The sequence below is a fragment of the Musca domestica genome, unplaced genomic scaffold (assembly GCF_030504385.1).
Source record: "Musca domestica strain aabys unplaced genomic scaffold, Musca_domestica.polishedcontigs.V.1.1 5, whole genome shotgun sequence".
NCBI lineage: Eukaryota > Metazoa > Arthropoda > Insecta > Diptera > Muscidae > Musca > Musca domestica.
Window position 1 is genome coordinate 20,633,704 of NW_026712346.1, and position 144,179 is coordinate 20,777,882.

Consider the following 144,179-nt stretch of genomic DNA (forward strand, 5'->3'; position numbering starts at 1 on the left):
CTGTTTTTTTTTGTATTATATAGCTATTAATTTTTTATATCTGCTGGTTTTTTATATCTGCTGCCTCATAAATGACGTGGGCTTCAGCGGACAATACAGAATACAAATTATCAAGTGAAAAGGATTATTCAATGTCTACTGACGGCATCTATAGGGTGCAGCTGGTTTTGGCTACAGTTTTATATAAGTGAAGACTTTGATGCAATCTCCAAATTCTGTAATGTTGTACTTGTTTAACACGACTGCTGGTGATGACTGGTAACATCCAAAAACTGAATGTCAGGAACTAACAGGGTAATGGTATTTTTTTTTGAACTTTCATAAGGTTTGTGGTTGCTCTTTTCTCCTCATATATTTGGAAAAATGCCGGTGTGGTATGAATCATATCATTGTACTGAGATATATATTTCTTAGTGGGGTTTCTTCGATCTGCCAGCATATTGTTAATAATAATTATATGTCAAAAATTAAATCTTGCTGATAATAGCATGATATTTGCATCAACTTCTAGAGATTGGGTATGGGTAGAAATCATGGCTCCAAGAGTGGTTCTCAGAGCCCGGAATTGAATCCTTTGTATTTTCAAAATTTTACTCAGTGGACAGTCAAGCATGAGATGTCGCATGTATTCCATTTTAGACTTTATTACGCCTATGTATAGCCGAAAAAGTTGTTGTGGTTTGCCTCCTCATGATACTCCACATAATGCTCGAATAATGAATATGTTCAAGATGTGGTATTAAATTGAGGGTCCAGTATAGCTCTGAGAAAGTTAAATTAGTTTACAAATTCTACACATTCGCTTTTTATGTACAGGCCCATTTGAATTTACATGGAACGATGGTCATGTGGATTGAAAATCATACTTTTTGACTTTTGAGGAAAAGTTTACGTTGTATTCTTCCAATCGGTTGACTACACAGTTCAGAGCAGTTTGAATTTTATATTTTGCACAAAGTATGACTAGGTCATCTGCATACCCTAGTATTTCCACATTCAAATTATTGAATGTGTCATAAATATAAACGTTGAAGCTCAGGGCGCTCAAATATTGAGCTTTAAGGTGTTCCCGTGAATGACCTTGAAGTTATTGAGTTTTTGGAATCAACAATAAGCTCATGCATGTATGATCATATACACAAACATTTTTATACTTTTGAATTAGAATGTTGATATTTACGTTATCAAAAGCGCTTTTAATATAAAGGAAAGTTGCAACTAGGTGTTTTCATTCTTTTTGTCAGATGCGGATCATAATAGGTTAGATTGTCTCGAGTTGATATATTTTTAAGAAAGCCAGATAATTTGTACCTCACTCAAGAATTCGGTATATTTTCAGACCGCCATATGTAATTGGGAAAATAAATAGTTTCATGTGACCACGGCGGACCCCATTGAGACCTGCACTCGTATCTTTAGAAGAGTCGATTGCTGCATTTAACTCACCAATTCTCCTTCTTCTTTTTCCATGCTGTCCACAAGAAGGGGTGTATTAATAGGCCCAATTGGTCCACATAATGTGTCATAAAATTTATCCACATACGTATCTGGTATATTTTTGTGTTGATTTGTGTGTCTATCTCTAAACTTTTAGCCCGTGTTCCAAAGTTCTGTAGGTGTGATGTCCGCATTAATGTTTTCGCACATATCTTGCCAGCTTTTCCGCTTCTCTTTGAGTTTGTAAAAATAATTCTTTTGTCATGTTTTTTGCTTTATATTATTTCCTTGGTTGGGAGGTTTCTTGAACCGGACAAGAGCTCTAATTAAGGCAGCCTTAACTTTTTTACATCTTAAACTCCGCCAGTTGCTGTCTGCATAAATTTTCTTGCCAATTGGGATCTTGGATTTATTGTAGATTTTTTGAGAGAGATGATCAAATTTCATATTATCAGGTCATTCTAGAGATTGTTCCTCATGTAGTGTTTTCTAATATTTCTGAACTTGTATAATATTATTGGCAAACCGTAGGTGTTTTTACAATATCTTACATGCAGTATTCAATTATTATGGCACAGTGATTTTATCCAAAACCTCGTTTAAAGTGACCAGGATGAAATCAATGCAATTGCTGGTCTGCATATAGATAAATTTACTGTTGTTGGGTTGTTGCTCCCAAAGTAGATATGAGAACCGCCATTCAGAAGTACGAGGTCTCTATTCTCAATTAACTGAAGTGTATTTTCACCACGTATATCCGTGGTTGCATCCCCATTGAAGTCTCCGCATAGAATAGATGTGATGTACATTAAATGTTGGATCAGTGTCACTGTGTGGATCAGTGTCACTGTGTGTATGGCAAGCGACTATTTCTATATTGCGGTTAGAAAGAATGACATTAAAACTGTTCAAGTTGATTGAATTTTTAATTAATATAGCAACTCTGTCCCCTTGGTAATCCGGGTAATCCCTAGCCAGGTATATAGAAGTTAGCCAATTCATCCAAGAATGTTTCCGATATGCATGCAATGTCTATTCTTGATTCTATCAGGAAAGAAAACAGCTGAGGTTTTGTATTGTGTATACTTCTTAACTTAAGTTGCAGTATCTTCATTCTGTAGACACTTCATATTTTCTTTTTGAATTCTTTCAACTTGCAAGTGGAGTGTTTATGCCGCTTTCGGTGGATGTGGATGATCTATTTATGTTATAGTTGAACATTTTTGTTTATGTAATTTTAGTAGTAATAACATTGTTGTTAAGGTTTGGTTTATTGCATTCATTGCTGTTTGGATTGGGTTTGGTTTCTGTGGACCCAACGTGTGACGCATTATTCTCTACAGTGTCAGTCGAAGGAGTATAAGAGTTTGTTGTCGCTGGGACAATGTCGGAATCTGAAGACATTTCCTCAGCATTTAACGTTGAAGATTGAATGTTGTATTGACTAGATTCTTTACATGGATCATCAGTAAAATATTTTGATAGTCATTAGTTTTTCTTTTAGAGCCAAATTGAGGCATTGGTTTCAGTTTTCGAATTTTAGAGCCAAGTTCAGGAAAATCTTCCTGAGGCATGTCAAAAATATTTTGGGGATAGTTGGAATGGTGATTTCAATCCTTATAATCTTAGGTGTTTTATCATCAGTTTCGTGTTCGTAAACATTAAACCTTGGGGATCAATGAACAGATGCCGAAATGTGCAGCTCCGCAACGAAGACTTAATTAGCTGATTCGACTACATACCTTAGTAGGGTGTCCGTATCTCCAGCATTTTTTGCATTGAAGGATTCTTGCAACATATGGTTTTACTTGAAATATACAAAGCATGAGACTATTTCCAAGATCATCATAATATCATATTTCAACATCGTCATATATCGGTCCATGTTCAGGTTTGTGTTTTATGATCAAATTTTCAAACAAGAATTGTTCTGAAAAGTCTGGATCTGACAGAATTTGCACTACTGCTTTGGCTTCACATCATTCGGCTGATATGAAAATGCTGTATTTTTTACGGTATTCATTATCAGCAACAATCTGATTTATAGTGATATCCTCGCAAATTATTTTCATTTTGCGCTTGGTTACAAAGTGAGTTTCTAGATTGTTAAACATTTCATGTAACTTGTCGATCTTAAAAGTAGGGATGCTTTTATTTTTTGAGAAACCCGGGAAAATCGCAACATATTCCTTTCTGTAGTTGATGTATTATTTGATAATTGGTAATGGGCATTTGAACCCATCTTCCAAACCATGTTTAATTGCAGCTTCCACTGAAAATTCTACGAATATCAATTTATTTGTCGCTTTTTAATTTTGTTGAAAGTTTTTTCGTAAGAAATCTCTACAAAACACACTGCACCAGTATTTGTTAATTGTACCACAACCATTTGGAAGCAAGTTGAAAATTTTCAAAAAATTCCCCATTATATAGGGGCAATACGAAGACGTGGACCTATATGAGTAATTTTTTGTTAATTTTGTTTTAAGAACCGCTGGTCTGGTTGTAAAGATTCATACAAATTCGGAATAGTCTTTTGGCCGAAAAGCATCAAATTAAAAAAAAGCGTAAAAAAGTGATATACATGGTACAATGAAATAAAGGTAACCTCATTGCAAATTAACATTCCCAGCTTTGCAGTTTTTGTAATTTACCTTGTCAAATGCATAAAAAACAGTTCCCTTCTCAGATTTTGTGTGTATATAATGGATTTATGAATATATATTTTGACAATGAGATGTTGTCAAATGTATTAATTTGAAAAAAAAAAATGTAAACATATGATTACATGACTTTACCTTCTTAGTTCTACCATGGTGATATATTAACATTGTCATTTTGATTTCTGAAATGAAAATGTTTTATTTTGCATGGTTTTTATATTTTATTATTCATTAACATTTGAAACTGCATTATATTCGCGACAGACTCCTCCAAAGCCAGTCTACCATGGTGATATATTAACATTGTCATTTTGATTTCTGAAATGAAAATGTTTTATTTTGCATGGTTTTTATATTTTATTATTGAATTCGAATATCAATATCAAAATATTTAAATGACTAGATTTCTTGAGAACTGATATTGAAGGCGGGTTACATTGAAGAGTAGTACCATGGCAGAAGAATACAGGTAGATGCATGGTACAATGAATTCAAGATAGGGCAGAACAACCATATGATTTTAATTTTTTTATTTTTCTGGCTTAATATGTCAATTTCATTTGTTTATGTGTGTGTATTTTTTCAACAATAAAAAATTGTTCAGAAAATATTAAAATTTGGGTGTTTTCAAAATGCTTATTGCAACGTATGCATCGACAAAATCTACAGTTTTTGTCGCGAAATAAACCATAAGAGATATATAGGTCATGATTTTGAAAATAAATTTTGACCTTTCATTCATTTTTCGCGGTTTGAAGTTATTTATTCAAAATCAATGCAACAAGTTGTTTGCTTTTTTATTGTTTTGATAGTAATTCTGACATTACAAGCCACTCTATACTTGCAATTTTTTCAAAGTTAGCCTACCTTATCTTCATTGTACCATGGGTAGATGTATCAAAACTTGGGAACATTGATATGTCAAACATTTTAAAATGTTTTTTTTTTCAAATATAAGTAGATTTTTATAGGTTTTCTTATACGGCGTCAATCGGGGGTTATTATAATAAGCGTTTTTCAACCATTTTCACAAATTTTAATAATTTTTCATTCAAAATGTTTAATTCCAATATTGGTTTGACAGTTTATTGTCCCGTCACCTGTGCCGATGTGTCTACCTATATTCTTCTACCATGAGATGATATCGAAATAATTTAACACGGTCACACCAAATTTAAAATATAATTACTTTTTCAAAATCGCTAAAAAGAGATCTCATTAAAAAAAATTCTCAATTCGGAAAAAATCGAAAAAAAAATTTCAATGGAATCAAATTTTAAAATAATAGTGCATTCTATTGACAAACTTCGTAAGGACCTTTATGGGGCGTTTCCACTGCACTTGATTCGCTCTCTATTCGTTGTTTGACCCTTAACTATGAAAAAACTATCTAATTTTTCACACATTGTTCAAATCAAATCACTCTCAGAACAACGAAAAAATATATCCCATCCCTAAAAAATGAGAGCATTTATCGAAAAAATAAATTATGACATTTAAAAATAGAAAAATTTAACGAAGTTTTAAAAATTTTTGGCAAGACTGAAATTTTTGAATGAAAACTACATTCAAACGAAAGTACACTTTGTTTTCTCTCCTATTCGAGGTACGAGTTGAAATTTTCACAGAAAACTGCAAACCAAAGAGGCAATATTAATATAATTTAAAAATAGAAAAATACAAAAGTATGTTCAGAATGTCAACATTTACACAAAAAGTTGAAAACGTGAATGAAAATTGTAAAATAATTGGTCTGTTCCAGAAACTGTAAGAATCTACCAGTTTTGCAATTTTCTCCGATATCATAAAGGGAAAATCGACTATCGAAGTAAAAATTTTTACATTCTTACAATTTTGAAACATACGAAAAGATGTAATAAATCTTTGGGAGAAAAAAAAAATAAAACAAATTTTTTGAAAAAAAAGGAATTATTTTACTATGAATTACGAAGTGTGCCGTATTAACGGGTTAATTTGTGTAACTATTTCTGAAATCGAACAACGTGATTGAAATTGTAATGAGAACATAGCATTAAACTCTTGCTGCAAAAATAAAATCGAACAAGTTTAAGATTTTTTTCTTTTTTCAATTTGGCTCATCATATTGAATTCAATCGATTTTTTATAAACGAAATCAAGAATTATTTTCACAATATAAAAGAAAGTTATGTTAGATACTACGCTTATAACTAAAACACGGCTTGACGGTGATAATCCATACAATTTTGGAATGGTATCTTGTCAAAAAATCGCGGTAAAATATACCAAAAAAATGTGAATGAAAAGAATCTTTTTGGTTTGATTTTTTTTTCAATTTGACATACTTATATTGAAGTATAATATAAAAATGGAATGATTATATAAGAATGGAATGATATAATATAAAAATGGAATCATATGACAATAATCCGTCCAATGAGAACTCGAAATGCAATTCATTGGGACTGCAATTAGTGAAATACCGAATATAAAGGGTGCAAAATGGAAGAGCGAATTAGACATTTAGTAGAAAAGGATTTATATCCTTCTAGAAGCTTTTCCTCAGTTTTCAAGATACCTTAAATAGCTTTTGCAGGCCATGCTATGGGTCATAACCCCGGATAAGGGTACAAACCGATTTCAAGTAATTTCGGCAATTATTGGTAATTTGAAAAGAAACCATCCTTGCAAAATGATCTCGTTTTGGTATGACCACCATATGATTGAAGCTACTTTCGATGTCTTGCACATTTTTTTTTTCATTTTCAGGCCTTTATTTGGCATCTTTGCTTCTAAGGGAGTAGAAAATCTCTTCTCCTAAAATTTTCAATTTTCGAAGTAGGGTCTTGGTCTTGACCACATTCGTTAATTGATTTGGCTACAAAATTGTATTTAGGCTATTCGGGGGTAGATAATCATCTTACAGATAATTGTCCACTTAGGCATTTATTTCAGTATTGTATCCACTATCCCAACCAATGTCTGGTCAGAAAAGAAAATTCGGTATTCTATTGAATTTGAATCTCCCAAGAGAGTATTGGATGGAAACGTAGATGTGGCATGTAAGTCTATATGACATAAATTCCGAAATGTCATAAATTGTGGCAGAAACATGAAAAAATAACGAATATTCAGCCCAATTACGGTTGTCGTTACTATGGTCGTCATCGACTTTATGTGAGAGTCGCCCTCGCCGTCGCTCCGATTCAAAAATGGTATTATGGTAAGGCATAGAAGCGACATCGACAGTTTAAAATAAAAGTTGGCAACAATTAAAAAACGTTGGCAACACTCCCTTGTTATTGACAAAAAAAGATATTTTTCTGGTATTTTGAATTCTAATTTCGACTCTTTCGGAAAAATAAAAAATATAGTGAAAAAATGAAGATTATAAATGCGTTACATATCTTAAGTTCAAGTGAGGATGAAGAGAAGAATGTATTAGTAGTGCAGCGGCGAGTGTTAAGGCAGCCAACAAACATATTTGCATTGCCTGACTCTTGGTTGTGTTGTTACAAAAGTGTTTAATAGTTTCTACTTTCCTTGTAGACTTTTTACCATTGTTTTTTGATCGAGAAGCTTCAATAGTAGGTTACATCAGTCTCGTCATCAGCATTGTCCACTTGCTCATTTTCATGAACTATAACGTCTATTACACTTATGTTCTCCTTATTTTCTATTCCAAGTGCACGACCTGGTGGATTCAATAACTTTTGAAACTGCATTATATTCGCGACAGACTCCTCCAAAGTCATTTGCTTAAAAATGCCACATCCATTGCTGCTGGTTTCACCCTTGTTGTGCACAAGTTTTTTTTTTTTTTAATCTTTCCAAACGTAGAAGAATTTTAGAAAACTAACTAATAAAAACGTACAAAAATAATTTTCATTTTTACATACTTTTTGCCAGCCATCGGGGTCTCTAATCGGAGGCCCGTTTACATTTAATTTTGTAGCAATGAATTCCCAATCTGAATTAAAATTTGCTGGAACATGACCTTTGGTAAATCCTTTTGCCAAACATGGATTTTTTCAATTCGGAAACCAAAATTTCAAATTGTTTTGCTGTTGTTATTTTCGTGGTCAAATATAAAATACAAAATGCTTACAATATCAACGTCGACTAAAAAGTACTATGTCGTCACAATTTTTTACGGCGACAGATATTCTAAAAAATCGACTTCACGTCGACTGTTGTATCGACAATGATAATGGTAACCATTTGTCGCTATCGACAAAAAACGACAACCCTAATATCACTATTGTCGCCTCGACTTCATTTTGCGACGCCGACGATAACCGTAATAGGGCCGATTAATTTCTTTGATCCCCATTGAAAAATAAACATAGGAATTAAATATGTAAGAGTAATGGTTGTAAAAGAGTAATTATCTTTAACTATTTTGAAATCATTCTGCTCTCAATTTTGAGGTGAACAAAACTAAATACCCCGCAGCACAGTATTCCAAACATTAGAAATGCAATTTCCAAATTACACTTAATTTGAATGAAAAATGTTGCTAAGCTCTTAACAATACCAAACATTGAGCTGAATTGTCACATGGAGCTATTATAGAAGTTCTATATCATATATGGCTGAAAAATAAGATCAGGCTATTCATAATATCTAAAACCAATCACGTAAGTGATATTTATTATTAAGTATTATTTCTATAAACATTCATAGCAAAATTATAATAGATAATTACCTATAATCTTTGTGTACCACATGAACGTATGGTGACTACTCACATGTAATCACAGGAAATTATATATTAGTGAATTATTTTCGATATTTAACGAACTTTCAATACCCTCCACCAATACCTTTCCCAAGCAAAGTAGTAATTAATAAAAGCATGTGGCTAAAATGATCATAATACCGAACATCGGGAGGTACTGTCATATGGGACCTATAGGAAAACATGAACCTTGACAGCGTTACCTAAATTTAAAAGTTGAACAATTTCAACATTGACAATTAATCAATTTCGTTTTCTTTTTGTATGTTGGAAATAGAAACGAATCATGGCCTAAATAAGGTTGGTCAGTAGCCCATCTGACAACCAAATTTGTGTCAAAAGACATATTGTGCTTTGAAATTTATGGAGAGTCGAATCACAATAGTTCAAACACTAAGTTTACTGTCAAAAGTAGTCTTTTTGACCGACCTTATGTAAGCCATAAAACGAATGATACAAAAATGTAAATGATTGCAAATGGAAAATATTACAATTGGGCAAATTTAAAAACTAATTGATTTTAACAACGTATTACTTGGTAGATGTTAAGATATGGACCTGGCATATTTGGGTAATACGAACGTACAAAACATTTTACCTTAGTGGGGTACTGGTAGGAGTTATTAAAAATAGTATCCTATATGCAGCACCTGTATGGACACAATCAATGAAACATTTTTATTCTGTGCATACAGAACAGTATCATGTGTTATTGCAGCTATGATACCTATCTATATCTTAGCAAAAGAGTGTGAATTTATATTCATGTCATAAGATTTGCATGAAAATGAAAACTTGTTTGATATTGGCAGAAACCAGAGAATTAATGAGTGGCAAAGTAGGTGGGCATCATACGCAAAAGGTAGATGGACGTATTCTCTGATATCAAATTTAGGCACGTGGTTCAATAGGAGATACGGTTATTTAAACTTTTATCTCACCCAGTTTCTATCAGGACATGAATGCTTCAGGTCCTACCTATACCGATTTGGTCTGGACAATTCTCCGAATTGTCTATGCAGTGTACTACAATTGGAAGACCCGTACCATTCCAGTTAGCATTTGGAAGATTGTTTTTGAAAAAATTACTTTGGTTTGTTTCTTCGAGTCATTTTGGTGATCAAAAAATGATTAATTCACTTGTATGATCGAAAGGGAGTCGAAAATGACTCTCCCATATGAGTGAAAAGATATCAATTTAATATACAACAACAAAATGTAGGGGAATCGCAAATCAATTATTAAGATCTGCAAAATGTGACTATTTTTCCGCTATTAATTATCGTATTGTGATCCTCTAAAAATTGAAAAATGATTGGTCTTAAAAAGATCATGCAGCTGCTTGAAAAGTGATCATAATTATGTATTTTTTGATTATATTTTGCACAGATAAGTGCTTAAATGTGACTTGTTTTGCTATGCATTTTGTTGCGTTTCTGGATTGGCTTTCAAAAAGTTAACTTATTGTTCAGTTATAAAAAGTGCGTGGAAGCGTCAACAGCAAAAGTGTATAATATTGAATAGTGAAATAAATATTAAAAAGTGTACGTTAATCTGTTTTATTGTTTATTTATTAATTTTTATAAAGAAAAAAATGACAGCAAGTCAAATTAAAAAACAAGTCAAATGAAAAAAATAGAAAAGTCTGCAAAAGAAAGAATGACAAAAAAAAAAGATTTACAAGCCTTCGATGAATTATTGCAATAAAATCAGACGGTTACCGTCGGCGTCGCAAAATGAAGTCGAGGCGACAATAGTGATATTAGGGTTGTCGTTTTTTGTCGATAGCGACAAATGATTGCCATTATCATTGTCGATACAACAGTCGACGTGAAGTCGATTTTTTAGAATATCTGTCGCCGTAAAACTTTGTGACGACATAGTACTTTTATTCGACATTGATATTGTAAGCATTTTGTATTTTATATTTGACCACGAAAATAACAACAGCAAAACAATTTGAAATTTTGATTTCCGAATTGAAAAAAATCCATGTTTGGCAAAAGGATTTACCAAAGGTCATGTTCCAGCAAATTTTAGTTATTGAATCCACCAGGTCGTGCACTTGGAATAGAAAATAAGGAAAACATAAGTGTAATAGACGTTATAGTTCATGAAAATGAGCAAGTGGACAATGCTGATGACGAGACTGATGTAACCTACTATTGAAGCTTCTCGATCAAAAAACAATGGTAAAAAGTCTACAAGGAAAGTAGAAACTATTGAACACTTTTGTAACAACACAATCAAGAGCCAGGCAATGCAAATATGTTTGTTGCTGCCTTAACACTCGCCGCTGCACTACTAATACATTCTTCTCTTCATCCTCACTTGAAATTAACAGCCTGTTCCACGATCTCGAAAGAAAATTTGTGCGAACGAAGGCTACTCACTCACTTTCGTATAAGAATGCGTTCCACTAACTTTCGTTCTTTCTTTCGCATAGCCTTACGTGATTCAGTGTTGCTAAATATTATTTGGAAAAATTAATCGCGAAATAAGGCAAAAATAGCGCCAAATGTCTAATTTAAACGCGAAAAAGCAGCAGTGGCTCTGTCTCAACTGACAGTTCAGTTGTAAACAAACAAATTGTAAATAAACAAACAAAATAAAATTTCTATACCCCCTACCTCTCCAAAAGAGAGTTCGCCAATTATCCCCTCCCCCTTTCCACCCCCCCTTTTAGTTCCCAACGCGCTTAGGGATTTTAAAATAAAAAAAAATAAAATTTCTAGTGATTGTTATGGATGATGAGGAGGAGGTTCAAAATGTGCCACGGAGGCATTTAAGAGATGCTTCGAATTTATTTGAAGTACCTAACAACCAGTAAGTATGATTGTATTTTTACATTTTTGAAATAATAAAAAATGAATTTTTCTAGGTTTGTGTCTTCCAGTGGTCTTCAAGGGATTGCCTGCTGCTTCCAAAAATTGGCACTCCTCTGGCGAACTTAGGATTCTCCTCCATATACTCAACTAGTGCCCGCAGCTGTGTAGTTTTTTCGTGCTGGAATTGAGAAAATAAAAAAATATATATTTGTTGTTCACAGATTAAATTGCATTTATTATTTTTACTTACATTTTTCTTTCCATTTTCAATTAAGGAATGTTTATGTTAAAACAATTTTCCTTAATTTTTATCATTCGACAGCAAACACACAAGTGACTGATTTTGACATTTGTGTTCGCATGCGTACGAAAGAAAAAAGATAGTAAGTAGTAAGTAGGTAATTCTTTATTTGAGTCTTCTTCTTTCTTTGATAGGTTTACATTACGAATGGTTAACAGTATACCCTTAGAACTACTGTTGTCTTGTTCTAACTTAATCGTGACATATATGATTATGCTACATTGCTTGAATGAAAAGGCAGAATGTTTAAAGTAAAAACAGATTGAAATTATGAGAGAGGCTTGTTCACGGCCTCAAATGTTACGAACAGAGCGAGAATGTCTGTAAATAAATAAATAAAGGTATAAAAACAAACATAAAAACTAAATAACAAACAAAGTTCTGTTAAGTAATTGACTAACAGGGATCATAGTAGTCTATGGAGATTATTTAAATGACTATTACTAAAATGTAATTTGTATAAATTTTATCACAGGTTTGAAATGCGATTCTAAGTAAATCGAACGCTCAGGTACAGTTTAGAGCTTAATAATCTAATTATTGGTGAGTGTAATTTGTAAAAGAATTATACCAATATATATATAAATATTAATTTTATATTTTGTAGCTTAACCTCTATGGTTGCCAGGTGCTGATTTGCTGTAAAAAGGAGGTAGCGTGTATTCGTTGTTGACATCTGTGGCTGGTTCGTTTAATATACCAATTGGAGAGAGGTAATACGATTCTGGCCACGATATGTGCTTTTCCATTTGGTAGATTTCATTCATTAGTAAGTTTTCATGGGTTTCGAGTTTTTCCACGAATTTCTTCTGGTGGCTTTGGATATACTTACAAAAAGGCACAACCCTGGACGTGTTGTATATGTAAGTATTGCTGTATCTCTTTTCCTGTGAAATGTAGCTTTTGTTGACACATTTTCTTAAAATCTTGCGTTCTAGAATTTCTAACTCCTTGGCCACTATTGGGGAAATAGAGAACCAGATCGGAAACCCGTACGCTAAGATAGATCTAATTGCAACTTTGTAGAGAAGTAACTTCGTGTTTTGTGGTAGGTATTTGCTATTTAATAGATATGAAAACTTTACTAATATACCTTTTGTCTTCTGCATGACGGACCGTGCGTGTATATTGAACTTCATCAGATTGGTGAGAGTAATACCCAAGTATTTGAGAGATGTTTTAAAGGGAATCTCAACTCCTTCAAGAGACAGCTGAAGTTCTTTACTCTCTGGAACAACGTTTCTAGGGCATTTTCCCGAAGCGTTCCGGAAACATATTGCTACGGATTTATCGGCATTGATTTTGATTCCCCATTTTTGATAGAATTCATGGATGCTCTGGAGATGAGTTCTGGCGTTTTGTAAATTAAGCAGTCGTCAGCATATAAAATCGCTTGAGAGCCTTGGCCGATATGGGGGAAGTCATACAGAAAATTATTGAAAAGGTAAGGGGCTAAAATACTTCCTTGCGGCACCCCACTGTTTACTAAACCCGTGGCTGACGACGTGTTTTTGATATTAATTAAAAACTTTCGTGCAGTGAAAAAACTTGCCATCAACTTGACCAGGTATGGGTCTATACCAATTTCGATTAACTTGTAAAGTACTCCTGTGTGACATACCGAGTCAAATGCTTTTTGTATGTCTAAGGAAATCGCTACAGTAGACACTTGGTTCCTTAGGTTTGATGTTATATCACTGTGGAGCTTCAGAAGCGCGTGTTGTGTGGAATGGCCAGACTTGAACCCAAATTGGTATGCTGAGATTGGACTAACTGGTAATTCGTTTTCCATTTTTTCTTTTAGGACCGACTCAAATAACTTCCCGATGTTGGACAATAGTGATATTGGACGAAAATTGCTCAAAGTGTTGTCATTAATTATTTTCTTCTTTATGGGAATAATTTTCGCCAATTTCCAGAGTGATGGGAAATATCCATTGTTAATGCAGTTGTTGAAGAGACATGTAAGCAGATTTATAACATTATCTGGGAACTTTTTAATGAGAAAATTGGAAATCTCATCAGCTCCGCTTGATTTTTTACAATTGATATTAGTAATTGCGATTTTTATCTTTTCAGGATTGGTAAAGTGAAAAGAGTCTGGATTGTTTAATGAATTGAAGTTATCATCAAATGAGTAAATGTGCGGTGGAACGGCGTTGATGCATGTTGTGACTCTAGAGCTAAGATCGTCTACAGGGTTTGTGGGTACATTTTCTTGAAAAATTTCAGAATAAAATTGTTTAAAATTATTAGCAATTTCGGAACTTTCTTCAAGTTCTTCTTCAAGGGATTGCCTGCTGCTTCCAAAAATTGGCACTCCTCTGGCGAACTTAGGATTATCCTCCATATACTCAACTAGTGCCAGCAGCTGTGAAGTTTTTTCGTGCTGGAATTGAGAAAATAAAAAATATATATTTGTTGTTCACAGATTAAATTGCATTTATTATTTTTACTTACATTTTTCTTTCCATTTTCAATTAAGGAATGTTTATGTTAAAACAATTTTCCTTAATTTTTATCATTCGACAGCAAACACACAAGTGACTGATTTTGACATTTGTGTTCGCATGCGTACGAAAGAAAAAAGATAGTAAGTAGTAAGTAGGTAATTCTTTATTTGAGTCTTCTTCTTTCTTTGATAGGTTTACATTACGAATGGTTAACAGTATACCCTTAGAACTATTGTTGTCTTGTTCTAACTTAATCGTGACATATATGATTATGCTACATTGCTTGAATGAAAAGGCAGAATGTTTAAAGTAAAAACAGATTGAAATTATGAGGCTTGCTCACGGCCTCAAATGTTACGAACAGAGCGAGAATGTCTGTAAATAAATAAATAAAGGTATAAAAACAAACATAAAAACTAAATAACAAACAAAGTTCTGTTAAGTAATTGACTAACAGGGATCATAGTAGTCTATGGAGATTATTTAAATGACTATTACTAAAATGTAATTTGTATAAATTTTATCACAGGTTTGAAATGCGATTCTAAGTAAATCGAATGCTCAGGTACAGTTTAGAGCTTAATAATCTAATTATTGGTGAGTGTAATTTGTAAAAGAATTATACCAATATATATATAAATATAAATTTTATATTTTGTAGCTTAACCTCTATGGTTGCCAGGTGCTGATTTGCTGTAAAAAGGAGGTAGCGTGTATTCGTTGTTGACATCTGTGGCTGGTTCGTTTAATCTACCAATTGGAGAGAGGTAATACGATTCTGGCCACGATATGTGCTTTTCCATTTGGTAGATTTCATTCATTAGTAAGTTTTCATGGGTTTCGAGTTTTTCCAAGAATTTCTTCTGGTGGCTTTGGATATACTTACAAAAAGGCACAACCCTGGACGTGTTGTATATGTAAGTATTGCTGTATCTCTTTTCCTGTGAAATGTAGCTTTTGTTGACACATTTTCTTAAAATCTTGCGTTCTAGAATTTCTAACTCCTTGGCCACTATTGGGGAAATAGAGAACCAGATCGGAAACCCGTACGCTAAGATAGATCTAATTGCAACTTTGTAGAGAAGTAACTTCGTGTTTTGTGATAGGTATTTGCTATTTAATAGATATGAAAACTTTACTAATATACCTTTTGTCTTCTGCATGACGGACCGTGCGTGTATATTGAACTTCATCAGATTGGTGAGAGTAATACCCAAGTATTTGAGAGATGTTTTAAAGGGAATCTCAACTCCTTCAAGAGACAGCTGAAGTTCTTTACTCTCTGGAACAACGTTTCTAGGGCATTTTCCCGAAGCGTTCCGGAAACATATTGCTACGGATTTATCGGCATTGATTTTGATTCCCCATTTTTGATAGAATTCATGGATGCTCTGGAGATGAGTTCTGGCGTTTTGTAAATTAAGCAGTCGTCAGCATATAAAATCGCTTGAGAGCCTTGGCCGATATGGGGGAAGTCATACAGAAAATTATTGAAAAGGTAAGGGGCTAAAATACTTCCTTGCGGCACCCCACTGTTTACTAAACCCGTGGCTGACGACGTGTTTTTGATATTAATTAAAAACTTTCGTGCAGTGAAAAAACTTGCCATCAACTTGACCAGGTATGGGTCTATACCAATTTCGATTAACTTGTAAAGTACTCCTGTGTGACATACCGAGTCAAATGCTTTTTGTATGTCTAAGGAAATCGCTACAGTAGACACTTGGTTCCTTAGGTTTGATGTTATATCACTGTGGAGCTTCAGAAGCGCGTGTTGTGTGGAATGGCCAGACTTGAACCCAAATTGGTATGCTGAGATTGGACTAACTGGTAATTCGTTTTCCATTTTTTCTTTTAGGACCGACTCAAATAACTTCCCGATGTTGGACAATAGTGATATTGGACGAAAATTGCTCAAAGTGTTGTCATTAATTATTTTCTTCTTTATGGGAATAATTTTCGCCAATTTCCAGAGTGATGGGAAATATCCATTGTTAATGCAGTTGTTGAAGAGACATGTAAGCAGATTTATAACATTATCTGGGAACTTTTTAATGAGAAAATTGGAAATCTCATCAGCTCCGCTTGATTTTTTACAATTGATATTAGTAATTGCGATTTTTATCTTTTCAGGATTGGTAAAGTGAAAAGAGTCTGGATTGTTTAATGAATTGAAGTTATCATCAAATGAGTAAATGTGCGGTGGAACGGCGTTGATGCATGTTGTGACTCTAGAGCTAAGATCGTCTACAGGGTTTGGGTACATTTTCTTGAAAAATTTCAGAATAAAATTGTTTAAAATTATTAGCAATTTCGGAACTTTCTTCAAGTTCTTCTTCAAGGGATTGCCTGCTGCTTCCAAAAATTGGCACTCCTCTGGCGAACTTAGGATTATCCTCCATATACTCAACTAGTGCCAGCAGCTGTGAAGTTTTTTCGTGCTGGAATTGAGAAAATAAAAAAATATATATTTGTTGTTCACAGATTAAATTGCATTTATTATTTTTACTTACATTTTTCTTTCCATTTTCAATTAAGGAATGTTTATGTTAAAACAATTTTCCTTAATTTTTATCATTCGACAGCAAACACACAAGTGACTGATTTTGACATTTGTGTTCGCATGCGTACGAAAGAAAAAAGATAGTAAGTAGTAAGTAGGTAATTCTTTATTTGAGTCTTCTTCTTTCTTTGATAGGTTTACATTACGAATGGTTAACAGTATACCCTTAGAACTATTGTTGTCTTGTTCTAACTTAATCGTGACATATATGATTATGCTACATTGCTTGAATGAAAAGGCAGAATGTTTAAAGTAAAAACAGATTGAAATTATGAGAGAGGCTTGCTCACGGCCTCAAATGTTATGAACAGAGCGAGAATGTCTGTAAATAAATAAATAAAGGTATAAAAACAAACATAAAAACTAAATAACAAACAAAGTTCTTTTAAGTAATTGACTAACAGGGATCATAGTAGTCTATGGAGATTATTTAAATGACTATTACTAAAATGTAATTTGTATAAATTTTATCACAGGTTTGAAATGCGATTCTAAGTAAATCGAACGCTCAGGTACAGTTTAGAGCTTAATAATCTAATTATTGGTGAGTGTAATTTGTAAAAGAATTATACCAATATATACATATAAATATTAATTTTATATTTTGTAGCTTAACCTCTATGGTTGCCAGGTGCTGATTTGCTGTAAAAAGGAGGTAGCGTGTATTCGTTGTTGACATCTGTGGCTGGTTCGTTTAATATACCAATTGGAGAGAGGTAATACGATTCTGGCCACGATATGTGCTTTTCCATTTGGTAGATTTCATTCATTAGTAAGTTTTCATGGGTTTCGAGTTTTTCCACGAATTTCTTCTGGTGGCTTTGGATATACTTACAAAAAGGCACAACCCTGGACGTGTTGTATATGTAAGTATTGCTGTATCTCTTTTCCTGTGAAATGTAGCTTTTGTTGACACATTTTCTTAAAATCTTGCGTTCTAGAATTTCTAACTCCTTGGCCACTATTGGGGAAATAGAGAACCAGATCGGAAACCCGTACGCTAAGAAAGATCTAATTGCAACTTTGTAGAGAAGTAACTTCGTGTTTTGTGGTAGGTAGTTGCTATTTAATAGATATGAAAACTTTACTAATATACCTTTTGTCTTCTGCATGACGGACCGTGCGTGTATATTGAACTTCATCAGATTGGTGAGAGTAATACCCAAGTATTTGAGAGATGTTTTAAAGGGAATCTCAACTCCTTCAAGAGACAGCTGAAGTTCTTTAATCTCTGGAACAACGTTTCTAGGGCATTTTCCCGAAGCGTTCCGGAAACATATTGCTACGGATTTATCGGCATTGATTTTGATTCCCCATTTTTGATAGAATTCATGGATGCTCTGGAGATGAGTTCTGGCGTTTTGTAAATTAAGCAGTCGTCAGCATACAAAATCGCTTGAGAGCCTTGGCCGATATGGGGGAAGTCATACAGGAAAATATTGAAAAGGTAAGGGGCTAAAATACTTCCTTGCGGCACCCCACTGTTTACTAAACCCGTGGCTGACGACGTGTTTTTGATATTAATTAAAAACTTTCGTGCAGTGAAAAAACTTGCCATCAACTTGACCAGGTATGGGTCTATACCAATTTCGATTAACTTGTAAAGTACTCCTGTGTGACATACCGAGTCAAATGCTTTTTGTATGTCTAAGGAAATCGCTACAGTAGACACTTGGTTCCTTAGGTTTGATGTTATATCACTGTGGAGCTTCAGAAGCGCGTGTTGTGTGGAATGGCCAGACTTGAACCCAAATTGGTATGCTGAGATTGGACTAACTGGTAATTCGTTTTCCATTTTTTCTTTTAGGACCGACTCAAATAACTTCCCGATGTTGGACAATAGTGATATTGGACGAAAATTGCTCAAAGTGTTGTCATTAATTATTTTCTTCTTTATGGGAATAATTTTCGCCAATTTCCAGAGTGATGGGAAATATCCATTGTTAATGCAGTTGTTGAAGAGACATGTAAGCAAATTTATAACATTATCTGGGAACTTTTTAATGAGAAAATTGGAAATCTCATCAGGGCCGCTTGATTTTTTACAATTGATATTAGTAATTGCGATTTTTATCTTTTCAGGATTGGTAAAGTGAAAAGAGTCTGGATTGTTTAATGAATTGAAGTTATCATCAAATGAGTAGATGTGCGGTGGAACGGCGTTGATGCATGTTGTGACTCTAGAGCTAAGATCGTCTACAGGGTTTGTGGGTACATTTTCTTGAAAAATTTCAGAATAAAATTGTTTAAAATTATTAGCAATTTCGGAACTTTCTTCAAGTTCTTCTTCAAGGGATTGCCTGCTGCTTCCAAAAATTGGCACTCCTCTGGCGAACTTAGGATTCTCCTCCATATACTCAACTAGTGCCCGCAGCTGTGTAGTTTTTTCGTGCTGGAATTGAGAAAATAAAAAATATATATTTGTTGTTCACAGATTAAATTGCATTTATTATTTTTACTTACATTTTTCTTTCCATTTTCAATTAAGGAATGTTTATGTTAAAACAATTTTCCTTAATTTTTATCATTCGACAGCAAACACACAAGTGACTGATTTTGACATTTGTGTTCGCATGCGTACGAAAGAAAAAAGATAGTAAGTAGTAAGTAGGTAATTCTTTATTTGAGTCTTCTTCTTTCTTTGATAGGTTTACATTACGAATGGTTAACAGTATACCCTTAGAACTATTGTTGTCTTGTTCTAACTTAATCGTGACATATATGATTATGCTACATTGCTTGAATGAAAAGGCAGAATGTTTAAAGTAAAAACAGATTGAAATTATGAGAGAGGCTTGCTCACGGCCTCAAATGTTATGAACAGAGCGAGAATGTCTGTAAATAAATAAATAAAGGTATAAAAACAAACATAAAAACTAAATAACAAACAAAGTTCTGTTAAGTAATTGACTAACAGGGATCATAGTAGTCTATGGAGATTATTTAAATGACTATTACTAAAATGTAATTTGTATAAATTTTATCACAGGTTTGAAATGCGATTCTAAGTAAATCGAACGCTTAGGTACAGTTTAGAGCTTAATAATCTAATTATTGGTGAGTGTAATTTGTAAAAGAATTATACCAATATATATATAAATATTAATTTTATATTTTGTAGCTTAACCTCTATGGTTGCCAGGTGCTGATTTGCTGTAAAAAGGAGGTAGCGTGTATTCGTTGTTGACATCTGTGGCTGGTTCGTTTAATATACCAATTGGAGAGAGGTAATACGATTCTGGCCACGATATGTGCTTTTCCATTTGGTAGATTTCATTCATTAGTAAGTTTTCATGGGTTTCGAGTTTTTCCACGAATTTCTTCTGGTGGCTTTGGATATACTTACAAAAAGGCACAACCCTGGACGTGTTGTATATGTAAGTATTGCTGTATCTCTTTTCCTGTGAAATGTAGCTTTTGTTGACACATTTTCTTAAAATCTTGCGTTCTAGAATTTCTAACTCCTTGGCCACTATTGGGGAAATAGAGAACCAGATCGGAAACCCGTACGCTAAGATAGATCTAATTGCAACTTTGTAGAGAAGTAACTTCGTGTTTTGTGGTAGGTATTTGCTATTTAATAGATATGAAAACTTTACTAATATACCTTTTGTCTTCTGCATGACGGACCGTGCGTGTATATTGAACTTCATCAGATTGGTGAGAGTAATACCCAAGTATTTGAGAGATGTTTTAAAGGGAATCTCAACTCCTTCAAGAGACAGCTGAAGTTCTTTACTCTCTGGAACAACGTTTCTAGGGCATTTTCCCGAAGCGTTCCGGAAACATATTGCTACGGATTTATCGGCATTGATTTTGATTCCCCATTTTTGATAGAATTCATGGATGCTCTGGAGATGAGTTCTGGCGTTTTGTAAATTAAGCAGTCGTCAGCATATAAAATCGCTTGAGAGCCTTGGCCGATATGGGGGAAGTCATACAGGAAAATATTGAAAAGGTAAGGGGCTAAAATACTTCCTTGTGGCACCCCACTGTTTACTAAACCCGTGGCTGACGACGTGTTTTTGATATTAATTAAAAACTTTCGTGCAGTGAAAAAACTTGCCATCAACTTGACCAGGTATGGGTCTATACCAATTTCGATTAACTTGTAAAGTACTCCTGTGTGACATACCGAGTCAAATGCTTTTTGTATGTCTAAGGAAATCGCTACAGTAGACACTTGGTTCCTTAGGTTTGATGTTATATCACTGTGGAGCTTCAGAAGCGCGTGTTGTGTGGAATGGCCAGACTTGAACCCAAATTGGTATGCTGAGATTGGACTAACTGGTAATTCGTTTTCCATTTTTTCTTTTAGGACCGACTCAAATAACTTCCCGATGTTGGACAATAGTGATATTGGACGAAAATTGCTCAAAGTGTTGTCATTAATTATTTTCTTCTTTATGGGAATAATTTTCGCCAATTTCCAGAGTGATGGGAAATATCCATTGTTAATGCAGTTGTTGAAGAGACATGTAAGCAGATTTATAACATTATCTGGGAACTTTTTAATGAGAAAATTGGAAATCTCATCAGGGCCGCTTGATTTTTTACAATTGATATTAGTAATTGCGATTTTTATCTTTTCAGGATTGGTAAAGTGAAGAGTCTGGATTGTTTAATGAATTGAAGTTATCATCAAATGAGTAGATGTGCGGTGGAACGGCGTTGATGCATGTTGTGACTCTAGAGCTAAGATCGTCTACAGGGTTTGTGGGTACATTTTCTTGAAAATTTTCAGAATAAAATTGTTTAAAATTATTAGCAATTTCGGAACTTTCCGTAATGGTTTCATTTCCTATTTGAAGTTTTTCGCAAAATGATGAATTATTTTTGCCGGTAAGTTGAGCTACTTTTTTAAATGCTGATGGCCCGGGTTTGATAGTTTTCAATTTATTACTGAACGCCTGCGCAGATTCAGAATTGATCAGATTTTGAATGATAATTTTAAGAAGTTGGATTTGCTTAGAAAGTATAGTGTATTCAGGGCTTATCCTATTTCCAGTACGGTGGTAAATCTTCTTTAGTTCCTTCTGTCATCTATGTTTAACTTTGAGAAAATTCTGAACCTTATCAGATAAAGGCGGTTTATGGATATTTAGGGCAATTTTTGTGAGTGATTGTTGTGAATTCGAAGAAGTTCGCAGTTAAAGTCTTCGATAACATCATCGATTTGTCCATTTGATAGGTTCCTATTAATTGGCGGCATAATTTGCGTTGACATTAAATTTAGCTCTTGTCGAAAATTGTTCCAATTCGTGTTTTTATATGAGGTGAAGAACTTTGGCTGTCTCAAAATTAGATTTGTGCAATAAAATGATAATGCCAGTTTAATGGGAAAGTGATCGGAGAAAGTTGGCAGCGTTTGTATATTGCAGTTTTGAATCCCGGGTTCGACCAAATGAGAGGAAATTAGAAAGTGATCCAAGAATGAGGAACCATTTGGGAACGATGGAGTGGAACCACAAAGACATGTAACCTCTAGTGAGTTATCAGCCAACCATGCGCGCAGCGTTTTGCCATTAGAATTTTCATGTAGATCACCCCATGAGGTACTTTTTGAGTTGAGGTCACCTCCAAGAATAAATCCATCAAAGTTTTTGCAAAGTTGTAGCAATTTGTTTAAATCTGATTTAAGAGAGTTTACTGGCATACTGCAAGGAATGTAGACAGAGCCAATGAGGTATTTAAAGGTGTTGTTATTTCTCAATATTTCTATTTGAATGAACGACGTAACAATACCGACGTCGTTAAAAGGGACTCTGGAAAATTTTATGTTTTTTTTTCGCAATTACTGCAATTCCAACAGAAGAGTTGTCATATATAAAGTTATAGCCATTAATCCATATTTTCTTGTTGTTCCGCAGATGGCATTCTTGAATAAAAGCAAAATCTATGTTCTCACGATGGAGCATATTTTCTAATTCAAGTTGTCTACTAGAATCAACTAGTGAGCGTACATTGAGTGTGAGACATAAAAAGGATCTATGGTCCATAGATAGATTTTACTTTTGTGAGAAGCCTTAGGAATTCTTGCTTTGCTTCTGCCTTTGACTTTTTTTTTGGAAGGTGTTTAGAAATATTTCAATTTCTTGTTCTAGAGAAAGCACTTCGGGCTCTAGAAATAAATTGGCAAGTTCAAGGAATTGTTGTATTAGAGGTGGCTTTTGAGAAGTTTCTGATCCCTTTACAGGTGTTTTAAAATGACTGGCAAACGTCTTACCCGGAGATAATATAGACATGTTCAATGCTCTACTTACGTTATTTTGGGCGATCGATTTAATTTCCATTGCGTTGGCGACTTTTTTCCGTCTGGCTGCGACATAGGCTTTATAAGACGGACAACCTCTCCAATTAGCCGGGTGGCCTAATTTACCGCAATTGACGCAGTAAGGTTCTGATGAGTCTGTAGCAGTTCGCTGGCACTCACCGTGAAGATGTTTTTGGTCACATTTAACACATCTATATGGACAATTGCAGTTGCGGGAGATGTGGCCGTGGCCTTGACATCTGCGGCACTGAGGATCGCGATCTCTTTTCTTCGGTTTTTCCTATTTGATAATTTGTCTATTTAGTTCTTTTATGTGTGTAATCTCACTAGCTTTTTTTCCTGGCAGTAAGGATACCAAAAATAAGCCAGTGTCAATGTTTTTCTTTATAGACATTAGGGTTTTGAATTTTGAAACATTTGCCACTGGTCAGGAACTAGACTGTCCAACTCTTCTTTGATTTCCTGTATGTCTGAAAATGCGTGGAGATCCCGGATCAGAATTGAATCTTGTTTCAGCTCTTCTGGCGTGAATGTATAGGAGTCTATGTTTTTTGCCCTCAGTATAGCCATCATAGAAGCATGAACTTTTGGATCCGATAGAAATATTTTGCTCTTTGTCTTGTTTATGTTTTTAATTTTAAAAGAGGATTGAGGAATTGATGCTTTAAGCGACTCAATCAACGTCATCATATTTACATTGAAGACAAAAATTGGCGGGCACCAAGACATTTTTGATTTGTGTCTCCCATCTCTGGTTATGCGGGGTTTTGCGTTGTCATTGTTTTCGGCAGGAGCTGCAATACCTATGTCAACGTCCGCAAGAGCACCTAGGATTCCAAATTTATTAGGATCATCAGGATTATGACTCAATAATCGTTCTCTTAGGTCGGCAATATTTATGTTCACTGGTGACTGCACATTTTCAAGACGTTGTCTTTTTCTTTCATTTTGATCGCAGTCTTTAAGTTGTTTGTTTGTTGTTGGTAATGGCGGGAATGAATTTGAAGTTAATGCAATAACTTCGGGTACGTCGTATTCCATATCAGGAAGAGTGTCAGGCATCTCCATTGCAAATTAATGCAAATCTGATGCCTGCAGACGGTTAAAAAATACTTTGAATTCGCAAAAATAATTTTTTTTTAATTGCAGCTTTAATCAGCACGTCTGGTATGTTGTAGGGTTCACTAGGTTTTTTTTCAAGAAAAAAGATAGTGGAACGCAAAATTACACTGAAACGCTTACGTTTTCGTTCGCTTTGATTTTCGTGCAAATTTTCGTTCTGATGGATTTTAGTGGAACGGAAATCAACTGTTTGTCGTGTAAAAGTTGTGCGAACGTGTTCTTTCGATATCGTGGAACAGGCTGTAAGATATGTAACGCATTTATAATCTTCATTTTTTCATTATATTTTTTATTTTTCCGAAGAGTCGAAATTAGAATTCAAAATACCAGAAAAATATCTTTTTTTGTCAATAACAAGGGAGTGTTGCCAACGTTTTTTAATTGTTGTCAATTTTATTTTAAACTGTCGATGTCGCTTCTATGCCTTACCATAATCGGCTCAATTATGGTTGTCGCTTCTATAGTCGAAGGCGACGTTATGTTCAAGTCGCCATCGCCGTCGCTTCGATTCAAAAATGGTATTACGGCAAGGCATAGAAACGACATCGACAGTTTAAAATAAAAGTTGGCAACAACTTTAAAAAACGTTGGCAACACTCCTTTGTTATTGACAAAAAAATATTTTTTTTTTTTGTATTTTGAATTCTAATTTTGTCTCTTTCGGAAAAAAAAAAATATAGTGAAAAAATGAATATTATAAATGCGTTACATATCTTAAGTTCAAGTGTTTATCCTCACTCACGAGAATGTATTAGTAGTGCAGCGGCGAGTGCTAAGGCAGCAAACAGACATATTTGCATTGCCTGACTCCAAGTAAGTATTTCAATTAATTTAATTAAAATAAGTACTTTATGTGTTCTTTTAGATTTGAAAATTACTTCAGGATTAACAAGGACTGTTTTCAGGATGTGCTAAAAGAAATTTCGCCAAAGTTGAAAAGTGGACGCCGGTCATTGGCTCTTAGGCCTGAAATAAAATTAGCCACAGCATTAATATTTTTAGCGCAAGGATCTTATCAGACCAGTGTCGGAAATGACTTCAATATTTCCATTGCACAACTCACTGTGAGTGTTGTATTGAAGGAAATTTTGGAAGCTTGTGAAGCAACAATCTGTTGTAAGTGGATTAAAGCTTCTATGACGGAGGAAGAGAAGAATTCCGCGAAAGAATACTTTTTTACAAATTCCGGAATTCCTGGTGTGATAGGTTGTGTGGATGGAACCCACATCAAAATTATTTCGCCAGGAAGAAACGATGCAAATATGTATTTCAACCGTAAAGGATTTTATAGTTTAAACACCATGGTTGTGAGTTGTCAGTTCATTTTAATTGTTAAATATGTGTATTTATTTCTTTTACTTTGTTTAGGTATGTGACCACAAAATGAAAATAAGGTATTTTGATGCAAGATATGGCGGATCGGCACATGACTCCTTAGTATGGAATGTAAGCGGGATGAAACGTTTACTCCAGGAACGGTATGATGCAGGAGAACGAAATTCATGGCTACTTGGTAATTATGTTCGTAAAGTAATTGATCATAAGCTAACAAGAATTTTCTGTTATAGGCGATGCCGGGTATCCTTTGGAACCATTTCTAATGACACCGTACCGATCTACTACAGAAGGAAGTCGTGAAAGCAATTTCAACAGCAAACATGCAAAGGCAAGAAACATTGTTGAAAGAACAATTGGACTTCTTAAATCACGCTTTCGGTGCCTATTAGGAGCCCGTGAGCTGCACTATAGCCCAATCAAAGCTGCAGTAATTGCAAATGTGTGTGTTGCACTACACAACATGTGCATGGATTTTGAAGAGGAACACTTGGATGACATCGAAAACATAATCATGCAAGAACGAAATTATCAAGAAGATGTTGAAGGCGCGTACTCCACCGAAGCTAGTCAAATAAGGAACAATATAAGGGACAATTTATTTTAGCAATAGCTAAAGAAATCTATTCAATAAAAAAAAAAAAAAAACAAAATACTACGCATAAACATTAAAAATATCTTAAACTATAAATTCATTTCATGATTTTAAATTTGAATAATAACTATAAATGAGATCTCTTAATTCCACGAGCTTCTTAACCTATTAATTTTTTAATTCCGCCAGCTGCAGTTCAATAACTTCAAGTTTCCTTTTTTTAATTTTATGTTTTAGATCCCTGATCTCTTCATCCCGCTTAAATTGTTCTTTTAACATTTTATGGCGTTCTTCTTCAATCTGGAAGCGCTTGCGTTGGTATCTCACATTTTCTTTTTAATTATTATTAATGTCGTTCCAGATTTTACGGCTCTCTTGATTGTGTTGTACCAAAAGTTAATACTGCTCTTTCAAGAGTTCAATAGTTTCTTCTTTTCTTGTTGACTTTCTACTATTGTTTTTTCTGGACGATCGAGAAGCTTCAAAAGTTGTTACATCAGCTTCGTCATCAACATTGTCCACTTGCTCATTTTCATTAACTATAACGTCTATTACACTTATGTTTTCGTTATTTTCTATTCCAAGTGCACGACCTGGTGGATTCAGTAACTTTAGAAACTGCATTATATTCGCTACAGACTCCTCCAAAGGCGACAAAATCATTTGCTTAAAAATGCCACCTCCAGTGCTGCTGGTTTCACCCTTGTTGTGCACAAGTTTCTTTTTAGTTTTAAATTTTAAATCTTTCCAAACCTAGAAGAATTTTAGAAAACTAACTAATAAAAACATACAAAAATAATTTTAATTTTTACATACTTTTTGCCAGCCATCGGGGTCTCTAATCGGAGGCCCGTTTACATTTAATTTTGTAGCAATGGATTCCCAATCTGATTTAAAATTAGCTGGAACATGACCTTTGGTAAACCCTTTTGCCAAACATGGATTTTTTTCCATTTCGGAAACCAAAATTTCAAATTGTTTTGCTGTTGTTATTTTCATGGTCAAATATCAAATACAAAATGCTTACAATATCAACGTCGACTAAAAAATACAATGTCGTCACAATTTTTTACGGCGACAGATATTCTCAAAGATCGACTTCACGTCGACTGTTGCATCGACAATGATAATGGCAACCATTTGTCGCTATCGACAAAAAACGACAACCCTAATATCATTATTGTCGCCTCGACTTCATTTTGCAACGCCGACGACAACCATAATAGGGCCGAATACCATTTTTGAATCGAAGCGACGGCGAGGGCGACTCTCACATAAAGTCGACGACGACCATAGTAACGACAACCGTAATTGGGCCGAGTGCTTAAACATTTTGTAAGTATAAAAAATTGGACCCCCCACATTTTTTTCAGATAATTTAGCCTGCCAATACCGCTGGAAGGGGACCAGTGTAAAGCCGAGTTCAGAGAAGTGCTATTTAGTGACGGTAAAAAAAAAGTTATTTATATATTCTATTCTGCTTTTCAAATTTAATCATTCTGCCCTACCTTGTTATTATTGTGCTATTCAAATACACTCGTAGAATCGTAAACACTCATATAAGACTCATAAATGACTCAAATTTAAGACAAAGGTGACTTAAAAAAGCCTCCTAAATGAAAATACATATGAGTGATATATGACACTTTAAAGACTAATAAATTACTCACTACCCAGCAAGTAAAAACTATCCCCAAATCACTTAGAAGTCACGCCTAAGCGATATAAATCATCGCGTTTGATATAGCTTTCTCACCCCGGAAGGAGCATCCTTCGGGAAGAGATGAAACACGCCCGCGATAGTTTTCTAATAATCGTGGAAGTCACTTCCTCGATAGTTGTTAGAAGTGAAAAAAAAAAAACAAAAAAAAATTTTTTTTTACTCCAGACTTAAGCATTTATTTTTTTATTGTTATTGTTACTTTTTCCAATATTCATTTGCATAGAACTCTTACTTATTAGATGAAATACTCAAACATTTTTTTTCGTTTTAAAAACCGGATGTCTGGATTGGGAATCGAACCGAGGTGTTCAGAAAGCAAAGCTTGCATGCTTACCACTGCGCCACAGTATCTTATATTCCTCAGATAGAATAAAGTCTTATTTTTGTTCAATTCGTAAACGATTGCAAACTATCACTGTTTTATCCGATGGCAGTCGCTACGATAGAAAGTAGACAACAGTAGTTTTGTTATTGTAAATGTAAATACTATCGCATTTATTAGGATTAGAAGCGTCGCAGAAGTGGCATCTTAAAATGGAAGTGAGTAACTCACTTCCAAATGCCTGCGGGGTAAAGACTCATAAATGATCAAAAAATGACTTAAAAAGATTTACAAATTCAGAGTATTAGCGCAATAAATAGAAAATGGTCGAAAAACTCTTAGCTAATCTAGAGGAATACACATATGTGATTTATTTAGAAGTGCGGGAGGTCACGTTTTTCTCCCGACAAGTGTCTTTTATGATCAGAAAATGATTTCATATTCCTGCGTTTTAATCGCGCTACAGGATCAAAAAAGACTCGAATGTGATTAACATTTTCAAAAAATGCTGACTGGGATGTTTTCTTTATATGTCCGAGGTTTAGCGTAGAGAGAGTGAACGTAGAACGGCAAGACCTAGAATTTTATATTGATCATGGTGTCTCCGACTTATTATTAGAAGAGACTAGAAAGTTAACGATAAATTTAAAATATTCTTCTTTCTATACAAAATGTTATCTTGAACGGACAACAATTACGACTTGTACTTACAAGAATACGGTACACAGAATACAAGCTGTGCATACATTTCGAAGAAAAAAATCATTTTGTATATCAATCAAATTGTATATCACATGTTGGCATGAGAATTTTGCCATGGTTGTACCATGAAGGAATCCATTAATAGAAGAAAAAAATATATTAAAACAACAGCACGAGAATTCCGCAGCTAGCCCTAAAATTACTTTGTAAAAACACATCAGGATATATTTGATAAGATATAACAAGTTATAAAAACAAAAGTTGATGATAAAGTGCTGAATCTAAAACTCACATAAAATCTAAAATTTTAGTTGATATTGTAATAAATATACATGAACTTTATAAGAAATACACCTTGATACACATTGAGCTTGAATTTTTTGTCGAACAACTTTCGGGATTGGCACATATGTATATGAAATTAATTCACACGGCAACACATTATGCCGTTTCACCGACAACTTATGTATAATTCAATTACACATCTTTCATTCGCTATTCTATTTATTTTCAAATCGTATCAGCACAGCATTTACATAATAAATGAAATGAAAATATCTAAAAAAAACTAAACATAAACGAAAAGAGATATTGGGCAAATGTGTTCCTTTTTTCTTTATTAATGGTTATAATAATATTAGGCGCAACGACGTTTACATGGATTATTTAAATAAAAGGATATAAAACATACCCTAAAGTAATAACATCTTGACGTTAAGTACATATCGAAAATGTTTAAAAGTTATTTCTACAAGGCAAACAAAGTGCATTATATTTTTACTGTTGTGACTATTGTCCTTGTCCAGGTGATTGTTGAGCTTGACTTAAGACATCTGCGAATGCCGGCAAGGGTTTAAAATTCAAAACTTCATTAAACACTAGCTCCTTCCACCTCTCGACTGGCAAATCCATATCTTCAAAACTTTGATCATATAATGGTGAAGTTTGTTCATCTGTAGGATCGTGATATTTCTCCATATATGGATGGGCCAAAGCTTGTTCTGCTGTAATTCGCTTCTCGGAGTCTAATTCCAACATTTTCTCCAAAAGATCTATTGCCAAAGGATTGGCCCCACGGAACACGTCACGGAAATTGCGACGCTGCATAATTGGTAGTGAGCGAATGTAATTGCGAGCACTATCTGAAGAGATTTTCTGCATGAAATCTTCCGGCGGCGTCCCTAAAATTTCCATAATTAAATTTAACTGATGTATATGATCTGTACCCGGAAAAAGTGTGCGTCCGGTAAGCAGTTCGGCCATAATGCAACCCACAGACCAAATATCAACAGTTTGATTATAATGCATCCAGTTGAGCATAATTTCGGGAGCTCTGTACCAACGTGTAGCCACGTAGCCTGTCATTTCACTTTCGGCTGGGCGTGCCAACCCAAAATCTAAAATTCTCAACTCGCAGTCCTCATTAACAGCAATATTTGACGGTTTTAAATCCCGATGTATAATTCCAGCGCTATGAATGTACTTTAGTCCTCTTAATATTTGGTAGACTAAGAACTGAACATGGTCGTCCGATAATTTCTGGGTTCTAATTATGTTATTCAGATCAGCGTCCATAAGATGTGTGACTAAATACACCTGCTGAAAATGTTCCAAAGAATTCGATGGTTGACCAGGATGAAAAACATCCAACAAACCAATGACATTTTCATGATCCATGTGCTTCAATAGTCTCAATTCACGGTATGTCCTTTTTGCATGTACAGCAGATTGAAATGGACGAGCCAATTTCTTAATTGCCACTTTCATATTGGACCCACGAACAATGGCTGGTGAGCGAATATAAGAAATAGAAAATACTATCTTATCAAAACTTATATACTATTTATCGGGATGTTTTCTATTATACCTTTGCATACTTGCCCATACGCCCCACTTCCAACAGACTGCAATTGTTGATAGGTATCAGGAATTTCCCATTCCGTGCGATTTATATCCAGTTTATAAAACTTGGCCATCGTATGACGACTTATACTATCCAAAATAGCACTTTTCTCGTCGAACAAATACACAAATAGAAAGAAATTTATAAATTCACGCAATCAAAAGAAAAATAAAAGAAAAATAAACGTCAGAAGAGAAAAAGAAGTGTTGCCGAAAGCTCGTATGGGCGTAAAAATAAGCCTGCGTTGCCAATTTCATTCCAGGAATTTGAATACTGAAGTGTGGTACATACTCTCGTTCATTTTTGAAAGTCGTGTTTTCAATGTAATGTAAACCAATGGTACGATAAGAAGGTGAAACCATGGTACAATGAATTTAAGGTAGGTCAGAACTACCATATGATTTTAATTTTTTTATTTTTCTGGCTTAATATGTCAACTTCATTTGTTTATGTGTGTGTATTCTTTTCAATAATAAAAAAATTGTTCAGAAAATATTCAAATTCGGGTGTTTTCAAAATGCTTATTTCGACGTATACATCGACAAAGTCTACAGTTTTTGTCGCGAAATAAACCATAAGACATATATAGAACGTGTTTTTGAAAAGAAATTTTGACCTTTCATTCAGTTTTCGCTGTTTTAAATTATTTATTCGAAATCAATGCAACAAGTTGTTTGCTTTTTTATTGTTTTGATAGTAATTCAGACATTACAAGCCAAACAGGTAGACCTCTTTACTTGCAATTTTTTCAAAGTTAGCCTACATTGTATTCATTGTACCATGGGTGGAACCATGGTACAATGAATTCAAGGTAGGACAGAACTACCATATGATTTAAATTTTTTTATTTTTCTGGCTTAATATGTCAACTTCATTTGCTTATGTGTGTGTCTTCTTTTTAATAATAAAAAAAATTGTTTTAATTTTTTTATTTTTCTGGCTTAATATGTCAACTTCATTTGTTTATGTGTGTGTATTCTTTTCAATAATAAAAAAATTGTTCAGAAAATATTCAAATTCGGGTGTTTTCAAAATGCTTATTTCGACGTATACATCGACAAAGTCTACAGTTTTTGTCGCGAAATAAACCATAAGACATATATAGAACGTGTTTTTGAAAAGAAATTTTGACCTTTCATTCAGTTTTCGCTGTTTTAAATTATTTATTCGAAATCAATGCAACAAGTTGTTTGCTTTTTTATTGTTTTGATAGTAATTCAGACATTACAAGCCAAACAGGTAGACCTCTTTACTTGCAATTTTTTCAAAGTTAGCCTACATTGTATTCATTGTACCATGGGTGGAACCATGGTACAATGAATTCAAGGTAGGACAGAACTACCATATGATTTAAATTTTTTTATTTTTCTGGCTTAATATGTCAACTTCATTTGCTTATGTGTGTGTCTTCTTTTTAATAATAAAAAAAATTGTTCAGAAAATATTCAAATTCGGGTGTTTTCAGAATGTTTATTGCAACGTATGCATCGACAAAGTCTACAGTTTTTGTCGCGAAATAAACCATAAGAGATATATAGAACATGATTTTGAAAAGAAATGTTGACCTTTTATTCGATTTTCGCGGTTTTAAATTATTTATTCAAAATCAATGTAACAAGTTGTTTGCTTTTTTATTGTTTGATAGCAATTCTGACATTACAAGCCAAACAGGTAGACCTCTATACTTGCAATTTTTTCAAAGTTAGCCTACCTTGTATTCATTGTACCATGGGTGGAACAGTTTTGTAAAACTACTGATAGCAGCCATGATGCAATGCCCGGTTCCTGTCAGAATTATTCAAAATTAAACATGACAATTTGTCGTTGTAAGCGCGAGACATGAATGAAATGTCTGAATTTTCTTTAAAAATACGATCCAACCCCTTTAATGACTTCATTAATAACTGGCTAATGTCCAAAACTGGTTAATGTCCTTAATGCGAACCCCGCAATGTACGTCCTAGACATTCATTTTCCAAAAAAATTGTTTTTATTTTTTAAAACGATAAATACAAATTCAAAACTGGCAAACTCGTAATTGTAACTTAAAGCTGATAGTTTTAGCTTACCATTTTATACTACCATGTGTAAAGGAAAGAGTAGATAAAAGGCTTTTTTGACTGGCTTAAGTCTGCTGGCTTCTTTATAGAGGAACAAAGGAGTTTTAGGTTGACTTAGTTCGATTTTGTCCTACGCGCCTTTTCATATGAAGCCAGCTGATGACTTAAGCCGATCAAAAAAGCAACTTATGTATTCTCACCTTAAATCTAAGGGTGTGGGTAAATAAGCAGCTTGGTATCATGGCTAGACATATTTTTGTCAAATTATAAGGGAAACGAATATTGAATATTATTCAAAACAATACATACACATACAAAACCTATATACATGTTATCATGACACAATAACAAAAGGTAAAACGAAGCTACTTCCTAAATACCTTTTTTTCTTTGTTGGCCCTCATGGTATAATTATTACAGTTAACAGCAAGTCCCAGCTGATTTGACTCTATAGTACAGTAGAATTGAAAATCTTGAATGAAAAATTATTTAAATTTGTAAAAATTGTTTAAATACGCGAATTGTAATAACCTCCGAATGACATCGTATAAGAAAATATTTTAAAATCTACTTATATTTGAAAAAAAAAACATTTAAATTTTTTTGACATATCAATGCTCATAAGCGTTGATGCATCTACCTGTATTCTTCTGCCATGCTATAGTAATACTAGTGTCAAACTTTATGTGACGTTTTGTGATTTAATTGCATTTCTTAATATACAATAGGTAAACCTTTTTTTGATATAAAATTTCACTGCAGGGCAATGTGAACATATTTTTTGCCCAATAATAGAAAAAATCGCCGTTGTACTTAACAAAACGCCAAAGGCGATGGTTCGAAAACGTTTTTGGCGGTTAAGGATCAGCGACACCACGTTAAATAATATATTCGTATATTTAATGTTTCATAAAAATGCAAAATGTAGAATACTTTATGTATGTATGCTGTTTGTTTCCAACTTGAAAGGGATGTTGCCTTTTTCACGTTTTTCTAGCGATTGCTTGAGGTGTTGGGAGATTAGGACCAACAGCTAACAACTATACATTCAGGGGAATGATATGAGAGCATTAAAGTTAAATATTTTAAGAACTATATTTCTGCATTTTCAATTTAATAATCCAAATTCCAAAAATGTATACTTTTGAAATTAAAATAGTTTATTGAAAATTAATTATTTTGTTAACATTTTTGGACACATAACTCTGATACTTGTATTACGTACGAAATCAATATTATTTGTGGTTGTTGTTACGATTGTTGTACAACAACAGTTGCTATTGCCTGCATTATTCTACCATGGATGGGCCTATTTGATACTATTTCAAATTCAGTTGCATCAAAATTTCATATTTTCGATATTAATGGACAACAAACTGTACAATTTTTGATAAAAAATATTATCCTTCTATTTTTGGCTTAATTTTGTGGAATAACCCCGGCATTACATTCATGTCTTATGTGTTTTCCTTAAATATAAGAATTTTATGAAAAAATATAAATGGTTATTTGACACAATGTACTGGAGTTTTGCATTTTCCTAATTGCTTCTCTCAGTGAGTCATGTATGTTTAAACATTACAAGACTATCAAAAGAAAAAATTGTATTCAGGTGATTGCATGGTAGAGGAATTCAGGTAGATGCATCAACGCTTGGGAAAATTTAAATGTCAAAAAATTTTAAATGTTTTTTCAAAAATAAGTAGATTTTTATACTTTTTCTTATACGATGCCAATCGGAGGTTGTTATGATATACATTGACGACTATTTTAACGATAATGAATAATTTTAAATTTAAAGTTTTCAATTTCAAAATTGTTTTGACAGATCATCGTCCCAGCAGCTGTGTCGATGGGACTACCTATATTCTTCTACTATGGGTGATTGATATGCCCTACCTTGTCTGCATTGTACAATGGGTAAATATGAACTTAAAACTGTTTAAATAAATCAGAATTAATGCCATGTTTACGTTAGAACTTTTTGTAGGGTTAACCTACTTTGAGAGGATTTATTTGAAGTAAAAGTAATGGATATGACAATTTAAATCCAAATCTAGTGGGTTAACCCTCATATATATAAACGTACTTTAAGCAAAAAATCCTGATGATGTCTGTTAATCCGGGTAATTTTTTTATCTAGAAGTACCTTTACATACAATATATCTACCCGGGGTAAACCTAACAATTGACCAATCATAATAAACATGACCGTACAAAACTTACATTAAATTTATTGTGATTGGTCGGTTATAAGGGTTATTCCGGGTAGATAATTTGTATATAACACTGCCTTTACACGGTGACATTTTTTAACCATGCCATTTTTTTGTTGGTAAAAGGTGTAGAGAGACAAAGATAGAAGAAAAAATGGCACGATAAGCCACCTTTTTGCTTCTTCCGAATTTTTTATGATTTTGACATTTCATATCGTTTCTTTATTGTAATTTTTGATGCGTTTCTTTTATTGTGATGTTATGTTTTTAGTGATTGAATTGTATAATGAATTATATGAAAATTAATTGGAAGTATTAAAAAGCAAAAGAAGAAAGTTAAAATAATAGTTAATAATGCAATATTTAACACCTCAATAACTTTTTCCATCATTTCTTCTTTAGATTCACACATTTAATTTCAAATCACTTCTTTATAAATATCGGTTACAAACAATTAGCTCTATGCGAAATACTGAATAAAACAAAATGTCAGATAAAATGCCAAGTACTATTATCGTAAAATGCCACCGTGTAAAGGCGCGAAGATTAACGCAGAAATTTTAAAAGAGAATTGATAAAAATGCCAGCTAAAAATTGCACCGTGTAAAGGCAGTGTAAGCGTATTTTTAAAGCGTCATTATCCTCGATAATTGACCAATCACAATAATTTTATCGTATACTTTGCAATTCACATTCATTGCGATTATTCAGTAGTCAGTGTTAACTGAGATAGGCCCGTTCTTATGTCTTTCCCATGGTAGAAAAATACAGGTAGATGCATCAACGCTTGGGAACATTGATATGTCAAAAAATTTTAAATATTTTTTCAAATATAAGTGGATTTTTATATGTTTTATAATTCGCGTCTTTCAACAATTTTTACAAATTTTAATAATTTTTCATTCAACATTTTCCATTCCAATATTGGTTTGACAGTTCATTGTCCCAGCAGCTGTGTCGATGCGTCTACCTATATTCTTCTACCATGGTCTTTCCTTTATAGTCCACTTTTGTTATCCCTTACTTTAGGAAAAGTGAAGTATAAAGTTCACATTATCGGATTCCCATTATTACATCTTTCCTTTAAAATATATGCATTTTTTACAGAGATACGGCAATTTTTTTAAAAGTAACTGGTATTCACAGCATTTTTCACAATGACATCTTCATTTTAGTTTAAAAATAATACACAAAATGCGAATTTGTAATTAATTTCGTGAAATAAATTTATATTTCAATTTTTCAATATAAAATAAACGATTTGCGTTATCCATTTTTTATGTAAATAAATTTTGCTGTTATTGCCATATTATCAATGAAAAATATGGCAACATGAATTCAGTAAACTTTATTTTAAAAGATAAAGGGAAGATGTTCTGACATTTTGTCTTATGTGTTTTCCTTAAATATAAGAATTTTATGAAAAAATATAAATGGTTATTTGACACAATGTACTGGAGTTTTGCATTTTCCTAATTGCTTCTCTCAGTGAGTCATGTATGTTTAAACATTACAAGACTATCAAAAGAAAAAATTGTATTCAGGTGATTGCATGGTAGAGGAATTCAGGTAGATGCATCAACGCTTGGGAAAATTTAAATGTCGAAAAATTTTAAATGTTTTTTCAAAAATAAGTAGATTTTTATAATTTTTCTTATACGATGCCAATCGGAGGTTGTTATGATATACATTGACGACAATTTTAACGATAATGAATAATTTTAAATTTAAAGTTTTCAATTTCAAAATTGTTTTGACAGATCATCGTCCCAGCAGCTGTGTCGATGGGACTACCTATATTCTTCTACTATGGGTGATTGATATGCCCTACCTTGTCTGCATTGTACAATGGGTAAATATGAACTTAAAACTGTTTAAATAAATCAGAATTAATGCCATGTTTACGTTAGAACTTTTTGTAGGGTTAACCTACTTTGAGAGGATTTATTTGAAGTAAAAGTAATGGATATGACAATTTAAATCCAAATCTAGTGGGTTAACCCTCATATATATATACGTACTTTAAGCAACAAATCCTGATGATGTCTGTTAATCCGGGTAATTTTTTTATCTAGAAGTACCTTTACATACAATATATCTACCCGGGGTAAACCTAACAATTGACCAATCATAATAAACATGACCGTACAAAACTTACATTAAATTTATTGTGATTGGTCGGTTATAAGGGTTATTCCGGGTAGATAATTTGTATATAACACTGCCTTTACACGGTGACATTTTTTAACCATGCCATTTTTTTGTTGGTAAAAGGTGTAGAGAGACAAAGATAGAAGAAAAAATGGCACGATAAGCCACCTTTTTGCTTCTTCCGAATTTTTTATGATTTTGACATTTCATATCGTTTCTTTATTGTAATTTTTGATGCGTTTCTTTTATTGTGATGTTATGTTTTTAGTGATTGAATTGTATAATGAATTATATGAAAATTAATTGGAAGTATTAAAAAGCAAAAGAAGAAAGTTAAAATAATAGTTAATAATGCAATATTTAACACCTCAATAACTTTTTCCATCATTTCTTCTTTAGATTCACACATTTAATTTCAAATCACTTCTTTATAAATATCGGTTACAAACAATTAGCTCTATGCGAAATACTGAATAAAACAAAATGTCAGATAAAATGCCAAGTACTATTATCGTAAAATGCCACCGTGTAAAGGCGCGAAGATTAACGCAGAAATTTTAAAAGAGAATTGATAAAAATGCCAGCTAAAAATTGCACCGTGTAAAGGCAGTGTAAGCGTATTTTTAAAGCGTCATTATCCTCGATAATTGACCAATCACAATAATTTTATCGTATACTTTGCAATTCACATTCATTGCGATTATTCAGAAGTCAGTGTTAACTGAGATAGGCCCGTTCTTATGTCTTTCCCATGGTAGAAAAATACAGGTAGATGCATCAACGCTTGGGAACATTGATATGTCAAAAAATTTTAAATATTTTTTCAAATATAAGTGGATTTTTATATGTTTTATAATTCGCGTCTTTCAACAATTTTTACAAATTTTAATAATTTTTCATTCAACATTTTCCATTCCAATATTGGTTTGACAGTTCATTGTCCCAGCAGCTGTGTCGATGCGTCTACCTATATTATTCTACCATGGTCTTTCCTTTATAGTCCACTTTTGTTATCCCTTACTTTAGGAAAAGTGAAGTATAAAGTTCACATTATCGGATTCCCATTATTACATCTTTCCTTTAAAATATATGCATTTTTTACAGAGATACGGCAATTTTTTTAAAAGTAACTGGTATTCACAGCATTTTTCACAATGACATCTTCATTTTAGTTTAAAAATAATACACAAAATGCGAATTTGTAATTAATTTCGTGAAATAAATTTATATTTCAATTTTTCAATATAAAATAAACGATTTGCGTTATCCATTTTTTATGTAAATAAATTTTGCTGTTATTGCCATATTATCAATGAAAAATATGGCAACATGAATTCAGTAAACTTTATTTTAAAAGATAAAGGGAAGATGTTCTGACATTTTGCTTATCGGACAGTTCATACTTAAATGAAACTTGTAATAACGAAAAACGATTTATGTGTCCCACAACATCACTTTTTTATCTATCGGCAAGATGTAAAAACCAGCCATAAAGTTTTGTGTGCCAACGTATTTTTAGAAGGAAACATGGTGGGAGAGTTGGAAAATATTTAAAAAATATCTGTAAAAAAGGATTTTCTTTGTATGATATTTGATTTTTAGCAAATTTCACTAGCTGTCAAACTAATTTGAAATTAACATTTCTGAATGAAAAACTATTCAATTACGTTAAAATTGTTGAGATATAAATACCATAGCATCCGAATGGCTCCGTGAAATAAAACGTTAAAAATTCAACTTATTTTTAATCAAAACTTATAATATATAAATGTTCCCGAGGGTTAATGCATCTACTAGAATTCTTCTACCATGATACATGCACAACTTAAAAAGTTGCCAGCTCATAACAATTATATGACAAAAATTGGACTTAAGCTTGATAGTTCGCTACTTTTCCCTCTCTTTTTCACTTAGTTCCCCACAAAAACATTTCCGAACAAACAGCGATTTTTGTTCCTTATTTCATTTAAATCATTTTTCAGAACTACGATGAAAGAAGAAGCGGGCATATCCTCAGGGCTGTATATAACATAGTACAAAAATAATGTATCAAAAATTATAAAATGTTTTGTCAAAATGTGTAGATCTTTATATGTTTTCTTATACGACGCAAATCGGAGGTTGTAATGATATGTATTATTCAACAATTTTTACAAATTTCAATAATTTTTCATTCAAGATTATCAATTCCTAAATCGGTTTGACAGATCATTGTCCCAGCAGCTGTGTCGTTGCGACTACCTGTATTCTTCTACCATGGTATATAATCATGGTACAATGAAAAGGTAAGGTAGAGCTACCAGCTGCCAATTTTGTGTATGTATTTATTGTTTTGAAAACTAAAAACAAAATATTTTCAAAATCAATGAAGAAACGTGGATTGTAGGGCGCGCTTTGAAGATATTAACTAGTTTAGCCATGGAATTGAAAGATTGGACACTCTGGATCATATTTTTGAAATAAAATGCAGGCACTTCATTCAACTTTCCCTTTATTTGAGCCATTTTAAAAATGAGAAAAAAAATGTGAAATATTCGCAAACAACTTGTTGCGTATAATTTTGAATATTTCTGACAGGAAGCGGGCATAGCTTCAGAGATGTATTTCTATAGTTTTACGAAGCTGTTTTACCTCCTTTTTATATTAGCTGTTTTTACCTCCTTATATAAAAATTATAGGCAACAAGTTCTTATCAATAATTTGATATTTTTTGTTAATTTTTAAAATGAGTCAAAAAGCGCGAAAGATGAATGACATGCCTGAATGTTCTCTCAAAAATATGATCCTAAGTGTTCAATTTTTCAATTCCATGGCAAATCTGGTTAATATTATTAATGCGTGCCCCGCAATTAAAGTTTCTTCTAATCATTGATTTTGAAAATATTTTGTTTTTTATTTTTCAAAACAACAAATACATACACATAATTGGCAGAAGCCGGGCACACTTAAAAAAATTGTAATCAGCTGGTAGCTCTACCTTGTACCATGGATGCAAGTACATAAAGAGCTTGAAGTCATGGCTAGGCATATTTTGTGACATTTCATAAAGGAATTAAACCCTGTCGTCGTTTTCCATTATAATTTGACATTAATATGCCTAGCCATGTACTTGCACCTTAAGGCCGAATGTCGCAAGGCATTCAAACGAATTCTCTCTCATCGAAGTACACTTCTTGTCCATGAGTTGGAAACCAAAAAGCCATTAATTTGTGAATTTTTGTATCGACAATATATGGTCTGCTCCAGAGTTGCAAGAATATAAAAGTTTTTACTATAATAACCGATTTTGATTTGATGATATCGAAGAAAATTGCGAAACTAGTATATTATTGCAAGTTCTGGAACAGACCAATAATAATTTTAACATTGATCCCACCAATTGAATTTAAGAATAGAAAAATACCAAAATAGATTTAAAATGTCATCATTAAAAGATAGATAACTAAATGCATGAGAATAGGAATAATGTTATTATCATGGTAGAAGAATATAGGTAGACGCGTCGACACAGCTGCTGGGACAATGAACTGTCAAACCAATTTTGGAATTGAAAATGTTGAATGAAAAATTATTTGAATTTGTAAAAATTTTTGAAAAACGCGAGTTATAATAACCTCCGAATGACGTAGTATAAGAAAATATATAAAAATCTACTTATATTTAAAAAAACATTTAAATTTTTTTGACATATCAATGCTCCCAAGCGTTAATGCATCTACCTGTATTCTTCTGCCATGGTTATTATGAATTACGAATCGTAACGTTTGAACGAGGTAATCCGTGTTCGTGATTAATTTGCAATGAGAACATGGTATAAGAGGAAGGTCAGTGAATTGAAATAGATGAACTAAAGATATTATATGAACTAAAAGAACTATCTGAACGAAAGATTTGGATAGAGTTCCGATTGTTCATTTGGGTGTAGTTCTTTTGTATGATTGTTTTTTACTGCTTTAAATATTCTTTTTATTTGGGATGTAAAGAATAAAGCTGTATAGTTTTTACAACATGGATAGAGCAAATGCCTTTTGGCTGTTCTTCTACAAACAGCTCATGGTATTGCGATTCCGTTACAAAAGTATTGGATTCATTTTGGTCGTCTGTTTTGGATTGCAATACTTACTTCTTCGTTTCATGTACCAGCCTATACAGCCCTTAATGGAGTTTTACAGTCCTTCTAGCCCGGAAACATTGGTAATCGATATACACTAAATACGCAGAGATTGATTTGTTATATTGCTATTTTTCGTTCAGCTAAATGGTTGCTTCTTCGATGTTGATCAAACTTTCTTTGCTCCCGATACAGCGGAAGTCATTTCGTTCATGGAAGAGAAGTGCGGTTCTCCCTTGGAGATGAAAGGATTCTCCCATACCGAAGCAATGGTGAAAACTATTGAGGAATGTAAAGACAGTTGTGTTGGTGTACAATTTAAATTTCCCATTGAAGGAAATAAAACAACACCTTCATTAGAATATATCATCTATACGAATCGCATGAAACTCCATCCCGAACATCGCTATGTAACAGACAGCTTGGACAGTTCATTCAGTCGTAAGTACCTCATGGTATGCCTTGTATACAGATCATTTTCAGAGTTTTCACCAAATCAAAAAAAAAAAAAAAAAAAATGAGATTTAATACATACTTCGACAATTTTTTAAATCCAAAAGCTTGGATACAATCATCTGGATACATCTCCTTCTATTAGACCTATAATTATGATATGAGCACTGTTTTTAAGCTTGTGCAACAATTTAACTTAGTACTCCAGTTCTTAAAAAAAGCAGGATTGTGGGACTAAAAATCTTTTTACTTGGTCTTTTTTCAACTAAAAAAAATATGAAGTTGAGAAAAACTATGAAACGAGTTCCTGGCGTTGGATATACACAGCGAACGAAAATAAACTATTGGAAACGTTTGCAAACGTTTCGTTCTGTGGATATAGAAAAAATATACAGGAGGTAATACCCTGTACAGAAGAGGTGATACCCATTTCGAACTCCAATTAAAAACCAGTAAAGTAAGTCTTAAAGTACGGGCGGGCCGACTTTATGATACCCTACACAACTTTGCTAATTTACTAGAGCTCCGCATAACAATTAAAAGTTTTTATGGGAGAATTCAATAATACACGCTATGATTATAATTATAATTTAAAGTTCAAAGGACTAAATATGCCGAAACGTTTGCATCTTTTAAATTCGGACTTGTATTGCCCATTTGGTGCACAATTAATTAGAAATCGGATAAAAATATATATGGGAGCTATATGCAAATCTGAACCGATCTCGATAAAATTTAGCAATATATATATATATTTCCCCAAATATTGTTGTTGTTGTTGTTGTAGCAGTAGTACATGTGTGTGTTTGTGTTCTGCTAATTTGGTTCCAGCTCCAGGTTTAGAAATTCGGCTACTTTAACGGGCTGTAGCCAGAGATCCTCTGGAGTGAGTTGGGTAGGTTTGGCTGAGCAATTAAAAAGGTGTAGCGTATTGTGCGGGCCTGTATCACACGCCGGGCAGGCGTTACGCACATCTTCATCAATTCGTGCCCAATACGAATTGAGGCGACTACACCATCCTGAACGTAATTGCGCCAAAACTACCCTGGTTTGTCTAGGCAGCTGACGTTCTTCGGCTGCAATGGATGGGGGGTGGACTCCGAGGACGGCATTCACTTTATAACTGCTAATAGCATCCGCGACTGCATCGGTGTGAATGCCACTCAGACCTGCCTGATAGGCTTCTTGATCTAGAGGCTCTCTCTTGTAGCGCTGGACCTCCCTCTCTAGATCATGTATGTCCTTCCTGACACGCCTGGGTGGGGGAGAGTTATCCACCATATGATGGTTGGGATGGCTCTCACGGTAACACCCAAGCAGGTACTGCAACGAAAGCATATGATTATGCTGACGTAAGGGAAGGACTTTCGCCTCCTCATGTAGATGGTCCACTGGTGTCATGAGGAGGCACCCTGTCGCAGTTCTCAGGGCAGCGTTCTGGCAGGTCTGGATATTCTTCCACTGCGTAGCACTAGTATTCGCAGACCACACTGGAGCCGCATAGTTGACCACAGACCGACCTATCGCGTTATAAGAGGTCAACAAGGTTTCTTTGTCCGCACCCCAAGAGCTGCCGGCTAGCGCCTTGAGGACCTTGTTCCTACTTTTCATCTTGTCGCAGATAGCTGTGGCTTGCGCGGACGACTTGAACATGCTGTCGAACGTTACCCCAAGAATCTTGGGGTAGTTCGTGGTCGGTATTAAATTCCCCACGACCTGAACATTCAGCTGTGTTCTCATCTCCGCAGACCATGTGGTAAAGAGTGTGGCCGTTGATTTCGTGGCGGATATTTTCATATTCCTCGCGTGGAAGTATGCGGCAAGCTCCGCGAGATAGGGGTTCAACCTTTCGCATATGTCATCGACCACTGGACCCGACGCCATGATCGTACAATCATCCGCATACGTTACGATCTCAATGCCGTCTGGAGGGCGAGGAATTCCGGAAAGGTAGAGGTTAAACAGTTCCGGAGATATCACCCCACCTTGGGGAACTCCCTGTTTCACTCTACGGGCTTTGGACTTCTTGTTCCGGAATTCCACGTACGACTGGCGTCCACACATATAGTTGATTATCCAACGTTTCAAACTTGGCCGGAGGGTAGTTCTCTGTACGTCCTCAAACAGTGTGGCATGATTGACCGTATCAAATGCCTTTGATAGGTCAAGGGCTACCAACACTGTTCTGTCACACGGCCTGTTCTGGTTTAGTCCTCTACTAATATGTGTGGAAATGGCGTGTAATGCTGTTGTGGTACTATGTTGTGGACGGAATCCATGCTGGTGGTTGGCAACTGCATAGCTTCCTCTAATGCTGGGGAGGAGTAAAGCCTCAAGAGTCTTTGCTACTGGTGACAAAAGCGAAATCGGCCTGTACGATTCGCCTTTACTGGCATCCTTGCCTGGCTTCAGTAGCGGGACCACCCGGCCCATTTTCCAGGTTTCGGGCACTATGTGGGTGGCTAGCGACAAATTGAGAACTTTCGTTAAGTACTCGACTCCCGGCGTATCCAGCTGCTTCAACATTACCATTGAGATTCCGTCCGGGCCCAACGCTTTGGATGACTTAGCGTTACGGATGACATTTGCAACATCACCCATCGTAAACTGTGGTGGTTCCTCCTCGGCGGGAAGAGATCTGATACGACGTAGTACTCTTCGCTTCGCCCTATCACTCTCGGGGTGCTCGACAAATTGTCGGTTAAAATATTCCGCGCACCTCTTCGGATCGGTCACCGTTACGTCGTTAAAAGTGACTGAGGTCCTATCATCCTTTTTTCCAGGGTTCGAGAGCGACTTAACCGTTACCCACAGCTTACTCATATCGGTTCCAATGTTGCAGCACTTCAGATGGTCTAGCCACTTTTTCCTCTTATGCTCCTGTACCAACCGGTTGACTTCCACTGTCAAATCACTGATTCTAGGATCAGTAGGGTTGGTACGACGGAGATCATCACGCTCGTTTGCTAATCCCGCTGCCTCTGCTGGGAAGTTTGGTCTTATCTCGGGTATTCGACCACCAGGTATATAGCGAGCGGCTGCAGCTCTGATGATGTTTCGGAAAATCCTTTCTGCTACCCGAACATCAGAAGGGTTGGGCAGTTCTCTGAAGTGGCGGTTGGTGAATTCTCTGAACTCTGGCCAGTGAGCTTTCCCATGGTTAAGGAAAGTGCGGCGTTCAGAGGTTATGAAATCGGGCGACCTGCTTATGGAGACGATTATCGGGAGATGGTCTGAGCCAAGAGAAATGACGGGTTGCCAAGTCACGTCATTTATCAGACCGGGTGACACTATGGTTAAGTCTGGCGAACTGTGACACTCTCCTCTTATTCGGGTGGGGGCATCCTCGTTAACCGTGCAGAATGTGGAGCAGTCAATCTGCTCTGCCAGCGCTGATCCCCTCTGGTCATTACCTAGGACGGAATGCCACAACTCATGGTGGGCATTAAAATCCCCTAGTACCAGGCGGTTATTGCCTACCAATAATGGGCTAATATCAGGCAAATAACGTGGTTCACAGCTATTAATCGGCGGGATATACACATTAAGCACCTCTACCTCGGCAGTTCCACACTTGACTGCTACCCCCATACATTCCATGTATGGGTCACTAGAGACTAGCTCAAGCATCCATTACATCGCACCGAGACAGATCTGTGGTGGATGACGTTCTGACAAACCGAGCAGAACCAAGGTCCGGGGTTTTCCTCAATCCCGGCACGGACCAATAAAATCCGGAGCAAGCATTCCGGGATATGCTGCTCCCAATGCAGAAAAATAAACAAACACAAACATGTACATACTGGGTTGGCAGCCGCTGGCCGAAACTGGAATCTTGTTGTTTCGGGTCAATCCGGTATCGTAGAACCCGCTGCCGTGGGATTGTCCCCAAATATTGTTGTTACAGAATGCATATTACGGCTGCGGATGACAAAAATAACAAATCGGATGAACAATATATATGGGAGCTATAGCTATATCTGAACCGATTTCGATCCTTTTGCACGTTACAAACAAATGCACAAAGACATAATACCTTGAACACCTTGTGGTGTAGGGTATAAAAATCAAAGTGATAAATCTCCCGATCAGTCAATTGCTTTTGTCGGCACCTTAGTTGTTAGTTTGTCCAGAATTTGACTTTTCGAGCTTTTTCATCTCTTCTCCGAAATGGGTGTCAAAGTTGTTTCTTAACAATGATAAACCCACGGCAATTGCAGAAAGTACGTACATCTTTGGTTGCCGTTCTTAACACAACTCTCCAACAAAAGTAGCTTTTACGAGCGCTCATGAAGCTCGTAAACTGCAAAAATGTTCAAACCTTGCAGACACAAGTTAAGCATGTTCAACTAAGAAACCATCTAAACATATTCATTCTTCATGCTGTAGTTCCACTAATCGTGTCTGTACCTGTCCCTGGTGAAGGGGAAAATTCACACCATTTGGGCTGATATTAGCCATTTGGTGCACAAGAAACCTAAAATCGGATGAAGATATAAATGTTACAAACAAATGAACAAAGACATAATACCCTACCACTATGTGGTGTAGGGCATTAATAGAGTATACTCGATTTTTTCTACTCTCGGGAGCATTCCTTGGAGAGCGAAAGATGCAGGGTAAAAATATGATGTTTTTTTTTATCAATTATTACTAAATATACCATAAAAGGCAAGGCACAGGTCCATTTCCATTAACAATAACTGAACAAGTTAAAAATTTTCTTCACTTTCAGTAAAGACTCATTGAAAATTTATTTTTTACTGCCGAAAACTTGTTGGTATGCATTATATGTATAGAAATTCCATTTCTGCATTGACTTACATCGAAATTCGTTCCAGAACTCTGTTCATTTAAATATGGCTTTGATTCTATCTCCAAAGTCAAAAAGAAGACGGTCCACGTCACATCGGTTAGTTTACTAGGTTTGGCTAGTTAATGGCTGGTCCATTCGAATAAGGACAGCTTCACCATTCTGATATCAGTTGTCGTGCAGCTTTTGCGGATGATGGGTTTGATGGGTGGCGGTTGATCTTTGATGTCGGCATTGAGGCTTCGCGAATACCCTTCCATCGAAAGCATTGACATTGGCAGACAACGTCAGAACGGCCCATTGGCAGCTCACCACATGTTTCCTGTAAGAGACTTGGCTACCTGTTTCTATTCTAATTTTACCACAGATAACTATAGCATGCGCGGATGACTTAAACAGGTTATCGAATATAACCCAAAGACCTTGGTGGTCGGAAATTAGGAACCATTCAGTGATAGCTATATCTCCTCTGTATGTGTTGAATTGTATGCTCCTCGATTCAGTGGAGGTTATTTTTTCTATAAACAAAACCGATATAAGGAGAACGGGACTTGTTTCTTATTTTGTATTGATTGTGTAGATGAGTGGAAACAAAAACAAAACTGAAATGTACTCTGCTGGATGACGCAACATTGGAAACGAAACAGTACAATACTCAATGCAAACGTTTCCCTGTATATTAACTCAATGCAAATAATGTACAAACTAATTAAAAGTTAAAATTATTCCTTTTTATTAATTCATTTGACCATCATTCAATGTAAAAAAGTGCCAAAAAAATATTAAGATTAAGAAATCTTAATGTACCAGTCATCATTTCGCACAGCAAAGGTTTGCAAACGTTTCCGGGCGACTTGTTCGCAAACGATACAACTCGGCAACTCACATCCGAAGTACATTGAGGCAATCGTAAAAAAATGTGTCTTCCTGTGAGTAGTACGTTAATCATTTCGTTTGTTTTCCTTCGCTGGATATACATCAGAATAGAACATATTAAGCCGCTGATAAAGGCCGAATTATTAGAACGGACACTAAGAGCCTGTTCACAGAACTTTTGTTTAAGGTAGACAAGCAATTGCTACCCATTTTTATGTTTTTATTTCAGTTCACTATCAAAACAATCCAAAAACCAAACAACTTGTTGCATTGATTTTGAATAAATAATTGAAAACAGCGAAAACTGAATGAAAGGTCAACATTTATTTTCAAAATCATGTTCTATATATCTCTATCATACGTTGTAATACCATTTTAAAATCATCCGAATTTGAATTTTTTCTGAAAAATTGTTCATTATTGAAAATAATACGCACACAAAAGTTGACATATTAAGCCAAGAAAATAAAAAAATAATATCATTTGGTATCATAGCCCTACCTTGATTTTATTGTACCATGATTTCACCCAAGGTGTATTTAATAAGGTGTAATTGACAATCATATGGTTTTAAACTTTTTTTATTTTTGTTTGTAAACTAAATTGTCAATTTTATAAGAAATTTCATTTTGGATTCCTTTTCTATTGACTCGTGTACCTAATTCAGGATAAGCTTCTAAGTGGTGGACACATAAATAGGGCTGTTACGATTGCTATGGCCTTGGTTGATCACATAATTTTAATATATGTATATTGTGGCTCAATGTAGGCAGCTGGTGCGTTTGTGCTTAAACTGCTGCTAGACTAGGCATATCACAATGGTTGGGTAACTGTGTAGTTGAAAACATCTCAGAGCTTCAAACCATGGGTATATAGTTTATACTTTGATTAATGTTGTCTCTGCTTTCGGAGCCTTTGACGCTAGCCGACTGAACAATATTTTTAATGTACCTTTAATGAGAGTATGACAGTAAACCTGAGACGTGTTTTGCAGGAAGTGGTGAGAATCCAGCCCGACCATTGCAACAAATCGTTGGGAATCGCAATGGGTCTATTGGTGTTGTTGCATGTATGATTTGTTCATATGTTTCAGCGAATGCACAACCAAAGGCCATCGAGGGATATGACAAGTAACGCATATGCGTTCATGAAGCCGCTGCGGACATAGCTTTTAATACGTTTGTGTTTAAACCGCAAGAAAACTTCGTCAATTTAAAGACCCTCGTCACGGCCCAGAATGTTCTTTTTGGGATATTATAGGGATTATGTCCGCAACTTTCTGGGGATTATGACCGAACCCCCATAATGGAATGGGGATTATTTCCAATGAAAAAACGGTCATAACCCGTAGAACGTAGGGGACATAATCCTCACAATAATGGGTAAATCCAAAGACTTTCTCCTCTGAGTATGTCCGGCACCGTCTAACGCGAACCCAAGTTTACTACATTTAATAATATTTGTAAGTAGTCCCCATAGCAAACGGCCATACTCCCCACTTTATTATGTGGATTATGACCGAAAAAAAATCATAATCTCCATAATTGCAATGGGGATTATGTCCAGGTGCCGGTTTAGGATTTTCCATTTGAAATAATACGTTTGTGTTTAAACCGCAAGAAAACTTCGTCAATTTAAAGACCCTCGTCACGGCCCCAGAATGTTCTTTTTGGGATATTATAGGGATTATGTCCGCAACTTTCTGGGGATTATGACCGAACCCCCATAATGGAATGGGGATTATTTCCAATGAAAAAACGGTCATAACCCGTAGAACGTAGGGGACATAATCCTCACAATAATGGGTAAATCCAAAGACTTTCTCCTCTGAGTATGTCCGGCAACGTCTAACGCGAACCCAAGTTTACTACATTTAATAATATTTGTAAGTAGTCCCCATAGCAAACGGCCATACTTCCCACTTTATTATGTGGATTATGACCGAAAAAATCATAATCTCCATAATTGCAATGGGGAATATGTCCAGGCGCCGGTTTAGGATTTTCCATTTGAAATAAAAGTGTAAGTGGGGGTGGCGGAAATATCAACCTAATCCGCTAAAGGTTAGGTGCTGCCACAAACCTCGAAATATTGGTTCTAGACCCACGATTTTACATATGTAATCACTCTACATGTCGCAGTTATGACGCAAACCTCACCAAATTTTGCGTTTATCCAGGAGAGAGATTTTTCTGATTTTTGTAGTCTCTCATGTCATAATTATATCAATTGGCGTCTAATTTTGCGTGAGGTTAGAGTTTAGAGCAGCGAAGTAGCGCACCTGCTGGGATCAATACAGCACAGCGTAAGAAATTGACCATACCTTTTGTGTGAAATATCCATTTTTAAACAAAATATTTCCTTTGTTTAAATTTTGTGAATGAACGATTGATAGTTTTTGATTGTCTACTTTGGCATTTTGTTTGTTTGTGTTGGAGTTGGTTGAACCAAAACTTGCCTAAGCTATTTTTTGATTTCTTACGTACGGAAACCAAAAATTCTATTTTTCTGCCTTTGTCTTGTAATTGGAAGAAAAATAAGTTTGCTGAACAGGCTATAACAGTAGAAAACTATGGTTTGATAGCTCATGTTGGGCATACATCAAAGATCTATATCAATACATTAGTCTTTGTATTTCAGAATTTAAAAAAATTTTCTGTTAATACCATTTTGGCAGCATAATGAAAGGCTAGAGTGAATACATTAAATTGACACGTTTCCAATCTTATTTGCAATATATATAATTAACTAGCCCATAGGTTCATGGACGGTTCAAAAAACTTCTATACATGACTACTCTAAAATTATACAAAATATTTCTAATTTTAAACATTTTTATTAATATTAAACCTTAAAACTAATTAATAAAACAAGGTTAGTACAAAAACAAATTACCACAAGAAAACAATGAAAATTTTTAAACAATGTTTATATTATTATTATTGTTAAGTCCGCACTATAGAGACTCGGGGAACAAGTGCCGGCGAAGCTCTCCCAATAGAGCCAGTACGTCCAATACGTACGTGTGACCGTCCAAAGTTATAGGGGGTTAAATAAAAAGAAAATAAAACACAATAATTTTAATATAAAAGGTTCAGCCAATTGCCGTGTATTTATTGTGTGGTAAACGATATTACCTTTTTATACCCTACACCACATAGTGGTAAGGGTATTATGTCTTTGTGCATTTGTTTGTAACATGGAGAAGGAAACGAGATAGACCCATAGTTACTTTTGAGAACCTTCATAGAATCACTTTCTGAGTCGATTTATGCATGTCAGTCCGTCTGTCCGTCCGTCCGTCTGTCCATGTATTCTTGTGAACAAAATGCAGGTCGCATTTATTATCCGATTGAGATGAAATTTTCCAAACAATATTTTTTTGGCCCAAGGACGAACCCTATTGAAATTGGTGAGAATCGGATCAAATTTAGATATAGCTCCCATATATATCTTCATCCGATTTCGGGTTAAATGTGCACCAAATATCCACTATCAGTCCAAATTACCTGAATTTTGGCACATCCAACCGAGTTCGGCCTAGAAGCAAGTATATAAAATTTGGAGAAAATCGGTTCAGATATAGCTATAGCTCCCATATATATCTTCATCCGATTTCGGGTTAATTGACCACCAATTGGCCAATATCAGCCCAAATGGCCCGAATTTTGGCACATGTGACCGAGATTAGCCTTAAAGCAAATACAAAAAATTTGGAGAAAATCGGTTCAGAAACAGCTATAGCTCCCATATATATCTTCATCCGATTTCGGGTTAAATGTACACCAAATGTCCACTATCAGTCCAAATTACCTGAATTTTGGCACACCCAACCGAGTTCGGCCTAGAAGCAAGTATATCAAATTTGAAGAAAATCGGTTCAGATATAGCTATAGCTCCCATATATATCTTTCATCCGATTTGGTGTTTAAGCCTCTCACATTCGCAATATGCACTCCACAAGAATGATATTTGGTACCAGATATAAGATACAGCCCAGAAATAGCTGTTTGTAATTTTATCGAAATCGGTACATATAATGTACAAACTAATTAAAAGTTAAAATTATTCCTTTTTATTAATTCATTTGACCATCATTCAATGTAAAAAAGTGCCAAAAAAATATTAAGATTAAGAAATCTTAATGTACCAGTCATCATTTCGCACAGCAAAGGTTTGCAAACGTTTCCGGGCGACTTGTTCGCAAACGATACAACTCGGCAACTCACATCCGAAGTACATTGAGGCAATCGTAAAAAAATGTGTCTTCCTGTGAGTAGTACGTTAATCATTTCGTTTGTTTTCCTTCGCTGGATATACATCAGAATAGAACATATTAAGCCGCTGATAAAGGCCGAATTATTAGAACGGACACTAAGAGCCTGTTCACAGAACTTTTGTTTAAGGTAGACAAGCAATTGCTACCCATTTTTATGTTTTTATTTCAGTTCACTATCAAAACAATCCAAAAACCAAACAACTTGTTGCATTGATTTTGAATAAATAATTGAAAACAGCGAAAACTGAATGAAAGGTCAACATTTATTTTCAAAATCATGTTCTATATATCTCTATCATACGTTGTAATACCATTTTAAAATCATCCGAATTTGAATTTTTTCTGAAAAATTGTTCATTATTGAAAATAATACGCACACAAAAGTTGACATATTAAGCCAAGAAAATAAAAAAAATAATATCATTTGGTATCATAGCCCTACCTTGATTTTATTGTACCATGATTTCACCCAAGGTGTATTTAATAAGGTGTAATTGACAATCATATGGTTTTAAACTTTTTTTATTTTTGTTTGTAAACTAAATTGTCAATTTTATAAGAAATTTCATTTTGGATTCCTTTTCTATTGACTCGTGTACCTAATTCAGGATAAGCTTCTAAGTGGTGGACACATAAATAGGGCTGTTACGATTGCTATGGCCTTGGTTGATCACATAATTTTAATATATGTATATTGTGGCTCAATGTAGGCAGCTGGTGCGTTTGTGCTTAAACTGCTGCTAGACTAGGCATATCACAATGGTTGGGTAACTGTGTAGTTGAAAACATCTCAGAGCTTCAAACCATGGTTATATAGTTTATACTTTGATTAATGTTGTCTCTGCTTTCGGAGCCTTTGACGCTAGCCGACTGAACAATATTTTTAATGTACCTTTAATGAGAGTATGACAGTAAACCTGAGACGTGTTTTGCAGGAAGTGGTGAGAATCCAGCCCGACCATTGCAACAAATCGTTGGGAATCGCAATGGGTCTATTGGTGTTGTTGCATGTATGATTTGTTCATATGTTTCAGCGAATGCACAACCAAAGGCCATCGAGGGATATGACAAGTAACGCATATGCGTTCATGAAGCCGCTGCGGACATAGCTTTTAATACGTTTGTGTTTAAACCGCAAGAAAACTTCGTCAATTTAAAGACCCTCGTCACGGCCCAGAATGTTCTTTTTGGGATATTATAGGGATTATGTCCGCAACTTTCTGGGGATTATGACCGAACCCCCATAATGGAATGGGGATTATTTCCAATGAAAAAACGGTCATAACCCGTAGAACGTAGGGGACATAATCCTCACAATAATGGGTAAATCCAAAGACTTTCTCCTCTGAGTATGTCCGGCACCGTCTAACGCGAACCCAAGTTTACTACATTTAATAATATTTGTAAGTAGTCCCCATAGCAAACGGCCATACTCCCCACTTTATTATGTGGATTATGACCGAAAAAAAATCATAATCTCCATAATTGCAATGGGGATTATGTCCAGGTGCCGGTTTAGGATTTTCCATTTGAAATAATACGTTTGTGTTTAAACCGCAAGAAAACTTCGTCAATTTAAAGACCCTCGTCACGGCCCCAGAATGTTCTTTTTGGGATATTATAGGGATTATGTCCGCAACTTTCTGGGGATTATGACCGAACCCCCATAATGGAATGGGGATTATTTCCAATGAAAAAACGGTCATAACCCGTAGAACGTAGGGGACATAATCCTCACAATAATGGGTAAATCCAAAGACTTTCTCCTCTGAGTATGTCCGGCAACGTCTAACGCGAACCCAAGTTTACTACATTTAATAATATTTGTAAGTAGTCCCCATAGCAAACGGCCATACTCCCCACTTTATTATGTGGATTATGACCGAAAAAAAAATCATAATCTCCATAATTGCAATGGGGATTATGTCCAGGTGCCGGTTTAGGATTTTCCATTTGAAATAATACGTTTGTGTTTAAACCGCAAGAAAACTTCGTCAATTTAAAGACCCTCGTCACGGCCCCAGAATGTTCTTTTTGGGATATTATAGGGATTATGTCCGCAACTTTCTGGGAATTATGACCGAACCCCCATAATGGAATGGGGATTATTTCCAATGAAAAAACGGTCATAACCCGTAGAAAGTAGGGGACATAATCCTCACAATAATGGGTAAATCCAAAGACTTTCTCCTCTGAGTATGTCCGGCATCGTCTAACGCGAACCCAAGTTTACTACATATAATAATATTTGTAAGTAGTCCCCATAGCAAACGGCCATACTTCCCACTTTATTATGTGGATTATGACCGAAAAAATCATAATCTCCATAATTGCAATGGGGAATATGTCCAGGCGCCGGTTTAGGATTTTCCATTTGAAATAAAAGTGTAAGTGGGGGTGGCGGAAATATCAACCTAATCCGCTAAAGGTTAGGTGCTGCCACAAACCTCGAAATATTGGTTCTAGACCCACGATTTTACATATGTAATCACTCTACATGTCGCAGTTATGACGCAAACCTCACCAAATTTTGCGTTTATCCAGGAGAGAGATTTTTCTGATTTTTGTAGTCTCTCATGTCATAATTATATCAATTGGCGTCTAATTTTGCGTGAGGTTAGAGTTTAGAGCAGCGAAGTAGCGCACCTGCTGGGATCAATACAGCACAGCGTAAGAAATTGACCATACCTTTTGTGTGAAATATCCATTTTTAAACAAAATATTTCCTTTGTTTAAATTTTGTGAATGAACGATTGATAGTTTTTGATTGTCTACTTTGGCATTTTGTTTGTTTGTGTTGGAGTTGGTTGAACCAAAACTTGCCTAAGCTATTTTTTGATTTCTTACGTACGGAAACCAAAAATTCTATTTTTCTGCCTTTGTCTTGTAATTGGAAGAAAAATAAGTTTGCTGAACAGGCTATAACAGTAGAAAACTATGGTTTGATAGCTCATGTTGGGCATACATCAAAGATCTATATCAATACATTAGTCTTTGTATTTCAGAATTTAAAAAAATTTTCTGTTAATACCATTTTGGCAGCATAATGAAAGGCTAGAGTGAATACATTAAATTGACACGTTTCCAATCTTATTTGCAATATATATAATTAACTAGCCCATAGGTTCATGGACGGTTCAAAAAACTTCTATACATGACTACTCTAAAATTATACAAAATATTTCTAATTTTAAACATTTTTATTAATATTAAACCTTAAAACTAATTAATAAAAACAAGGTTAGTACAAAAACAAATTACCACAAGAAAACAATGAAAATTTTTAAACAATGTTTATATTATTATTATTGTTAAGTCCGCACTATAGAGACTCGGGGAACAAGTGCCGGCGAAGCTCTCCCAATAGAGCCAGTACGTCCAATACGTACGTGTGACCGTCCAAAGTTATAGGGGGTTAAATAAAAAGAAAATAAAACACAATAATTTTAATATAAAAGGTTCAGCCAATTGCCGTGTATTTATTGTGTGGTAAACGATATTACCTTTTTATACCCTACACCACATAGTGGTAAGGGTATTATGTCTTTGTGCATTTGTTTGTAACATGGAGAAGGAAACGAGATAGACCCATAGTTACTTTTGAGAACCTTCATAGAATCACTTTCTGAGTCGATTTATGCATGTCAGTCCGTCTGTCCGTCCGTCCGTCTGTCCATGTATTCTTGTGAACAAAATGCAGGTCGCATTTATTATCCGATTGAGATGAAATTTTCCAAACAATATTTTTTTGGCCCAAGGACGAACCCTATTGAAATTGGTGAGAATCGGATCAAATTTAGATATAGCTCCCATATATATCTTCATCCGATTTCGGGTTAAATGTGCACCAAATATCCACTATCAGTCCAAATTACCTGAATTTTGGCACATCCAACCGAGTTCGGCCTAGAAGCAAGTATATAAAATTTGGAGAAAATCGGTTCAGATATAGCTATAGCTCCCATATATATCTTCATCCGATTTCGGGTTAATTGACCACCAATTGGCCAATATCAGCCCAAATGGCCCGAATTTTGGCACATGTGACCGAGATTAGCCTTAAAGCAAATACAAAAAATTTGGAGAAAATCGGTTCAGAAACAGCTATAGCTCCCATATATATCTTCATCCGATTTCGGGTTAAATGTACACCAAATGTCCACTATCAGTCCAAATTACCTGAATTTTGGCACACCCAACCGAGTTCGGCCTAGAAGCAAGTATATCAAATTTGGAGAAAATCGGTTCAGATATAGCTATAGCTCCCATATATATCTTTCATCCGATTTGGTGTTTAAGCCTCTCACATTCGCAATATGCACTCCACAAGAATGATATTTGGTACCAGATATAAGATACAGCCCAGAAATAGCTGTTTGTAATTTTATCGAAATCGGTTCAGATTTGGATATAGCTCCCATATATATCTTCATCCGATTTCGGGTTAATTGTGCACCAAATGGCCGATATAAGTCCAAATGGACTGAATTTTAGTACATCGGACCAAATTCAGCCTAGAAGCAAGTATATCAAATCTAGTGAAAATCGGTTCAGATATATATATAGCAACCATATATATGTTTCATCCGATTTAGAGTTTTAGTCCCATACATTCGTAATATTCACTCCACAACCGTGATATTTGGTACCATGTATTAGATGGAGCACAGGAATAGCTGTTTTAAATTTTATCGAAATCGGTTCAGATTTGGATATAGCTCTCATATATATCTTCATCCGATTTCGGGTTAAATGTGCACTAAATGGTCAATATCAGCCCAAATCACCAGTCTAGAAGCTAATACGTAAAATGGATAAACCCGGTTCAGAGATAGCTATAGTTCGTAAAATGCACGATAGAATTAGATATATTTTGATTTTGTACCAAATATCTCATAGAGCTCTGAAATGCCCTGTATAAACCTTTTTACGAGAGCTCTACTAAATATGCATAGTGGTGTAGGGTATCATATAGTCGGCCCCGCCCGACTTTTGAGCTTTCCTTACTGGTTTAATACAACAATATGTAGATAAGCTTACGATAAAGCGCGGGTGTTAGCTTGCAATTCAAGCGTTGATACAAACTCAAAGTCTTTGGTTGTGATAACATTTAGATGTCTAAAGGGTTGACGGCATGTCAAATCAATTATATGTTCGTTTAAATCTGTCTATTCTACTACAACAAGGATGTAGTAATTAGGAGTAGACAGATTTCAACGGCTATGTCCTTCTAAATAAAGGACTGGGGTTTTAACTATTTTTAAACATCAATTTTAACTTAAACAATTATTATTATTATTATTATTATTGTTGCAAAATAGTTAGGCTTAATCCTATTATTGATGTTTTTATAAAAAAACACGTTTCTTTTTTAGTAGACAAATATGATAATGTTTACCAGGAGGGTAACGCATACCTAGGTTTTGGAAAAAGCCACTAATCCTCATCAGTTCACTTGCTTTTTGTCTGGGGATATTCTCTCCAGGAGTTATTGTAAAATAACTTCTATGACAAAAAAACTTTTGAACTCAAGTAACGAGATCGTAAGCTCAATAGAAGAGGAACCAAAGAATTGTATTAAACTAAAATTCTTTTGGAAAATCATTTAGATCTTACCACCGCATCTATAAACATTTTCATATTTATCCACTTGTTATGCTTTCGTTTAGCTGAACGAAATAACATAACCATTGGATTTCTCTGTTACAACAAAAACCCCTTCCCCCCTCCTCGACCGTGCCTTGTCTATTAATCGAACAGTGTTGGCATGCTTGTTCGGGATACCGTAGTATTTTGTTGTTGCAAAATAGTTAGGATTAAGCCCATTATTGCTGTTTTTATAAAAACAGCGTTACGTCAGGACGAGGAAGAAACCGAGACGGTGGAGCCACGACACGCTGATCAGAACGTGGTTATACTCTTATAAATTCCTTGTTCCTATCTTCTAATTCCTTCTTCTCTATTGTCCAATTCCCCCTTCATTTCATTTTTTAAAAATTTTTCTTTAAATAGAATGAGCATAGTGGACTAGGAAATCACCGAGTGGTTGTTCAAATAACCACGCATCCTTTAATCAACCTAACCTAGTACAAATCTTATTCATGTAGATGTCCAGTTGTTACTGTTAACAAATTCTAAGATTCCTTCTATATCCTTCACACTGCAGGTGAATCGCCCAGATAATCGTTTATGATATGTTTTATGTCCATATAGGATAGACAGTTCCCGATTTTCTTCAAATGTCACTGATCATGTTTAAACAACATTAGATCTCATATGAAGGTGTGATGTGTCGGTCGAATCCTTCTTGAACCTCTCAAATTGTCAAAATGATTCTTAATCACTCTTTTATACTCCCCAGTTTCCCAATGAAGATGCAATGTGTCGGTCGAATCCTTCTTGAACCTCTCAAATTGTCAAAATGATTCTTAATCACTCTTTTCTACTCCCCAGTTTCCCAATGAAGATGCGATGTGTCGGTCGAATCCTTCTGGAAACTCTCAAAGGGTCAATATGATTCTTAATCACTCTTTTCTACTCCCCTCATACATACGGTACTCCCTCATACATACGGTACTCCCTCTGAAACGTTATTGAAAGTTGGAGGCTCGGGGATTGTTTACAAGAATTCAGGTTTTCTTTATTAATAGAAAAAGTAACAACCACATGACAATGCAAAATCTTCTTGATATAATACAAGAAATGGATAATAATGGTTTAACTACAGACTAGATAAAGATAAAAAGGAAACAAAAAACAGTGTTGCCACATCAATAATTATTTCTGGGTTATCAGCACATTTCATGGACAAATGTCAATTCAAACACAAACCGCAAACCAGAACTTTCTATGTCGTATCCCATGAAAGTTAACAACTTAGATTCATTATCAAATTTCATTCTTTTCACACGAGGTACAAAACATAATCATAACTTATTCGGTTTGGTGGAACCCTCCCATCTTTTGTATGGGGTACATGGAACAGAATTTGTTACTAATCTATTTTGCGAGTAATTTGCGCACATTACGGCTTCGCTCCAATATTATTTCGATAATTTAACTTCTTTTAAAACACATATTTTTGTTGTGGTCAATATGGTACTGTGAACTGAAGTTTTATTCCACGACTGCAAAGGAAATCAGCAATTTTTCTTGGTTTATTTTTTCCACCGTTATCGGATCTTAAACATATCGGATATTTATCAAATTTATTTTTAACAATCTCTACATATGCCTTCTGTTTGTCAAAAACCTTCGATTTTTTTCATTCAGGGCGTTCTTGCCGGGAGAGTTATAGTTTGCATGGATCCATAGACATCGGTATGGATTATTTCCAACACTTCCCCAGTTTGCGAATTTGATGTTTTTGGGAATGGTGTTTTGTTAGTTTACACTTTCTACATACCTCGCAATTTTTCTTTATGGCGCAATTCAAAATGTTAACATTTTTCTCCACCTTACCAAACTGCATCAATTTCACCGCATTTATATCTCTGTGTCCAAATGCTGACAATGATCCATCGGGCACATAACAACGTTTTCCTCTCTGGTCGTTTGCAACGTGGTTGATACAAATTATTAATCAAGTCTGCCACACCAATTTCGACATCTGTGCCGTCCTGTTTTCTACACATACTGCCAGAAAATGTAAAAGTGTAGCACTTAATTGACAATCATTTGGTAGATAATAAACATGTATTCTCCACATGTATTCTCCAACATGTATTCTGCCTGTATTTTTTTTTTAATTTCCAGCAATTCTTACGAATGTGTCCAACTCCATGGAAATGGTGGCAATTAATTTCCTTTTTGTGATTTGGATGTTGATTTTTTTATTTGTTGTCCTTAAGACAGAGTCTTCACTAGCTTGCTTTTCCTTAACGTTTCATACTATTTCAGTAGTTTATATTCGACCACACTCATAGTGAGATCTCTCATATGTAGCAGGCTTCTTAGAATCGTTGATATAGTCTATTACTCAGACATGTTTTCACCCAATGATTGTAATTTCGAGAACATCAACTTCATTTTTGTTATTACTCAATGAAGATTTCTCATGATATGTTTTGAGCGTATCCCAAACTGCTTTTGCATTTCCATAAATTGCTATGCGATTCCACAACTCATAATTATCCCTGTTCAATTTTGTGAACAATAATTTTGAGTCAGCCATGAATCTTGATAACCGGGAAATTTATTTTTTATTTGAACAGATTTCTGATAAAGCTCCATGGTAGAAACATGGTACAATGAAATCAAGGTAGGACAGAGCCATTTTCTTGGTTTAAGAAGTGAACTTTATTCATATATTCGTGTGTATTATTTTCAATTTTTGGAAATTGTTTAGAAAATATTCAAATTCAGTTGATTTCAAAATGCTCATTTCAAAGTATGCAAGAAAAAAATCAAATTTTGTAGCGAAATAAATCTGTAGAGATATGCAGAACATGATTTTAAAAAGTATAACTTTTCATTCAGTTTTTACGTATTTTAATTATATATTCAAAATCAATGAAACAAGTTGCAATTGTTTTAATAGTGACGTGCAATTTTTTTCAAGTTAGCCTACCTTGTCTTCATTGCATCATGGCTAAAAGAATACAGGTAGATGCATTTTTAATGATTTTAAATTTGTTGATTTGTGCATGTTTTCTTCTACGACGCCTATCAGAGGTTGTTAAGATATGCATTTTTAAAAATTTTATACAAATTTGAATAGTTTTTCATTCAAAATGTTCAATTCCAAAAATAGTTGGGCAGTACATTGTCCCTTTACATAAGTCTGGTAGTCTTACTAATGTGTCAAATTATAGAAGAATTGCAAAATTAAGTGCCATTCCAAAATTGTTCGAACAATTAATTACTGCATAATTGTGATAAACAAGCCAGTTTACTTCAAAACGATTTTGATAGCCTTTTTCAATGGTGCAGGTTAAATTGTATCCAGATCTTTTTCTCTGATATTGCAATATAATATTGACGGTCATTCATTATCAACTGTAGATTCATTTGTCGATCTTGGCCTCTTGATGGATCCAAAATTAAATTTTGATAGCCATGTTATAACAATGGTAAATAAAGCAAATGGTGTTTTAGGTTTTGTTAAAGGGTGGGCCACAGAATTTTCTGATCCATAAATAACAAAACAGTTATTTACGTCTCTTGTCAGACCTATATTAGAATACGGTTCTGTTGTATGGGATCCTCAATATGCAATATACTCAGATAAAATAGAATCGGTGCAAAAACAATTGCTATTTGCCTTACGCGGTTTACATTAGAATAGTGATTTTGTTTTGCCTTCTTATGCTAGCAGGCTAAAATTAATTAGATTGCCTACACTTAAAAGCAGACGTATTATGTTGAACTCCATGTTTGTACTAAAAAATATTAAATGGTAATATACCTTCAGATTTCCTAATCTCATCTATTAGAATTAATGTTCCGTTTAGATCTAGTAGATACTACCAATTTTTATATACCGTTTTCACCGCACGAATTATTCAATGGGCGAACCTCTTAGTAAAATGTGTGTTGACTTTAATTCTGTGTACTGTAATGTAGATTTTGGTATGAGTTTAGAAGTTATTAAATCTAGAATAATTTTATTTTTAAACAATTAAAATACATGTTTTATTATTTGACAACTAGCTGATGAATTAGATTTTGTAGCTGGTTCTTAATTCCCTACTAAATTCCCATTATGATGCGGATCATGATGTGTACGCGATCCCTACGTAAAGGGAGGTCGCCCCCTCTGTCGACAAGGGTGGGAATGTGAGGCGTGGGAACGTTCGAAAAAAAACAAAGACCTTTGATACGGTCAACCATATCACGCTCTTCGAGGGCGTTGAGAATACTACCCTCCGGTCATGTTTGAAACGTTGGATAGTCAATTATATGTGTGGACGTCAGTCGTACGTAGAATTCCGGAACAAGAAGTCCAAGCCCCGTAGAGTGATACAGGGAGTTCCCCAAGGTGGGTGATATCTCCGGAACTGTTTAATCTCTACCTTTCCGGAATTCTGCACCCTCCAAACGGCGTCGAGATAGTAACATATGCGGATGACTGTACGATCATGGCGTCGGTTCCTGTAGTTGATGACATATGTGCCAGGGAGTTTGCCGCCTTCTTCCATGCGAGGAATATGAAAATATCCGCCACCAAATCAACGGTCATACTATTTACCACATGGACTGCGGAGATGAGAACACAGCTGGATTTGCAGGTCGAGGGGCACATAAATCCGACCACTAACTACCTCAAAATACTTGGGGTCACATTCGACAGCATGTTCAAGACGTCAGCGAAAGCCACAGCTATGTGTGATAAATTGAAAAGTAGGAACAAGGTCCTAAAGGCGCTAGCCAGCAGCACTTGGGGAGCGGGTAAGGAAACCTTGTTGACCTTGTTGAAGTCGGCCTGTGGTTAGCTATGCGGTTCTACTGTAGTTTGCGAATACGAGTGCAACCTTAACCACCCTAACCACCATATTGTGGACAAAACTCCCCCACCCTGGCGTGTCAGGAAGGAACTGCATGACCTAGAGATAGAGAGAGAGGTCCAGCGATATAAAAGAGAGCCTCTGGATCATAAAGCCTATCAAGCGGGTCGGAATAGCATTCATACTGATGCAGTCGCAGTTGTAGTTAACAATTACAGTATGAATGCCAACCTCGAAGTCCACCCCCCTCCCCTTGCAGCTGGAGTGTCGGCTGCCTATGCAAACTAGGGTAGTTTTAGCCAAACAAAGTTCAGGATGGTGCAGCCGTCTCAATTCATATTGGGCACCAATTGACGAAGATGTGCGGAACGCCTGCCCAGTGTGTGATACAGACCCGCACAATATGCTGCATCTATTCAATTGTCCAGCCAAGCTTACCCAATACCGTACAAAGGATATCTGGCTACAGCCCATAAAGGTAATAGAATTCCTAAACCTGGACATCGAAGAAGATGCGGATTAACAGTCTATAAACAACAGAGCGTACATTTTGCTGTTACAACAACATGGTCCGGTTTTTTTTTCAATCTCGGACCAATAGAGTTGGAAGCAGGCATTCCTCCCAAAACAGAAAAATAAACAAAAACGAGAATGTATACACTGAGTTGGCCACCGCTGGCCGAAACTGGGATGTTGTCGCCCTGGGATTAAGTGCACTCCTTGATTGGTTTTCGTTAATAACACTCGGAATTATTACAGGCCCTACCTAATACCTGACTTTCGACGTTTTTCACCACAAGTGTTGCATATTTTATGGTTGAATCTTAGGATCTAACTATTATTTTTTTTATAAAAATAAACTCGTTGTTAGTTATTGTTATGTATTTAGTTTTCTGTTTAACTTAAGTTTACGTAAGATTGGCCTATTTATATTGAATTGCATGAAATAAATGAAACAAACAAAGAACAAAGTTGAACAATTTTAACATTGCACTTTGGACCAAAGGCATGTTTTTGAGGCAATAAATCACAGGGACGAGTCACAGCTTCCAAATTTCGTTTTTAAGTGCTAGTTGAGAAGAACGTCTGCCGAATTTCTTTCAAATCGGCAAGAATATAGATATAGCTCCCGCATATAACTTTCATTCGATTTGAGATTTGTGCCCCTCAGAGTCGTAATATAAAATCTATAACAGCGATATTCGGTACGAGGTATCAGATACAGCTTAGAAATACTTTTGACAAATTTGGTCGAAGTCGATTCAGCTCCCATATATATTTCGCTCAAATTCTTCTTGTAAATGTTTGTCTAATTAGGTTCTGGAGAAAATTTAAAATGTTTAACAATATTTTTTATTTCTAATAACAATCCTGATGTACATTATATTCCACGCGTTTTCCATATTTTGTTGTTAATATAATGCAAACAGTTTTTGTTTGGCGCCAATAATAATATAAGGTTTGTTTAATTTTTAATGTTAAGAAATGGCGAAAAGAGGTTTTAGGTTTTTTCCAGATTGTAAGTTTTTTTTAATTATATTGCCTCAAAAACATGTCATCGGGCCCATAGTGCATTAGCAGAAATTATTTTTATGAATGTGTGCAATTTGTACCTTGCAGACATTTTACCATAGTGAGAAAGGTGACTATGTTTGTATGGAAACGGGTATATTGTAGGCTTGTAATAAAAAAAATGTCAATGGTTGAAACTGGGTAGCAACATTTGCATGAAGTTAATAGTTTTTGAAAATTGACCTATTTTTTATTAGATTAAAAAATGTTTACGTGTTCCTCCGAATTTTAAGTAATGTAATGAAGAGACCTTGGCCTTCCTTTCATACATAGTGAATATTGTTCAAGGAACTGATACAACTTTTTTCTGAATACTATCAATTTTACATATTTTCAGAATCAAGCGAATATTCACACTTTATAAAACTTCAACATTCAATTGATTTGGATTACATATCGCAAATAACAAATATGCAGCCGGAAATAACAGTACAAATTGGATCAATGCCCTATATGCGTGGAGGATACTTTCAAAATGAAGCTGGAATCACATTTGGATACCTTTTTCCAATATTTTTTCTAATTCTATTAGAGAGCACATTCTTTGTACCATTAGTAGAGGAGAAGCAAGACGGTTTAAAAGTAAGATATTTGGATTTTAGTAACAAATAATGTATAAATGTATTTTCTAGGAGTTTTTGGTTATCGCAACCCCATTGTCGTATTTAAACGGAATTTCCTTTTATGTGGTGCGTTTAATAGTATATACGATGTATTCAATATCTGTATTAGTTGTAGCTGGTAAATATAACGCTTTAGGTATAATACCAGAATTTTTGGTATTTATATTGGCCGTCCTGTTCATGCTTGCGATGATGTCCTATACGTATTTGATATCTGTATTTTTCAATACAGGTAAATGCAAACAATGACCACAAATATTTAAAAAACTTATGAAAATTATTTTTTTTTACAGTTTTCTACGCCAAAACATTTGGTTTTCCTCTATTAATCGCACCATTAGCATTTAAATTTATATCAAATAGCGTAGGTAGAGCTGACGTATATTTGTTTACTCTGAATGCCTTCACAGAAGCTTGGAATACCTTTCAAATCGTAGGAAATAAATGTAAGGCATACATATTTTAAAATCAATTATAAATTTGTTTTGTTTTTTAATACATCATAATTTTTTATACAGATGAAAAATTTGAAATCTTTAATCTACATAAAAAAATAACTGCTTCTTCGTTCAGCATATGTCAAATCTATATAATACTTGTAGCGCAGACAATCGTCTACTCACTATTATATATATATTTAGCTCATATTTTTCCTGGCCCAGGTGGCATAAAAAAATCATACTTGTTCTTTTTAGAGGTATTTGTGTTTGTGCATTAGCAATTACTTTATGTATTAACACTCTTTATTTAACTTGTAGAAAAAATTTTGGAAGAAAGCTGAATTCAACGAATATATTACAAGCTCCAATTGTTCAGACGCCATTATAATACAAAATTTGCAAAAGCAATTCAATGCTAGTGGGCGCAAAATTGTAATAGCCGATCGTTTAAATATGACTATTAAAAATAGACAAATAACAGTTTTATTAGGTCATAATGGTGCAGGAAAAACCACAACCATTAATATGATAATGGGTAAGTAAAAAGGTGATACATTGAATTTTATTTAACATTTTGAATATATAGAAACTACAAATGAATGCATCTGTAAATTCAAACAATGAATGAATTATTATATGACTAAAACTGCGTCTGTATAATAACAACATTCTGCATAATACGATCCAAAAAAAAAAAAACACACAATGGACGCTTATGCGTCAGCTAAATGTTTCTTTTTACGATTCTGCTGATTATAAGCTAATTTCTATTATATTTTATTTGTTTTTGCTTTAGGTTTGGTGACAAAGGATGGCGGGAGAATTTCGGTTTGCAGTGAACGTGATGTTTCATGTTATAGACATTTAATCGGATACTGCCCACAGAACAGTATTTACATGCAGTATATGACGTGTAAGGAACATTTGATTTTCTTTGCGAAGGTAAGCACAAACGTTAAAAAACACCAGTATGATTGGCGTAAAAAATTTACAACATAATCGTTTTTTAGCTAAGAGGTTTGGGACATCAGGAGGCTCAAACATTAGCTAACAAATTATTGAAAGAACTAAATCTTAAAGAAAAAGCTAATGAATATGGTAAAAGTCTTTCGGGTGGTATGAAACGCCGCCTTTCACTGGGTATTGCTATTGCAGGAGACACCAAGTAATTATTTCTATTATACCAAACTTTCTATGTAATAATTTTATTCCGTTATTTTTGGTAGAATTGTGGTATTGGATGAACCATCTTCAGGTTTGGATATTCAGTCTCGGCGAGAACTGTGGGATATTCTGTTGGAGCTACGTAAAACCAAGGCAATTCTAATAACTACTCATCACATGGAGGAAGCAGAAGTTCTGGGAGACACCATAAATATTTTGTCAAATGGTCGCCTGCAATTGACTGGTTCTCCTTTGGAATTGAAACGGAAAGTTGGAAGTGGATACATCTTGAAATTATGTGTCAATCCTAGCCAGTATAATGAAGACGAGTGTTTAGAACTTATAAAATTTCACGTGCCATCGGCTAGCATTATGGTATGTATTTAACAAATCATTTGGGCATGAGATAATAGATTGGAAAATCCAATTTATTTATCATGCAGCAGACAAAAATCTAATCGAAGAGGCGAGGTAGCCGCCCACGTGCCATCAAAATTTTAAGGTTCCCTTTCAGGGTCTTGACTGAATTCAAATCGAGCACTGTTGTACAAGGGTGCCTTATCGGAAAGGCTTTGTAAAAAGTTATCTGCTCTATTGCCTAAAAATTTCTCCATTGGACTTGATTCTAAGTCTTGAAGGAAATGCTTTGGCCCACGTCGAACTTGTTGAAAAAGTTCGCCTGAAATTTGAAATTCTTTCCTGAAGAAATAAAAGTGGAAAATTAAACAAAAAAACAATGAATTGCTTTGTGCGAATATCGATTAGTTTTGGATGAGGATATTACGTTTTCTATGGCTAGATTGAGTAAAATTGTCTAGAGGCTATCGTCATGGCAAAGTGAATGAAAAGGTTAAGCCTCTCAATTTTTTCTTGAAAATTTCTTTTCCTATTTCAATTATCTAAAAAGTTTGTTTAAAAATAATATTTTTTTAATGTTTCAATTTTCTAACTAACTTGTAACAAAGGCGAATATAGTGAAATACATAAACCAAAACTTTTTGTTAAAGTGATCAAATTGATTATGTTGACCATATGCAAAGTCTTGGAGTAATTACTATGAGATTTATGCTCTTACTTGGTGGTATAATATCAATTTAATTGACATTTTATTACAATACATTTTAAAAAATTAAATGTGGTTCGTACAAATTTTGTCCTACTCCGTGATATGTTTTTATAAAAAGGAAAATTGACAACGCCGACATTTACGCTATAATATTTGACAAAATAATGATGATTCTGTTTGAAAGTTAGTATACGAGGTACTGTTGACTCTTCCTTCAGCCCTAAGTATCTATTTGGGGTCAGAAGAACTGGCCCCGCCTACTTTTTAAATCTATATGTATAAAAATAGTGTAAAAAAGTATAGTAACACATCTATTGAGAACAGCTGGGCCAATTTGACTAAAATTTTATTCCGGTTATTTGTAATTACAGTAGAAAGGTTATACAAAAGAAAATTTTGTGAAAAAGCCTCTAGAAAAGTCGTGAAACTGAAAAAAATCGAAATATGTTTTTGATATAGAATTTTGTGTAGAATTGTTTCAGGATGCCATTGTAATTGAAAATTTATATTGAAAAAATTCCGAAATAATCGCGGACATTTTGCATGTTTTTCTATATTTGCCGTTATATGGTTGCCATGCCATTTCAATTTTGATTACAAAATAATTCTCAAAGCAACAAAACACTCAATCTCTTAAAATAATTTTGAATTGCGGCTATGTCTAATGGGAATTTCAGTTAACCGTTATTGACGGTATAGATTTCACAACACTGAAAACTTGAAATGTTAAATTACAATTCATTCAGTAGAAATTGTAACAAAAGCATGCGGGAGGATGGATTTTTAATGGGATATTAAACCTAGGAATATTGTATAAAGGTTCATAGATTAACCTAAATAATGCGCATTAATTGCGATTTACAGGTTTTAACCCTGATCTAGAATGTGGTCGACAAAATTAAATAAAACTAATGATATAACGAATATAATGAGGTACTGGTAAATAGGAAATAAATTATAAATACGACTTGTTCCATTTTTTTGAAAATGCATTTGAATCCTTCAAAATGCCTCGAATCGGCAGGCTATATGTGCGAAACCAGTATTAAATAACTAGATTTAATTGTACTGAAATCATCAAATCCCACACATTTGGTCGAAGAATATTAGGAGATAATATTTTATGGCAGCTATATCTAAAAGAGGATATATACATCAACTTCTATAATTCTAAGAATAATATAAAAGTCTGTAAAAAGTTTCAAAGACGACTTCTATCGTAACGGACATAAATTAACCGACAAAGATTTCTACTCTTTTACATACTTTATGGTGTCCTTAACATTTATAAACCGATGGCACCTTAGTTTTGATAGTTAAATTAAAGTCATGTAGCCAGGGCATTTGAGACACTTGAAAGAGACCGTTTCGTGAATCTACATTGATATTTTTGCTGTGATTTTTTATTTTTATTTAGAAATTACTAAATAAAAAATATTTATAAAAGAATATATGCAAAAATTCCTTCATTCATCATAAATATTGTGCTCTTTAAATTAATGTATTGAAAGGAATACAACAATAAACCACATAACCAGAAAAACATCAATAAGCCTAAACAATGAAAACCGGCAAATTTGAGGAAAGGTGAAAGTTTTCAACTTATATTAGGTTCCTAAAAATATACATTAAACACGATCCCATTGGCATCCTTTTAATTGTTCAATTGTTTAATTGTTCAATTGTTTAATTGGAACGTTAATCGAAAGATAGATACCCTTCAAACAAAACTAGTTATGGTCTTGTAAATAAGATGATATCCATTTGGCTAAGTTTGTGTTGAAGCCCACATAATTTAATTAATATATATAAGATTTCATGGTTGACCCTATCAAAAGCCTCACTAAAATCAGTGTAAATTGTGTCAGTTTGATTACGCTGAACAAATCTTTTTATTACTGCTGAAAGTCCACTACAAAAACCTCGCTGATATAGATTGAATTTTGAGTGAAATTAATGCAGTAATTAATTCTAATAATTGGATACCTCTTGACGTTGCAGTAAAGGCACACGCATTTGATCAGTCATTGGCCACTAATAAGGATATAAATCTCTGATTTGGCAGGTTGTATTATGAATATGATTAAAAGTAACTGGTTGATATTTGGGGTTTCTTTTAGCAGATTTAATTTTTAACAATTTCATCAATAATATATATAATTTTGGAAAAAAAACCTGTGTTTAGATTCCATTAATCTGTCTGCTATAGGATGTAATCCGGATACGGATGTAGGTGTGGTCCTAAAGTCACAGATGCTGGCTCGAACGCTTATTAAAACTAGTAAATATGCAACTGAACATATGTACATCCCTTATGTTATATATTTAAAGTAATCGGTTCCATATCATATTGTAAATTGTTTTGGAAGTCGCTAATCCGACTCTACATTTCTACAGTTCAGATTATTCTGCTATCATGTGAAAAATTCAATATGTAGTCATCACTTACAGAAATATCTCTGTGAAATTTAGATAAGCTATGACTCCCAGATTCGATTTCAGATTTACGCTACACTGATATAGCGTTTAAGTCTGTTGCCAGAAAAGCAATAATATCCTAATCAATAACAATGTCTCTTTAACTATATATTAGGAATAATAAGTTGATTTATTTTAAAGCTACTAAAAATAAAAGTGTTTTCTTATGTTTCTTTTCATAAATCTAAAAGTTTCATTTGATTCGCAAAAAGATTCATTTCTGTTGCAAAAGGTTTCACTTCAAATGCAAAATGTTTCATTTCCACTGCAAAAAGTTCCATTTCCACTGCAAAAGTTTTCATTTCCGCTGCAAAAAGTTTCATTTCAATTGCAAGACGTTTCATTTAATCTGGAAATGCTATATATGAAAATTAATATTGCTTTAAGATGACATAAGTAAATTAGGGATATATTTGGGATTAAGTCTGACTATTTTGCAACAACAAAATACTATGATATCCCGAACAAACATGCCAAAACCGTTCTATAAATAAATTATTTAATAGATTTGTTTTGTAATATCTTTGATAAATGTCGTGCCAATAGTTGGATGTCACACCAAAACTTGGGTCAAATTTTAAAAGAATGTCGGCAGTGTAGATTTTTTAGAAAAGCGACAATAAATATTAGCCTTGAGGACATCCATTTGATATTATAAATTGACTAGACTTAGATTTGCCAGTGTACACACAGAATGTTATCTCAGTAAAATAAATGCTTATAAAGCGGCCTTTATGTGTAGTGATACTATGCCTTCAGGCCGCGAATTGTTAAAATAGCTTTTAACAACATTTATTTTTTCATTAGAGTTTAAAGAGAGTTGAATTTATTTCATTCAATTTGAACGATATTTCCAGTTGGATTTGTTAGTGCAGCGTTTACGCAACCACTTCGATATTGGTGTTGATATCGCTAAGTGATGAAATATTATTTTGGTTGTTCAGCAAACCACTTACATTTATTTATTTATTTATTTACAAAATATTTTATAAAGTAAATTTAGAAAATATTGAAGGGAGGCGCCGGGTAACTAAGACCTTATGCGCTCGATGTAGTATAATATGAATTTCTTATTGGTTATATTCTAGCTATATATACAAGTATGGATCTGAATTAGATATCACGAATATTATGAATATTTAGTGCCAAACGGATTCGGGGTAAAAACTGTTTATTGGAACAATCGAGTATTTTTTCGATGTCTAAATTGATTGCAGAGTATTGACATTTTATAGAATATGTTCAATTGTAAGAAGCTCGCCACAGAAAGAACACCGAGCTGGCATTGTATTATCAAAATAGTAACGAGTGTTAAATAAGCATTTACCAACCCTGAGTCGGGATAGGAAAATGCAATCGGATCTAGAAAAATCAGGATTGTAGCTAATTCTAGGAATTGTTGGATTAACTCGTCTTAGAAAAGTGGACGAAGATTGCCACATAATCAATTTATTAGCACGTTTTTTTGTTTTATAAAGATGTGGTAAGGTAAAATGAAAGCAGGGGATTTCTGCTATATGAGTCATAACCAGTGCTTCTTTTGCCATCTTATCAGCAAAATCATTTCCTTCAAAACCTGAGTGTGATGGTATCCATAAAACAAAAATCTCACAGTGGTTTGGGATCTTCACCATATCAGTGTAAACTCCTCCTTTGTTTTTTTGAAGAGCCTTAGCGACACTCAAATTGTCGATACAAATTAACGTCTTTATGTATTGTTTGGCATGGGCTATGGCGGTTTTTACAGCACTGAGCTCCGCTGTGAATATACCTGAATTGCTAGGCAATCCTGGAATACAACAATAAACCACATAACCAGAAAAACATCAATAAGCCTAAACAATGAAAACCGGCAAATTTGAGAAAAGGTGAAAGTTTTCAACTTATATTAGGTTCCTAAAAATATACATTAAACACGATCCCATTGGCATCCTTTTAATTGTTCAAAAAATTCGATGGAACGTTAATCGAAAGATAGATACCCTTCAAACAAAACTAGTTATGGTCTTGTAAATAAGATGATATCCATTTGGCTAAGTTTGTGTTGAAGCCCACATAATTTAATTAATATATATAAGATTTCATGGTTGACCCTATCAAAAGCCTCACTAAAATCAGTGTAAATTGTGTCAGTTTGATTACGCTGAACAAATCTTTTTATTACTGCTGAAAGACCACTACAAAAACCTCGCTGATATAGATTGAATTTTGAGTGAAATTAATGCAGTAATTAATTCTAATAATTGGATACCTCTTGACGTTGCAGTAAAGGCACACGCATTTGATCAGTCTTTGGCCACTAATAAAGATATAAATCTCTGATTTGGCAGGTTGTATTATGAATATGATTAAAAGTAACTGGTTGATATTTGGGGTTTCTTTTAGCAGATTTAATTTTTAACAATTTCATCAATAATATATATAATTTTGGAAAAAAAAACCTGTGTTTAGATTCCATTAATCTGTCTGCTATAGGATGTAATCCGGATACGGATGTAGGTGTGGTCCTAAAGTCACAGATGCTGGCTCGAACGCTTATTAAAACTAGTAAATATGCAACTGAACATATGTACATCCCTTATGTTATATATTTAAAGTAATCGGCTCCATATCATATTGTAAATTGTTTTGGAAGTCGCTAATCCGACTCTACATTTCTACAGTTCAGATTATTCTGCTATCATGTGAAAAATTCAATATGTAGTCATCACTTACAGAAATATCTCTGTGAAATTTAGATAAGCTATGACTCCCAGATTCGATTTCAGATTTACGCTACACTGATATAGCGTTTAAGTCTGTTGCCAGAAAAGCAATAATATCCTAATCAATAAAAATGTCTCTTTAACTATATATTAGGAATAATAAGTTGATTTATTTTAAAGCTACTAAAAATAAAAGTGTTTTGTTATGTTTCGTTTCATAAATCTAAAAGTTTCATTTGATTCGCAAAAAGATTCTTTTCTGTTGCAAAAGGTTTCACTTCAAATGCAAAATGTTTCATTTCCACTGCAAAAAGTTCCATTTCCACTGCAAAAGTTTTCATTTCTGCTGCAAAAAGTTTCATTTCAATTGCAAGACGTTTCATTTAATCTGGAAATGCTATATATGAAAATTAATATTGCTTTAAGATGACATAAGTAAATTAGGGATATATTTGGGATTAAGTCTGACTATTTTGCAACAACAAAATACTATGATATCCCGAACAAACATGCCAAAACCGTTCTATAAATAAATTATTTAATAGATTTGTTTTGTAATATCTTTGATAAATGTCGTGCCAATAGTTGGATGTCACACCAAAACTTGGGTCAAATTTTAAAAGAATGTCGGCAGTGTAGATTTTTTAGAAAAGCGGCAATAAATATTAGCCTTGAGGACATCCATTTGATATTATAAATTGACTAGACTTAGATTTGCCAGTGTACACACAGAATGTTATCTCAGTAAAATAAATGCTTATAAAGCGGCCTTTATGTGTAGTGATACTATGCCTTCAGGCCGCGAATTGTTAAAATAGCTTTTAACAACATTTATTTTTTCATTAGAGGTTAAAGAGAGTTGAATTTATTTCATTCAATTTGAACGATATTTCCAGTTGGATTTGTTAGTGCAGCGTTTACGCAACCACTTCGATATTGGTGTAAGTGATGAAATATTATTTTGGTTGTTCAGCAAACCACTTACATTTATTTATTTATTTATTTACAAAATATTTTATAAAGTAAATTTACAAAATATTGAAGGGAGGGTAACTAAGACCTTATGCGCTCGATATAGTATAATATGTATTTCTTATTGGTTATATTCTAGCTTTATATACAAGTATGGATCTGAATTAGATATCACGAATATTATGAATATTTAGTGCCAAACGGATTCGGGGTAAAAACTGTTTATTGGAACAATCGAGTATTTTTTCGATGTCTAAATTGATTGCAGAGTATTGACATTTTATAGAATATGTTCAATTGTAAGAAGCTCGCCACAGAAAGAACACCGAGCTGGCATTGTATTATCAAAATAGTAACGAGTGTTAAATAAGCATTTACCAACCCTGAGTCGGGATAGGAAAATGCAATCGGATCTAGAAAAATCAGGATTGTAGCTAATTCTAGGAATTGTTGGATTAACTCGTCTTAGAAAAGTGGACGAAGATTGCCACATAATCAATTTATTAGCACGTTTTTTTGTTTTATAAAGATGTGGTAAGGTAAAATGAAAGCAGGGGATTTCTGCTATATGAGTCATAACCAGTGCTTCTTTTGCCATCTTATCAGCAAAATCATTTCCTTCAAAACCTGAGTGTGATGGTATCCATAAAACAAAAATCTCACAGTGGTTTGGGATCTTCACCATATCAGTGTAAACTCCTCCTTTGTTTTTTTGAAGGGCCTTAGCGACACTCAAATTGTCGATACAAATTAACGTCTTTATGTATTGTTTGGCATGGGCTATGGCGGTTTTTACAGCACTGAGCTCCGCTGTGAATATACCTGTATTGCTAGGCAATCCTGTTTTGCAAATTGTTGAGAAACTGTTTGTGGTCAATTGCTTAATTACTGCGAATGACGCAGAAAACCCATTAAAGGAACCGTCTGTGTAAAGGATCATGTCCGGGCTTAAGGCAGCAATTTTTCAAGCAAGAGTTGTTCATAGCACTCGTCACTGGTGTGTTCTTTTAAGTGTGAAGATAACGTAGTGTCGATCGAGACGAAATTACTGCTGTTTATAAGACTTGGGATAGGTTTGGAAGGCAGAGGTATTTCCAAGGTTGAAAAAAAGCGTCAAGATTTGAACAATAGAGTTTAAACATGAAGTATTGTTAGCGTTACCATATCTCCAAAATGTTTTATGGAGCCCATGTGCACGTATAGTAAGGGCTTTGCTGGCCAGGCTAATAGAGAACTGTTCCAAAACATGTAGAAAATCATTGTAATTTCCCTCTATGTAAAGTGCTTCTTGAGGTGTGGAACGAAGAAGCCCAGTGGCAGTTCTAAAACATTTGTTTATGGCAGCATTCAGTTTCGAAATATTTGCTTTGGATGTGAATCCATAAATTGTAATGCAATGGGCAATTCCCCCGTACACCAAGGATTTACATATGTTAATTGCCGTGTCAATGTGAGGTCCTTTTGTTTTAGAGCAGATTAACCGAAGTAGGTTGTTAATCTTTCCCAGTTTGGCTTTGTAACATTTTTGTATGGTCATTCCATAATAAATTTCTGCTGAATGACAGTCCCAGAATTCTCATTCGTTGGTGAATATTGATAGTATTTTGATCGAGGCACATTGAATTAAATTGACATTTTCTCCTGCGACAAACGTGAAGAAGCTCTATTTTATTAGAAGGGATCACAGCTCCTACATCCCTAGCCCAACATTGCACTGAACTGTTAAAACTATTTAAATTTATTTCTACAGCTTGTGGAAAGCCTGATAAAATTGCAAATATGTTATCAGCGTATACTCCTACATAATCAATTCCTGATAAGTTTTTAAGAGTTCTGCATAAAGAATTTATGTATATATTGTAAAGGATAACGAAGATAGGCGAAACCTGGGGTACACCGTTATCCAAAGGCAAAGAATTAGAAAAATAGCCATCGACTCTAACTTGCATACGTCGAAATGATAAAAAGGGTCGTATTAATGCAATGAATTGACTTTGTACTCCCCAAATATGGAGTTCAGTGAGTATACTGGTGTATACAACACGGTCAAATGCCTTTTGTAAATCCGCTGAGATAACCACACTGTGTTTTCTGCGGCTTATGTTATCACGTAATGTACACTCCAGATTGTGACACAGTGTATGTACACCGTGATGTGGAAGGAAGGCATGTTGTATTGTGGAGAAACGATGTTGGCTGTATTGTAGTAAGCGTCTTGCCAAAAGTTTTTCAAGAATCTTTGAAAGTACAGGAAGCAAAGAGATGGGTCTATGGCCCTGCAAAGAGTTTGCATTTTTTCCTTGTTTAGGGATAGGGCAAAGAATTGTGATCTTCCAGTCATGTGGGAAGACGCCATCGTGTATTATCCTATAATATAACTTACATATCCGTTTCTTTATTATGTTTGGAGCATTCCGTGTCATTGAATATGTTAGTTTATCCAAAGAAGGAGATGTACCCTTCAGACTTTGGAGAACATCATTGAGTTCACGAAGCTCGACTTTTTCTGTAAGAAGCATGTTGTGTGCGTTTAGAACATTGGGGTTACTAATAGAAAAAGAATGCTTTGACATGCAAATGGAAGGGTCAAAGGCTTCATCAGAGCTTATGGGTTTGTGAGATTTTCATTATTAAAGTGAATGTTGGAAAATCTATCAAATTTTGGATTTCTTATGGTTTTTACCTTATTCCATAAACAACGAACATCCATATTTGGGTCAAGAGAGTTAAGAAATCTGTTCCATGTCAATCTTTTGGCTTTCTTACATTCGCGTTTAATTAACGCACACATTCTTCTGTAATATAGACTATTTTCGGTATTCCTAACTCTTCTGAATATTCTCCATGCTCTTTGCCTAATGCGGATTAACCTTGACAATTCATTATTGAACCATATAGGCCTTATATTATTTTTTGGTTGATGAGTAATTGGAATCGATTCGTTGGCTGATTTTCTGAAAAGCCGTTTTATTTGTGATGCCTCTCTGTTTATATTATCAGACTCAGTGAAAACAGAATTAAAATGTAATAATTTAGTTTGGAAAAGCGGCCAGTTTGCCTTTTTATCCTTAAAACGGGGAATAAACTTCTTCGTAGGTATGGGAATACTGTTGGTTATGAGGATGGGGAAATGATCTCCTACTTCCGGTAGGGCTAGTGTGTTCCAGGACAGTGTAGGGGCCAAGTCAGGGGTACACATTGTTACATCTATAGCTGTAAGGGTATTGCGAGTGCTTAAAAGAGTAGGAGAACCGTCGTTGAGGATGGCAAAACCATGAGTATCAGCAAACTCTTCCCATATGAGGCCTCCATTAGAGGATTCAGATGAGCCCCATAGGGTGTTCTGGGCATTCAAATCTCCCAAAAAAAGGGTTTGACACATAGGTGGTATGTTAATAGAATTAACTATATCTGGCGTTATATTCTTTATAGACATTTATTATGTGAAGAGGAGAACCATAGTCCAATGTTATTGACTGAAATAATAGATTTTCAGAGAAAATGCTGTCGTGCGTAACATTAATATTATTTTTAACAAAAATACATATTTCAGATTTGGAATAGTTATAGTTTTTGTTGTGATGATAAATTTTATAACTTGGAAGAAATAATAAATGCATATTTTGGTCCGTGATGAGGGTCTCTTGTAAAACTATAATGCTTGGTTTGTGCAATGCAATAATTATTTCTAAAGCAAATTTATGGCAAATAAAACCTTGAATGTTCTATTGGAGAATTGTGATGTTTGAATTCAGATCCATAGAAAAATATAAAAAAGAAGAGAAAAAAAATAGTAATAGTTAGAAATGATAATAATAAGGTTTTGCATAGTATTATAGTATTTCTGGAAGCATTGGAACGTCGTCCATATCTACAATTTCAGGTCTTCTAGACGTGATCTTGGCTGGGTTACTTGATAATGTTGATGTATTTGTATTTGTTGAGATCTTTTCCGAATTTGATGAATTTTGATGATCGTTGTCTTTGATAGAGTTTAATTGTGTGTAAAGTTTGTTTAATAATGATTCTTTTTCTGCATTTTCGTTTGCTGGTTTTTTATTTTCTTGGCTTGTGTTGTAAGAGTACACAGAATTTGCGTTTGATGGTTTAGTTTGTGTAGTTGGGGAAGAGGAAGATGTAATTGATTTGTTTGTTGAATTAGGCGGTAACGACTTTGGTTGGAAATTGTCTTTGAAGATGGTGGAACATTCGTATTATGATGAGTGTTATGAGTGTAATAGAGCTGCTTTTGAACTGGGGGTTTAATTAGGTAGTTGTCCGGATCACTTTTTAATATTTTCCACGCATCACGGTTCGTGCATCTGTGTTTAATTGTTATTTTGTTTACTGATTTATGACTCAGGAAGGAAGCGCAATTTTTGTCGTTTGAAGAGTGTGTGTCAACATTGCAGTTTACACAGAATTTTCGGTTGCACGTGCTGTGTGGTGGTGGTAAAGCACATTCTTTGCACAATTCAACAGATCTGCAGTGGTTCTTTGTGTGACCTAGTTTCTGGCAGTTTTTACATTTCAGTGGGTTTGGTATGTAATCCCGGACAGGAACAGTGCTCCAACCAATGTCAATGCGACTCGGAGGGTGTATAAGGTCAAAGGTGATCACAGCTCCTCCTGTTGCTACTAATTGGTTTCCATCCATTTTCATAAATTTTCTTACACCAATTACTTGGTATTCTGTCAAGTCTTTGAGTCGTCGGAGAATATTAAGCCTTGCGAGGAATTTAGTGAAGGATGTGGCACTATTTTGACTGGCACTATATCTATGTATTTGGCAGACAAAAATTTTCTGAATGCTTTGATATTATTCGCCTTTATCAGTAAGTCACCACTACGGAGTTTGATATTTCTGAGTACTCACGACAGATGTTTTTAATACCTCGTCCGATTTGGAAAACATTGTAAGAGGCAAATGGTTTAGTTTCACTTGAGGAGTCTTTAGGTGTAGCGGAGGCGATTAAAAATCTGGGGACTTCGTCATAATTAAGGGTTCGTGTTGGTAGAGGAAGAAAATCAGCAGCATCTAGCCGTGTTCTTTTGTGAGAGCGAGGAGACTTTTGTTTATCCCGGATTTGGTCCAGAACAGCGTACCTGTTATAATTCGGGGGGTACACCCCATTCATTTTTGCTTGTTTTTAATCCGATCAATTAAATCAAACTTAAAAAGGAAGGAAAAATATATTTGTAAAAAATGCCAACAAATTAAAGGAAAATGAAAAAACGTGCTTGCTAATTAAATCAGCTTATTCAGAACAACGGTGTTTGCTCATCGACTGTCAGATGAGAACTGATGAAAACCACTTACATTTTTCTTTCTGTTTAAAGAACATTACATATATTGAAATGGTATAATTTGTTTTTTTTTTTTTTGATATTGTTAGGAAATGAGATAACGAATTTCCCACTTTTGTGCTTTATTTCTATTTATGTTTCTAAAACTGTCTAATTAAATATAAATTTTTCTTTTGAGCACTTTTAGTATCTGCGGAACTGTTAATCTCTATTTTTAATTGGTCCGAAGACATTTGCTGGTACATAACATTGCAAATGTTATGTTCTGTAATCGTCAATCAGTCCAGCACATTTGGGAATGAACGAGTTCATTTCACATCTGCTAAAATTATGATTAAGCTTTTTACAAACATAACATTTACTTATTTTATACTGGTTTTTGATATCCCCAGATATCTTGGATTATTTCTTTTTTAGAATAATTTTGTTCGTACTCTTTCTATGTCTTTATATTCTTCTTATAAGATTTCTTAAAGTCAATTTGATTTGAAGTTCCCAGCCAATGAATTTACTCTATGGAAAATAAACAACAATAAAAATGGCCCCCAGCCAATAACTAAAAAGAAATAAAAAAAAAATAACCCGCTACCAGAAACTCAATGAACAGACAAATGTTCCTGCCTCTGCCTCTTCCTGCACATATCAAAAGAACAGGTAAAATTACACAGGGTCAGAGGGAGCTGATTCCACAATCTCGCAATTCTCACAAGAAACGCCTTCTCGCCAACTACAGAAGAAAATCTTGGAAAAAAGCAATTGCGGATTTCATGATGATATACAAAACACCAATTTATTATATTAAGGAGAATTAACATTCACATTTTCCTGACAATTTCCAAGTATACTACAGCATTGCTTAAAGTAATATAGGCTATATAAATTTTTGAAATTCCACTTGGAAGTGGAGATATACCATCAGAATTAGAGGTACCTCCACATATCTCTTGATCGATTACAGATACAGTTTCCAAATTTGGAATGCGTAACCAAATTTGAAACAAAAATAAATACGCTAAATTATATTAAAATCGGTTCTGATTTGGATATAGCTCCCATACATATTCGATTTCATATATTTGATGCATCAAACACGTTATGTATCTCTAATTTGAATGAAATTTGGAATGTGAAACAAAATTTTAAACGAATATACATTTGTCAAATTATATTGGAATGGATGCAGATTTCGATATAGCTCCCAGTTATATTTTCGACCGATTTCACATATTTGATGCACCAAACACGATATGTATGTTCTATTTTAATAAAATTTGGAATGTGTGACGGGAATTAATCGGAAAATAAATTTGCAAAATTATATTGAAATGGCTTCAGATTTGAGTATTGTGCCCATACATATTTTCGACCGATTTCATTTATTTTATGCACCAAACACGATATGTATTTTCGATTCCAATGAAATGTGAAATATGTGACGTGATTTCGATCAGAAAATGAATTTGCCAAATTATATTGATATCGGTTTAAGTTTGGATATAGCTCCCATATATATTTTCGGCCGATTTCACATATTTGATGCACAAAAAACGACACGGATGTCCGATTCCAATGAAGTTCGGCCTGAGTTTGGTACGAAAATAAATTTCGTTCATCGTTCTCCACTAATAAACAAACGTTGTTTTTATAAAAACAACAATAAAGGGATTAAGCCTAACTGTTTTGCAACAACAAAATACTATGGTATCCCGAACAAACAAGCCAACACTGTTCAATTTGTCAAATTATATTTAAATCGGTTCAGATTTGGATATAGCACCCATATAAGATTATCCAAATCTTAACTGATTTCCCACTAATTTGTCAAATTTATTATTGTATTAGGCTAACAGTAAAAAACTACACAACAATTTAATTGAGGATGCGATTATTACGGGGAAGTATGTTGCTACCTTGAATTTTCTACTTTTTAAAGATATCGCTTATGACCCAACCATTAGTATACACTACACAGTATAAGGTGAATTGTTAAGTGCCCAGTCGTCCCTATTTGATATGTGGATGTCTAATGGTTCGAAGTTCATTCCTGGTGTTATGCAGTCACTAGTTTTATATCAGTCTCAGGGCAAACCTGGCTGTCTGTTCGTATATAAATAGTCCTAAAAGATTTGAGTGCTACGCCAATGTTAGGCGGAATCAAATCAACGCTAAGTCGAGGTGCAATTTCCCCACGGACCTACTGGTACTCCTGTTCAATAGTGTAAATTAACACTCTGATGAGCGAACCTCCGAACTTGAACTGACCTACACCAAGAAAGGCTATCACTGATTTTTCCTTTCAGCTCAGAGTTTTTGATTACTGCTACACGATCCTTGTTTTATCGCTTTGGCTAGAAGATTAAGAACTTGTGGTTTCATTGTGGCCCATTACAGGCGTTGGGACTGTAGACGCTTCAGGAGGAGAAAAGGGAACAATTTCCTGTCTGTGCCTCAGGGATTTTGGTATTTTCGTGGAGGGCGGACAACGGTTCATTCTGTCGGTGTATGAATTCGTATACAATGTCGTTAGCAATGTGTAATTTGCATTTTCTCCGGGCCGTGACATAGCCTCTATAACATCGTAATGACTTTAGAGTACCCATAACATCTGACGATTGAAGAATATCCGTCTGTTTGTCAGCCAATCAGTTAAAATCACTATAGATCGGTAGACCTGGGATGGGACTCCAAAATTGCCATAATGCACATTTTAAGCTAAGTCGATTTGAAAATGTGGTCAACACCCTCGAAATAGGTAAAATCAGATGGTATCTTTATATGGCGCTACTCCAAAACATTGACCTACATTGAACATTATCTGCGAAGAGGTTTTCTACCCCCTTAGAAGACAAGATGCCAAAACAATAGAAAAATGTAGCTAAGACCCCGGAAATAGCTGAAATCAAGGGATAGCTTTATATAAAGGTGGCCAATATTTACAGTTTTTTGGAATGATGTTTTCTTCTTTTAAAAACTTTCTTTAAGAACTTAAAAACTTAAATATAAAAAATACTTTGAATCTATACCCCTATATGGGGCTATACCAAAACGTAGATCGACGTGACCCGTATTTTGTACAAATGACCATAGGACTGTATCAAATGAAAATAGTTTTTATTCATATTTTATTGGCGTATCGTTATATCGGTTTACACTAATTTAAATTTTACCAATTTTAATACGCATAAGTACGAATTTCTCAATCCTACACTCCAAATTTCCAAACCAACATCCATACCTCAATCATACAATCCCATAGGAACCTTATTTCCAAATTTCAGAATTACAGCTCAATTTGTACAAATTTTAGTATCATTTAGTACACATTTCCGAATTGTATTTCCCAATATCAGGATTGCAGCCCTATCGGTACACCCAAATCCTAATTGTTCTAAATTTAGTACTGTTTAGTACAGATAAGTACGAACTTCCAAAATGTCGTACATAAATCAATCCTACACTCCAACAGTAATATTAATTCTAAATTTCAGGATTCCAACTCCCAAAATTTGAATTCTAACAAATTTAGTACCATTAAGTATACATAAGTACCAATTTCCAAAACTACGATAAACATCAGTCATAAAATGCAGTAGTAGTCTTATTTCCAAATTTCAGGATTCCAGCTTTATTGGTTCACCCAAATCGAAATCGGGCCAATAAGTACAAATTTCGAAAACTTCCTTCCTTCCTCTAAATTCAAAATGTATTACATTTATTACCGTTTAGAACTTTGAGTACGCACTTTCAAAACTACCTCTTTATATCGACTCTACACTTCAACCTTGATTTCTATTCCAAATTTCAAGTTTTTACCTCTAACCGTTCACACATTCGATAACTGCAATGTACACTAAAAATAGGATACAAAGGACAGAACGAGTACATGAGTACATGTTGTATTAATTTTTTAATTAATGATCAAACAAATTTATAATCTTAAACTCACGACAACCTGGTTGAGAGGTAGCTTTACTTGCGTGACGGATATAAGAGGGCACAGTCAGGGAGCTAATGTGGATGGGATAGTATGAATTAGTAAGGCATATAATAAGAATTAAGAAAAAAAAAAACAAAACTTAGTAACTAGTATCACAGGTGGGAAGGTAAGGTACTTATAGGTTAATTTTTGCATATTTTATTAATTTTAATAGAAGGTTGTGTAGGTTGTAATCTTTGGGGAAAATCATATATTAAAGAATGTTGATGTGGATGGGTAGATGTGTTTTTTGTCATAATTATTTTTGTAAGTAGTCCGCACGGCAAAGATTATATTCCCCATAGGGATTGTGTTCGTTTGACATAATCCCACATTATTATGGGAGTTATGAACAAAAACAAAACGGACATCGACACGGCAATTACAAAACCAACGGTGCTTCCATGCATTGTGCTCCGCAAATTTGTCCCATCGAGCCTTTCTCGGGTTCCTATGCGGTTTTTGATGCAATCCCAACTGAATACCGAATTTAATTGGCAACAAAGAGTAAAGAAATTTAGATTCTAAATCTGTTTTTTTTTTAATTTGTAGGAACCCTATTTTACGACGTTTGAAATGAAATAACGCTGAGGGCATTCGCTCTTTCATGGCCTTGTTCCAACTATTTAGGTTACTTTACGATGTAAATATTTTTAACTCTACTTTGATATTGAATTTTTCCTATAATTATTTTTGATTTGCACAATGGAATTAGAATTTTGTTTTAATTTAAGAGCATCAAATATACATATCTAAAAAGATTATTTTTTTACCCTCCACCATACATACATAGTATTGAGAGCATTTTAAGTTTGTCATTCCGTTTGTAACTCCTCAACATAAGCATTTTAAACCCCATTCTTCATCAGCACAAGATTCTATTTCAATTTAACCCTGTCCGTTTGTCTGTGGAAATTACGTTAGCTTCGAAGAAATTTAAGTAGGTATAAAAAAATTGTTTTGCCTGTTAGCCCCCATATAATCGAAGGTGTTTTGGTAATATTTTTCAACAGAATTTGCTATAACTTGGTAGTATGTTTAGGTCTAGCCAATTTGAGGACTAGTCCCCATAAAGCTGTATTTAATTGGCCGAATTTAATTGGCAACAAAGAGTAAAGAAATTTAGATCCTAAATTTTTTTTTTTTTAATTTGTAGGAACCCTATTTTACGACGTTTGAAATGAAATAACGCTGAGGGCATTCGCTCTTTCATGGCCTTGTTCCAACTATTTAGGTTACTTTACGATGTAAATATTTTTAACTCTACTTTGATATTGAATTTTTCCTATAATTATTTTTGATTTGCACAATGGAATTAGAATTTTGTTTTAATTTAAGAGCATCAAATATACATATCTAAAAAGATTATTTTTTTACCCTCCACCATACATACATAGTATTGAGAGCATTTTAAGTTTGTCATTCCGTTTGTAACTCCTCAACATAAGCATTTTAAACCCCATTCTTCATCAGTACAAGATTCTATTTCAATTTAAGCCTGTCCGTTTGTCTGGGGAAATTACGTTAGCTTCGAAGAAATTTAAGTAGGTTTAAAAAAATTGTTTTGCCTGTTAGCCCCCATATAATCGAAGGTGTTTTGGTAATATTTTTAAACAGAATTTGCTATAACTTGGTAGTATGTTTAGGTCTAGCCAATTTGAGGACTAGTCCCCATAAAGCTGTATTTAATTGGCCGAATTTAATTGGCAACAAAGAGTAAAGAAATTGAGATCCTAATTTTTTTTTTAATTTGTAGGAACCCTATTTTACGACGTTTGAAATGAAATAACGCTGAGGGCATTCGCTCTTTCATGGTCTTGTTCCAACTATTTAGGTTACTTTACGATGTAAAGTATTAAAACGCCAATACAGGTATCTTCTAAATATTTTTAACTCTACTTTGATACTCTATTGAATTTTTCCTGTAATTATTTTTGATTTGCACAATGGAATTAGAATTATGTTTTAATTTAAGAGCATCAAGTATACATATCTAAAAAGATTATTTTTATACCCTCCACCATATATATATAAATATATATATATATATATATATATATATATAAATATATATATATATATATATATATATATATATATATATATATATATATATATATATATATATATATATAAATGTAGCACCTAATATTCCGTATTTTTGCAACAGATTATCTCATGCTTGGTATTTGGAGTCGGTAATAGGCACCGCAATTGCTGGTAGATAAGCGGCTATAAAGTACCAAGTTTTCTGATATTTGGAATTTTTTAAATTTCAGTGACATTTTTCAACGGACTTTTTTATACCTTCTACCTTCCTTTTGAACCCTATTAGTATATGGTTCAATTCATAGATGGACCATGTCTGTCCACATTTTCGTATATCATACGATATAACGGTACCACCTAATATTCGTCATTGATTATCTACCTACATTTTCCAATGGAGTTGTTTCAAATTCGGTACCTAGATTTCGTAATGGATCCTACCTCCTTTTATATATAGCTCCACGATTTAACATGCTCCGATATAACGGTACCTTCCGATATTCGGTATTTTTGTGATTAAAAATACATATTCTAAGGGAATTGTTTTAACTTAAGAGTTTTGTGTTCGTAATGGGTTCGTTTGACGATTTAAGACCCACTGAGAGAGACTGAGACCTACTGAGTGTTCGTAACGGGTTCTACCTCCTGTGGCAGTTTTTTAGCCACTTTTTAGTGGAATTATTTGCAGTGCACACTGGGTCCTGTTTTCTATGGCAGAAGTATGTGGGTATGGGCCCATGATTTCTTATATTACCCCTTATTATCCTTATTGCAGTTGATACCAAATATACCACTAATTTAATTGATCTAAATTATTTTCTTGATATAGAATTTGTTTCGTTTCCATTCAATTGGGCAAATCTAAATTGTTTGTAACTTGCTCTTATATTCCACCTTCATCTTCACTTGACATTTATAATCAGCATTTATCAGCAATAAATTTAATCACTGAAAAAATGAAAGATTCCGATCGCATCCTGATCCTTGGTGATTTTAATATGCCTTCCATTCGGTGGCTTTCAATGCCAGATTCTGAAGCTTTGATTCCTTTGCCATCCGAAATGAACAGTACCCAGTATACATTTGATGTTATAAATAGTTTGTGTGACTTAAATCTTTATCAAATAAACAGTGCGAAAAATTCACACGACAAAATTATTGATTTGGCGTTTGTAAATATAACACAGCATATTGATATATTCAGAATTCCTCCAATATGCACTCCTGAAGATGTATACCATCCAACTTTATATATCTCCATGACTCACAGTTATGTAATTGAAGAAAGTCAGTCGGACTTATTTAGAACTGTCCTTAATTACAAAAAAAAAAACTAATTTTCGAAAATTTAATACCCTCATTTCCTCCGTAAATTGGGCTTCTGTGTGCTGTGTAACAGCCATAAAGATCTAGAATATGTAATTGATAAATTTTATGATATTTTAAATAAATTTAGACTGGAATGTGTTCCAACAACTAGAGTTAATAATTCAAATAAATATCCATGGATAACCCCTCAGTTATCATGTTAAAAATTCATTCTGATTTTGTTAATCTAATACGAAAAGTTTCCTCAAAGCCCTCAGTATTGAAATATAACAATAAAGAATTTGTCACAGGCATAGATATTGCTGAATGTTTCGCAGATTTTTTTGCCACAACCTATACCAGTACATCTTGCCAAATTAAAGATTCGTATCCGTATACGTTATCACAGGCTGATCAAATTTGTATGCATTTTCTACAACGTCTGCGTAGTTTAAAATCGATTAACTGTCCAGGACGGATGGTATACCTAATATAATTCTTAAATATTGTTCAGAAACATAAGCAATATAATTCTTAAAAAGACACTTTATTTAAAATAAAAGAAATATTGTCCGTCGACAAGTTTATTTGTTTGGAATTAGTGGTTATTGATCAAGACGATCCTTTATTTAGCAACTAAACTTTTCTTACTTACGACACAACTTCGATTACCTTCTGTTTAGAGGTCAAGGTCTATCAATTCATCCTCATCGATAACATCGGTCTCCATTGGCGTGGATCGAAGGGGGGGGGGGGGGGTCTGATTGCGGTTGTGTAGAGGGGTTTGGCTTGGACCTCGACACTTCCTTTAACTATATTGTTTAATTATTCAGTTAAATGTGGTCACTTTCCTACTTTCTGGAAAAAAACTTATATTATACCTTTACATAAGTCTGGTAGTCTTACTAATGTGTCAAATTATAGAGGAATTGCAAAATTAAGTGTCATTCCAAAATTGTTCGAATAATTAATTACTGCAGTAATTTCACTGAAAATTCAATCTATATTGAGTCCATATCAGCATGGTTTTCGTAGTGGTTTTTCAACTGCAACAAATTTTATACAATTTACATTAACAGTAATAAAAGGATTTGGTCAGTGTAAACAAATTGATACAAATTATACTGATTTCAGTACAGCTTTTGATACGATTAACCATATACTCCCATATATAAATTAAATTGTATGGGTTTCAACACGAACTTAGTCAAATGGATATCATTACTTACTTACTTACGAGATAGATCACAACAAGTTTTGTTTGAAGGGTATCTATCCAAAACGATTAACGTTCCATCGGGTGTTCCGCAAGGAAGTCACCTTGGACCGGCTCTCTTTTTTTTATTTATCAACGATTTACCTAATTCCATAAATTACACGAAATTGTTAATGTACGCATATGATGTTAAATTATTCATTTCCCATAATTGTGATAAACAAGATAGTTTACTTTAAAACAATTTAGATAGCCTTTTTCAATGGTGCAGGTTAAATTATATGGACAATCCCACGGCAGCTGGTTCTACGACACCGGATTGACCCGAAACAACAACACTCCAGTTTCGGCCAGCGGCTGCCAACCCAGTGTATACATGTTCGTGTTTGTTTATTTTTCTGTATTGGGAGCAGCACATCCCGGAATGCTTGCTCCGGATTCTTTTGGTCCGTGCCAGGCTTGAGGAAAATCCCGGATCATGGTTCTGTACGGTTTGCCAAAACACCATCCACCATAGGTCAGTCTCGGTGAGATGTAATGGATGCAGAGGATGGGTGCATTTTAGGAATTGTTCCGGTTTAACCCGGTTGCGAGACTATAGCGATAGGGACTGTGTTGCATCGTGCTGTACCAACGCAGTCCCCAGTGAGTCCACGACCTCGTCGTCGTCGGAGTTTGGAACTCCACCGCAGTCTCTAGAACCAACATTTACCGCAGCACCTAACGCCACATGTTGCTGTTCCAACTCCGGACAGTGCATCCTTTTTGCAGTTCAATTGCAACGGACTCCGAGGTAAAATGTTAAATGAGATAGTGGATTTTATGAATCGGAGGAATATTAAGATCGCAGCGGTGCAGGAAACCAATCTCAATAAAAATTGTAGCTTACAACGTTGCAATGGTTACAACGTATTGGGGAAAGATCGCACCAGAAGTGGAGGTGGGGGTTAGCGTTCCTGTTACACCATTCTGTTCAATACAGACCTATCTCGCTTGAGCTAGTCTCTAGTAACCCATACATGGAGTAAATTGGGGTAGCAGTCAAGTGTGGAACTGGCGAGGTAGAGGTGCTTAATGTGTATATGCCGCCGGTTAATAGCTGTGAACCGCGTTGCTTGCCTAATATAAGCCCACTTTTGGAAGGCAATGACCGTCTGGTACTAGGGGACTTCAATGCACACCATGAGTTGTGGCATTCCGTCCTAGGTAATGACCAGAGGGGATCAGCGTTGGCAGAGCAGATTGACTGCTCCACATTTTGCAGGGTAAACGAGGATGCCCCACCCGTATATGAGGAGAGTGTCACAGTTCGCCAGATTTAACCATTGTGTCACCCGGTCTGATAAATGACGTGACTTGGCAACCCGTCATTTCTCTTGGCTCAGACCATCTCCCAATAATCGTCTCCATTAGCAGATCGGTCTGAATAGCATTCATACTGATGCAGTCGCAGAGGTAGTTAATAATTACAGTATGAATACCATACTCGGAGTCCACCCCCCATCCATTGCAGCTGAAGAACGTCGGCTGCTTAGGCAAACCAGGGTAGTGTTGGCCCAACTACGTTCAGGATGGTGCAGCCGTCTCAATTCATATTGGGCACGAATTGACGAAGATGTGCGGAACGTCTGCCCAGCGTGCGATACAGGCCCGCACAATACGCTGCACCTGTTTAATTGTCCAGCCAAACCTACCCAACTCCGTCCAAAGGATCTATGGCTATAGCCCATAAAGGTAGCAGAATTCCTAAACCTGGACATTGAGGAAGAACCGGATTAGTCAGGAAACAAACAACGGAACATGTTAAAACTGCTACAACAACAACAAATTGTATGGATTTAAATTTAAGCAAATGTAAGCATGTGTGCTTCTCCAGATCTTCTTCTCTGATATTGCAATATAATATTGAGGGTCATTCATTATCAACTGTAGATTCATTTGTCGATCTAGGCCCCTTGATGGATCCAAAATTAAAATTTAATAGCCACGTAATAACAATGGTAAATTAAGCAAATGGTGTTTTAGATTTTGTTAAACGGCGGGACAAAGAATTTTCTGATCCATATATAACAAAACAGTTATTTACGTCTCTTGTTAGACCTATATTATTATTATATATATTGTTAGACCTATATTAGAATACGGTTCTGTTGTATGGGATCCTCAATATGCAATATACTCGGATAAAATAGAATCCGTGCAAAAACAATTTCTGCTATTTGCCTTACGAGGTGTACAGAATAGTGATTTTCTTTTGCCTTCTTATGCTGGCAGGCTAAAATTAATTAGATTGCCTACACTTGAAAGCATGTTCGTACTGAAAATATTGAATGGTAATATACCTTCAGATTTCCTAATCTCATCTATTCGAATTAATGTTCCGTTTAGATCTAGTAGATACTACCAATTATTATATACTGATTTTCACCACACGAATTATTCAATGTGCGAACCTCTTAGTAAAATGTGTGTTGACTTTAATTCTGTGTACTGTAATGTAGATTTGGAGAAGTTATTGAATCTAGAATAATTTTATTTTTAAACAATTAAAATACATGTTTTATTATTTAACAAAGAAGCTGATGAATTAGATTCTATAGCTGGTTTTCAATTTCCTACTAAATTTTGGTGCGGATCATGATGTGTACGCGATTCTTACGTAAAGGGAGGTCGCCCCCTCGGTCGGCAGGGGTGAGAATGTGAGGCGTGGGAACGTTCGATAAAAAAAATAGTGGTACTTCCGAATATTTTTGAGATTTTAGCCACATTTTTAAAAGAGTTTATTCAAATTTGGTATTTAAAACTTGTAATAGTTCTTAATATTTTACAATTATAACTACGATAAGATTTATGATCTATTTTCATACCCTCCACCATACATAGTATGGAGGGGTTCGTCATTCCGTTTGTAACTCATCGAAATAATCATTTCAGACCCAACAAAGTATATATATTCTTGATCAGCGTAAAATTCCAAGACGATTTAGCCCTGTCCGTCCGTCCGTATGTTGTAATCACGCTACAGTCTAAACAAATTAAGGTAGGAAGCTAAAATTTTGCACAGATCTCTCTTTTGTCTGCAGGCAGGTCAAGTTCAAGATGGACTATATCGGTCCACGATATTGTATAGCCCCCATATAACGGTACCCCCGATATTCGGTATTTTGATGTTTTTAGTCACATTTTTCAACGGAATGGTCACAAGGGGTTCTTTATACACAAGGGGTTCTTTGTGAGCACTTTACTCCCCGACAGAGAATTCTCTATATAGGTTAACGATAACGTATAGCTCCCATATAACGGTACCCCGTGATATTCGGTATTTTGATGAAGGAGTTCCTTGTGAGTACTTTACACCCAGGTAGGTATTTTAAAGATTTTAACTGAATTTTTAATGGATTTTTTTTTTTTTTTTTGAAAATTTTCTAATTCGTTCCAAATGGTGGAGGGTATTCAAAGTTCGGCCCGGCCGAACTTACTGCTTTTTTACTTGTTAAACATAAGATGTTAAGATAATATTTTTGATCCATTTTTATCAATACAAATATAAAATAAATATATTTCGAACATATATAATTTATTTTTATTATACCCTCCACCATACTATGGAGGGTATATTAATTTTGTCATTCCGTTTGTAACTCCTCGAAATACTCATGTCAGACCCAACATAAGTATACATATTCTTGATCAGCGTAAAATTCTAAGACTATTTAGCCATATCCGTCTGTCTGTCTTTCTGTGTGTCTGTCCGTCTGTTGTAATCACGCTATCTATCGAACAAATTGAGATAGAATGCTAAAATTTTGCACACATGTATATTTTGCTAGTAGGCAATGTTAAGTTCGTAAATGGGCCATGTAGGTCCAAGTTATCATATAGCCCCCATATAACGGTAACTCCCGATATTCGGTATTTTGATGATTTTAGCGACATTGTAAACATATTTTTCTTCAAGTTTCGAATTTGAATATGGTAATAACTTAAAATTTCGCATGTGAAGTTCGTAATAGATACTTCATCCCATGCCAGAAAATTGGTCCCCGTCCTCGTATAGCCCCCATATAACAGTATTTTGATGATTTTAGCTACATTGTAAACATATTTTTCTTCAAGTTTCGAATTTGAATATGGTAATAACTTATGACAAAAGTTGCCTATGCAGGTCCACGTCGTCGTATAGGCATTCGGCATTTTTAAGATTTTCACAGAAAATATCCTAATTATTTGTAACATACTCTTTTGATCTGAAAATTTTCATATATACTTTCAGAACATTGTTCCACCCACCATATCAATAACTTTGCCATATGACTACAAAAGTAATTATTCCAAATTGCTAAAAGAACTAGAAAGACAGCACATCGAGTTGGGTATTAACACTATATCTATAACAGACACTACCTTAGAAGATGTATTTCTCAAGTAAGACTAAACTATTTAGAGAGCAAAAAATTTTTAAAAATTCGAATTCCAAAAATGTACTTTTTAGTTCTGCACCCAGAGGTAATGAAGATGAGGTTGATGGAGCCGTTAATTGTCGTGGAGGAACAACAGTTAGAGTACCTTATCAACGTTTGGATTCATTAAAAAATGTTTATTGGTATCAGCAATTTGCGGCAGTTGCATATAAAAAATTGCTATTTTTGAAGAACGATTGGATATTAGCTTTGTTTTTAGTATGCTATTGAAGTATTTGCATGACACTTTGGATAATATATGTATATTTTCAGATAACAATACCATTTTTATTGACGACATTAGCTATTATCATAATACATTCTTCGACGATTCTTAATTTTGGTACTGGACTTAAATTATCATTAGATCATTATGAAAATGGCAGGATTTATGTAAGCACTCCAAGTGATGCTACTTCGGGCGTGGTAAAGTTCACAAATCTTTTGAGACAACAAATTAAAATGCATCCCGGAATAGAAGTTAAACATTTGACACTAAACTCCACATTCAATATCGAAGATGGTAGGTTAAATGTAAAATAATAAAGTAATTCTAATTGATGTTTTATATTACTAATTTTGTTAAATTTAATTTTGTTTACATTTTGTTACAGAATTAATTGAAATTATGAAAGGAGATTTTTTTAATTTTCAACAAAACGTAATTGGCACCATACACATAAGTGGGGAAAGTTTTCCAATCGTGAGCATATTGTATTCTACAAACATGTTTCATAGTCCAGCAATACTTACAAACTTAGTGGACAATGTAATATATATGTGGAACACTAATAATAATAATGAAATCTTGAAGACAACATATGCACCTGTAACTATGTAAGCATTTTTAAATATAACGCAATTCTTATACCGAAAGATTTCAATTATTTGCAGTCAAAATTCCTCTGCTGGTTCTTTACAATTAGCGTATTATGCTACGTTTGTTCCAATGGGTAAGATCAATTATTTTCTTTCGTGTGACTCAATATTTTTATTATAATTATCAAACATTTTAGGTGTATTTATGATGATATTCTACTTTGCCATATTGCCTTTTAAGGAAAATCGAAGTGGATTTAAACGATTGCAAGCTACATCGTCTATTGTGTACTGGTCTAGCAATTTAATTTTCGATTTGATTCTTTTGTTTCTCGTTTGCTGCTGTCTTTTTACTTATCAAACATTAATTATGCCCGATGAATTGTATAATATTAGTGATTTATATAGAATTGTTTCAGCTATATTCTTTTACGGTCTAACATATCTACCGTTACTATATTGTCTTACTAATATTGTAACCACTATGTCAGCTTTGTCTACTTGTTTGGTAGCTCTTTATTACGCCTCAAGTAAGTCTTCTTTAAGTGTTAGTATATCAAAAATTGATGTTTAACTTCTAACGTTTTAGTAATCCCCACATTGATTCTATCAACATCTGTTGGAGATATGATCAAGTACGAAAATTATATAACATTCCTACGAATTTTACCTGACTTTAATTTATGCCACCAATTACGTGTTATTAATGAGCGTTTTATAAATAATCGAGCTGACCACATACCAGAAGAAATTCGCAATGAACTAAACAACAAAAATTTTCTACAATTGGGTACTTTCTACATCTACGTGTTTCTACTATTTCCACTTCTTATGGTATGGATGATGATGGTCAAGAATACGGGAGCCTATATTATTATTTTTATTTCAGTGCATATTCCTATTCGTTGTGGAAAACAACAGACGTCGACACAAAATTAGTAGCGCTTTTAAAATAAACCTGTTTAAAACCAAACCATCAAGAGATAATAGTGACAACGAACAAGATCGATTTATACAAGAAGAAAAGTCGACTGTTGAAAAAATTATCAAGGGTAATAAAAAGTTAATATTCCTAAATATTCCTATAATCAATAGTAATTTATTTCTAGATAATGTGGAAACAGAATATCCTTTATTGGTTAAAGATGTGTACAAAAAATACAATGAAAAAGTTACCGTGAATGATTTAAATTTTGTTGTTCGCAAGCAAGAATGTTTTGGACTTCTTGGAGTTAATGGCGCCGGAAAAACGACAACTTTTGAAATGATTGCAGCGAATCAAGTTATTACCTCTGGAACTATAAAAATTGATGGTGTTGATATAGCGCAAAATGAGTCGGAGTATCGTTACCGATTTGGTTACTGCCCACAAAACGAAAGTCTTAATGAATTTATGACGGCTTATCAAACCCTTAAGTATATGGCTTTATTACGAGGAATAAAATACCAACACGTTCATGACGAAGTCATGTATTGGATAGAAAAGTTGGATTTAATGGATTTCAAAAATGTTGACGTAAAACATTATTCGGGAGGAACAAAAAGAAAGCTGCAGACTGCTGCTGCCATGGTAGGTATATGTTATTTACTAGCACAGATACGGCCTAGCCAAACCCACTACTCAACTAACTCCAGTGTCGTTGCGGACCCAACCAGTGTAGGCTGCGTCCTTCTTGATGCTGGACTAAGAATCAGAACCCAATTGAGATAAATAAGAACGGATAAATCAAAATGTTTCATTTTTTGTTTTTAATGTTGTACTCCAGATTGGCAGTCCATCATTAGTACTATTAGACGAACCAACAACTGGTGTTGATCCTATATCTCGGCGTTTTCTCTGGAAAACAATACAGGATTTTCAAAAGCGAGACAAAACCATCGTACTTACATCTCACAGGTTAATACCATTTTTTTATTTTATATAAATGTTAAAATATTTATATTGAATTTGAAACACACATCTTTAATATCTGGATATTATTTCAGCATGGACGAATGCGAACATCTGTGTAATCGACTAGCCATAATGGCCGAGGGGCAGTTTAAATGTCTGGGGCACGTACCCGAACTTAAACAGTTGTATGGTGCCGGATTCACTATAAGCATAAAATTGCGAACAAATGAAGCAACAGATATTGAAGTTCAGACTGTAACACATCATTTAAAAGAAATATTTCCACATTGTAAACTACGAGAGAGCCATGCCGGAATTTTAACTTACTTCATTAAATCATTCGATATAATAGCATGGTCTGATGTTTTTTCTAGATGTGCTCAATTCCAAAATATTGCCGGCGATTTTGTAGAGGAATATTCAGTAAATGAAACAACATTGGAAGATATATTTTTGAAGTATGAAAAATATCACGAAAGACAAAGCAACAGCAATGGCCAAGTAAATGTGAGCGATTCACCAGTCTAATTATCAACGTGAAACTAAGAAGGTCTGCATTAAAAATATGCCAATTACAAAATAATTGTATTTATTTCCATAACATATATATGATTGACAATTAATGTCAAACTTAATATCAAACTAATTAAATTGCGTAAAAAGACCTACATTTTATAGACATTTTTCTAGTACGTATTATCTTAATATAAGGTCTTTATAAGAAATCTCAAACATGTAAGACATTTGTTTATAATCATCATTTATGTCTAAAGTGCTTTATACACACTTTTATGACCACATTTATTGACATTAACAAACGCAAATATACTTTTTTATTCGAATATACAAAAAACTACTGGTAAATGTGCAAAATGACTAAAACCATGTGGTATATATGCATATTCAACATACTGTTAAAAATTCCAATACCGAAAAATAACAAAAAATAATTGTCAAAAGCTTAAAATGTATTCATCATTATTTCAATAATTTAAAAAATTGGCCCTGCAGTTGATGTTTTTTACATATATATGCGGCTAACGAAACCGCTTTTATTTATTTACATATTTTAATTTTGCACTAAAAAGTAGAAAAGATTCTTCAAATGTATCTGTTGATATTACGTCCAGGTTCACAATATTTTAGACTAACCATTGGCATTCAATAAGCTACAACGAGAATTGAATCAACCCTTAATTGTGAACTGAAGTAAGTAAGCGTTCATAAAAATTTGCATTTATTGGTAAATGTAGAACATACATTCTGATTTTATAACAAATGTATTTGGAGTGACAAACAAATTTGATCTATGATATTCTTCTTTTATTATTATTATTATTTATTTATTTATTTTTTTTTTTTTTTTGTTAAATAAGCGTTTTGGTGTTGCTTGTTATTTGGATCATGGAAGTATGTTGATTTGATGCACAATTTCACGGATATAAGAGAAATAAAAATCATCATAACAACAAACAAACTTTTTTCAATGTAGTCGTGAAATTAATTTCAATTAATTTATAATATATATATTTTTTTGTAAGACATAAAACTTTAAATATTATTAATTAATTATAATTACCAGCATACTTCTTTCACCTTTCGGTTTTATATCTAATGCAGTTAACAATTATAAATCTAAAAAAAAATAACAAATGTAAATTCTATACAACATTTCTGACGAGGGTTATTAAACAAACCACATGAACATATAAACATAAAAGTATAGCAAATTATACTTTTCGATTATACTTATAATTATCTATTAGATAAAGGACGTGAACAAAATATAGATTTCATTGTGTTATAGAATTTATAACGTATACCTACCTATATTTTAACATCTCTTATTCATAAAAACATTTATAGAATATTATTTATTCCATTCCTATTTATTAATTTCATTGTATATTTTATATGCTTAAATAAAAATAATGTAAAACCATTTAAATAATAAACATTTAAACTTAATAACTTATTGAAAAGAGGTGCAGCTGTACTAATGTACTGTACCAAACCAATTGACATCTCTTGAAACAAATCCGTTCATCGAAAGTCTTGTCTCTAATCTCTAGACTTGTTAGCGAGGACTGAATTACTTTAGTGCAATGATGCACAGGATGCAGCTGCACCCACTGTAACCCTGTTCTTAATTGAGTTATAAATCTAAATAAAAAGGATTATATGCTGAAATCATGTACAACTTTATTAAAAATAATTCCATTAACAATCATACATTTGTTGTTTTCATTTTGTGTCTCACTGTATGTCCAAAATACATTGGTAATGCAAAAATTTAAAGCTAAGCAGGTTGTTAATAAAAACACCCGTTAAATTAGGTAGGGGCTAAATTTTAATACCTTCACCATTAGGAAAGCTAAACTTTTGAAAAAATGTCTATAATAGTACGTTTATAGTTCATTGGATTTAGTAAACCCAGTGAATTTAAATTGCTAATTCCATTATATATACATCAAATAAACCATAATAAAGGAGGTTACACAAAAAAATCTAACGCTATGTCTAATGCTATTTTTGTTATTAGGAACTCCTATAGACAAATTTTAAAAATGTATGGAAGGTCCCTACGAAAGTTAATTTTTGACGCCTTACATGAAAAAAAAAATTCGCGAGTTGTCTACTCAAATTAGTATTACAATTAAAAATATTTATTATTATGGACAATAGTATGTAATTAAACACAAAATTTATCACCTTTTGAACATAGTATTGCCGACATTGTTGCAAGATTTGAACATATACCTGGCCGTATTCATATCTTAGAATTGTATGAACATTCGTCACTTTCTTATGCGGCGCACCCTGGATCTTCTTCATACCCTAGATCTTCGCCATAATACCGGCTCTCTAATTGACTATGCTTTGGTAACTAGACGTTATACAGTTTTAAAATTCAGTCAGTTTTATTTTCCTGCGTTATTCTCTCACCCTGAATTTCTGTAATCCGAAACATCTTATGTTGAAACTAAAAAATGCAATTTGTAAAAGAAATCATTTTTTTTTTTGAAAACACTGAGAGGAACATAAAAACTATAAACATAATGAAACTGAAGTTCGTAGACTCATTGACATCTAATTCAAAAAATTTTTGGTTGCGTATGAAAGACTATTGTGCTATAATCTGTGATACAAATGTGCGATTACTTTTCAGCTGTGTTGTCTTCTTATTCGTCTAGTTTGAGAATACCTTATTATGAACTTCAGTTCAGAAATATTGATGAGAACCATGGGCCATGATGAGAACGATCTTGTTTGTGCAATATCCATAATTAATTAAAATACAGTAGGTATTGATAACATATTGTTAAGAATCTTGAATCTTATTTATTTATGAAATATCACATCTTCTATATTGGTTCAATCTATTCTTATACTGGATTTTCCCCTCGGAATGGAAGAATCCATCGCTATACTTACTACCTTATAAAAGCGTTTGAGCATGTACATAAAAATCAACAATGTGCACATTTAAATTCATATTCACTAATAAACTGTTATGCTAAAACTTATTTATAATATTATACGAGCAATGCACGCTAGAAGGTATAATTGCAATATTAGACTTAGGTAAAGCATTTAATTAAGTAGAACATAAAATAAAATGTTCTATCATCAATTTAGCTTCTCTTACCCATCCAGTGTGCTAATAAGGTGGTTTCTGTGTTCTCATCTTCAGTTTCTTATTTTTAGAGACCGTAGTTTTGTTTTCAGAACGATAGGAACAAAAGGCTACTTTGAAGTAGGTATTTATGCTGATGATATACAGTTTTGGTCTGTAGGTCTACTCAGGAAAACGATCAGTCAATATTTATAAATTTCAGTCTTGTTTTAACGGTATCATACGATTTGTTTATGGTAATATGCTAGGAATAATTACGACCATTTTAGTTTACAATTGTTGGGAGGAGTATTGAATAATTTGTTTAGCTTAATATGCTTTTACTTTCTTGTTTAACTCAATACATTTCTACATACAACCAGAAACACACAAATAGTATTTTAGTCAAATATTGTTTGTACCACTTGCATGATATATAACAAATTGATATTTTTAGTTTTCATTTAATGATACATTTATAACCCTTTCCTCGATCGATCGATGTTATTTCGATTTCGAGAAAATGTTAAAATATTATGACCATTGGTATGGTAGTTGGAAATACTTCCTCAAATAAATCTAACGTGAGGTAGTATGTTATTGGCAGTTTGCTACACATTCCATATATCCATATATGAAGACAATATAATTTAAATTAATTTGTACGAGAGCTTCATAAATTAATATTTTACTTTTCCAATTAAATTAATTTTTGAATTTATAAATCATTTCTATTTCCACAGAAAGTATTTTAGGAACTCAGTATCATTTACCTCTTTTCCATCTACGAGAATACTAAAATGGTGAATCTACAATGAGGTTTAATTTGTCGATTCCGTTGAAAAGAGCAATTAATGCATCAAATGTCGGAGTACCGTTATATAAAGGACGCAGGAAAACATAAACCTATGTAGACAATTATTTGCCAGTGGTTTGTAGCTACAGCAAAAATTAATAAAACATTAAAATTGCGTTGAAAATGTGGCTATGTGCACACAATTTTAGCTTCTAGCTCATTTTCCTCAGGAGAGTGATTACAACTGAAGGGCGGATATCGATAAAACTTAATTTTTTTGTGATCGAGAATATATGTACCTTACACGGTCGGAGATGTTTACTATGGAGATGAAAAATACTGTGCACGGTGGAGGGGGACAAAAATAAAACGTATAGGTCTTTATAAACTGATTACGGCAAATTATTTCTTTGGTGGGGAAATATTCGCTTACCCGGTTATTCGACTCGCAAATTCGGTTTTACAAAACTGAAATGTAAAAAATGGATATCCAATGAAAGCTTATGAAAATACCTATCTAATCTCTAAAAACTCCAATATTGCCGAAAACGGCCGAAGTCCGGCTACTTAAAACAAGGTTAGATACATATTAGTGGAGAAAATCTCAATTTATCTTTGGAACTATAAGAGATATCAGCACATATGGCACCATTTTCGAGTTTTTAGGGATTTTGCAAAAAGTACTGGTATAAAAATACAAATTTTCTTGCATTATACCGGAAACGGAGTATCCTATGACCACTTGCCAGATAGGTATTCCCATAAACTTTCAAATGATACCCATTTTAGAACCCTATTAAAAGTGGATGTTGTATTTCGAACCCTTAATTGTTTAAAAAACCTGGGTATCTGTGCATAGCCTTTAAACTCAAAACCCCGGAGTAATACAAGAAAATTGGTATTTTTGAAAAAATCGAAAATGTACCCATTATGGGGTATTAAGAACTGCATTGTAGCCTACATTGTGACCTTTCCAAATTGGTGCCATATGTATTGATATCTCTTGTAGTTTAGAAGATATTAGTGTTGCAAATCATGAAATTAAGATCCAGTAATATGTATCTAACCATTATAGCTTTGTTTCGAAGATATTGAAAGTTGTGTTTCTTTCGATCCAACCTTTATTATCTAACTATTAGATCCTAAGCTTCGGTTTCACTTGCATATTTAGTCTTGCGTAAATTAAGCAAAATCGTTACTAGGTATCATCAAGCGCTGGTCTAAAGAGTTTGATGATCTTTATGTAACTAAATGATTATTTGTTAGCTTGGTGCGTCCAGTATTGGAATATGGCTGTATACTGTGGAGCCCATTTTATATATTTTACTCTAATAAAATAAAATCAGATTTTATTTTCGCTTTACATTGTTTAAACTGGAACGTTTCCGAACCTCTTCCACTTTATGGGAGTAGGTTATTGTTAATTGACCTTCCATTACTTCAAAGAAGACTTTTTATGTTAAGAGCACTGTTTATCATTAAATTATTACGCGATCTCATTGATTCTTCATTTCTTATAGGTGAAATAAACCATAATGTTCCATTTCGTAGAACTCGTAATTTCCAACCTTTAAAATTATCGTTTGCGAGATGATGTTATTTTTTGTTATTTATATCAGTTTATTTAATACTATTTAATTAAGTAATCCGTTGAATACAATAAAGATCTCTATTCTACATATGCAATTTTATTTTTATTCAATGAGTATTCGTTAAATGTTTTGTTTTTAATTCTCCAAACTCATTCTACGGCATCTTATCTACATCTCCCCGAGCGGAACTAGTAGAACTCGCATATGAGTAGTTGCTGTAAATATTAGACTGAAAGTCTGTTATACATAACTAAGCTGCTTGATCATCTGACATTTGATCTACATTTCTCTTTGCGGTACAGTAGACGCAGCTAATGAGCATTTGCTTTGCATTTCCCTTTGCGGTACAGTAGACGCAGCCAATGAGCAGCGATTTTGGAGATCTGTACCTTCCCTTCGGGGAAATAAATTGGGATGAGCTAGGCAGTGGACAATTGTCCATTCCTGCATTACTGTGAAGCTAAATATAAACTAGTTACTTTTAAACTAACTGTAAACCACTTAGTCGATTTTTAGTCAGTTAAAAAATATGTTAACAAATTTTTTATTTATTTATTTATAATTATTATTTTTTTTTTGACGGGACTTTTCTCAACCGTTTGAGGAAATCGCTTTTATAAATGCATTATTCCACAACTAACTACAAATTGGTACAAATGTCATCTGAAGATCAACCAGTTAAGAAACCACAACTGGTTGATATTCAGATGACTTTTTAACCAATTTGTAGTTAGTTGTAGAATAATGCATTTATGAAGTAACTTTTCATAAACTATAAGTTGGTTGTAAATTCATTTAGAAGTCAACCAATTTGAACGAAAAAACAGGCATAAAAAACAAAGATGACTGGTTATATCGAACTACTTTGCAATAATTCGCATAATACATGTCCAAAAATACTTTGATATAAATGCAACGTACAATAGGTGTGTCTGGTTATTTTTCCCGCCAGCAACATCTTTCTGAGAGAGTAAGGTAGTTTTATTCTCTTTTGCAAGGAAATTGCGAAAAGTAAACAGACGGTATTCCTGCAGAAGCTTGCAACTAATCAGCTGATTTGTCAAAACAAACCAATTTGTCCCCCATAAGGAGAATTAAAACAAAGGAACCAATACTAATTTTACAAGTTTTTTACATTACATATTAACATTTACGTTTTTCACATTTTGTAAAGTTGTTCTCCAAAAACAATTAGTCTTGCTAATTCTAAAACAATATTTTCAAATTAAAATCACAAAAAGAAATAAATAAACAATAGAAAACATCTGATTAAATGTCGATGAATGAGAAGAAGAAGAGTTGCAAGAGATTGCAAGAAGAAATTTTTCCAGCAAGAATTTGCAAACTCTCACTGAAAGAACTGTCAAAATTTCTCTCTCCAACAGCTCTCTTTTGCAGAACTTTCGGGTTAACAGATGACTTCCAGTAACAATTGTTACAAATTTTAGGGTAATCAGACACACCTAATACAAGATAGTGCTGCTAGCCAAAATACATAAGCTTAAAAAAAACAGTGCAATCAGGGTATCTGTAAATAGCATTCTTCCTTCAAATAGAAAAAAAAAAGAATTTGAATATCAATGTTAATAGTTAAGTAGTTAGTTGGCGTAAAGTAAATAAATCAAAATATAAGTTGTTGTGGTTTTTTAAACTAATTTTAAGTTAGATTTAAACCAATTTATTTCCCTGCAGGGGAACGATAAAAAATCGAGTTCCGGCTACTTCCAGAAGTTACAATGTTTAGAAAAACTATGGATCGCGTTGCCGGTGTTGGACATATCTCTGAGTAATAAAAATCAAGCCACGGCCGAAAAAGTACTGGTATAAAAATACCAATACTCATTACTCCGGAACTTGTTAGACAGGTATTTCCATAAGCTTTCAAAAGATACCCATTTTGTAGAATCGTATAAAAACCGAATGTTGTATCCGAACATTCGGGTATTTTCCCCTCAAATTACATTCAGGTTAAAAAAAGTTAAAAATACTCACCTTCAGGATCATAGCCCCTGGACTCAACTTGCACCTTTATTTTTATTAATTTACAGCATTAGTGTAGTAAAGAATTTTCTGAATTTTCATATAGAAAAATAATTATTGATATATCACCACAAAAAAAAGAAACAAACATGACGAATGGAATTATAATAATGATTTTTTGTACATTAAATTCCAACATATTTGTAAATAACTACATTGCCTACAAAATTCTGAACTTTACTTCTTGCTTTTATAACAACAAATCTTCAAGATAGCGTTCAAATTCATTTTCTCTGGAGACTGGTTCGACTTCATTATCTGCGTTTCTGTTCCATATATCTGCTGATTCCAAGACATCTTTCTCTACAACTGCCGCGTTATTTTCGAGGCAATCTTTTCCGATACAGTTTTCAATATATCCATGAGTCACGTTAGAACTGTCGTAGTGCTCCTCATTATCAATGGTTTTTTCCTCACTGAGTGATTTTTTAGTGGCACGCTTCTCCTCTTTTGCTGCTTGACGTTCCGTATTTTTCAATCGTTTCACTTCTCGTTTTTTCGATGTATAGTTCAAGTGCATCGAATGTTCCGGGCAAAGTCTAAGTTTTATTAAAGCATTTTTATGGACACCTTGCTCTCTATATGCAAAATTAACCTCCCAGCTCCGAAGACCATCCCTTCTCAAACATTTTCTACTTCCACATTGGAATTGGCCAATGCCAGCTACGACTTCTGATTCTGTACGCCATCGTAAAGCAATCTTATTTTCCCTGTATCTCGTGAGATCTGCTATGCAATATTCTTTGAATAACTTGTCGTAATATCTTCTAGCGAGTCTTGTTTCCCACGAATCCTCTTTAGATTCATCATCCCATAAAAACCTGTGATGTTCTCTTATGACATCAATGTCTCGTTTATGATTTCTATGATTGCACGAACTTCTATTATTCAAAACAAAAGTTTGCAAGATGTAATCGTGTCGTTCACGATCACTTAACGTTTTTAATGAAATGGGAAACATTTTTGCTTGTCAGGTCAGCTGGAGATTTGTTTTCTCATGAGTTCAACGTGACGATTCCCTAAAATGAGCTACTGGGACGGCATCCACATTTTTCATTTATCTAGTACCCATTGTACAATAAAAAGGTATTCCAATTTTTTCTAAGTGTGGGCGACTTCTGCCAATTTTGTGTATGTATATACATGGAACAATGCATGGTACAATGAATTTAAGGTAGGGCAAAACTACCATATGATTTTAATTTTTTTATTTTTCTGGCTTAATATGTCAACTTCATTTGTTTATGTGTGTGTATTCTTTTCAATAACAAAAAAATTTTCAGAAAATATTCAAATTCGGGTATTTTCAAAATGCTTATTGCGACGTATGCATCGACAAAATCTACAGTTTTTGTCGCGAAATAAACCATAAGAGATATATAGAACATGATTTTGAAAATAAATTTTGACCTTTCATTCAGTTTTCGCGGTTTTAAATTATTTATTCAAAATCAATGCAACAAGTTGTTTGCTTTTTTATTGTTTTTATAGTAATTCTGACATTACAAGCCAAACAGGTAGACCTCAATACTTGCAATTTTTTCAAAGTTGACCTACCTTGTATTCATTGTACCATGGTACAATGAAGAGAAGGTAGGTCAACTTTGAAAAAATTGCAAGTATAGAGGTCTACTTGTTTGGCTTGTAATGTCAGAATTAATATCAAAACAATAAAAAAGCAAACAACTTGTTTGTAATTCTGACATTACAAGCCAAACAGGTAGACCTCAATACTTGCAATTTTTTCAAAGTTGACCTACCTTGTATTCATTGTACCATGGTACAACGAAGAGAAGGTAGGTCAACTTTGAAAAAATTGCAAGTATAGAGGTCTACTTGTTTGGCTTGTAATGTCAGAATCAATATCAAAACAATAAAAAAGCATGTTGCATTGATTTTGAATAAATAATGTTACGAATATAACTTTAGATTTAAGTTAATTTAGATGAATTCCGTTAATTTAAGAATTTGAATTGTAACGTAAATTTCTACTACGCAGTTTATTTGAATAACTTCACAACAACAACTATAGATTTTCTGTATAGATTTTTCTACATCCTTCCATTTCCTCTTTCATTTTCTATTTTGTTGCTGACGTACAATTCTTGTTAAACGTCATCATTGATGATCGCTTAATTCCTCTTTCTTTGTTACCCCCTCGCCTGTGTATGTGTTGTTGTTATTGTTCACTCAATGTAAGTTTGTATGTGTCCGTTGCATTGGTAGATTGTTCGTAATCTAGGCGTTACCAGATCGTCTAGAAACTTCTGTAGCGACAGGCGAGGCCCATATAAATAGGGGAAATGGAAAGGCAGTTAGTCAGTTGTGAATCAGATCGCGAATTGAAACCGTCGAGTAAAGTAAAGTGCAAAGTAAAGTTGTGTGAATAAAATCATTGTAATAATCGTAATCCGAAAGAACCCGCGTTTATTTGGTACGAGCTGTATTGGGAAATAAAACAACGTCTGCACGGGATTAAGTAAAATCCAAGAACGTAACAATTGGTGTCGGAAGTGAGATTACGATAATACTACGATGAAGTTTAAGGATCTACGAGTGGAAGACTTGAAGAAGGAACTTAATAAATTGGAATTGTCCTCTACTGGCAACAAGGCTGAACTACAAAAACGTCTGTTGGATGAGTTCGAGCGCCGTGGTATGAACATCGATACATATGAGTTTGACAGTAAGGATGAAGTGGATTTATCGGAAATGGGCGAATCCAACGGTGGGGAAGTCTCGTCAGTAGCTGCCAGGGGTGACGATTTCAGAGAAATGCTAGCCAAAATGTTTGAGGAAAATTTCAGAAGGTTCGAAGAAAATTCGAGAATAACGAACGAGAAACTCGAGTACATTACAGAAGTTATTGGAAGGAGAATGGAAACCGTGGAGGTCCAAATTAAAGAGTTGGATAAGAAAGTGCAGTCGGTTGACGAGAAATTTCTGTCCCACGACCATAGGGTTACAAATCTGGAGAAGAAAATTTCGGAACTGGAAATCAAAGGTGGTCCGGTGCGAGTTCCTGATAACACACTAAAAATCAAACCTCCTGTATTCGACGGCTCTACGCCATTCAATGTTTTCAAGTTACAGTTCGAGACAGTGGCTTCTAGAAATTCGTGGAACGACAGCGACAAAGCGGTTGCACTACTTCTGGCATTGAAGGGCAGTGCTGCTGATGTTATACAGAGTATTCCTGTCGCTTCTAGAAACAACTATGAAGATGTTATTGCTGCACTGGAACGTAAGTACGGTGGCGAACATAAACGAAACATCTACCTTATGGAATTAAGGGGAAGAGTACAGAGGGCAAACGAGACGTTACTAGACTTTGCAGCTGATGTGGAACGTTTGGTGCTAATGACGTATCCAGGAGAGGATCACCCATTGCTGGACCGTATGAAAATCGAAACCTTTGTGAATGGCATACGTGACCCTGAGATTAAGTATGCAACATATGCGTCACCAAAAGCATCATTTTCCGAAACGGTGTCATTTGCCCTTGCCCAAGAGACGGCAAGAATAGTTGTTAAGCCCCAGACCCACAAGATTCGCCAACTGGAGACCGAAGGTTGCGAACCCAAATCTCTCGTTAACTCGATCGAAGACGCCATGAGGCGGGTAATAGAAGAGACAAAGTTAGTTGGGATGACTAAGCCCAGGGTTAGATGCTACAACTGCGATAAAGCAGGTCATATTGTGCGCGAATGCAGAGCTAAGCGCAAACGATCCAGGTCATCGTCACCACCTCCAACGAAAGATGGTAGAAGAATGGCCCAACAGTCCACCAATGAGTCACAGTTAAACTAAATCGAGCCAGTCCAGCGGGGCATGAACTGGCTCCCATCGACGATGGCCCCACAATCTCCATAGCAATAGTACAACAGGAAAGTCACAACCTAACAACAACTGGGTACATCAATGGTGATAAGCGAGTTCTGACGTTAGATACTGGCGCATCAAAGTCCATCGTAAGATCAGATCTGGTAAAGGGAAAAATAACGCAACTTAATGGAGTCAGACTGCGCACAGCAACGGGGGAGCCCGCGGCAGTACACGGCAAGATTACCCTGAGACTAACTATTGCCAATAAATCGGAGAATTACGAGTTTATAGTTGCCGATATCGTAGACGAAGTGATAATAGGCGCAGATTTTATGATTGCCTTTGGTATCAATCTGGATATGAAAGAACGTGTGATGACCTGGTCTAACGTCGAAATTCCGTTAAACGTGGGCTACGATGAAAGTACACCCATTAGACGTCTGACCACGGACCATCCAGAGATAATACCGCCCTGTGCCGAAGCAATAATATGGGTACCAATGAATGGAGATTGTGGAGCCGAGAAGTTGTGGGTGGTGGAACCAGCAGAAAACAGAAACAGTAACATCCTAATAGCGAATGCCCTGGTGAAAAGCAACAAGGACGGATTAATTCCTGTTAGAGTTTTGAACCTGTCAAACAAGCAAGAGCAAATTTGCCAATTTTCCGATGTTGGACAATGCACACCAGCTGAAGCTGTAGTTAATTTGGAAACTAGCACCGAAAAGCCAGCTGCCATGGAGAAGAAGCACCTCGACGGCTACATAAAAGAGTGGACACACCAATTATCACCTTCCGAGAGGAACAAGGCTAAGCAGCTATTATGGAAATATGCCTCTACCTTTGCGTTGACAAAAGAGCACCAAGGAAGAACATCAGTGGTGAAGCATGAAATCAATACAGCAGACGCGAGACCCATTAAACAGCCTCCAAGAAGTGTTCCCCTGGCAAAAAGTGACGAGGTTCAGAAGCTGATAAGTGAAATGGAAAAGAGTGGTGTAATAGAACCATCATCAAGTCCATGGTGCTCCCCAGTGGTCTTGGTCAAGAAGAAAGACGGAAGCACCCGATTTTGTGTGGACTACAGAAAGTTGAATGATGTCACCAAGAAAGACAGCTATCCGCTCCCAAGAATCGACGACACATTGGACACATTAGCCGTGACGTCATGGTTCTCCACCCTCGACCTGCAGAGTGGGTACTGGCAAGTAGAGATCGCCGAGAAAGATAAGGAGAAAACAGCATTCGGATTCTGCAACGCCCCGGCTACATTTGAAAGGCTGATGGAGCGTGTGTTAAAAGGGCTGCAGTGGAAGTCGTGCCTCATATACCTGGATGACATCATAGTCATGGGACGCAACTTCGACGAACACATCAAGAACTTAAAGGATGTTCTACAGCAGCTTTCGTCTTCAGGCCTCAAGCTGAACCCAAAGAAGTGCAGTCTCTTCCAACGAGAGGTGAAGTTCCTGGGGCACCACGTGACGCCGGAGGGCATATCGACGGATAAGGAGAAAATTCAAGCCGTCAGAGATTGGCCGCAGCCCCGAAATCTCCATGAGCTGCGAAGCTTTCTGGGTCTCTGCACATACTACCGTCGATTTGTCCAAAATTTTGCCAACATCGCCGCCTGTCTACACCGTTTGACGCAAAAAGGCCAGAGGTTTCAGTGGGGCAACGACCAGGAGGAGGCATTCAGAAAGCTCAAAGACATGCTATGCAGAGCCCCCATTTTGGCATACCCTATACCTGGCGGCAAGTTTGTCCTGGACACAGACGCAAGTGCGTGCGGCATCGGTGGCGTCCTTTCCCAGGAAATCGACGGACAGGAAAAAGTCATCGGGTACTACAGCCGGACATTGTCGAAACCTGAGAGGAATTACTGTGTGACGAGGAGAGAGCTGCTTGCTGTCCTTGAGTGCGTTAAACACTTCCACAAATACCTATATGGCCAGCATTTCCTGCTGAGGACCGACCACGCTGCTCTCCAATGGTTGCTGCAGTTTAAGAATCCGGAAGGTCAATTAGCCCGTTGGATCGAGAGGCTCCAGAGTTATGACTTCAGAATCGAGCACAGAAAAGGCGGAAAACACGGTAATGCTGATGCCCTGTCTCGTCGGCCATGCAAAGTAGAATGCAAGCACTGCTCAAAGGTTGAGAATAAAGAGAATATCGTTGATGTCCGACTATTGCAATTTGAGTCGGGTGAAGATTGGTCGACGGAACAACGAAGAGATCCCATTCTGGGCAAAGTAATTTCGGCCATAGAAACGGGCAAACGACCTAGTCGCAAAGAAATTACCTCCGAAAGCCCTCTTTTAAAATCCTATTGGGCCCAGTGGGACAGTCTACTTATAATAGATGGTTGCCTATATCGCAAATGGGAAAGTGAGGACGGTAAATCTCACCGGAACTTGATCGTCGTCCCAGACTCCAAAATAAGAGATGTCTTGTCGGAGTTTCACGATGGGCCAAGTGGAGGACATCTTGGCATAGCAAAAACCGCTGAAAAGGTAAAGCAGAGATTCTACTGGGTCGGCTGTCAAAAATCCATTGCCGACTGGATCGCCAATTGTGAAAGGTGCATAAGAGCTAAAGGTCCAACACGGAAGAGTCGAGGCTACATGCAGCAATGGATGTAGCTGGACCGTTCCCAACAAGCGACTCTGGGAACCGGTATGTCTTAGTGGTCATGGATTACTTCAGTAAATGGCCAGAGGTTTATGCTATCCCAAATCAAGAAGCCAGGACAATTGTGGATGTGTTCAGCAGAAATTGGATTTGTCGCTATGGTGTTCCATCTGAGGTTCATTCCGATCAAGGGAGGAATTTTGAATCAGCGATCTTCAAGGAAATGTGTGACTGCTACGGAATCAAGAAAACCAGAACGACGCCCCTACATCCACAATCAGATGGCATGGTGGAAAGATTCAATCGCACCCCGGAAGAACATCTACGGAAAGTGGTGGACAGTGGCCAACGAGACTGGGATGAGCATATTCCCAAGTTTTTACTGGCTTATAGATCAGCCATTCATGATTCCACATCCCGGACCCCAGCCAAAGTTCTGTTCGGAAATGAATTAAAGCTACCTGGCGATTTGATATTCGGTGCTACCCCAAACAACGATGTGAACCAAGATGAAGACAGTCAAAACTCTTTTAGTAAAGTCCACGATGCAGTCCGACATCGAATAAAAATGGTTAGCAACCGCATGAAGGCAAGGCACGATCGAGTGGCAAATACCGATGGGTTTCAAGAAGGGCAACTGGTACTATTGTTCAACCCACAACGAAAAAAAGGACTATGCCCCAAATTACAAACGCACTGGGAAGGACCCTACAAGATTGTCACGAAAATAAATGACGTCGTTTATCGCATCCAGAGGAGCGACAGTCCCAGGTCGAAGATGAAAGTTGTACATTTGGAGCGGCTGACCCCCTACGGAACGGGAACTGTGCCTATTCGGGACGAACAGGCTTAAGCGGGGGGCAATGTTACGAATATAACTTTAGATTTAAGTTAATTTAGATGAATTCCGTTAATTTAAGAATTTGAATTGTAACGTAAATTTCTACTACGCAGTTTATTTGAATAACTTCACAACAACAACTATAGATTTTCTGTATAGATTTTTCTACATCCTTCCATTTCCTCTTTCATTTTCTATTTTGTTGCTGACGTACAATTCTTGTTAAACGTCATCATTGATGATCGCTTAATTCCTCTTTCTTTGTTACCCCCTCGCCTGTGTATGTGTTGTTGTTATTGTTCACTCAATGTAAGTTTGTATGTGTTGTTGTTATTGTTCACTCAATGTAAGTTTGTATGTGTCCGTTGCATTGGTAGATTGTTCGTAATCTAGGCGTTACCAGATCGTCTAGAAACTTCTGTAGCGACAGGCGAGGCCCATATAAATAGGGGAAATGGAAAGGCAGTTAGTCAGTTGTGAATCAGATCGCGAATTGAAACCGTCGAGTAAAGTAAAGTGCAAAGTAAAGTTGTGTGAATAAAATCATTGTAATAATCGTAATCCGAAAGAACCCGCGTTTTATTTGGTACGAGCTGTATTGGGAAATAAAACAACGTCTGCACGGGATTAAGTAAAATCCAAGAACGTAACAATAATTTAAAACCGCGAAAACTGAATGAATGGTCAAAATTTCTTTTCAATATCATGTTCTATATATCTCTTATGGTTTATTTCGCGACAAAAACTGTAGATTTTGTCGATGCATTCATTGCAATAAGCATTTTGAAAACACCCGAATTTGAATATTTTCTGAACAATTTTTTATTATTGAAAAGAAGACACACACATAAGCAAATGAAGTTGACATATTAAGCTAGAAAAATAAAAAACATTTAAATCATATGGTAGTTCTGCCCTACCTTGAATTCATTGTACCATGTGTATATGTTGTTTAGAAAAATAAAAGCAGAATATTTTCAAAATCAATGATTTGAAGACGCGTAAATTGCGAGACGCACATTAATGCAATTCGTCAGTTTTTAAAGGATAGAACTGTTCAGACTATATTTTTTTTTGAAAAAAAGTCCAGGTATTACCCAAATTTTTCCCGCTGTTTAACAGATTTTAAAATGAGGATAAATATTGAATAAATTAAAACTTGTTGCATGCAAATTTGGCAGGAAGCGGGCATAGCCTCAAGGCTGTGTTTCTGTTTTTGTTGTTGTAGCAGTTTTAACATGCTCCGTTATTTGTATTCTGATTAATCCGGCTCTTCCTCAATGTCCAGGTTGAGGAATTCTGCTAACTTTATGGACTGGACGGAGTTGGGTAGGTTTGGCTGGACAATTAAACAGGTGCAGCGTTTTGTGCGGGCCTGGGCAGGCGTTCTGCACATCTTCGTCAATTCGTGCACAATACGAATGGAGACGGCTGCACCCGAGGATGGCATTCATACTGTAATTATTAACTACCTCTGCGACTGCATCAGTATGAATGCTATTCAGACCCGCTTGATAGGCTTCATGATCTAGGAGCTCTCTCTTATGTCGCTAGGCCTCTCTCTCTAGATCATGCAGGTTCTTCATGACACGCCTGCTGGAGATTTGTTTTCTCATGAGTTCAACGTGACGATTCCCTAAAATGAGCTACTGGGACGGCATCCACATTTTTCATTTATCTAGTACCCATTGTACAATAAAAAGGTATTCCAATTTTTTCTGAGTGTGGGCGACTTCTGCCAATTTTGTGTATGTATATATTGTTTAGAAAAATAAAAGCAGAATATTTTCAAAATCAATGATTTGAAGACGCGTAAATTGCGAGACGCACATTAATGCAATTCGCCAGTTTTTAAAAGATAGAACTGTTCAGACTATATTTTTTTTTTGAAAGAAAGTCCAGGTATTACCCAAATTTTTCCCGCTTTTTAACAGATTTTAAAATGAGGATAAATATTGAATAAATTAAAACTTGTTGCATGCAAATTTGGCAGGAAGCGGGCATAGCCTCAAGGCTGTGTTTCTGTTTTTGTTGTTGTAGCAGTTTTAACATGCTCCGTTGTTTGTATTCTGATTAATCCGGCTCTTCCTCAATGTCCAGGTTGAGGAATTCTGCTAACTTTATGGACTGGACGGAGTTGGGTAGGTTTGGCTGGACAATTAAACAGGTGCAGCGTTTTGTGCGGGCCTGGGCAGGCGTTCTGCACATCTTCGTCAATTCGTGCACAATACGAATGGAGACGGCTGCACCCGAGGATGGCATTCATACTGTAATTATTAACTACCTCTGCGACTGCATCAGTATGAATGCTATTCAGACCCGCTTGATAGGCTTCATGATCTAGGAGCTCTCTCTTATATCGCTAGGCCTCTCTCTCTAGATCATGCAGGTTCTTCATGACACGCCTGGGTGGGGGAATTCTATCCACCATATGGTGGTTAGGATGACTCCCACTATAACACCCAAGCTGGTACTGCAACGAATGCATATGATTATGCTGACTTAAGGGAAGAACCTTCGTCTCCTCATGTAAGTGGTCCACAGGAGTCATGAGGGCACCCTGTTGCAGTTATCAGGGCGGCATTCTGGCAGGACTGAATACTTTTCCACTGCGTTGCACTCGTATTCGCCGATCACACTGGAGCCGTATAGCTAACCACAGACCAACCTGTCGCTTTATAAGAGGTCAACAAGGTTTCCTTATCCGCACCCCAAGTGCTGCCGGCTACCGCCTTGAGGACCTTGTTTCTACATTTAATTTTATTCCAAATAGCTGTGGCTTGCGCGGAAGACTTGAATATGCTATCGAATGTGATCCCAAGGATTTTGGGGTAGTTGGTGGTCGGAATTATGTGCCCCGCGACCTGCACATTCAGCTGTGTTCTCATCTCCGCAGTCCATGTGTTAAATAGTGTGGCCGGATTTTGGGGTAGTTGGTGGTCGGAATTATGTGCCCCTCGACCTGCGCATTCAGCTGTGTTCTCATCTCCGCAGTCCATGTGGTAAATAGTGTGGCCGTCGATTTAGTTGCGGATATTTTCATATTCCTCGCATGGAAGAAGGCGGCAAGCTCCGCGAGATAGTTGTTCACCCTGACACATATGTCATCAAATATAGGACTCGACGCCATGATCGTACAGTCATCCGCGTATGTTATGATCTCAATGCCGTTTGGAGGGCGCGGAATTCCGGAAAGGTAGAGGTTAAACAGTTTCGGAGATATCACTCCACCTTGGGGAACTCCCTGTTTCACTCTACGGGGCTTGGACTTCTTGTTCCGGAATTCTACGTACGACTGACGTCCACATATATAGTTGACTATCCAACGTTTCAAACTTGGCCGGAGGGTAGTGTTCTCAATATCCTCGAACAGCTCGTCATGGTTGACCGTATTAAAGGCCTTTGATAGGTCGAGAGCCACCACTACTGTTTTATGGTACGGCCTGTTCTGGTTGACTGATATGTGTGGATATGACTTGCAATGCTGTTGTAGTGCTGTGTAGTGGGCGGAAACCATGTTGGTGGTTAGCAACTGAATAGCTTCCTCTGATACTGGGGAGGAGTAAAGCCTCAAGAGCCTTTGCTACTGGCGACAAAAGCGAAATTAGCCTGTATGATTCGCTTTGCTGGCATCCTTGCCAGGCTTCAGCAGCGGGACCACCATGCCCATTTTCCAAGAAGAACTTTGGTTATATACTCAACTCCCGGTGTATCCAGTTGCTTCAACTTTACTCTTCCGGGCCCAACGCTTTAGATGACTTAGCGTTTCGGATGACATTCGCAACATCACTTATCGTAAACTGTGGAGGTACATACTCGGCGGGAAGAGCTCTCATACGACGTAGTACTCTTCACCTCGCCCTATCAATATCGGGGAGCTGGACAAATTAACGGTTAAAATGGCCAGCGCACCTCTTCGGATCAGTCACCGTTACGTCGTTAAATGTGACTGCTGTCCTATCATCCTTTTTTCCAGGGTTCGAGAGTGACTTTACCCTTACCCACAGTTTACTCAAATCGGTTCCAATGTTGCAAGACTTCAGATGGTCTAGCCACTTTTTCCGCTTATGCTTCTGAACCAACCTGTTGACTTCCACTGTCAGTTCACTGACTCTGGGATCAGTAGGATTGGTACATCGGAGCTCATCACGCTCATTCGCTAATCCCGCTGCCTCTGCTGGGATATTTGGTCTTACTTCGGGTATTTGACCAACAGGTATATAGCGAGCCGCTGCAGCTTTGATGATGTCCCGGAAAATCCTTTCAGTTACCCGAACATCAGGAGGCAGTTCTCTAAAGCGAAGGTTGGTGAACTCTCCAGTGGGCTTTCCCATGGTTAAGGAAAGTGTGGCGTTCAGAGGTTATGAAATCGGGCGATCTGCTGATGGAGACGATTATCGTGAGATGAGCCAATAGAAATGACGGGTTGCCAAGCCACGTCATTTATCAGACCGGGTGACACAATGGTTAAATCTGGCGAACTGTGACACTCTCCTCTTATTCGGGTGGGGGCATCCTCGTTTACCGGCCAAAATGAGGAGCAGTCAGTCTGCTCTGCCAACGCTGATCCCCTCTGGTCATTACCTAGGACGGAATGCCACAACTCATGGTGGGCATGGAAATCCCCTAGTACCAGGCGGTTATTGCCTTCCAAAAGTGGGCTTATATTAGGCAAGTAACGCGGTTCACAGCTATTAACCGGCGGGATATACACATTAAGCACCTCTACCTCGGCAGTTCCACACTTGACTGCTACCCCTATACACTCCATGTATACGTCACTAGAGACTAGCTCAAGCGAGATGGGTCTGTATTGAACAGAATGGTGTAACAGTCCCCCACATGGTGCTAGTCCCCCACATCCACTTCTGGTGCGATCTTTCCTTAATACGTTGTAACCATTGCAACGTTGTAAGCTACAATTATCATTGAGCTTGGTTTCTTGCACCGCTGCGATCTTAATATTCCTCCGATTCAAAAAATCCACTATTTCATCAATTTTACCTGGGAGTCCGTTGCAATTGAATTGCAAGAATGATGCACTGTCCGAAATTGGAACAGCAACATGTGGCGTTAGGTGCTGCGGTAAAGGTTGCTGTTTTGGAGACTGCGGGGGAGTTCCATACTCCGACGACTCTAAAGTTGACGACGAGGTCGTGGACTCACTGGGGACTATGTTGGTACAGCACGATGCAACATAGTCCCTATCGCTATAGTCTCGCAACCGGGTTAAACCATCCCCCGCATCCATTCCATCTCACTGAGACTGATCTATGGTGGATGGTGTTTTGGCAAACCGTACAGAACCATGCTCCGGGGTTTTCCTCAAGCCCGGCACGGACCAAAAGAATTCGGAGCAAGCATTACGGGATGTGCTGCTCCCAATACAGAAAAATAAACAAACACGAACATGTATACACTGGGTTGTCAGCCGCTGGTCGAAAATGGAGTGTTGTTGTTTCGGGTCAATCCGGTGCTTGCTCCGGATTCTTTTGGTCCGTGCCGGGCTTGAGGAAAACCCCGGAGCATGGTTCTGTACGGTTTGCCAAAACACCATCCACCATAGATTAGTCTCGGTGAGATGTAATGGATGCGGAGGATGGGGGCATTTTAGGAATTGTTCCGGTTTAACCCGGTTGCGAGACTATAGCGATAGGGACTATGTTGCATCGTGCTGTACCAACGTAGTCCCCAGTGAGTCCACGACCTCGTCGTCAACTTCAGAGTCGTCGGAGTATGGAACTCCCCCGCAGTCTCCAAAACAGCAACCTTTGCCGCAGCACCTAACGCCACATGTTGCTGTTCCAATTTCGGACAGTGCATCATTCTTGCAATTCAATTGCAACGGACTCCGAGGTAAAGTTGATGAGATAGGTAATTTTATGAATCGGAGGAATATTATGATTGCAGCGGTGCAGGTACCAAGCTCAATGAAAATTGTAGCTTACAACGTTGCAATGGTTTCAACGTATTGAGGAAAGATCGCACCAGAAGTGGATGTGGGGACTAGCGCTCCTGTTACACCATTCTGTTCAATACAGACCTATCTCGCTTGAGCTAGTCTCTAGTGACGTATACATGGAGTGTATGGGGGTAGCAGTCAAGTGTGGAACTGCCGAGGTAGAGGTGCTTAATGTGTATATCCCGCCGGTTAATAGCTGTGAACCGCGTTACTTGCCTAATATAAGCCCACTTTTGGAAGGCAATAACCGCCTGGTACTAGGGGATTTCAATGCCCACCATGAGTTGTGGCATTCCGTCCTAGGTAATGACTGCTCCTAATTTTGGCCGGTAAACGAGAATGCCCCCACCCGAATAAGAGGAGAGTGTCACAGTTCGTCAGATTTAACCATTGTGTCACCCGGTTTGATAAATGACGTGGCTTGGCAACATGTGGCGTTAGGTGTTGCGGTAAAGGTTGCTGTTTTGGAGACTGCGGGGAAGTTCCATACTCCGACGATGACTCGGAAGTTGACGACGAGGTCGTGGACTCACTGGGGACTACGTTGGTACAGCACGATGCAACATAGTCCCTATTGCTATAGTCTCGCAACCGGGTTAAACCGGAACAATTCCTAAAATGCTCCCATCCTCCGCATCCATTACATCTCACCTAGACTGATCTATGGTGGATAGTGTTTTGGTAAACCGTACAGAACCATGCTCCGGGGTTTTCCTCAAGCCCGGCAGGGATCAAAAGAATCCGGAGCTGCTCCCAATACAGAAAAATAAACAAACACGAACATGTATACACTGGGTTGGCAGACGCTGACCGAAGCTGGAGTGTTGTTGTTTAGGGTCAATCCGGTGTCGTAGAACCCGCTGCCATGGGATTGTTTCTGTAGTTTTACGAAGCTGTTCTACCTCCTTATTGTACCATGCTAGTACCTTTCGTTCATCTCGTTTTTTTTAATTCCACTCATGGCGCAATAACAAGCAATTTTTCAAATCATGGTGAAAGAATAACATAACATTGATAAGTCAGCATTTGTTAAAATGTTTTTTTTTTTTTTTTTTCAAAAATATGTATATTAGTAAAGGTATTCCTATACGACGCCAAAGGGAGGTTGTGGTGATATGCATTTCTTAAAAATGTATACAAATGTAATAAATTTTGCATTCAAAGATTTCAATTCGACAATTTGTTTGACAATTCATTGTACCAGCAGCTGTGTCGATCCCGCTACCCATATTCTTCTTCCATGAACCAAATGTAATGTCAAAATTGGTTTACACTTTTTTGCATGTTGTTTATCTTTTGTTGTATGATTTCAACCATTGACATTTCGTATGGTAGTCAGCTGGCTTGGAAAAGGGACCTTATAATTGGACCATCGTTCCATTATTTTCTTCACTTAGTCAATTATAAGTCAAAACAAAGAAAACATAAAAATATACTGTTGCATCATGGTAGAAAAATACAGGTAACAGCAACTGTTGTTGTACAACAATCGTAACAACAACCACATACAAATTTGTTTTTTTTTATGTAATACAAGTGTCAGAATTGTGTGTCCAAAAATGTAAACAAGATAAATAATCTTCAATAAATTATTTTAATTTCAAAAGTTTACATTTTTGGAATCTGGATTATTAAATTGAAAATGCAGAAGAACAGTTCTTTAAATATTTTATTGTTATGCTTTCACATCATTCCTCTAAATGTATAGTTGTTAGCTGTTGGTCCTAATCTCTCAACATTTCAAGCAATCGCTAAAAAATCGTGGAAAAGGCAACATCCCTTTCAAGTTAAAACCAAACAGAATACATACATAAAGTATTCTGCATTTTGCAATTTTAGGAAAAATACGAATATATTATCTAACGTGGTGTCGCTGTTCCTTAACCGCAAAAAAAGTTTCCGAACCATCGCCTTTTGTGTTTTGTTAAGTACAAGGGCGTTTTTTTTTCTTTTATTAGGCAAAAAACATTGCCCTGCAGTGAAATTTTATATCAAAAAAGTATACCTATTGTATATATATATATATATATATATATATATATATATATATATATATATATATATATATATATATATATACATGGTACAATAAATTCAAGGTAGGGCAGAACTACCATATGATTTCAATTTTTTTATTTTTCTGGCTTAATATGTCAACTTCATTTGTTTATGTGTGCATATTCTTTTCAATAATAAAAAAATTGTTCAGAAAATATTCAATTTCGGGTGTTTTCAAAATGCTTGTATATAACATGATTTTGAAAAGAAATGTTGACCTTTCATTCAGTTTTCGCGGTTTTCAATTATTTGTTCAAAATTAATGCAACAAGTTGTTTGATTTTTTATTGTTTTGATACTAATTCTGACATTACAAGCCAAACAGGTAGACCTCTATACTTGCATTTTTTAAAGTTGACCTACCTTCTCTTCATTGTACCATGTATATATATATATATATATATATATATATATATATATATATATATATATATATATATATATATATATATATATATATATATATATATATATATATATATATATATATATATATTTATATATATATATAAAAAAATAAAAATTGTAATTTTTTTGTTATTGTTCCCATGTAAAAAAAACAAAGCCTTTGCGGATATATTTGCAATTTTGGAGTGTATCCCAATAATAAATTGCCAAATTATATTAAAATCATTTGAGGTTTGGATATAGCTAACATATATATTTCGGCCGATTTCATACATGTTATGCACCAAACATGATATATATGACCGATTCCAATGAAATTCAGAATGTGTGGCGGAATTTGGTTACAATAATAAATGTGACAAATTAATTGGAAATTAGTTAAGATTTGGATATAGCTCCCATATATATATTATCACATATTTGACGCACCAATTTCAATGAAATATGAAAGGTGTGGAGGAATTTGGTGTAAATGTAATTTTTTTTAAATTATATTTAAACCGGATCAGATTGGGATATCATTTTAATAAGAACCATTGACCCACAACGCCTTAGGCTAACACTAAAAAACAACACAACAATTGATTTGAAATACGCTTATTACGGCGAAGTATGTTGCTATCTCGAATTCACTAATTGCAATAGAAATGCCACTCAACTTCAAAAGATTACTGCACGCTTGGTATTTGCTATGAAATAAATAAATCCGAATGTATGTCATGCTACTGCTTTTCCGGGTTCAGCTAGTATATATATATATATATATATATATATATATATATATATATATATATATATATATATATATATATATATATATATATATATGGAAAAATAAATGCAAATTTTAGACGAAATTTGTAACAAATACTATTTAAATTTCATCTTGTGCAATTACCCCGAAATTTTATTCTTGTTTCGAGGGTTTGCCACAAAACAACTGTAGCATGTTTAAAAGTCTATTTAAATATCTGGATTTAAAAAGGTCCGTAAAATTTCATCTCAACTCACCTGAAATGTTTTCCTTTATCTATTTCTTTAGTTGTTATTTAAATTATTTAAAATTTATCGAGGTTTTCTCTGCTTTACCCTAAAGTTTTTATGGCAATATTCATTTTGTTTAATCCCTTTATTTATTAATACTTTAATTTCGTGGCAAACTAATTACGTGTAAAATGTATGATTTTTACATGAAGATTGAGCTTCTGTCATACATTTCTTTTGCTAATCGTAATTTATGGGTATAATTATTTGTACCCTGAACAAGAGAAATATTCATTTAAATCGATAGGTATAATCCATGGTACAATAAAAAGGTAAGGTAAAGCTACCAGGTGATTACAATTTTTTTCTAAATGTGCCCGATTTCTGCCAATTTTGTGTATGTATTTATTGTTTTGAAACATAAAAACAAAATATTTTCAAAATCAATGGTTGGAAGAAACTTAAATTGCAGGGCGCGCATAAATAATATTAAGCAGATTTACCATGGAATTGAACGATTGATCACTTAGGATCATACTTTTCAGGGGGACATCCAGGCATTTCATTCATCTTACGCGCTATTTGACTCTTTTTAAAAAATAAACAAATAACACAAAATAAATAAAAACAACTTGTTGCATATAATTTTGAGTAATTCTGACAGGAAGAGGGCATAGCTTCAGGGCAGTATTTCTCTAGTTTTACGAAGCTGTTCTGCCTTCTTATTGTACCATGGGTATAATTCATTTAATTTCTTTGTCTCAAAATATATTTAAACTCAATATTTAAGCTCAACAAACACTCAAACACCAAACCTTCAACAAAAACATCATTCGATCTACAATGAGTACTTTATTCTAAGTATTCTAATACATCTTGTATTATAAATAATAAAAAATTAAGATTAATATTTTAGAAAATATAAAGAAAAGTTGTAAAAAGATTTCCGTTTTTTATATAAAACCACAATCTAACAAATAAAACACAACACGATTTTGGCGGCCATTGTGCGCTGGAAATGAAGCGAGGAACATCATTTTGTAAACATTCCAAAGTCTGCGGCCAAAATGGTTGCGTGCCCAAGGCATTAACATACCGGCCGGCGCTTGAGTTCTGGTGGCCAACCAAAGGTGCACATTCTCAGCTGACCTCTTTGGCAAGTAAAAACGATAATTTTGTTTGTTTGCAAAATGCTGGACAACGAATGTTTTCTCATCGGAGAAAATCCAATTGGGCAGTTCACCACTTTCGGCCAAGCGAAGCAACTCTTTAGCTTTTTTGAGTCTGAGCTAGTTTTTCAATATTTTTCGAAAGGAGGCGAAGCTGGTTTCGATCAAGTCGCTTCTTTACTTTTCGAACCATTTCTACTGATGTTGCTGTTTTCTTCCGTCCACTTCCTTGACGTCGGGCTACGCTACCAGTATCACGGTAACTAGTGATGGTACGACACACAAAAGATTTATTCACATTTAAATAGGCACTTGTGGTTTTCCAGCCAATTATAAAGAAATCGCAGTATCACTTGAATTCACGAATAACTTTTTTTTCTGAAAATTCTGACCAAAATGCTTTTGTACGCTTGTAAACAATGTAATGAGCTGACACTGGAGTAATTTTAACAGCTTTCGGACGAATGGCTTAGAAATGACAGCAGTCTGAAGTTGGTTGCAGTTTTTTAATCTCATCCACAGGCGTTGGTAGACCGAGTGATTTGTTTGTTCACGCTCCTGAAGGAAAAACAAAAAAATCGTGGTTTATTCTAAATCATTACATAAATTACAATAAATACGTTTATAAAATTCTCGAACATATTTTATATTCATATTTTATATTCACAAATTATCGTATATAAAATTTTGTTTAGCTATAAACAATAAAAATTTTACAAAATGGTTAAATTTTACACTCACACATACTTACACAATTAAATTTGACATGTTAAGACAACATATTGTTACGTTCTTGGATTTTACTTAATCCCGTGTAGACGTTGTTTTATTTCCCAATACAGCTCGTACCAAATAAAACGCGGGTTCTTTCGGATTACGATTATTACAATGATTTTATTCACACAACTTTACTTTGCACTTTACTCGACGGTTTCAATTCGCGATCTGATTCACAACTGACTAACTGCCTTTCCATTTCCCCTATTTATATGAGCCTCGCCTGTCGCTACAGAAGTTTCTAGACGATCTGGTAACGCCTAGATTACGAACAATCTACCAATGCAACGAACACATACAAACTTACATTGAGTGAACAATAACAACAACACATACAAACTTACATTGAGTGAACAATAACAACAACACATACACAGGCGAGGGGATAACAAAGAAAGAGGAATTAAGCGATCATCAATGATGACGTTTAACAAGAATTGTATGTCAGCAACAAAATAGAAAATGAAAGAGGAAATGGAAGGATGTAGAAAAATCTATACAGTAGTTGTTGTTGTGAAGTTATTCAAATAAACTGCGTAGTAGAAATTTACGTTACAATTCAAATTCTTAAATTAACGGAATTCATCTAAATTAACTTAAATCTAAAGTTATATTCGTAACATTGCCCCCCGCTTAAGCCTGTTCGTTCCGAATAGGCACAGTTCCCGTTCCGTAGGGGGTCAGCCGCTCCAAATGTACAACTTTCATCTTCGACCTGGGACTGTCGCTCCTCTGGATGCGATAAACGACGTCATTTATTTTCGTGACAATCTTGTAGGGTCCTTCCCAGTGCGTTTGTAATTTGGGGCATAGTCCTTTCTTTCGTTGTGGGTTGAACAATAGTACCAGTTGCCCTTCTTGAAACCCATCGGTATTTGCCGCTCGATCGTACCTTGCCTTCATGCGGTTGCTAACCATTTTTATTCGATGTCGGACTGCATCGTGGACTTTGACTGCATCGAGAGTTATGACTGTCTTCATCTTGGTTCACATCGTCGTTTGGGGTAGCACCGAATATCAAATCGCCAGGTAGCTTTAATTCATTTCCGAACAGAACTTTGGCTGGGGTCCGGGATGTGGAATCATGAATGGCCGATCTATAAGCCAGTAAAAACTTGGGAATATGCTCATCCCAGTCTCGTTGGCCACTGTCCACCACTTTCCGTAGATGTTCTTCAGGGTGCGACTGAATCTTTCCACCATGCCATCTGATTGTGGATGTAGGGGCGTAGTTCTGGTTTTCTTGATTCCGTAGGAGTCACACATTTCCTTGAAGATCGCTGATTCAAAATTCCTCCCTTGATCGGAATGAACCTCAGATGGAACACCATAGCGACAAATCCAATTTTCGCTGAACACATCCACAATTGTCCTGGCTTCTTGATTTGGGATAGTATAAACCTCTGGCCATTTACTGAAGTAATCCATGACCACTAAGACATACCGGTTCCCAGAGTCGCTTGTTGGGAACGGTCCGGCTACATCCATTGCGATTCTTTCAAAAGGGGCTCCTGAATTATACTGCTGCATGTAGCCTCGACTCTTCCGTGTTGGACCTTTAGCTCTTATGCACCTTTCACAATTGGCGATCCAGTCGGCAATGGATTTTTGACAGCCGACCCAGTAGAATCTCTGCTTTACCTTTTCAGCGGTTTTTGCTATGCCAAGATGTCCTCCACTTGGCCCATCGTGAAACTCCGACAAGACATCTCTTATTTTGGAGTCTGGGACGACGATCAAGTTCCGGTGAGATTTACCGTCCTCACTTTCCCATTTGCGATATAGGCAACCATCTATTATAAGTAGACTGTCCCACTGGGCCCAATAGGATTTTAAAAGAGGGCTTTCGGAGGTAATTTCTTTGCGACTAGGTCGTTTGCCCGTTTCTATGGCCGAAATTACTTTGCCCAGAATGGGATCTCTTCGTTGTTCCGTCGACCAATCTTCACCCGACTCAAATTGCAATAGTCGGACATCAACGATATTCTCTTTATTCTCAGCCTTTGAGCAGTGCTTGCATTCTACTTTGCATGGCCGACGAGACAGGGCATCAGCATTACCGTGTTTTCCGCCTTTTCTGTGCTCGATTCTGAAGTCATAACTCTGGAGCCTCTCGATCCAACGGGCTAGTTGACCTTCCGGATTCTTAAACTGCAGCAACCATTGGAGAGCAGCGTGGTCGGTCCCCAGCAGGAAATGTCATATAGGTATTTGTGGAAGTGTTTAACGCACTCAAGGACAGCAAGCAGCTCTCTCCTCGTCACACAGTAATTCCTCTCAGGTTTCGACAATGTCCGGCTGTAGTACCCGATGACTTTTTCCTGTCCGTCGATTTCCTGGGAAAGGACGCCACCGATGCCGCACGCACTTGCGTCTGTGTCCAGGACAAACTTGCCGCCAGGTATAGGGTATGCCAAAATGGGGGCTCTGCATAGCATGTCTTTGAGCTTTCTGAATGCCTCCTCCTGGTCGTTGCCCCACTGAAACCTCTGGCCTTTTTGCGTCAAACGGTGTAGATAGGCGGCGATGTTGGCAAAATTCTGGACAAATCGACGGTAGTATGTGCAGAGACCCAGAAAGCTTCGCAGCTCATGGAGATTTCGGGGCTGCGGCCAATCTCTGACGGCTTGAATTTTCTCCTTATCCGTCGATATGCCCTCCGGCGTCACGTGGTGCCCCAGGAACTTCACCTCTCGTTGGAAGAGACTGCACTTCTTTGGGTTCAGCTTGAGGCCTGAAGACGAAAGCTGCTTTAGAACATCCTTTAAGTTCGTCGAAGTTGCGTCCCATGACTATGATGTCATCCAGGTATATGAGGCACGACTTCCACTGCAGCCCTTTTAACACACGCTCCATCAGCCTTTCAAATGTAGCCGGGGCGTTGCAGAGTCCGAATGGCATGACATTGAACTGCCAGAGACCCCCATTTACGCCAAACGCTGTTTTCTCCTTATCTTTCTCGGCGATCTCTACTTGCCAGTACCCACTCTGCAGGTCGAGGGTGGAGAACCATGACGTCACGGCTAATGTGTCCAATGTGTCGTCGATTCTTGGGAGCGGATAGCTGTCTTTCTTGGTGACATCATTCAACTTTCTGTAGTCCACACAAAATCGGGTGCTTCCGTCTTTCTTCTTGACCAAGACCACTGGGGAGCACCATGGACTTGACGATGGTTCTATTACACCACTCTTTTCCATTTCACTTATCAGCTTCTGAACCTCGTCTCTTTTTGCCAGGGGAACACTTCTTGGAGGCTGTTTAATGGGTCTCGCGTCTGCTGTATTGATTTCATGCTTCACCACTGATGTTCTTCCTTGGTGCTCTTTTGTCAACGCAAAGGTAGAGGCATATTTCCATAATAGCTGCTTAGCCTTGTTCCTCTCGGAAGGTGATAATTGGTGTGTCCACTCTTTTATGTAGCCGTCGAGGTGCTTCTTCTCCATGGCAGCTGGCTTTTCGGTGCTAGTTTCCAAATTAACTACAGCTTCAGCTGGTGTGCATTGTCCAACATCGGAAAATTGGCAAATTTGCTCTTGCTTGTTTGACAGGTTCAAAACTCTAACAGGAATTAATCCGTCCTTGTTGCTTTTCACCAGGGCATTCGCTATTAGGATGTTACTGTTTCTGTTTTCTGCTGGTTCCACCACCCACAACTTCTCGGCTCCACAATCTCCATTCATTGGTACCCATATTATTGCTTCGGCACAGGGCGGTATTATCTCTGGATGGTCCGTGGTCAGACGTCTAATGGGTGTACTTTCATCGTAGCCCACGTTTAACGGAATTTCGACGTTAGACCAGGTCATCACACGTTCTTTCATATCCAGATTGATACCAAAGGCAATCATAAAATCTGCGCCTATTATCACTTCGTCTACGATATCGGCAACTATAAACTCGTAATTCTCCGATTTATTGGCAATAGTTAGTCTCAGGGTAATCTAGCCCGTGTACTGCCGCGGGCTCCCCCGTTGCTGTGCGCAGTCTGACTCCATTAAGTTGCGTTATTTTTCCCTTTACCAGATCTGATCTTACGATGGACTTTGATGCGCCAGTATCTAACGTCAGAACTCGCTTATCACCATTGATGTACCCAGTTGTTGTTAGGTTGTGACTTTCCTGTTGTACTATTGCTATGGAGATTGTGGGGCCATCGTCGATGGGAGCCAGTTCATGCCCCGCTGGACTGGCTCGATTTAGTTTAACTGTGACTCATTGGTGGACTGTTGGGCCATTCTTCTACCATCTTTCGTTGGAGGTGGTGACGATGACCTGGATCGTTTGCGCTTAGCTCTGCATTCGCGCGCAATATGACCTGCTTTATCGCAGTTGTAGCATCTAACCCTGGGCTTAGTCATCCCAACTAACTTTGTCTCTTCTATTACCCGCCTCATGGCGTCTTCGATCGAGTTAACGAGAGATTTGGGTTCGCAACCTTCGGTCTCCAGTTGGCGAATCTTGTGGGTCTGGGGCTTAACAACTATTCTTGCCGTCTCTTGGGCAAGGGCAAACGACACAGTTTCGGAAAATGATGCTTTTGTTGACGCATATGTTGCATACTTAATCTCAGGGTCACGTATGCCATTCACAAAGGTTTCGATTTTCATACGGTCCAGCAATGGGTGATCCTCTCCTGGATACGTCATTAGCACCAAACGTTCCACCTCAGCTGCAAAGTCTTGTAACGTCTCGTTTGCCCTCTGTACTCTTCCCCTTAATTCCATAAGGTAGATGTTTCGTTTATGTTCGCCACCGTACTTACGTTCCAGTGCAGCAATAACATCTTCATAGTTGTTTTTAGAAGCGACAGGAATACTCTGTATAACATCAGTAGCACTGCCCTTCAATGCCAGAAGTAGTGCAACCGCTTTGTCGCTGTCGTTCCACGAATTTCTAGAAGCCGCTGTCTCGAACTGTAACTTGAAAACATTGAATGACGTAGAGCCGTCGAATACAGGAGGTTTGATTTTTAGTGTGTTATCAGGAACTCGCACCGGACCACCTTTGATTTCCAGTTCCGAAATTTTCTTCTCCAGATTTGTAACCCTATGGTCGTGGGACAGAAATTTCTCGTCAACCGACTGCACTTTCTTATCCAACTCTTTAATTTGGACCTCCACGGTTTCCACTCTCCTTCCAATAACTTCTGCAATGTACTCGAGTTTCTCGTTCGTTATTCTTGAATTTTCTTCGAACCTTCTGAAATTTTCCTCAAACATTTTGGCTAGCATTTCTCTGAAATCGTCACCCCTGGCAGCTACTGACGAGACTTCCCCACCGTTGGATTCGCCCATTTCCGATAAATCCACTTCATCCTTACTGTCAAACTCATATGTATCGATGTTCATACCACGGCGCTCGAACTCATCCAACAGACGTTTTTGTAGTTCAGCCTTGTTGCCAGTAGAGGACAATTCCAATTTATTAAGTTCCTTCTTCAAGTCTTCCACTCGTAGATCCTTAAACTTCATCGTAGTATTATCGTAATCCCACTTCTGACACCAATTGTTACGTTCTTGGATTTTACTTAATCCCGTGTAGACGTTGTTTTATTTCCCAATACAGCTCGTACCAAATAAAACGCGGGTTCTTTCGGATTACGATTATTACAATGATTTTATTCACACAACTTTACTTTGCACTTTACTCGACGGTTTCAATTCGCGATCTGATTCACAACTGACTAACTGCCTTTCCATTTCCCCTATTTATATGAGCCTCGCCTGTCGCTACAGAAGTTTCTAGACGATCTGGTAACGCCTAGATTACGAACAATCTACCAATGCAACGAACACATACAAACTTACATTGAGTGAACAATAACAACAACACATACAAACTTACATTGAGTGAACAATAACAACAACACATACACAGGCGAGGGGGTAACAAAGAAAGAGGAATTAAGCGATCATCAATGATGACGTTTAACAAGAATTGTATGTCAGCAACAAAATAGAAAATGAAAGAGGAAATGGAAGGATGTAGAAAAATCTATACAGTAGTTGTTGTTGTGAAGTTATTCAAATAAACTGCGTAGTAGAAATTTACGTTACAATTCAAATTCTTAAATTAACGGAATTCATCTAAATTAACTTAAATCTAAAGTTATATTCGTAACATTGCCCCCCGCTTAAGCCTGTTCGTCCCGAATAGGCACAGTTCCCGTTCCGTAGGGGGTCAGCCGCTCCAAATGTACAACTTTCATCTTCGACCTGGGACTGTCGCTCCTCTGGATGCGATAAACGACGTCATTTATTTTCGTGACAATCTTGTAGGGTCCTTCAAAGTGCGTTTGTAATTTGGGGCATAGTCCTTTCTTTCGTTGTGGGTTGAACAATAGTACCAGTTGCCCTTCTTGAAACCCATCGGTATTTGCCGCTCGATCGTACCTTGCCTTCATGCGGTTGCTAACCATTTTTATTCGATGTCGGACTGCATCGTGGACTTTGACTGCATCGAGAGTTTTGACTGTCTTCATCTTGGTTCACATCGTCGTTTGGGGTAGCACCGAATATCAAATCGCCAGGTAGCTTTAATTCATTTCCGAACAGAACTTTGGCTGGGGTCCGGGATGTGGAATCATGAATGGCCGATCTATAAGCCAGTAAAACTTGGGAATATGCTCATCCCAGTCTCGTTGGCCACTGTCCACCACTTTCCGTAGATGTTCTTCAGGGTGCGATTGAATCTTTCCACCATGCCATCTGATTGTGGATGTAGGGGCGTCGTTCTGGTTTTCTTGATTCCGTAGGAGTCACACATTTCCTTGAAGATCGCTGATTCAAAATTCCTCCCTTGATCGGAATGAACCTCAGATGGAACACCATAGCGACAAATCCAATTTTTGCTGAACACATCCACAATTGTCCTGGCTTCTTGATTTGGGATAGCATAAACCTCTGGCCATTTACTGAAGTAATCCATGACCACTAAGACATACCGGTTCCCAGAGTCGCTTGTTGGGAACGGTCCGGCTACATCCATTGCGATTCTTTCAAAAGGTAGCCTCGACTCTTCCGTGTTGGACCTTTAGCTCTTATGCACCTTTCACAATTGGCGATCCAGTCGGCAATGGATTTTTGACAGCCGACCCAGTAGAATCTCTGCTTTACCTTTTCAGCGGTTTTTGCTATGCCAAGATGTCCTCCACTTGGCCCATCGTGAAACTCCGACAAGACATCTCTTATTTTGGAGTCTGGGACGACGATCAAGTTCCGGTGAGATTTACCGTCCTCACTTTCCCATTTGCGATATAGGCAACCATCTATTATAAGTAGACTGTCCCACTGGGCCCAATAGGATTTTAAAAGAGGGCTTTCGGAGGTAATTTCTTGGCGACTAGGTCGTTTGCCCGTTTCTATGGCCGAAATTACTTTGCCCAGAATGGGATCTCTTCGTTGTTCCGTCGACCAATCTTCACCCGACTCAAATTGCAATAGTCGGACATCAACGATATTCTCTTTATTCTCAGCCTTTGAGCAGTGCTTGCATTCTACTTTGCATGGCCGACGAGACAGGACATCAGCATTACCGTGTTTTCCGCCTTTTCTGTGCTCGATTCTGAAGTCATAACTCTGGAGCCTCTCGATCCAACGGGCTAGTTGACCTTCCGGATTCTTAAACTGCAGCAACCATTGGAGAGCAGCGTGGTCGGTCCTCAGCAGGAAATGCTGGCCATATAGGTATTTGTGGAAGTGTTTAACGCACTCAAGGACAGCAAGCAGCTCTCTCCTCGTCACACAGTAATTCCTCTCAGGTTTCGACAATGTCCGGCTGTAGTACCCGATGACTTTTTCCTGTCCGTCGATTTCCTGGGAAAGGACGCCACCGATGCCGCACGCACTTGCGTCTGTGTCCAGGACAAACTTGCCGCCAGGTATAGGGTATGCCAAAATGGGGGCTCTGCATAGCATGTCTTTGAGCTTTCTGAATGCCTCCTCCTGGTCGTTGCCCCACTGAAACCTCTGGCCTTTTTGCGTCAAACGGTGTAGATAGGCGGCGATGTTGGCAAAATTCTGGACAAATCGACGGTAGTATGTGCAGAGACCCAGAAAGCTTCGCAGCTCATGGAGATTTCGGGGCTGCGGCCAATCTCTGACGGCTTGAATTTTCTCCTTATCCGTCGATATGCCCTCCGGCGTCACGTGGTGCCCCAGGAACTTCACCTCTCGTTGGAAGAGACTGCACTTCTTTGGGTTCAGCTTGAGGCCTGAAGACGAAAGCTGCTTTAGAACATCCTTTATGTTCGTCGAAGTTGCGTCCCATGACTATGATGTCATCCAGGTATATGAGGCACGACTTCCACTGCAGCCCTTTTAACACACGCTCCATCAGCCTTTCAAATGTAGCCGGGGCGTTGCAGAGTCCGAATGGCATGACATTGAACTGCCAGAGACCCCCATTTACGCCAAACGCTGTTTTCTCCTTATCTTTCTCGGCGATCTCTACTTGCCAGTACCCACTCTGCAGGTCGAGGGTGGAGAACCATGACGTCACGGCTAATGTGTCCAATGTGTCGTCGATTCTTGGGAGCGGATAGCTGTCTTTCTTGGTGACATCATTCAACTTTCTGTAGTCCACACAAAATCGGGTGCTTCCGTCTTTCTTCTTGACCAAGACCACTGGGGAGCACCATGGACTTGACGATGGTTCTATTACACCACTCTTTTCCATTTCACTTATCAGCTTCTGAACCTCGTCTCTTTTTGCCAGGGGAACACTTCTTGGAGGCTGTTTAATGGGTCTCGCGTCTGCTGTATTGATTTCATGCTTCACCACTGATGTTCTTCCTTGGTGCTCTTTTGTCAACGCAAAGGTAGAGGCATATTTCCATAATAGCTGCTTAGCCTTGTTCCTCTCGGAAGGTGATAATTGGTGTGTCCACTCTTTTATGTAGCCGTCGAGGTGCTTCTTCTCCATGGCAGCTGGCTTTTCGGTGCTAGTTTCCAAATTAACTACAGCTTCAGCTGGTGTGCATTGTCCAACATCGGAAAATTGGCAAATTTGCTCTTGCTTGTTTGACAGGTTCAAAACTCTAACAGGAATTAATCCGTCCTTGTTGCTTTTCACCAGGGCATTCGCTATTAGGATGTTACTGTTTCTGTTTTCTGCTGGTTCCACCACCCACAACTTCTCGGCTCCACAATCTCCATTCATTGGTACCCATATTATTGCTTCGGCACAGGGCGGTATTATCTCTGGATGGTCCGTGGTCAGACGTCTAATGGGTGTACTTTCATCGTAGCCCACGTTTAACGGAATTTCGATGTTAGACCAGGTCATCACACGTTCTTTCATATCCAGATTGATACCAAAGGCAATCATAAAATCTGCGCCTATTATCACTTCGTCTACGATATCGGCAACTATAAACTCGTAATTCTCCGATTTATTGGCAATAGTTAGTCTCAGGGTAATCTTGCCGTGTACTGCCGCGGGCTCCCCCGTTGCTGTGCGCAGTCTGACTCCATTAAGTTGCGTTATTTTTCCCTTTACCAGATCTGATCTTACGATGGATTTTGATGCGCCAGTATCTAACGTCAGAACTCGCTTATCACCATTGATGTACCCAGTTGTTGTTAGGTTGTGACTTTCCTGTTGTACTACTGCTATGGAGATTGTGGGGCCATCGTCGATGGGAGCCAGTTCATGCCCCGCTGGACTGGCTCGATTTAGTTTAACTGTGACTCATTGGTGGACTGTTGGGCCATTCTTCTACCATCTTTCGTTGGAGGTGGTGACGATGACCTGGATCGTTTGCGCTTAGCTCTGCATTCGCGCGCAATATGACCTGCTTTATCGCAGTTGTAGCATCTAACCCTGGGCTTAGTCATCCCAACTAACTTTGTCTCTTCTATTACCCGGACATGGCGTCTTCGATCGAGTTAACGAGAGATTTGGGTTCGCAACCTTCGGTCTCCAGTTGGCGAATCTTGTGGGTCTGGGGCTTAACAACTATTCTTGCCGTCTCTTGGGCAAGGGCAAACGACACAGTTTCGGAAAATGATGCTTTTGGTGACGCATATGTTGCATACTTAATCTCAGGGTCACGTATGCCATTCACAAAGGTTTCGATTTTCATACGGTCCAGCAATGGGTGATCCTCTCCTGGATACGTCATTAGCACCAAACGTTCCACCTCAGCTGCAAAGTCTTGTAACGTCTCGTTTGCCCTCTGTACTCTTCCCCTTAATTCCATAAGGTAGATGTTTCGTTTATGTTCGCCACCGTACTTACGTTCCAGTGCAGCAATAACATCTTCATAGTTGTTTCTAGAAGCGACAGGAATACTCTGTATAACATCAGTAGCACTGCCCTTCAATGCCAGAAGTAGTGCAACCGCTTTGTCGCTGTCGTTCCACGAATTTCTAGAAGCCGCTGTCTCGAACTGTAACTTGAAAACATTGAATGACGTAGAGCCGTCGAATACAGGAGGTTTGATTTTTAGTGTGTTATCAGGAACTCGCACCGGACCACCTTTGATTTCCAGTTCCGAAATTTTCTTCTCCAGATTTGTAACCCTATGGTCGTGGGACAGAAATTTCTCGTCAACCGACTGCACTTTCTTATCCAACTCTTTAATTTGGACCTCCACGGTTTCCACTCTCCTTCCAATAACTTCTGCAATGTACTCGAGTTTCTCGTTCGTTATTCTTGAATTTTCTTCGAACCTTCTGAAATTTTCCTCAAACATTTTGGCTAGCATTTCTCTGAAATCGTCACCCCTGGCAGCTACTGACGAGACTTCCCCACCGTTGGATTCGCCCATTTCCGATAAATCCACTTCATCCTTACTGTCAAACTCATATGTATCGATGTTCATACCACGGCGCTCGAACTCATCCAACAGACGTTTTTGTAGTTCAGCCTTGTTGCCAGTAGAGGACAATTCCAATTTATTAAGTTCCTTCTTCAAGTCTTCCACTCGTAGATCCTTAAACTTCATCGTAGTATTATCGTAATCCCACTTCTGACACCAATTGTTACGTTCTTGGATTTTACTTAATCCCGTGTAGACGTTGTTTTATTTCCCAATACAGCTCGTACCAAATAAAACGCGGGTTCTTTCGGATTACGATTATTACAATGATTTTATTCACACAACTTTACTTTGCACTTTACTCGACGGTTTCAATTCGCGATCTGATTCACAACTGACTAACTGCCTTTCCATTTCCCCTATTTATATGAGCCTCGCCTGTCGCTACAGAAGTTTCTAGACGATCTGGTAACGCCTAGATTACGAACAATCTACCAATGCAACGAACACATACAAACTTACATTGAGTGAACAATAACAACAACACATACAAACTTACATTGAGTGAACAATAACAACAACACATACACAGGCGAGGGGGTAACAAAGAAAGAGGAATTAAGCGATCATCAATGATGACGTTTAACAAGAATTGTACGTCAGCAACAAATAGAAAATGAAAGAGGAAATGGAAGGATGTAGAAAAATCTATACAGTAGTTGTTGTTGTGAAGTTATTCAAATGAACTGCGTAGTAGAAATTTACGTTACAATTCAAATTCTTAAATTAACGGAATTCATCTAAATTAACTTAAATCTAAAGTTATATTCGTAACATTGCCCCCCGCTTAAGCCTGTTCGTCCCGAATAGGCACAGTTCCCGTTCCGTAGGGGGTCAGCCGCTCCAAATGTACAACTTTCATCTTCGACCTGGGACTGTCGCTCCTCTGGATGCGATAAACGACGTCATTTATTTTCGTGACAATCTTGTAGGGTCCTTCAAAGTGCGTTTGTAATTTGGGGCATAGTCCTTTCTTTCGTTGTGGGTTGAACAATAGTACCAGTTGCCCTTCTTGAAACCCATCGGTATTTGCCGCTCGATCGTACCTTGCCTTCATGCGGTTGCTAACCATTTTTATTCGATGTCGGACTGCATCGTGGACTTTGACTGCATCGAGAGTTTTGACTGTCTTCATCTTGGTTCACATCGTCGTTTGGGGTAGCACCGAATATCAAATCGCCAGGTAGCTTTAATTCATTTCCGAACAGAACTTTGGCTGGGGTCCGGGATGTGGAATCATGAATGGCCGATCTATAAGCCAGTAAAAACTTGGGAATATGCTCATCCCAGTCTCGTTGGCCACTGTCCACCACTTTCCGTAGATGTTCTTCCAGGGTGCGATTGAATCTTTCCACCATGCCATCTGATTGTGGATGTAGGGGCGTCGTTCTGGTTTTCTTGATTCCGTAGGAGTCACACATTTCCTTGAAGATCGCTGATTCAAAATTCCTCCCTTGATCGGAATGAACCTCAGATGGAACACCATAGCGACAAATCCAATTTTTGCTGAACACATCCACAATTGTCCTGGCTTCTTGATTTGGGATAGCATAAACCTCTGGCCATTTACTGAAGTAATCCATGACCACTAAGACATACCGGTTCCCAGAGTCGCTTGTTGGGAACGGTCCGGCTACATCCATTGCGATTCTTTCAAAAGGGGCTCCTGAATTATACTGCTGCATGTAGCCTCGACTCTTCCGTGTTGGACCTTTAGCTCTTATGCACCTTTCACAATTGGCGATCCAGTCGGCAATGGATTTTTGACAGCCGACCCAGTAGAATCTCTGCTTTACCTTTTCAGCGGTTTTTGCTATGCCAAGATGTCCTCCACTTGGCCCATCGTGAAACTCCGACAAGACATCACTTATTTGGAGTCTGGGACGACGATCAAGTTCCGGTGAGATTTACCGTCCTCACTTTCCCATTTGCGATATAGGCAACCATCTATTATAAGTAGACTGTCCCACTGGGCCCAATAGGATTTTAAAAGAGGGCTTTCGGAGGTAATTTCTTTGCGACTAGGTCGTTTGCCCGTTTCTATGGCCGAAATTACTTTGCCCAGAATGGGATCTCTTCGTTGTTCCGTCGACCAATCTTCACCCGACTCAAATTGCAATAGTCGGACATCAACGATATTCTCTTTATTCTCAGCCTTTGAGCAGTGCTTGCATTCTACTTTGCATGGCCGACGAGACAGGGCATCAGCATTACCGTGTTTTCCGCCTTTTCTGTGCTCGATTCTGAAGTCATAACTCTGGAGCCTCTCGATCAACGGGCTAGTTGACCTTCCGGATTCTTAAACTGCAGCAACCATTGGAGAGCAGCGTGGTCGTCCTCAGCAGGAAATGCTGGCCATATAGGTATTTGTGGAAGTGTTTAACGCACTCAAGGACAGCAAGCAGCTCTCTCCTCGTCACACAGTATTTCCTCTCAGGTTTCGACAATGTCCGGCTGTAGCACCCGATGACTTTTTCCTGTCCGTCGATTTCCTGGGAAAGGACGCCACCGATGCCGCACGCACTAGCGTCTGTGTCCAGGACAAACTTGCCGCCAGGTACAGGGTATGCCAAAATGGGGGCTCTGCATAGCATGTCTTTGAGCTTTCTGAATGCCTCCTCCTGGTCGTTGCCCCACTGAAACCTCTGGCCTTTTTGCGTCAAGCGGTGTAGACAGGCGGCGATGTTGGCAAAATTTTGGACAAATCGACGGTAGTATGTGCAGAGACCCAGAAAGCTTCGCAGCTCATGGAGATTTCGGGGCTGCGGCCAATCTCTGACGGCTTGAATTTTCTCCTTATCCGTCGATATACCCTCCGGCGTCACGTGGTGCCCCAGGAACTTCACCTCTCGTTGGAAGAGACTGCACTTCTTTGGGTTCAGCTTGAGGCCTGAAGACGAAGCTGCTTTAGAACATCCTTTAAGTTCTTGATGTGTTCGTCGAAGTTGCGTCCCATGACTATGATGTCATCCAGGTATATGAGGCACGACTTCCACTGCAGCCCTTTTAACACACGCTCCATCAGCCTTTCAATGTAGCCGGGGCGTTGCAGAGTCCGAATGGCATGACATTGAACTGCCAGAGACCCCCATTTACGCCAAACGCTGTTTTCTCCTTATCTTTCTCGGCGATCTCTACTTGCCAGTACCCACTCTGCAGGTCGAGGGTGGAGAACCATGACGCCACGGCTAATGTGTCCAATGTGTCGTCGATTCTTGGGAGCGGATAGCTGTCTTTCTTGGTGACATCATTCAACTTTCTGTAGTCCACACAAAATCGGGTGCTTCCGTCTTTCTTCTTGACCAAGACCACTGGGGAGCACCATGGACTTGACGATGGTTCTATTACACCACTCTTTTCCATTTCACTTATCAGCTTCTGAACCTCGTCTCTTTTTGCCAGGGGAACACTTCTTGGAGGCTGTTTAATGGGTCTCGCGTCTGCTGTATTGATTTCATGCTTCACCACTGATGTTCTTCCTTGGTGCTCTTTTGTCACGCAAAGGTAGAGGCATATTTCCATAATAGCTGCTTAGCCTTGTTCCTCTCGGAAGGTGATAATTGGTGTGTCCACTCTTTTATGTAGCCGTCGAGGTGCTTCTTCTCCATGGCAGCTGGCTTTTCGGTGCTAGTTTCCAAATTAACTACAGCTTCAGCTGGTGTGCATTGTCCAACATCGGAAAATTGGCAAATTTGCTCTTGCTTGTTTGACAGGTTCAAAACTCTAACAGGAATTAATCTGTCCTTGTTGCTTTTCACCAGGGCATTCGCTATTAGGATGTTACTGTTTCTGTTTTCTGCTGGTTCCACCACCCACAACTTCTCGGCTCCACAATATCCATTCATTGGTTACCATATTATTGCTTCGGCACAGGGCGGTATTATCTCTGGATGGTCCGTGGTCAGACGTCTAATGGGTGTACTTTTCATCGTAGCCCACGTTTTAACGGAATTTCGACGTTAGACCAGGTCATCACACGTTCTTTCATATCCAGATTGATACCAAAGGCAATCATAAAATCTGCGCCTATTATCACTTCGTCTACGATATCGGCAACTATAAACTCGTAATTCTCCGATTTATTGGCAATAGTTAGTCTCAGGGTAATCTTGCCGTGTACTGCCGCGGGCTCCCCCGTTGCTGTGCGCAGTCTGACTCCATTAAGTTGCGTTATTTTTCCCTTTACCAGATCTGATCTTACGATGGACTTTGATGCGCCAGTATCTAACGTCAGAACTCGCTTATCACCATTGATGTACCCAGTTGTTGTTAGGTTGTGACTTTTTCCTGTTGTACTATTGCTATGGAGATTGTGGGGCCATCGTCGATGGGAGCCAGTTCATGCCCCGCTGACTGGCTCGATTAGTTTAACTGTGACGTCATTGGTGGACTGTTGGGCCATTCTTCTACCATCTTCGTGGAGGTGGTGACGATGACCTGGATCGTTTGCGCTTAGCTCTGGCATTCGCGCGCAATATGACCTGCTTTATCGCAGTTGTAGCATCTAACCCTGGGCTTAGTCATCCCAACTAACTTTGTCTCTTCTATTACCCGCCTCATGGCGTCTTCGATCGAGGGTAACGAGAGATTTGGGTTCGCAACCTCGGTCTCCAGTTGGCGAATCTTGTGGGTCTGGGGCTTAACAACTATTCTTGCCGTCTCTTGGGCAAGGGCAAACGAACAGTTTGGAAAATGATGCTTTGGTGACGCATATGTTGCATACTTAATCTCAGGGTCACGTATGCCATTCACAAAAGGTTTCGATTTTCATACGTGCAGCAATGGGTGATCCTCTCCTGGATACTCTTAGCACCAAACGTTCCACCTCAGCTGCAAAGTCTTGTAACGTCTCGTTTGCCCTCTGTACTCTTCCCTTAATTCCATAAGGTAGATGTTTCGTTTATGTTCGCCACCGTCTTACGTTCCAGTGCAGCAATAACATCTTCATAGTGTTTCTAGAAGAGACAGGAATACTCTGTATAACATCAGTAGCACTGCCCTTCAATGCCAGAAGTAGTGCAACCGCTTTGTCGCTGTCGGCACGAATTTCTAGAAGCCGCTGTCTCGAACTGTAACTTGAAAAATTGAATGACGTAGAGCCGTCGAATACAGGAGGTTTGATTTTTAGTGTGTTATCAGGAACTCGCACCGGACCACCTTTGATTTCCAGTTCCGAAATTTTCTTCTCCAGATTTGTAACCCTATGGTCGTGGGACAGAATTTCTCGTCAACCGACTGCACTTTCTTATCCAACTCTTTAATTTGGACCTCCACGGTTTCCACTCTCCTTCCAATAACTTCTGCAATGTACTCGAGTTTCTCGTTCGTTATTCTTGAATTTTCTTCGAACCTTCTGAAATTTCCTCAAACATTTGGCTAGCATTTCTCTGAAATCGGTCACCCTGGCAGCTACTGACGAGACTTCCCCACTGTTGGATTCGCCCATTTCCGATAAATCCATTCACCCTTACTGTCAAATCATATGTATCGATGTTCATACAAGGCGCTCGAACTCATCCAACAGACGTTTTTGTAGTTCAGCCTTGTTGCCAGTAGAGGACAATTCCAATTTATTAAGTTCTTCTTAGTCTTCCACTCGTAGATCCTTAAACTTCATCGTGTATTATCGTAATCCCCCTTCTGACACCAATGTTACGTTCTTGGATTTTACTTAATCCCGTGTAGACGTTGTTTTATTTCCCAATACAGCTCGTACCAAATAAAACGCGGGTTCTTTCGGATTACGATTATACAATGATTTTATTCACACAACTTTACTTTGCACTTTACTCGACGGTTCAATTCGCGATCTGATTCACAACTGACTAACTGCCTTTCCATTTCCCCTATTTATATGAGCCTCGCCTGTCGCTACAGAAGTTTCTAGACGATCTGGTAACGCCTAGATTACGACAATCTACAACCATGCAACGAAACACATACAAAACTTACATTGAGTGAACAATACAACACAACATACAAACTTACATTTTTTTTTTTTTTTTTTTTCGATCGGTCCCAACGCCACACTCACCCGCCCCTGCCGACGAGGGGGCCACTCCCAATTACGTAGGAGCGCGTACACCCCATAGTCCGAACTATGGAGGGTTAGTACGTTAGGGAAACCAGCTACAGTTATACATCAGCCGGTGTTTGAATCACAAATAAAGATAAAGACAAACACAGGAAATAAAACAAACATTAACAGATAAGAGTAGAGAATCTGGCAACTACTTGCTTTAATACTAAGATGTAAAATAGTGGTTTAATGACATGCAAAGGGATGTCAATGATATCTCATTATATAATTTGTTGTAGATATCACATAAAGACTCATAGGATTATAAGATTCATAATTGGATTTAGCCAAGCAAAGTTTAAGTGGTATGTAATTTCGAGTATTACGAGCAGGAATATTAAAATTTAATTCACGGTTAAAAACTGTGAATCGATTTCGCCACGCAAAAGTTTTATAATAAATAAAGCTCTTAACATTAAACGTCTCTTTTCTAGTGTCAGAGATCAATTAGTTTTAGGATTCTCATATGGTGGAAGTGTATCATTTATGTCATCCTAATCCTCTGAGAGCAAATAAAAGAAAATTGGTTTGTGATTTCCAATTTAGCAGAATTGTTTTGTAAAAAGGACTCCAAATACGCAACCGTATTCTAAAGTGTGGCCGAAACAAACTAATAAATAAACGTTAGTCACATAAGGATCGTCAAATTTTGACCATCTTTTCATAAACCCAGCAATGACTTGGCTTTATTCACACTGAATCAATATGCAAATTAAAAACGCAATTATTGTCTAAAATTACACCAAGATCAACGAATGAGATCACTGTCCATTTGTAAGAACCAATGAGGTATCATTTTTAAAAGTTGTGTTCTAAACAAAGACAGTTTACATTTCTTGAGATTTAGCGTCATACCATTAGCACTGCACCAATAACAAGGCAGAAGATATCATGTTGCAAGTTAAGGGAACTAATGTGAGAGTCCATATACAAAAAAGTTTTGACATCATCAGCAAACATTAGGATCTTAGAGTAACGTATAAGTTGGAAGGTCATTTAGATACAATACAAAAAGTAGAGGACCTAAATGGCTACCCTGGGGGACACCGAGTACACAGTTATCTGTTTAGAAGAACATTATGAAAGAAACTCTCTGTGTACGCCCTTGCAAATAAGATGATATCCATGATGAAAAATAATGTTGCGAAACCCATTTTGTCAAGTTATGTAATAATAATAAGTGATCCACTTTGTCAAAAGCCTTACTGAAATCAGTATATATAATATCAGTTTGGCATTTTATTGAAAACCCCTGTGTACATAACATATAAGTTCTAATAAATTAGTTACAGTGACCTACCCTTTACAAATCCATGTTGGTAAGGCGATATTTAGACGAAACAAAGTGCGTTAGTCTACGCGAGACTAAAAACTCAAACAATTTCGGTATTGCACTTAATTTTGCAATACCCCTATAATTTTCGACGACACTTCTATTGTCAGCTTTATGCAAAGGATAACAAAACTAGATCGCCATACTTGAGGAAAATAACAGATGTCAAAGAATAATTAAATATAGTGGTTAGAGGTAAATAAAGCTCATATGCGCATGACTTTAAAATGTAAGCAGGTACTCCATCAGGACCAGGAGAATTACTACTTTTTAACGATAGAAGACCATTTAAAAACTCCTCAGACAGAATAATTTGGGGAAATAATTTAATCTACTAATTATAAGCATAATTGTCATTATGATTGGATGAAGCTAGAGTAAGTATTTTGAAAAAAGTCAGCAAACAATTTGCTATTTCAAGGTGGTCCCTGATTCCTGGAACCAAGTTTCATGCTACTAGGAAATTCGCGACTTTACGTTTGAATTTACAAATTTATAAAAGCTTTTAGGATTCTTCTGAAAGTTATTTTAATTTTCTTAAATAAATCGAATAAGACTTTAAGTTTCAATGTTATATTTACTTCGAGCTTTGAATATTTGAATATTAAAGTGGTATTACATTCTTTAAATTTTTAAATAACCTACTTTTTATGTTGCGCAAGCGCCTAAGATGTGGGGAAACCAAACTGGTCCTGAGTCAGGATAGAACTTCAATAATGGAACTGATATAGTTAAAGCATTTTTAAGTACGCTATAAAAATTTGAAATTTGCAATTCAATGTCACCTTCATGAGACCACTTGAATTGGACAATATGGAACGAAGGAGATTAATATTAGTCTTAGAAAAATTTAATTTGTTGGCTTAGTTTGTGGTTTTGCATAATGTTTGAATATTAAGTTCAAGGTCTATGACAAGTGTTGGGTGATATTTATTTCCGGTTTAAAAAAGGTGAACATTTACTTAATAAGTATTACGGATGAAGAATGAAGAAAACTAAGTCTAATATTTACCTTTAAAATTATAAAATATTATTGAGTTGATAGACCTTGGTCAAAAATATTTGCCAAAAATTTTCCATATCATTAGACCGTACTGTTGACGAACAGGTACATAATGTGCCGTGTCATCATCAAGGATCCACGATGTATTCGGTAAGTTAAAATCTCCAAGACAAATTAATCAGAATTTGGCGAGTGAATATGTGAAACGTTTTTAATAATTTAGAATGTTTAAATAAATATTGAATCAGAATTTGGAGGAATATACGAACATGTTATGTAAATAGTTGGTTATGTAAGATAATTTCGCACATACAAATTCAACATCTTGATATCATGTATAAGACACGCTCAGAGGAAATGGAATTGTGAACTGCTATGAGGACCTCCACCAACTTTAGTTAATCTATAATTTCTAAAAAGTTGCGGTATTGATCGGATAAGATTTCAGTATCACGGATATCCGGTTTAAGCCAAGTTTCTGTAAAAACGAGAATTTAAGATCGGATTCAAAGACTTTAAATATGTATTTTTAAGTTTAGTGTTTAGGCCTCTAACATTTTGATAAAGCAAAGATATAGATTTATTTAGTTTTTTGGGACATTCGAATCAGAGGTAGGTTAGCGTTATTGGTTTTACAAAATTCGCCGTTTTCTAAATTCAAATTGTTTTACCAATGCACCGTCTGGCCAAAAAGAATCTTTTAACATTAGATCATACAATTTAGAATGAACCGTTATTTTAAATGATGATAAATCACGTTATAGATGAGTTAAATTCAAATGTTATAATCATATCAAGAACGTTTTGAATTTTGGACTTGATATAATTACTAATGTTATCTACAGAAGTACTAGGATGTATCTAGAAACAAAATACTTTTTCTAGGAGCAACTACGATTAAATCGTTATACTAGTAGAAGGAGCATTTTCTGGAGACATATGATTATTGGAGGCGGAATCTGTGGTATTAGGGGTAACTTCTGAAGATCGGACTTCAACCGGAGTCTTACACTAGGACTCGAAGCTGTTGCAGGATTACATTAGAGCATACAGATGAGTATAGCGAGAGGCGCGAGTTGATTCTCTGTGTGTAAAGTTCCCAGGTTTTTGCGGCGGAGCCACAGATGGTGAATTAAAGTTATTAATTTCACCAGAAGCAATTGCCGAGGACTTTTTACGTTTTGGAGAACCATCAACATACTCAAAGTCATAAAAGCTTTTCAAAATTTTCAAGCCTTGTGTGAACTGCGTTGAAGTCCTTCTTCATGGCAGCTATTTCAATTTTAGACTCTTTGAAAAGACGATAAAAGTCAACTTCTAGAGACCTACAATTGATACATGCCAACGAAGCCCATTTTTACGATCAGTTATTAAATCAAAATGTCTACCGGTAAATCCTGCACATTTTAAATGACCATGTTGTCACATAGCCAGCAGGTTAATACTCTTTCGTTTAGGTTTGTTATGTTACATTTGTAAACACACTCCATTTTATTGTGCCTTAAGTTATGCTTTACAGGTATGAAATTATTTAAAGAAGATTATTATAATTTACTTAGATGCCGAAAAGTATGCTTTAATTTCAAATTATTAAAACCAAATTTTAATTCTTGTTTTCAAACTGTATAGGGCAGTATTAACAACAATGAATCCAAACTGTATACACAAACGTCACGACAAAGCAAAGCAAGACAAAAAATAAGTAAACACACTAAGCTAACCAAAAAATTATAGGGACTTATTTATTTAAATAACACGTCTTATCACTGATTATCACATGCACTTGAAGGGTGACTCAAAAATTCACAAAATTTCACAAAATTACTAACAAAACAATACAATTAACAATTGATTTTAAATAAAACTTAGTCACTATTGACAATGTTAAAAACACATCTAAACACAACAAGGGTTCCAGATTTTTTTGAGTGAACAATAACAACAACAATACACAGGCGAGGGGGTAACAAAGAAAAGAAAGAGGAATTAAGCGATCATCAATGATGACGTTTAACAAGAATTGTACGTCAGCAACAAAATAGAAATGAAAGAGGAAATGGAAGGATGTAGAAAAAATTATACAGTAGTGTTGTTGTGAAGTTATTCAAATAAACTGCGTAGTAGAAATTTACGTTACAATTCAAATTCTTAAATTAACGGAATTCATCTAAATAACTTAAATCTAAGTTATATTCGTAACAATATATCAAATTTTATTTATTTGCTAATTTTCGGGGGAAAAAAAGGAATAATAATTACAATCAAGAAATGAATAAAAGAAGAAACGGATTAATACATAAACTTGTGTCTTTATTATTATCATGCATGAATAGGGCAATATCCCCGTTAAATACAAAATTCAATCGGATTAACAAACCATTATCAGAATTTTGCTTGATGCGGATTCATACTACCAGATTTACTATTCAAAAATAGGTTTCTCACAACAAGATTTATTTAAATCTTGTTTGGAATTACATACGAAGGCAAGCATCACTGGGTACAACACATAGAATGGCAATTATTGGGGTACACTCCAAATTGCAAAATATCCGCAAAGGCTTTGGTTTAATTTTACATGGGAACAAGCTAAACAAAATTTATATACGATAATTTGTGAATATAAAATATGAATATAAAATATGTTCGAGAATTTTATAAACGTATTTATTGTAATTTATGTAATGATTTAGAAAAACCACGATTTTTTGTTTTTCCTCAGGAGCGTGAACAAACAAATCACTCGGTCTACCAACGCCTGGGGATGAGATTAAAAAACTGCAACCAACTTCAGACTGCTGTCATTTCTAAGCCATTCGTCCGAAAGCTGTTAAAAATTACTCCAGGTCAGCTCATTACATTGTTTACAAGCGTACAAAAGCATTTTGGTCAGAATTTTCAGAAAAAAGTTATTCGTGAATTCAAGTGATACTGCGATTTCTTTATAATTGGCTGGAAAACACACAAGTGCTATTTAAATGTGAATAAATCTTTGTGTCTCGTACCATCACTAGTACCGTGATACTGGTAGCGTAGCCCGACGTCAAGGAAGTGGACGGAAGAAACAGCAAACATCAGTAGAAATGGTTCGAAAGTAAAGAAGCGACTTGATCGAAACCAGCTTCGCCTCCTTTCGAAAAATATTGAAAAACTAGCTCAGACTCAAAAAGCTAAAGAGTTGCTTCGCTTGGCCGAAAGTGGTGAACTGCCCATTGGATTTTCTCCGATGAGAAAACATTCGTTGTCAGCATTTTGCAAAAAACAAAATTATCGTTTTACTTGCAAAGAGGTCAGCTGAGAATGTGCACCTTCGGTTGGCCACCAGAACTCAAGCGCCGGCCGGTGTGTTATGCCTTGGGCAAAGCATTGGCCGCAGACTTTGGAAGTGTTACAAAATGATGTTCCTCGCTTCATGGCGCCAAAATCGTGTTGTGTTTTATTTGTTAGATTGTGGTTTATATAAAACGGAAATCTTTTACAACTTTTCTTTATATTTTCTAAAATATTAATTTTATTTTTTTATTATTTATAATACAAGATGTATTAGAATACTTAGAATAAAGTACTCATTGTAGATCGAATGATGTTTGTTGAAGGTTTGGTGTTGAGTGTTTGTTGAGCTTAAATATTGAGTTTAAATATATTTTGAGACAAAGAAATTAAATGAATTATACCCATGGTACAATAAGAAGCAGAACAGCTTCGTAAAATAGAGAAATACTGCCCTGAAGCTATGCCCTCTTCCTGTCAGAATTACTCAAAATTATATGCAACAAGTTGTTTTATTATTTGGTGTTTTGTTTATTTTTAAAAAGAGTCAAATAGCGCGTAAGATGAATGAAATGCCT

General features: G+C 36.2%; 6 protein-coding genes and 4 long non-coding RNA genes across 27 annotated transcripts; 5 read left to right on the top strand and 5 right to left on the bottom strand.

Moving 5' to 3' along the window:
- Nucleotides 1-10,346: 10,346 nt before the first annotated feature.
- Nucleotides 10,347-14,318, top strand: LOC131804958 (uncharacterized). Of its 9 annotated transcripts, none has more exons than XR_009343420.1 (7): nucleotides 10,540-10,726; nucleotides 10,877-11,012; nucleotides 12,425-12,492; nucleotides 12,557-12,812; nucleotides 12,888-13,393; nucleotides 13,754-13,913; nucleotides 14,029-14,161. It is a non-coding gene; the product is annotated as an uncharacterized LOC131804958 (long non-coding RNA). The 9 variants fall into 9 exon arrangements; XR_009343416.1 differs by lacking the exons at nucleotides 10,540-10,726; nucleotides 10,877-11,012 and adding exons at nucleotides 11,514-11,646; nucleotides 11,702-12,290; XR_009343419.1 differs by lacking the exons at nucleotides 10,540-10,726; nucleotides 10,877-11,012 and adding exons at nucleotides 11,514-11,646; nucleotides 11,702-12,337 and having other exon boundaries at nucleotides 14,029-14,156.
- Nucleotides 13,091-14,544, bottom strand: LOC131804959 (uncharacterized). Its single transcript, XR_009343422.1, has 2 exons — nucleotides 14,410-14,544; nucleotides 13,091-14,338 (listed from the first exon to the last, which is right to left on the bottom strand). It is a non-coding gene; the product is annotated as an uncharacterized LOC131804959 (long non-coding RNA).
- Nucleotides 14,545-14,738: 194 nt separating this feature from the next.
- On the top strand, nucleotides 14,739-21,736 carry LOC105262371 (uncharacterized). 8 transcript variants are annotated; one of them, XR_009343407.1, is made up of 17 exons: nucleotides 14,739-14,999; nucleotides 15,064-15,319; nucleotides 15,395-15,900; nucleotides 16,261-16,420; nucleotides 16,536-16,656; nucleotides 16,711-17,307; nucleotides 17,442-17,509; nucleotides 17,576-17,831; nucleotides 17,907-18,016; nucleotides 18,111-18,412; nucleotides 18,773-18,932; nucleotides 19,048-19,168; nucleotides 19,225-19,820; nucleotides 19,955-20,022; nucleotides 20,087-20,342; nucleotides 20,418-20,923; nucleotides 21,019-21,552. It is a non-coding gene; the product is annotated as an uncharacterized LOC105262371 (long non-coding RNA). The 8 variants fall into 8 exon arrangements; XR_009343409.1 differs by lacking the exons at nucleotides 14,739-14,999; nucleotides 15,064-15,319; nucleotides 15,395-15,900; ... (1 more) ...; nucleotides 16,536-16,656; nucleotides 16,711-17,307 and adding an exon at nucleotides 21,559-21,736 and having other exon boundaries at nucleotides 17,335-17,509; nucleotides 21,019-21,443; XR_009343412.1 differs by lacking the exons at nucleotides 14,739-14,999; nucleotides 15,064-15,319; nucleotides 15,395-15,900; ... (1 more) ...; nucleotides 16,536-16,656; nucleotides 16,711-17,307 and adding an exon at nucleotides 18,508-18,535 and having other exon boundaries at nucleotides 17,335-17,509.
- Nucleotides 21,737-24,806: 3,070 nt separating this feature from the next.
- Nucleotides 24,807-26,389, top strand: LOC101898396 (putative nuclease HARBI1). Its single transcript, XM_059128329.1, has 5 exons — nucleotides 24,807-24,879; nucleotides 25,081-25,174; nucleotides 25,227-25,668; nucleotides 25,730-25,874; nucleotides 25,930-26,389. The coding sequence occupies exons 1-5, from the start codon at nucleotides 24,807-24,809 to the stop codon at nucleotides 26,301-26,303; spliced, it is 1,128 nt and encodes a 375-aa protein (XP_058984312.1). The 3' UTR covers nucleotides 26,304-26,389.
- Nucleotides 26,355-27,305, bottom strand: LOC109614041 (uncharacterized). Its single transcript, XM_020039269.2, has 2 exons — nucleotides 27,108-27,305; nucleotides 26,355-27,044 (listed from the first exon to the last, which is right to left on the bottom strand). The coding sequence occupies exons 1-2, from the start codon at nucleotides 27,288-27,290 to the stop codon at nucleotides 26,688-26,690; spliced, it is 540 nt and encodes a 179-aa protein (XP_019894828.1). The 5' UTR covers nucleotides 27,291-27,305; the 3' UTR covers nucleotides 26,355-26,687.
- A 2,322-nt stretch (nucleotides 27,306-29,627) lies between these two features.
- LOC101898223 (mitogen-activated protein kinase p38b) lies at nucleotides 29,628-31,170 on the bottom strand. The gene is made up of 2 exons (XM_005190502.4): nucleotides 30,906-31,170; nucleotides 29,628-30,825 (listed from the first exon to the last, which is right to left on the bottom strand). The coding sequence occupies exons 1-2, from the start codon at nucleotides 31,012-31,014 to the stop codon at nucleotides 29,828-29,830; spliced, it is 1,107 nt and encodes a 368-aa protein (XP_005190559.1). The 5' UTR covers nucleotides 31,015-31,170; the 3' UTR covers nucleotides 29,628-29,827.
- A 10,098-nt stretch (nucleotides 31,171-41,268) lies between these two features.
- Nucleotides 41,269-96,626, top strand: LOC101897937 (ATP-binding cassette sub-family A member 17). Of its 3 annotated transcripts, XM_011297087.3 has the most exons (21): nucleotides 41,269-41,562; nucleotides 41,623-41,920; nucleotides 64,255-64,499; nucleotides 64,550-64,772; nucleotides 64,834-64,986; nucleotides 65,059-65,237; nucleotides 65,299-65,515; nucleotides 65,777-65,922; nucleotides 65,991-66,145; nucleotides 66,207-66,519; nucleotides 91,495-91,646; nucleotides 91,714-91,900; nucleotides 91,955-92,204; nucleotides 92,296-92,518; nucleotides 92,576-92,634; nucleotides 92,698-93,030; nucleotides 93,090-93,334; nucleotides 93,390-93,552; nucleotides 93,610-94,070; nucleotides 94,267-94,397; nucleotides 94,487-96,626. In XM_011297087.3, the coding sequence occupies exons 1-21, from the start codon at nucleotides 41,377-41,379 to the stop codon at nucleotides 94,920-94,922; spliced, it is 4,755 nt and encodes a 1,584-aa protein (XP_011295389.1). In that variant the 5' UTR covers nucleotides 41,269-41,376; the 3' UTR covers nucleotides 94,923-96,626. The 3 variants fall into 3 exon arrangements, with proteins under 3 accessions (XP_011295389.1, XP_011295390.1, XP_019894830.1); XM_011297088.3 differs by lacking the exons at nucleotides 91,495-91,646; nucleotides 91,714-91,900; XM_020039271.2 differs by lacking the exons at nucleotides 64,550-64,772; nucleotides 64,834-64,986; nucleotides 65,059-65,237 and having other exon boundaries at nucleotides 41,271-41,562.
- LOC131804961 (uncharacterized) lies at nucleotides 95,730-101,140 on the bottom strand. The gene is made up of 2 exons (XR_009343423.1): nucleotides 98,784-101,140; nucleotides 95,730-97,377 (listed from the first exon to the last, which is right to left on the bottom strand). It is a non-coding gene; the product is annotated as an uncharacterized LOC131804961 (long non-coding RNA).
- Nucleotides 101,141-102,386: 1,246 nt separating this feature from the next.
- On the bottom strand, nucleotides 102,387-103,447 carry LOC101897776 (protein FRA10AC1 homolog). Its single transcript, XM_005190499.4, has one exon. The coding sequence runs from the start codon at nucleotides 103,397-103,399 to the stop codon at nucleotides 102,629-102,631; it is 771 nt and encodes a 256-aa protein (XP_005190556.1). The 5' UTR covers nucleotides 103,400-103,447; the 3' UTR covers nucleotides 102,387-102,628.
- A 1,044-nt stretch (nucleotides 103,448-104,491) lies between these two features.
- Nucleotides 104,492-106,248, top strand: LOC131804962 (uncharacterized). Its single transcript, XM_059128197.1, has one exon. The coding sequence runs from the start codon at nucleotides 104,974-104,976 to the stop codon at nucleotides 106,246-106,248; it is 1,275 nt and encodes a 424-aa protein (XP_058984180.1). The 5' UTR covers nucleotides 104,492-104,973.
- The last annotated feature ends 37,931 nt before the right edge of the window (nucleotides 106,249-144,179 follow it).

What these genes read in the sequence shown, in the direction of transcription:
- LOC131804962 (XM_059128197.1), top strand. Translation starts at nt 104,974, where the DNA reads ATGAAGTTTAAGGATCTACGAGTGGAAGACTTGAAGAAGGAACTTAAT.
- LOC101897776 (XM_005190499.4), bottom strand. Translation starts at nt 103,399, where the DNA reads ATGTTTCCCATTTCATTAAAAACGTTAAGTGATCGTGAACGACACGAT.
- LOC109614041 (XM_020039269.2), bottom strand. Translation starts at nt 27,290, where the DNA reads ATGAAAATAACAACAGCAAAACAATTTGAAATTTTGGTTTCCGAAATG. An exon ending in ACCCCGATGGCTGGCAAAAA is followed by an intron (nt 27,045 to 27,107) that starts GTATGTAAAAAT and finishes AAATTCTTCTAG; the next exon opens with GTTTGGAAAGATTTAAAATT.
- LOC101898223 (XM_005190502.4), bottom strand. Translation starts at nt 31,014, where the DNA reads ATGGCCAAGTTTTATAAACTGGATATAAATCGCACGGAATGGGAAATT. An exon ending in GTATGGGCAAGTATGCAAAG is followed by an intron (nt 30,826 to 30,905) that starts GTATAATAGAAA and finishes TTCGCTCACCAG; the next exon opens with CCATTGTTCGTGGGTCCAAT.
- LOC101898396 (XM_059128329.1), top strand. Translation starts at nt 24,807, where the DNA reads ATGGTTGTCGCTTCTATAGTCGAAGGCGACGTTATGTTCAAGTCGCCA. An exon ending in TTTGCATTGCCTGACTCCAA is followed by an intron (nt 25,175 to 25,226) that starts GTAAGTATTTCA and finishes GTGTTCTTTTAG; the next exon opens with ATTTGAAAATTACTTCAGGA. An exon ending in ACGAAATTCATGGCTACTTG is followed by an intron (nt 25,875 to 25,929) that starts GTAATTATGTTC and finishes TTTCTGTTATAG; the next exon opens with GCGATGCCGGGTATCCTTTG.
- LOC101897937 (XM_011297087.3), top strand. Translation starts at nt 41,377, where the DNA reads ATGGATAGAGCAAATGCCTTTTGGCTGTTCTTCTACAAACAGCTCATG. An exon ending in ATTTGATTTTCTTTGCGAAG is followed by an intron (nt 65,923 to 65,990) that starts GTAAGCACAAAC and finishes ATCGTTTTTTAG; the next exon opens with CTAAGAGGTTTGGGACATCA. An exon ending in TACTATTTCCACTTCTTATG is followed by an intron (nt 93,335 to 93,389) that starts GTATGGATGATG and finishes TTTTTATTTCAG; the next exon opens with TGCATATTCCTATTCGTTGT.